Source organism: Cydia strobilella, chromosome 9 (genome assembly GCF_947568885.1).
Source record: "Cydia strobilella chromosome 9, ilCydStro3.1, whole genome shotgun sequence".
Classification (NCBI taxonomy): Eukaryota; Metazoa; Arthropoda; class Insecta; order Lepidoptera; family Tortricidae; genus Cydia; species Cydia strobilella.
Window position 1 is genome coordinate 6,774,976 of NC_086049.1, and position 110,566 is coordinate 6,885,541.

The 110,566-nt window shown below is 38.0% G+C and overlaps 3 protein-coding genes across 3 annotated transcripts; all 3 read left to right on the plus strand.

Moving 5' to 3' along the window:
• The first annotated feature begins 35,751 nt into the window (after positions 1 to 35,751).
• On the plus strand, positions 35,752 to 40,701 carry LOC134743949 (uncharacterized). Its single transcript, XM_063677581.1, has one exon. The coding sequence runs from the start codon at positions 35,752 to 35,754 to the stop codon at positions 40,699 to 40,701; it is 4,950 nt and encodes a 1,649-aa protein (XP_063533651.1).
• A 25,741-nt stretch (positions 40,702 to 66,442) lies between these two features.
• On the plus strand, positions 66,443 to 102,407 carry LOC134744187 (uncharacterized). The gene is made up of 7 exons (XM_063677907.1): positions 66,443 to 66,629; positions 84,112 to 84,220; positions 90,093 to 90,268; positions 94,359 to 94,532; positions 97,394 to 97,491; positions 100,146 to 100,247; positions 100,795 to 102,407. Exons 1-7 carry the CDS (start codon positions 66,615 to 66,617, stop codon positions 101,159 to 101,161), a joined length of 1,041 nt encoding a protein of 346 aa, XP_063533977.1. The 5' UTR covers positions 66,443 to 66,614; the 3' UTR covers positions 101,162 to 102,407.
• LOC134744174 (dynein intermediate chain 3, ciliary-like) lies at positions 68,942 to 70,818 on the plus strand. The gene has a single exon (XM_063677888.1). It carries the CDS (start codon positions 69,060 to 69,062, stop codon positions 70,797 to 70,799), a length of 1,740 nt encoding a protein of 579 aa, XP_063533958.1. The 5' UTR covers positions 68,942 to 69,059; the 3' UTR covers positions 70,800 to 70,818.
• Positions 102,408 to 110,566: the final 8,159 nt, after the last annotated feature.

Genomic DNA, 110,566 nt, shown 5'->3' on the forward strand with positions numbered 1-110,566 from the left:
GGGAGTTATAGCTTTCTTTTTTAATTAGGTATGTCACTAATTCATACGAACCAAGTAAGTTATAAGTAAAATACTTTGTTTAAAATCAAGGTATAAGGGAGTTTTACTTTTAAAATACTCACGACTATAATTTAATATTTTTGTTTATCATATTTAAAAATATTTAATTGGATTAATTTAACAGCCGTTATCTTGTATGTTTTTATACAACAATGTTTTCTTGTATGTCCATGTTATGTTATGTTTTTTTACTATTCTGTAACTCGAAATGTTAATTAGATTGCAGGTTGTAGAAGGATATTGAATTTAGTTACTAAAAACGCGAGCGGCGTGAGGCCGGCGAGGAGCGCAAATAACGTGCGCGTCGGTGTGCGTGCACCACACACACTGGGATAGTCCCTCGGTACGCGGTACCGCCCCCGTCAGCGCGACGACGATATTCTCTTTCAAATCTCAAAATTGAGTTTGGTCTCTGCTCCTGTTGGCTCTTAAGATATTACTTAGACATCCAATGGATATCTAATGGATATCCCAAAACGTCACAATAATTGTATTGTGAAATGACAATTGGTTCTCGAATCAAACTGCAAAAGATAACTAGTTGAGAACTAAACTATAACGTATCTATTAGATCTTGTATTGTTCTCGTATCTAGTAGTTATCACGTTGTTCGAATTGACCGGTATGCCTCTATTTTATTTATCATATTTACAAATGTACCTACTTAATAAAAGCTAATGCAAATATAGGTACAAGCTGTTTCTTGAGGTCCCGAGATGCGAGGGATAGGTGATCGACAAGACTGCAAAAGCGTTGAGCTCAAAATATAACTACTCCGTTCCAGATGGGATTAAACAGAAGGTTATTTAAATATAGTGCACTTTTTATAACGTCATTCAATAAGTAACATTTCGCAATTACCTATATGCTCCAAACCTAAGTAGTAAGTACATAGTTCTAGATAAAATATAGAATAAGGAATAAAAATACACCCTATTTATCCTCCAATCATTTTAGCGACTTTCACGTCATAATTTGTAAATAAATAATACAATAATCCAATTGTAGTTTACAATAAATAAATAAAGTTTCTGTACAAAAGACCTATAGAAGCCGAGATCAACGACGCTCGATGGTGTTTCAGGTTTTGTATTCGTTTACGTTGTGTCGAAATCGGAAGTACAACTTCACAGAAAAGGTTTAGTTGGACGGTTCAAGAACTTGCATGCAATATTCGATACATTATTGCTAACCACAGAGCACAGTGAATTCAGTCGATCGACCAAATACTCCAATGTAACGAAAATCGCATGCAATTTTAATAACAAAATCGCATGCAAGTTCTTGAACCATCTAAATGGGGCTTTAGAATCTCTAATTCTGCAATCTTCTAGAGTCTAACGTTATCGTGAATGAGCTTCCAGAATCTGCGATCAATGCTAATATAGTTACGGTTATCGTTGTTGGAAACAGTGGAGGCATGATATTAAATAGCCAATTAAAGTATGTCGGATTTATTATCAAAGATATAAAGCATTCCACAATTCGTAGGATATGGGGAAAACCATTAGTGAGAACGCATTTTGCAGGTCGAAAGATATCACCAGTACCAACATCACCACGAGTATCAATTTATTAGTCATGATGGATACAAATTTAAAAAGAATGTTCGCTTAAAGTTTACGAGTAGTCGAGTCTGAAAAGCATCTTAGAAGGATGATGTGTACATATTCGCCCGAGCGAAGGTTAGGTCTCCCTTTCAGCTTGGGCAAAAACGCTTTAGTACATATGTCCAGATGTTCTTCTCGACGGTCGCATTTCTCATCCAAATTCATAAATTTATAAGCAGGGCGATAATTTAATGGAATTTGTATTTGAAAATGTTTCCAAATGGCGGAGCCATGGGGATTCGCGCGATCTACAGCTCACAAAAGCCACTAGTTATATTTTTTCTTTAATTTTTCACGCTTAAGCATAATAATTGAAATATGTAAGAGCTAAAAGCGCAGTAATTTAATCGCTGTATGAATATTGTTTAGAAGCAGCTGGTGCAGCGGTTATTAGGCATCCGCACAAATAATTCCGAAGTTTGGAAACTACGCGAAAACAATGGGGTAGAATAAACCGAGGGATGTTTTCAACTCAAGGTGTACCTTTTTTGTTAACGGAGTGGGCGAATGCTGTTACGCACCGTCCCCCAACTCAGGGTCTACTGTCTATCCAAGCCTATATATATATTTTTGGAAAATAGGCGCAACATCAACTAAGCCATCTATAATAAAATCACTAATTAAAACAAAAGTAAGGTGCGTTGGGGTAAGATTGAAAGGGTTTTTCATGAGGGGCAAGACAAAAAATCGTCCGTATGCCGAAGCATTACGCACTTTATTATGTACTTTGCTAACCACCAACGCCAGACCGTCAACATCTCCAGCATCTCCTGATTACGCCTCATAGATGAGTGGACCACGTGTCGAGTTAAGTACTCTTGCATGCGGCTCTTTGTAGGTGCAATTGCGGCTCTTCAAGCCATCCGGCATCCCAAGAATAAACAGTAAAAGGTTCTTAGTTCTTAGACCATTTGCGGCTCGATGAGATTACAAAAACTAGTGGTTTTTTGGAATTGGCTCCTGGGTTAACCTAACGAATACCATTTTTTTTTTCTTTCTAATCGTAATCGTATCGAACGTCACTCGTTTATTCAAGAATAGCCCCGGTTCATTTGACCTCACGTGAATTCGCCTTTAAACTGACAAAGGGTACAAAGTACAAACCCTTCCGTTAGCCTTCCTTGATGTTAGCTCCGCCTTTTGGTGGTCAAGGCAGCTTTCATTCAATAGCAAACATGTTTTTAATGTCACCGGATGCTATTGGAGGTAGGGACCGATATTACTTTAGCTTATTGTCGATCGAGAATACGAGTTAGCTAAATATTTTAAGATGTACCTACATGGGTTATTCCTTCTGGGTAAAGTATTTTTACTATATTAGAGAAATGGCAGCCTCTAGGACCATTGCCAGCGTCAGCTAGAGGTAGAAAATATGAACAAAATTAAATATACATTATTAACAAGAAAAAACGATGTACCTCCAACTAGATGGCGACAGGATGAGACCCTGGGGTACGTAACTACGTAACTACAGGTACCTAAAGTAGACTATAGCAAAAATACCTTAATTATACATGATAAAAAAAGAATAAAAAACCGGCCAAGTGCGAGTCGGACTGGCACATGAAGGGTTCCGTAACCATTACGCAAAAAACAGCAATAAAAAAAAACACTTTTGTTGTATGGGATCCCCACTTAAACATGGTACATTTTACATACATTAGTGAAATATCCTAGATATTACCAAATTTCTCTAAAATATCTCATGATTAGTGCCGTTACTATAAGCACCTACATTGCTTGCACTAACCAATACGTATAATAAATATATATTTGTGTAAGTCTAGAAATAGTTTGTATATGTTTTAGTTTAGTGTTTATGTGGTCTGTACTAACAATACTCGTCAACGTGAATCCATTGCACGTTAGCCGCACTGCATACAAGCGCCTGACGGTTGCGCAGAGCAATATTGTGTTGACCGTACATTGTCTGTAGACGCTACGCCAGTGCGTTTTATATGGCCGTAAATAATCTCAACTGCCGACAAAATTTTGTGCTGTTAACAAAGAAGTGGATACTTTTATTAAAACTTATCCAGGCTACGCAATATTGTTTCTTTTCCATAGCAATAGGTACCTAACACATTAAGGTATTACCTAAATACGATCGAGTAAATGGCCGTAGTCCTAGCTAGGTAGGTATAAGGTAGGTAGGTATTAAATACCTAGGTAGCTGTTTTAGCATTTGCCTGCGTAGGTTTGAATTAAAGGCAATGATATTATACAGGTAATATAACTATATATAGATAAATCTGTTATTTTTGATTAATTTTCGCATTCCATTCATCATTGTTATACTAGTTGTTAAACATAAGCTTGTATCTTTCTCTTTCTATGCGGGAGGGGAGCTCGTTAGCACGTGTACATTTCTCGCTTGACTGGGCGCGACTATTTTACTTAAAGACAACTTGTACAATTTGTCACAAGGTGAGTGCTTTCATTTTTGAGCATGTATAGTATAACCTATCTTTAGATAAAAGATCATAGTTTGACGATAAGGGAAACATTTATAAACAAGAGATAGGTATACATACTATATGCTAAATCTTCCCCCGGGATATCCTTTCGGGACATCCCGGCGTCAATCGAGGAATTCGGTAGAGTTTAACTCTATATTTCCATTAAACAAGGTAAAAAAAATGCAAATTCCACTTACGAGCATATAGTATCGGATATCGGATCTATAAAGTATATTTGAAAGTAGGAGCTACATATTATTCCACTTTTATCTAATTTGCATAGGTACCTATAACCATCTTTCCGAGTCATCATCATCATCATCATTTTAGCCTTCAGTCGCCCACTGCTGAGCATAGGCCTCTCTTCGTGTACGCCATTTATCCCGGTCCTCCCGGTCCAAAAGTGCCCCGCGATTTTTCGAACGTCATCCAACAACATCAACACAACAACAACAACATCTCACGAAATTGTTGTACTATTAAGTACTAGACTATAAAGTCAATATCTTCATAGATATCAACAAAAACAGTAAATTGAAAAACTCCAATAACGCAATTTCGTGACGGGATAAATTCATTCGATGAGGTCAGTGAATCTTTAAACTTCAATAATCGTTTTTCAATACCGTTTTTTAACTGCTCTTATATTGTTTTGTATACGAAGTAGTGTATTTATTTCAATAGGCAGTCCTTTTGCATGTAATGTAGGTACCTACCGTCTAGTGTTGGTAGAAACTCGAGTCTTTTGAGTCTACATTTGGACAACTATGGGACAACTCGACTCGTATTAAGAGTCCCCGGCAAGCTCGGCCGAATTTCACCTTCCCATACAAACGGAGTTTCGTTCTCGTTTCAAAACTACGTGTTGGATTGTAATGAAACTTTGTACATGACATGAGGTATATCTAGGTCTGTAATTAGTTTATATAGCTCCAGTTCATAAAACAAAAGAAATAGAGCAAATCACGTTTTGTATGAAAAACTTAAATTCGCTGTATCTGTATCTGAAGCTACACAAACTAATTACAGACATAGATATACCTTATCCTATTGTAAGTACAAAGTTTCAGAGTAAACTAGCTACTTACTCTAAGTTTAGCTGGAAGAGATCCCTTATAGGGATAAGCTCGCCTTTGTACCTAAATTTATATGAATTTCATGTTAACAATTTTTGTTTTGTACAATAAAGTGATTTACTACTACTACTCGTTTTAAAATGAGGGCGTAACTATGTTTGTATGGAGAACCGAGCTTGTCGGGGACCCTTTACGTGACTCTGCGCTTAAAAAACTTCTGAGTCTTGAAAGTCCCGATTCGAGTCCTTTATTGAGTCTCTTAAGTGCAACCTAAAAGGACTCCAGCCTTAGGATAAAGACTGTCAACAATTTTGAAGGTTTTATCTAAATCAACCCTAAGGAAAATAGGCATTATTGAATGATGTGTAACCTACCTAACCTACAAATTAATGCGGAGACAAAGCGTTTTATAAAACGTTTGTACATAATTTCAGACTTTTCTTTAAATGACTCAAGTCTTTTCAGTCAAGAACTCAAGTGTCGACTTAATAACCAGAGTCTGAAAACTGAGTCGAGTCTGAGGACTCAAAGGACTCGTCTTAACCAACACTAGTAGCGCCAGTATGGACCCAAGGACGCTCGCAGTAAAGTTTTTACTCTCCGTCCCACGGACGCAATAACGTCGGGATTAAGGCAAATAGAAAGGAAGCAAGACAGTTCGTGTTGCGGCATTAATCAGTCGGCAGACATTTGCCTCGCAGTTATTGAATGAACCTTAATTGGATCCTGATGTTAGCTAGAACCAGAGTGGTACAAGACTGAAAGTTTAGGCGATTCTAGTCTATAAGGTTCAAGCAATTAACAAAGCAAGCGCATTCAAAATAAAGAACTGAGAGTCTGTTCAGGTACAAAAACGGTATTTTAATCTATTTTTTCACCTCAGCAGCTCGAACAAGCCTACTTTCGAAACAATGTAGCTTTTTAATTTAGTGAAGGCCATGAAGTTCATACTACGGTACGGTACGGTCCGGTCCGGTCCGGTCCGGTCTCGTATCGTATCGTATCTTATCGTATGGTACATATTATAATACTTTTTTTTCTGTTTCTTCTGTGTAATTCGAAATACATTTTAACCTTTAATATGTTCTCACTACTGAGGTGAAAAATTATGTGTGCAACACGAGAGCAAAGTTATTTTACATCTCGTGTTTTTGAGTCCCTCGCAAGAAAAACCAACTTTCCTCTCTTGTTGCACAAATAACTATTTCACGACTGATATAGAACTTAGCATTTGGCATGGCCGCTGTACTACATGTGAAACTTATGTGAAAATTTAACTGTTCATCGTTAGCATCCCCTGTATTTCCAAAAGTCTACGTCATCGGTAAGGTATCTATTAAATAGAATACATTAATTTCATACTCTCTCAAACATTACCGTCCAAGATTGGAGAATATCAGCTAGGAAAAAAAAACTAGAGCATTTAGTGCTCAGCACATTAGTTCAGCAAACGTAACAGCCATGATTTGCAAACGTTTTACCCTCTCCGTAATTTGGAGATAGCAATCGTGTCGGCGATACGAGCCGACTTGCCTCGTGATTTACTCCAGTTGTCTCTTTACTTAATGAGGGGAACTTTTTGCGACTCGAGTACGGGGGTATAAATTAACTAAATTGTGCCGTCAACTGAATGCTCTCGACTTATAACAATATTTCTTCATGTAGTCTGCTAACGAGTAACGACGTTATTCTTAAATAGACACTCTTAGAATCCTTTCAACAGTCATTGAAAGGATTCTAAGATTCCGGAATCTTAGTAAGGTATGTATTACATATGTATAAACCCTTTATTATACAAAACACAAATATGGCACAATTGGCACAGGATATGCAGTACAAAGGCGAACTAAGGATAAGGTTGCGTTGACATAACCTAGCATCTACGGCCACATACGGTATTCGTCATCACATTGAGCATAATATTGCGTTGTCACAAGTATTTCATAAGTACTATATAGAGTAAGTAACTACCTATACCAATACGGAACAATATAAGTCCAATCGAAAGTCGGGAAGAAAATGAATCTGGATAGTGGATCTGATTCATGTCATCGAGAATTTTTGCGAAACAGAACGAGTATATATAACAGTCAAGGAGTATAACTTTTATCCAGTAGTGCAAGCAGCATTCGAACTTCGAATTTCGAACATTACTCGCTGCGACATCTTTTGCCCGTGCATTTCACGTTTACTCATATAGGTACATATAGGCGCGAGCGAGATGTTCGGGCGAACAATCTCAATATTAGATTAGATTGACACCAATATGTAAGTGCGAATCGGCCTCTAGGTGTAAACACACCGAGCAGAAAAGTTTTGCAGATTGAATTTGGACAGATTATCTGAGCACCCTCTCCGTGTTAGCCACCTGACGGGACTGCCAAGTTGCCTCGCAGTGGCGCTTTGGCCTTGCAAACTCAGTTAGGTGTAGTTTGGATATGTAAGGTGCGTTGGGGTAAGATCGAATGGGTTTTCATGAGGGGTATGATGAAAAGTCGCCCGTAATGCTTCGGCATACGGATGATTTTTTGTCTTACCCCTCATGAAAACCCATTAAATCTTACCCCAACGCACCTTAATAGTTTAGTGCCCTATTTATGACAAAAACGCCGTCTAAAAATTAAGCACTACCTATTTATTAAGAGACTTTAAAGGACTTGAGAACCTACTCTCAATTCGTAGGATTATTAAGTTTTAAGGTTCCTTATACGTAACGAGTGCTAATTTCGTTAATGCGTTGTTTTTAAGCTCATTTAGGGCCAAAATTATTTTCGTTGGTATGTTTCTGACCAGTTAACCACTCTGTCACGCTTCTATTTTTGTCTTTTATGAAATAAATAAAAAAAGTTGAGTGCTATTTGCATGTGCAAATTAAAAACTAAATTTCACCCCATACAAAAAACTCCACTCTGTCACATTTTTTGGGGAAAAAACAAGACAACGAATTTTGACCCTTAAATACAGACCAATACCGGCATGAAAACTAAATATTTTATGTCACAGTATTAAGTGTCCTCTTACGTAAGTCTAGGTCTAGTAGTACTTACATAAGCCTAAGTAACAATTACGGGAGGAACTTTAATTAATTATAATTATTAAGATCTATATTCTATCTCGCCAAATAGACTTTTATTATATCGTATAAACGTCCAATAGGGTAACATCCGAACTATACCTATAGATATAAAAATATATTCCTATACTATACCTACTAAATATATAATTATCGACACGTTTGAGTTCTTCCATTCCTTAACTACGTTAAAGAACTAGCAGTACCTAGTTGTGCTAGTTATATAAGGGTTGAAAGTAGGTCTCAGCAAGTGGTTTGAAAACGCCAGCTCGTGTCGTTCCTCAATTGGCTCAACTCGACTTAACTCGCCAATTCAAATCCTGAATTTCTACGATTTACCGTATGCTTCCGACAGCGATGTCTAACTTTGTAAGTTAGTGAGGGACGGCACTATGTAGTAAGCAGTGTTAGAGTTTGAATCAGACATCCTGTAGTTTGTAGTTATCGACATCCTCCCACAAGATACCGCTGAGCATAATGCTACAATAATATAAGATGACTCGTACTCGTCTCAGCGCACTCGGACGAATGCCGTGATAGGCCTTGAAAACAAAACTAGCAACACAGTTTGTGCCAAACATTGGGTGGCAACTGCTTGACAGCAAAGAAATAAGAGGTGGATTACTGGATAACATGACCGTGTTTTCTTTTTTTAATCCAGATTAAATTTGCGCTAATAACAATAAGTGCCAGATATAATATATAATAAAGCCATGATACAATATTTAATCACTAAATACGCCTTTCTTATGTTTTTAATGAAATTATTTATCATCGTTTTTTTTGGCGCAAATCTCGTATAATAAGTACCTACACCTCTTCCAATAGTTTATTCCTGGATTAATAAAAACTAAAAAGAAGGAAACATCTTGTGAGAGTCAATCTACGTTCGTAGCATATCGACATCTCGTTCCCTGGAGTGCGGCTTTTACCCTCCATTTCGGTTCGGGAGCGAATATCTCCCATTTCTAACTCTAAGCGAGTTAACTGACCCGGACAAGCTTTTGATAGTTAAACGGTTGGATGTCGTGCGACGTACCTGCCTGATCTTTTACTTCTCGAAGACATTAGCTACGTATATATGTCAACTACGGTGATTTATTTATTTATTTATTAATTATTATTATTTATTGAGAAACAAACAGTCTTAAAGTAAACATAAGCAACTTAGCTAATAGCTACAAATTGATTTTTTATAGACCTATAGTTTCCTAATTCACATATAGAGGTACAATTAAAGAGTAATGATAAATAGTGCAAACTTGTAGTACCTAGTAGTTGTACATAATCAAAACAATAGTATACCAACTAATACAATAGCATATAAATGTATAAACAAGAGAAAAGACTTATACTTACACTTTTCACTTACAATTAGACTTAGACTTAAATTACTAAGATTACAAGTACTTACTATCGGGTTGCTTGCAACATTTCACCCTTATTTTAATAAAGAATATACAGTTCTTTAGAATTGCCGAATTCGTTAATTTTTCCAGACTTGTGTTGATTTATAGAACAAATTATTCTTAAAGCAAGATGTTTGCCATCTAAGTAGTAGTCATATCATATTTTTTTCTTTTAACAAAAATTTAACGCATGATACCTGCAAAAAAACCTTTATAGGGTGTCCGTACTCGTACCCAAAGGGTAAAAACACCCTCTATTATTAAGACTCCACTGTCCGTCTGTCTGTCTGTCTGTCTGTTTGTCTGTCTGTCTGTCTGTCTGTCTCTGTCTCTGTCTCTCTGTCCGTCTGTCTGTCACCAGGCTGTATCTCATGAACCGTGATAGATAGACAGTTGAAATTTTCACAGATATTTCTGTTACCGCTATAACAACATATCCATATACGGAACCCTTCGTGCGCGACTCCGACTCGCACTTGGCCGGTTTTTTTTACATTTTGTAAAAGTTATTCATAAGAGTTCTGAGTATAAAATTGAAGAAGCAATTTCAATAACGAGAATTGGAAAAGACTTTTATAGCGAAAACTATGAGTAAATAACTTAAAATAAAAAACCGGACAAGTGCGAGTCGGACTCGCCCACCGAGGGTTCTGTACTTTTTGCACGCAAAAAAAACGGCAAAAAATCACGTTTATTGTATGGGAGCCCCACTTAATTTTATGTGCCATTTTCAACCAAAAGGGTACTTATTGTCGCTTGTCATTAAGGCGATATTTCCATATAGCTTCAATTAGAAATCAACCTTATCGACAAGCGACAATGTGGTACCTTTTGGTTGAAAACGTCACTTAACATGTTTTTAGTATTTGTTGTTATAGCGGCAACAGAAATATATACATCATCTGTGAACATTTCAACTGTCCAGCTATCACGGTTCATGAGATACAGCCTGGTGATAGACAGACGGACAGACAGGCAGACGGACGGACAGTGGAGTCTTAGTAATAGGGTTCCGTTTTTACCCTCTGGGTACGGAACCCTAAAAATATCACACTGAGTGCTGCACTTCATCACTTTCTTTAATAATCGCTTCAAAGTCCCCTTTTGTGACAACTTTTTTTCAGTTTAATATCATGCAAAATGAAGGCTTGGACTTGCTTCTGAATGGTCGGTCGGCTCATTATATCCCGCCGTAAATCTAGGCAGGTGAGACTAACCAGAGTAATTTGACCTAAAAGTACGTTACCTACAACTAATGTAAGCGTGATACTTATACTGGTTGGTCTACCATTTGTCCATACTTGACTGCCACTATCGCTTTCCGAGCGTAGGCACTTATTCGCTTATTGAACATAAATTGTTAAGTATTCAGATATGACTGAAAACCTTAACTTAATTTGACATCACTCGTAGCTAGTGCATCTCGCTCGTGAATCTCGTGATGTCAAATTAATATGAAACCAAGTTAACTTTTTAATATCGAATACGTTCTTAGTTGAAATGTGATTTACAAATTACAATTATGACAAAAAGAAGGAAACGGTTTAACCTTAGAAAATAGTGCCTAACATATAAGCAATAAATTATATATATAATAAAATAAATTATCCCACTGCAACGTGATTATGATCAATGACGAAACGGTGGCGCCAAACGATTTATTTAAGCCTACTTAAGTTTACATGCGATAAAATTCAGTTTAAAAAAATGAATAAATGAATGCATCGTTATTCTCTAAATCTCTATGCAGAATTTGTGGTAACTTTTATTATCGATTTGTGTAATGATATAATTATGTTATTATATCTTAAAGAATTAATTGTGGTGAGGTATGCAATCAAGGGGCCCACTAAAGGGGCCCACTGACTATCAGTCCGCCGGACGATATCGGCCTGTCAGTTAGAACAAAAATTTGACAGTTCCGAACAACTGACAGGCCGATATCGTCCGGCGGACTGATAGTCAGTGGGCCCCTTTACTATCAGTCCGCCGGACGATATCGGCCTGTCAGTTGTTCGGAACTATCAAATTTTTGTTCTAACACTTCTAACTGACAAGCCGATATCGTCCGGCGGACTGATAGTCAGTGGGCCCCTTTACGCATATAGTGTTGGCGTCGATGGATATTTGAATTCCCTTAAACCTCTTAAGGCTGGGGCCTATACTGTTTTTGCATAATTTTATACTGTATCAAATATTTTAGCCTTAGATTGCTTAGTTTAGTACTGACATTTATTTGGTTTACTTTCAGATGGCAAGTAATTTCGATGAAGATGAAGGTCGTCATCACAGCCCATTTTCTCTAATGTAGGGGGACTGCCTCGAATATAAAATGTCACTAATGATTTAGAAGATTACTGCGAACGTGACAGCCCCGGAAGATTTAACAAATTATTATATTAACGACTGCAGAAATTGCCATGAAACAATATCGATTTTCGATAAAAATGTAGATATTCCTCGGACGTTTCTTTAAAATTTCGTAAAATCTAACGGCACAGAGCACAACATTTATATCACTGTAGGTACCAATTTCAACAGGGTAGTGACTAGTGGGTATGCCAGCATACATTGCCGGCTTAATAGTGCTAGATTTCACACATATGGGGCAATGGGTATCTCAACCTATTAACCCAGAATGTGAATAAGATGCTAGAATGCTGCACAAGGGAGATCGCACGTCCACATGCCAGAGTGCATCGTTGACACGTTATATTCATACTATTCATAGTTATAGACACCCGTATAGGTGACTGATGATATATTTAACAGCCCTGTAGGTAAGTATATATGACCCGATGGGTTTGTGAAAGTGTCAGACTGCGGTTCGGATTGGTCACTCGTCATTCATTAGATTTTATCCCATAAAAATCAAATTAAAGGACTGTTTCATTCGTTCTTCTCTTTTTAGGGTTCCATAGTCAATTAAGAACGCTTATAGTTTCGCCAGTATAAGTGCATGCCACTTAAATTGCATGGTATATAAATGATATTTAAATAAATCACGCTTCTATTCTATAGTGTAGGATGTCGTTAGATACTTAGATCTTTCAAACTGGATATTTTTTTGATGAAGTTGATATTTTCGGAAATAATCACTGAAAAAAATGCGTCCCTCCTTCTAACTTTTAAATTGTAACTACCTATCAATCTAGCAAGAACTCTGAACTCTGTTTTAAGTACGTAAATTATGCAGAGTCAATTTCAAAAGCCTGCAATACTTGAGACAATTATACGGATTTGCCGCTCGGATTGTTTCAGAAGTTGACGCCGAAATCAGAGCTCCCAGTTCCTGCAAGTTATTTACCTATGCCTGCCTCTGAGGGGTTAGAGTAATCGGGTCAAGAACTTCCCAGAAAATGGGCTTTATTGAAGTTGGGTCCATTTTACTTTACAAAAGGCTTCTATCACACATTTACAGTTTTTTTTTAAATATATATATATAAAAGAAAATATATATATTATATTTTCTTTTACAGATTTTAAGAAGTAGAAGATTCTGAAGGATCGTTTTATATTAGATATAAAAAGCGGAGGCCATTGCCCAGCAATGGGACGCAATGTCGGATGAAAAACGGGCCAAGTGCGAGTCGGACTCGCGCACGAAGGGTTCCCTACCATTACGCAAAAAACGGCTGTATGGGAGCTCCACTTAAATATTTATTTTATTCTGTTTTTAGTGTTTGTTGTTATAGTGGCAACAGAAATACATAATCTGTGAAAATTTTAACTGTAGCTATCACGGTTCATGAGATACAGCCTGATGACAGACAGATGGACAGACAGACGGATAGACAGACAGACGGACAGAGGAGTCTGAGTAATAGGGTTCCGTTTTTACCCTTTGGGTACGGAACCCTAAAATAAAGCAAATTAGACTAATGTTTTATGTCGGATATACATACAGGGGTCCCAGAATTACGTTGAAAAAAAATATACTGCGGCATATTGTTCATACCTAATTTTACCAAACATTGCCGTTTGTGTATGAAAGCTAAAAGGATAATATTTTAAAGATTGTTTTAGTTAAATTGTTGTAATTTTAATTTAATGACATTTCGTAAACTTCCTTGTTCAATTCCTCGTCGACGTATTTTGGGCCACCTGTATGTATGTATGGTTGATCGAGCAGTGGCAATCCAAATTCAAAATATTTTTAACTTTTTTTAAGATTTTAAATTTTTCTGTATGTACATATATACGAACAATTGAAAAGTATAATTTGGTTAATCGTCGCGGCAATTCCTTTGCCGATCACAAACGGGACAACTTTGACAACGGGCTCGGATTGCAATTAGTAGGGCGGGGCGCCCAACTCGCCAACATTTACATTTTAATTTAAATTTCGCCGATCCTGACGAGATTCAAGATAAATTGGACTGCGTATTTAGCGCAATAATTTGAAATTGCCACCGTGGTCTCCAAATTAAGGGGTGGGAATAATTGTTTGCCTTGTAATTAATAATTCACATTAATTTTATGAGCCCGCTAAGGCTGGCTGTGTTTTGTGGTTTGCCTTTGATTAACTGGTGTCGTCTGTGTAATTTTAGAGTTTTAACCTGCATTTAACCAGATATAAATATAAATACGAGTAAGTAAATATCTAAATTATTATATTGACTTCAATGCCCAAAGAGCGTTCATTAGCGACCAATCAATTTAGATACTTAGAAACCTTGTGCTCATTTTTGCTAAATGGAAAACCACTTTACTGAATGCACAACCAAACCAACTTTCACAGAACTAAAAGTACCAATTTAAATAGAAAATGTTACTTAATAAGTGCCTACTTTATAAGCCTGGTGTCACGATTACCGTTAAAAACCCCATTTTCTTTTTCATTAAAATGCAATTTAACCAAAATTAAATTTGAACGAATTATATAACTAGTACCTAAGTACGTATCGTGTTAAAATTTTGCGCGTACTATTTAGTTTAGCGACAGATTGTGTAAATTTTTATTGCATTTTCTGAACTCCACTTAAATAAGAAAGTAAGCTCGGCGATAAATATAAGAATTGAAAAAGTTGTAAAAGGGGAAAGCTAACAAGCGCACTTAATGATACCCTAGTCGGCAAAACTCAAAAGACAAACGAATCGGCTCAAACAAAGAAATCGTTCATGCTTTTTCTGAAACATGCCCTTTAGGGTGGGGTGTTTATTCGGATTTTGGGGTAGGTGTAGGTACTATACGGTGGGCCCTTTTCATGTAGGTACAAACGGTTGTAGGTTATCGTATAGTATGGCGAAAACCTGCATCGTATTCGCTGGTAAGACCGTTACGAAGTCTTGACGAAAAAAACGAAGTTATTTTATTTTTCGCATCGCGTTCCAATGAAATTTTGTCAGATGAAGGATGATACTGTAAAACTAACCAACTTTGCCTCCAGAAATATATTTTTGCCCAAATAGACATTTGTAAACAAATAAACACATTAATTTTCTCAAAAATGGACGGCAAAGTCGACGTTGCCGGTTAAACAGTAGGTCGCGAAGTGCGTAGTTTATGGTCAGTCAAAAATTAAAAAGTTAAAAACATTGCAGTCTCGATTTCGGGACTGCAATGTTGCATACAAATTCCATTATTTATCGAGTTGCAAACTTTTTAAAAGTTGAAGTGACCATATCAAATGAAGGCATAGGTCCATTAAACAGCCAAACAGATGATCAGTACTTATTATTATAATGTTGGTACCGCGACTATTTAGGTGTCTCAAATAGGTTGGCGTATTTTCAGCAGAAAAATACACTTCCATTTTTAATTAAAAAAATAAAACGGCGGCAAAGCAAATCTTTTTACTTTTTTCTTTGAAAATATATACATAAGAACGTTGCTTTTGTAAAATATTTCTATTATATTTGCATTTATTGCGCCATTTTTGAGAAAAGCACTATATATGACTCGGCTGGAAGGCTACTTGCTGGCTTCGGATTCAATTAAACGGACTCCCAAGGTCGTCCGTTTAAAACGAATCCTCAGCCAGCAAGTAGCTACTTCCGAGCCTCGACAATAATGTACTATTAATGTAGCCTGTAATATTATTATTTTTAGTAGAAACTATGTGTTGCCACATATTTTTTGTAGAAAATATCTGACAACACTACATAAGATTTCACTTTATGTCATTTCATTTCTTAATTTTCAATTAGCAAAATGGAATAAAAAGGATCAATAAAATCGAAATACCTTAAGTTTTATAAGCTCTTTCTTATAATTGTTTTTTTTTTTCGCCTTGCCCGTCAAGTCAAGTGGAAACGATCGCGAATCTCGCTGGCCCGCGCCGAATATCGTAGACTCACTGATTTTAATTTTATGAATACTTACTTGAATTGAACGAGACCATGGCTATGAAAGATAAAAATATAATGTTACTCTACACTAGTTGTTTGTTTTACAAGGGGGCAAAGTTGTAGTTAAGCCCAATAACTAAACCAAAATTGAATTAATTCAAAAAGTGGAATCTTGAGCGTTGCGAGAGTTTCAAGGCACGAGGGTTAACCAAAGTGAAACACAACATTTTTCACCACAACAACGCGAGGAAAATACTGACTGTAAAACATTTTTTTTTAAATAAACCGTTATAAAATATTTATCATTTAAAATCGTCACTTAAATTCAATTAGGAATTGTATCAGAAAACATGAGGCAACAACTCAACATTTGCATAGCTGAGTTTTCCACTCTTGTTGATATAATGCAACTTTCTAAACAGTTTTTGAAGTATAAAGAGAGGCTTTTACGATACGCCGGTGTGGTGATAAGAATATTAATCTCAAATCCAGGTTTTACAAGATCCACCGACCGCAAAATGCAACCAGCTTACTTACCGAGAATACCGGCGAGAGCTTTCAGTAAGAAGCGGAGCTTTCGCGGTAATTGGGACAAGGTTAGCGTCATCTACGTTGAACAATGTTGCGACTCTTCGACTATTTTAAAATACTTTAGCTTTAAATACCCGCGAAGTGTGATACTGATGAAGAAAACTTAAAAAGAGACAATTAAATGACGTTACTCTGAATTGCTTTAGGGTTCCGTATCACTAAAGTTATCAATGAAATTTTTGTGTCTAGCGGTCTTTTCAGAGTGTCTTCTTATTGTAAGTTAAGGTAATAGATTCGGACCAAGTTATCACTGCACGGACTAGCTGCACATTAGCGATGTGTGGGGAAGTGTCATCATAACATATTTGTCGTCGGTGCTGAGTTGTTTTTTTAAATCAGTCGGTCAGTAAAAACATATTTGTATTAGTGTTCATTGTTCGTAAAATTTACTACCTACCTATTTATCATCATTAGACACTTACTCAACGCCATCTACATCAATAAAATTTATTTTCGAACGTGCCCGGTAAAAGGGAAACAGCTAATCGAGCGCAGACGAAAAAAAAAACAAAGTATTCTGCCTTTGCCGAGCATTTGGCGAAAATAAACTCTGGCTCCAAGACACTTTAGCCCGCCTCACCCTAGTGATGTGATGTGAAAATATTTAGAAATGCATTTCCGTTTCAATGGCGGAAAAAAATATTTTTGCTATAAAAAATAAAAATATTAAGAAAATAAATTGCGTATTATTTTTGTTCTTCAATTACATACTCGTAGTAAATGAAAGCACAAATGACGGAATAATTTCTAATTAAGTAGTCAATGCTGGGATTTTCATCTATTTTTTCTCATTACGGGGCTAAAAATGTTGGTTTGTTGAAAAATATTTTTTTATGATTTTGTTGTTAGGTAAATTTTATTACTCCTATGTTTTAATACAGATTTCAATTCAAAATACGATGTAGGCTGTGTAACAGATAGGGCTCCATAGGCGCCCTCCGGGTATGAAATCCTGTTTTATTCCAGATTCCAGTATCTGTATAACACTACCAGGCCTAGCCGCATAAAAGCACCGAACTAAATAGGCTCAAATGTTAGCTTTTTATGGATTTTACCATAAGGTAAAATTATAAAATAAAATTCCCTCGAATTTGATGTAAAACGACTACGACGAGCACTCTTTATTCCTTAAGTTCCCTGTAATATAATGGTACATCACTAGTTCGGCTCAGCCGCACAAAATGAAGTGGAGGCACCGAACTAGGCTTAAAATGTTTGCCTTCAGTCCACTGAACTGAAAGGCAGCGAAGTCATCGAATTCAACTTCATCTCATTATAGGAGATGAAAAGGCTTTACTTACCTACTATTTGGCGATCAATTAACTCAATGATCTTATTTAAGTGTAACCGACTTCTAACATCGGTTCAATATGGATATTAGTACATATGTATTATAATTTCTGATGTTTTTACTTTAGAATGCCGCCATAAATTGATTAACTTGATAAGTTATAGTTATATAAAATATCCATTTACCTATAAGTCAGGGATACCTAATTCAGAAGTATATATGTATATGTAAATAACCCAGATCTAGTAGGTACGTAACAAGTTTCAGTAAGTACGAGTATTAGGTTTCTCAATTTTATAACTAGCCGTCCCTGCAGTCATCGATAAAAGGAAATTGATTATTTTATACTACAGCGATAGATAATTTACATAACTAGCGATACCTACCATTAACTAAATAGCGATAATTTTCTATTTTCACCACCACGGTAATTCGGAATTTTTAGAGTTAATTACCACTTTTTACCAAAATTCTGTATCATTTCAATTAAGGAAATTAGTTCAACGTTTCCCTAAATTTTGTATAATAATTTACGAAATCATGTTTAATATTCAATTTACTAAAACACGCGTAAGCACCCGTACTTTCCGTGACAGCACGTAAGCCATCCTAATAACAAGGGATCCAAGACGGTTATAGCTTATTTAATTAAATTTGTCTACGTCGCATGTTTCGAAGGAGATGATTAACACGTTGAAAGGACGACTTGCCATCAATATTATCTACACCCTTAGACATCAATCACTTTCCTCCTTTGAACAACGATACCGCCTCCCGTGGACCTGAGAGTTTTATGACATCCTAATTTAAAATACATTTGCTAAGTGTTTTGCCAGCTGACTAAAAGTTCATTACTCTCATTTGTTTTTTAGAATATGACGGTGGCAATAAAGCACTCGGCCCGCTCGTTAGTTAAATCTAGTCCTCAATATTTTTGATTTATACCTATACGCTACATTATTTGCCTTGTTAATATTAGGCTATCCGCGCGATATATAAAATGAGCCATAGAAACTCACTGAGATAAGTTTAAGGACATGTGCAATATCATTTTCCCCTCACTAGCTCGGAAAGTTGTCTTTTATCCTTTAAAACAAGCGGGGAAAAACGCATTTGATCCACTAGTGGGGAAAGTAATTTGACCTTGGATGGAGCATGTTTAAGTAGCTTGACAGATAACAAAACGTAAAACGCTCATAATAATGATTCGTTTGATATTAATTATCATTAAACAAATGGTTTGAGAATCTAATAAAAAATACCAAATTTAGCTTTATTTAATGATTTTATGTCATAAACCTTAAGGTTCCATAAGAAACGTTTGTTTTTTAATAATGATGTTAAATATAATTCTGAACGTACAAGTTGAGTCGATGCAATTTCAAAACGCATCATTGACATTTCATACGTCAGAAATGTCAACATTGTCAACAAAATTTTTACTTAAAAACTTCTCACGTAATAATACAGAATTTCCAGAGTTTTTTGTTATAATATCGTAAAAAATGAGTGATTTCAGTGATGAAGATGATCTAACGCCTGTGGATGTTGCACTTTCCTCGCTATAGTGAGGTGAAAAGTTTTGTGTTACACACGGGTGCAAATGTATTTTACTTCTCGTGTGTTGAAACACTTACTACGCTCAGGATTCTATTTTAGAACCTATTGGTTCAACTATAGAATCCTTTCGCTTGCTCGTGTTTCAACTCCACACTCGCGGGTAAAATACAACTTTGCACCCTTGTATAACAAATAACTATTGCACTGTCAATACATTTACGAGATACATACCTAACAATTTATTGGAGATTAGACTATTTTTCCCTCGCCAAAGTATTTGTAACGTCAGTTTGGGTACGGGCAATGTAACTTTGCTATTTTCGTAAGAATACCTTCAGGCCGATATTTAGACACAAGCATATTATTTCAAAACAAATTTTGTTTGCGGTCATCTACAGCCTCTACAGGTCATTTTTATATCCTGAATCTAAATCGAATAGGATTTAAAAGTCAAAGATGTAGTTATTGTCACTGTAATTTTAAAGTACTTATTGCATTTAATAATTAAGAAGCCGCCTTTTTATTTTTAGCTTCATGTTGGATTATCTTGATTTCTTATTGCCTGGGGTGCCTGCCTATATCATATGATTGAATGATATCATATGATTGAATGAAAGATTTTGCCACACGTACCTACCTGTACCTATTAGTTGTGTCTAAAGCCAACGTTTGTCTAATCTAATCTAAGAAATGGTTTGAATATCTTTGCCTGCATAGTAGAGTTGACGTTTGTGTTTCTTAAAGACCATCTACTACGCTGAGTTTGCACCGACTCTACACTCTTGGGCCTTGGCACTTGCCGAACTACCTAGCTAGAGTAGATTGGCAGACATAAACAAAAAACAAATTGAGGCATGTTATGTTTTTATAAAGGGAGTAAGAAACTAAGCCCGTTCGATAAATGCCACCAATCAATAAAACATTTCAGGCGAAGCATCGCAGCGTAGCCATTGCTACGCGCTACAAACTCCGCGCCGCTACAACACTACGATATTACAGTACTAGTAACATTTTCAGTTTGCTGACATCGTATTATGATGGAAAATTAAAAATTGTAAGACTATACCTAAACTTCTTAATAGGTACATAGGTATCACATAGCCGATGTTTGAGATAAGAATATTTGACTAACTGACTAACCAGTAAATTTTGTAAAAAACGAGTTGTGTTCTTGTGTAAATTGATAGTCTAAACTTGTAGATCCATTGCTCCATAATAGGCATCTGTTTTTTCTTATGAAATCATGAATCTATAGGTAACCAACGGAAACTGTCTAATTTCTTCATCTTGGGAATTTCATTCCCAAGATCACATGGGCCGCAAATAAACCATTTCCTACAAATAAAAACTTTTATCTTTTAATGTTGGTATATATCTTAACCTTAGCCTTTAAATAACTACCTTTAATTTCATATAACGCAAAAAAAATTGGAATGTCACTGCGGTAGTAGACGTTAATTAAAATGTCTGCGTTGCATAGCTGTAAGAGACATGGGTAGGCGGCTTCCATTAATTTATGCCCCAAACTAAATTATTTACAAATGGCTAATTAGCCTTAATTCGTAACTATCTTATTAAAATGTTCATCTCTATTTAATGTGTATTTCGTGAGCAGCCATTTCTGCTAAGTCTAAAAAGGATCAAAGGCACAAAAAGCTGTGTCGTTTTAAAACACGTATAACAACAACATAACACAATCCATAAATGCAGCACACACATTAGGTACACAACCGTACGGCATTTTATTTTAACGCTGTTAAACCTATTATTAGTCTCTAATTAAAGTCGTTGTTTTAAAGATTTTTTGTTCGATTTATCATTTGCTAAACTTTGATTTGTAAAACTTTTTTTTTTCACCTAAACCTTCAAAACTTTAGAAAGACAACTAAAACTTAATCTGGATTTTTGGAAACAATGAATTCGGACAAATGATACATACATCTATTCTTGCAAGAGATTCTGAAGTGCCAAAATTAGACACCTATTATGAAAATGAATATATTAGGAAAAGAGGGATTTCCCTGACCAGAATACGTTACCGAGTACGTCCTTAAACTGATACGCAGTATTTTTTATTAGGTACCAACACACTGTATATCGACAGTGTAATACTGTAACAGTTGAAGTCAGAGTACTGGTACCAACGCATGTACTGCACCGATACGGCGCTCATCAAACGGACGATACCCGCTCCCGTTGCATTCCTTTTGTTATCCGCCTATGAGAACCGTTCTCTGTTCCGACCCTCCGCATTTTGCATTATTTTCTCTTTGCGACTAACGAATCGGATGTTACCGTCCATTTTTCAATGTCGATATTGATGGAATGATATTGCGGGCCTGCAGCTCTTCGAGCGGCACGGCACTCGAGCAAAGTTGGAATGGAAACGCTTTTGAACGTTTTACTGGACTGCCAGACTCACAGGGGCTAATTGTGTGTCGGTAAAATTGAAAAAGGTTTAATTATTTAATAGATGCTTAATTAAAAGTTCAATCATTGAACGCATTAAAAGGCCTTAATGCCTTTATGTTTTTGAATTGTGCTAACTACCTACTACTATTGTACTATGAATATTTTTATTCGAGGTGATAAGGGAATGGTGAATTTTTTTATTTACTTACTTTTTTAGAGCTGATTAATTACGTCAAACAAACCTTTCTTGGCTATGACAGAAAAAGACGGCCGCCATTTGCGAGCCGCTGTTTTCGGAAAAATGAAATAAACCATTAAAACAATAAACATACATTAAAAATCCGGATTGTCTCACCGGAAAATCAGCGCTGGAAGTCGCCAGCAACATGCTGAAGTGAGACCATTTCGTGGCACTTTTTCTTTCTTATGTTTCTCTGTTTTGTATAATTTTCTATTTTTGTGTTTATGCTAACAAATAAATTATTTCTATTTCTATAAATAAAAGCTCTAACTATTTAGGTACCCATGCTGTAATCATACACATTGAGGATGTGGGTTCGAGCTCTAAACCCGGCTCGTACAATGAGTATCTCGCAAAGTAAGATAAAGTTCATAAGGTATGTATGCCTATATTGCCTATACCTATTAGGCGTGTTCAATTTGCTGTGAAACCTTAGTCTAAACCAATATTATATTATCTACATAATTATGGTGCAAGTATTAAGATGTTTCATTCAACTTACCCGTCATCATTGTCATCAACTCCAAATTTTATGAACATTGTCGTTTTTGAGCTGATTTTTTACTAGTGTAAAATTATTCGTCATGCGGCAAAGTAACTCGCACGCCGCTTTTGTAGGGTTTCACCATGTTTTTCCCGTTTATCACAAAACACAACGAATATTCAAACGATTCTGATAAACACATACCATGTAAATGACGTTTAATAGTGACTGCACATATATTATTATACTCTTTGGTGACTGCTAAAAAACATTGCCATATATAGTTTTTTTAATTCGCTGTCATAATTGCATTGCAGACTTATCTTGGTCTTACTTTACAAGTTTTCTGGCTCATACAGTTATAGCGTAATAAAGTCAAAACAAAACCAAGGCATAATTAATCTAGCAATAAGCAAATCCCGCCCTTCTGTTGCCCTCTTTTATTTATGTATCTAGTTTATTGTCTATACCAGACGCCTGTCAACCAACATTCATGCAACATACCTATATCTGTCAGCGTCATGGCTAATTGCTAATTGTTCTTGTCAACATGTTGGCTAATAGACATACTTTTACATTCCGTAATCATTATATCTCTTTGAAACTGGACAATCAAACCTTTTTAGCCAATTTAGGTAAGTACGATACATAATCTAGGTACCTGGTGTTTTTAGCTTAATGAAGTTATAAAGATTATGTTATTTGTTTGACCATGAACTCTCAAACATAAAGGTAGGTACTTCCCAAGAATAATTCCTAACTATATCGATTATTCGTTTCAAAGTCCAGAGTGACTTTTGTTGGCTTCCTGCTTGCCGCCCGCTTGCCGTTTTGCTACTGGCGTGCTTCTGGCGCTTTCTCCGACTCAGCGCCACGCAGTTCCGACCTGCGCTGAACTCAGCGCCGATCAGTAAAACCATCAGTAAAACCAGCGCCTACCACCTCGGCACGTGACTGTCAGGGGAGTACTTTGGCTGCAAACGTTTAGCGGAATCCGATTCTTATCAAGTATTAGCGCGAACCAAGACATTTTAACCAAATTGTGTCCACACTACACCACACACAACACACTATACACAACTGTCGTCATAAACTTTCAATCTTATTTTCACCACTATAGTAATTAAATTTAAATTTGACAGTAGAATCGTATGCAATACATTCCCAACGCTCTGGGTACCGTGCCATATTCTTCGAGTACCTATACCGACGCAACGAAATCATAGTACTGCGAAGGGAGGCGTAGCCATGCTACAGTACGTATGCTGTGTGCAACAGCCTTATGTAACCGAACATTTGACGTATAGGTACGTTATTATATATGTACCTACGAGGGTTGCTCGTTTGTATGTAGGACAGCCTATCGCGTTTGTAATCCTAACTAGGTTATATTTCAGGAATAGAGATTGGAATGTTGTTTAATAAACACCATTAAGCCAAATTGCAAAAACTGGTAAAATGAGTATCAACACAGTTCCAAGGACCCTGGCAAAGATAAGACAAGTACCTATTCGGTGCTGTTTTTTTTATATTTACAGAACTTGACATTGGTGTTGCATCTGTCAGAACATATCGACTTGAAGAAAGTAAGTCACTACACTGGTTAGTAACTTTTACATATTTACATTACGTTTTTGCGAGGAAATATTCTATTGCTATTTTTTATTGCCGCTTGTAAGATAGCTGCCAGAAAACCAGAATGAAATCTTTCAGGTCCAGCGAAATATTGTTTGTGCATATTACACACATGGGTTTCACAACACAATATAGTAAATTGTTACCAGAGACTGAAAGCTTTTGCAACCTTTGGTGCTCCAAGGACTGACTGATCAAACCAATGTATTAATTTCAAGCTTTGACTTAATACCCCTTATCAGATCTGTTGCTGTTGCTGAATTCCCTTGTATTGCTTTTACAATTACATAAAAATCCCCGGCAAGCTCGGTTCTCCATACAAACCTAGTTACGCTCTCATTTTAAAACGACTAGCTAGATTGCTCTGAGACTTTATACATACAATAGGATAAGGTATATCTAGGTCTGTAATTAGTTTATGTAGCTTCAGATACAATAGTAAAAAAAAATACAGCGACTAAGTTTTTCATACAAAACTTGTTTTTGCTCTATATCGTTTGTTTTATATACTATAGCTATAGGTATAAACTAACTCATTACAATCCAACACGTAGTTTTAAAATGAGAACGTAACTCCGTTTGTATGCGAAGGTGAAATTCGGCCGAGCTTGCCGCGGGGACTCTTAATACATGAAAATAACGCAATAATAAACGAAGCACAAAAATAAATGCCATGAGATTAAATCTTAGCTTCCAGGAATTTCGGAGAATGATTTCAACATATTTAATTTTGCACTTGTCATGTCAATTATCTGGTTTTATTTATAGGAAAAATCTTAACCAACTGTTATGTTGGCAGTTTATTAGGTGGTAGAAACTATTTACGTGAATGATAGTTTATCTTTTTTTTTTGTAAAATATGGTGATTTCGGGCTTTTAAAGCTTTTATAGAAGACGTAACCGGAAACAAAGGTGGTGGTGGTAGCCCATCTAGAAGACCACGGCGCATTCGTGGTAGTCGGGGTAACTCTACCTACACAAGCGGGGGCTGATAATAGCATTCGGTTAGTTCTCATATCTTATTTCATATACGACTACGGCATGGGGAGATTTTAGCTTACTACATATGTGCATGCATGTATGTCCTATATTGTCATTCTTATTATAACGTGTGTTCCTCGGCCTATTACGCTGATTTGAATCAATTGATTGATTTATCTTTACCTATATAACTATTTTCTAAAAAGAAAAAGTGCTATACGTGAGTGATTTGTATTCATTTTTCGACATCAAACTTTTTAAATAAAACCTTTAGTCATATAAATTTTATCAATTCATTCAACTATTAATTTATTTCTTTTAATTGAGCTGAGGTTAAATTAGTACAATAATGCAAACAACGAAAGTTTAAATTAAACTTACTGTTATCACTCATTCCAAGTTTCCCGGAAACGTTTTGAAAACAGCTTCGTAAACTGTTTATTGTACGCAACATTCACTTCATGTAGGCACTTCGTCACGGGCCACTGTGCGTAACAGTGTCACGTTTCATTTCACGTTGTTTCAGCAAGTAGCACGCACTTTTTGCGAAGTAATCTCCTGCGGCGCGGACGGGTGTCAGGGCTTGGGCACGACGCGTCTCTCCGCCCTGGCGCTCACGTTCACACTGCCCGCTTTTCCCTAAAGCAACAAATGATTTTCCGAAACAACCCTCTGCTATAACTCGGTCGAGAGTGCAGAACCTTCACACAGTGACTCGAGGGCGCAACATAATGCCATTGCCAGTTCGTTAGCATAAGCTCGGGGCACTCTGCTTAAATACAATATTTGTATTATTAAATGACTTGATCTGCCCGTTCCCTGAAACGTTTTTATTCTCTCAGCCTTGACATAAGTTTTCGCAGTAACATATTATATATGGATGGTTGAACTCATGAAAGTTATTACGATAATTCGTTTTCACTTTAAACTTTCAGTTTCAAATTAAAATTTCTAGGTATTGTTATAATAATACCTTCCTGATTGTGTCTTCTTTCCTGTATTGACTTTTACTACTACAGTGTTCCGTGTCTTCTTTCCTGTATTTACCTACTTTTACTACCTACTTAGCTTTAAACTTAAAGTTACGCGTTGCCATGATAATTACCAGGCGTAGATTGCATTGGACCTCATTGGCGACCGTCTAATCTAACTCTGCACTGAATTTGACGTAACCTAGTATCAAGCTGAAACCCACTGACCTATATAGTACTTACTGGAGCCGCGGGCATTTTAATGCACTTTATTTAACAAGACAACAAAGAATGGAGATACCTATCATAATAAACGTCATAATCTCATAGAAAGACGTTAATGTTGAGACTTCCGCACTTTATCACTGCAGTCTGTGCCGAGTTAGCTTGGTCCGACTCTACAAAACCTATTTATTTTCTGCATTTGCATGAATTTCGCAAAAATGCACGGGCCGACTTTATACATATTTATACATATTCCTGGTATGAAATGTTGGTGGCAACCGTCAAAACCTTACCGGAACAGACATATTTTGGTGAGTATATTCATATCACGGTGGAAGCGCCACAGCTAAGTAAATTGTGGACGTGCTTGGCGCGCTGCCGAACGGGCCGCAGCCGCAAAGGATGACCACTCCTAGTATCAAGCTGAAACCCACTGACCTCTATACAGTACTTACTGCATGGAGCCGCGAGGCATTTTAATGCACTTTATTTAACTAGGCACGGATAAGTGGATTTGGGTAGGTATCTTCTTAAAAATAGAAGTGAATAAAAACATTAAAAGCACTGAAAAGACTGAAAGTTTTTTTTTTCAACACGTAGGTACGACATATGTACCTATATAATTGTTTAACCTATTGGGATTCAAAGTCCTAATACTAGAACAAATTACCTCCAATGAATGTTGAATTATTATTGTAATGGAGTTACTTTTGTTTTGTTTCATTCGATTTTAAAACAACACAAATTCAATTATATTTTCTAATACCATTGATTCAAAGTGGATCTTTATTCAAATAATTGATTCAAAGGCCATGCCAGGATAAGCTAAGTGAATCTGCCCCCAGCGAGTTTTGGCTTGTAATTTTTTTTGATGATGTGGCTTTCTATTAGTATCAAGTATGCAAAATTACAGCCCCCCAAACTTTATAGTTTTTTTTTTTTTTAATACGTAATATGATCTTTCTTCTATATCTATTTTTCTAGCCAGTCGATTTTGACATGCGTCACGTATGTTGTGCATATAGTAAAGACAATTATATGACATCATTGACATCAATTATATGATATATATATTTTCTATACCCGCTCGTTAAATCTAATCGATTAACAACTCTTTAAGGGGTGTACCGAAAAAATAATGTAAACTTTAAGTGAAAAAAAAAACTGATGCAATTGATAAGGATTTTTGCAATTTAGGATTACTAGAATATAAAGCTACTTTTAATTTAGATAATTATCAGTTTTATTTTATATTAAATTTTCTGAAGGAGTGATAAGAACCTTTTTCCTAGCGCATTCAGTGGCAGCTGTTTACGGAGCTGTTTTTCATATTTGCCTGCACCATCCCAACACCTGCTGGAGTTGTTAAAGTTTTTTGGCTGTTTTATCCTTCTCTTTTAATACACTCTTAATTTGAGCCCATGAATAGTCGAGAGAACGCACTACAGGACGTATGGTGGTCTTGCTTTGCGCGTCGTCTATTACAAAATGCGACTTTTTGTACGAAGGAAATTGTATGATTTTCGACTTGGCCCAGAAATTAATAACGCAAATTTTCGGTTGCTTTAGCTATCCTAACTTTTGTACAAATCTATTACTATGTTTCTTTATAGTTCGTTTCACTTAAGCCGCATATGTACCCCAATTTTTCACGATAAATATGACAGGCATGCGGGGGCGAGCGCAAATTCTATTACCTAACAATCTTTCTGATGGTCCTAGGGTCACTTGTTCCTAGAGGTCTGCCGCTTCGAGACCTCTGTTCAAGAGACCACGTACAAAATTATTTATTTATATTATAAAATGCACGAAACTTCGAGGTAATTTTAAGTGTATCGAAAGCAAGCATGGAGGATGTTGAAAATTTTCTTGCCATTTGGAAATAATTAAATTTCAGTGATCTCTTCTATTCACCGGTGTAACGTCGCATGGTGTAAAAGCAGAATTATTTATATTGGAATATATAATTTAATAATAGGACTTTTAACTGCGGTTAAAAAGCTGTGTGTGAGGAATGTTATGAAAGTGAAGGAAGCGAAAGAGGTATGTCAGGATCGTAGCAAGTGGAAATCCGTGGTCTCTGCCTACCCCTCCGGGAAATAGGCGTGATTATATGTATGTATGTATGTATGTATGTAAAAAGCTGTCGTCATCTTGCTTGGAAATAAAATTACAGCCGTTTGAAATTTAAAGTTTTTTTTTTCGGTACACCCCTTAGAGAAACGTGTGTGTTAGGGTGGTGCCTTATTTCATCGGTTATATTTTTCTTTTTCCGCTTAATGTAAAATGTAGCACTAAAAAAACAATGTAATCTTATTTTCTATTTTTTTAGACATTTTAGGGGTCGCTACCGCAATTTGAAAATGTGGACTCACCATACAGTGTTTTTTCTAAAAAAAATTTAGTTATGTTATTTTTTAGAGGTTCTAAGACTTCTAAGTATTGAAGATAAATATAGTTTATTATTTAAGTAGGCATATTACAATGCGCTTATGACCGTCAAATAAAACTACGCCGGCTCTAACCCCTCCAAAATGAAAAAAATATATAAAAAAACATCTTGTATGGAGGGTCCCAATTTTTCAAGTGCGGTAGCGACCCCTAAAATGTATTTAAAAATACTGAAAAAAAGACATTGGTTTTTCAGTGGTAGGTTTTACATTAAGCTATATTTTTCTACGGGGCACCCTCCCTATTAACTGCCATAATTTACCTTTACAAAGCTAACAGTGTTCTAACAAGGATCAAATAAATTTACATGATTTTATGTGAAATACTTACTTACCTAGTTACCTAAATCCCTTGTTCCAAAAACCCTTTCTATTAAATTAGGTGTCGTGGGCGTTCTAACTCTCCAATATGTAGAAACTATGCTTTCAATCCAATCTCGTAACTACAAAACACTCCACATATTGGTGATACGTCTAAAGTTTGCGAATAGGTAAATTAGGTCTGAGCAATTCAACTTTGTTAACACAGCGAATTTCATGACACGGCGGCATAAAAATAACTAAATCACTACAAATGAAATAAGTACTTTCTTTTACCAGCAGTTACCTAGTTATCTTACATGTTAATACACGGTGGCTAAAAAATAAGTGCATTCCCGTTGCTAGGTAGGTTTTGGGATTAAAATTTGGCTGTTTTATACATTTTGGTTGGTCCATTTGGGACTATGGGACGGTATTTTCACAACTGAAAGTTGTGGATGTTATAACGAATTATCATCCCTAATACCACCAGGCTTAAACATAAGTAAATACATTGGTCACCATGTCACGAGCTGTTATGAATTCAAATCGAATATGGCCACTGAATGATGGGTAAAATCAATAGGGACTTTCGCCTGCCTTTACTGATTAGGTTACTCGATTGTGAAGCCAATGTGAATAACAAAATTGTCCAGAATAAAGTAAATGATCGCCAAAGAAAGACAACCAAAGAAATAAACTAAACAAAACGATTTCAAAAGCGCTATCCAGATACAACGAAAACAAAAAATGTTACGTCTAAAGGGATCTCTTAATTTTGAATTTTATTTAAGTACCTACGGATGCTGATGAGCAATAATGTGTTAACCCACAAAAACTTAAAAAATGAGATTTTAATGCCATATTGTAGGTGGTCCGCTCGACTTCATTTTGTTAAAATAACCTTAGTGATTTGAAATTTATAAATATTCCAAAAAAGGAAAAGAGGTTAACACAAATTCGTTAACATGTGTTGTCTGTTTTGCTTTTTTGCCTCGAACTCGACCCTGAACGACGACGGTAGCGCCGTGCCGCCCACCATCCCGCGGTGTGCATACTCCATGCCCGAAATCTCATTCACGCAGAGGGATATTCGGCGGGAGTTGCTATCCCTAAACGTTCATCGAGCGGGCCAGACGGCATTCCAGCACTTGTGCTTAAGCAGTGTGCTCCTGAGTTATGTTCCTTGTTGGCGCGTCTTTTCACACTCTCTAGCAACAAACGGCATGTTCCATCTTCGTGGAAGACGGCCCTTGTGCACCCTGTGCCTAAAAAAGGGCGATAGATCGGACCCATCGAATTTCAGGCCTATCGCTATTACCTCCCTTCTCTCTAAGGTCATGGAGCGTATAATCAACGCAAAGCTCCTGAGATACCTAGAAGAACACGGCCTGATCAGCGACCGTCAATATGGTTTTCGCCACGGTCGCTCGACTGGTGATCTTCTAGTGTATCTCACTCACCGCTGGGCTTCGGCCATTGAGAGTCAAGGTGAGGCATTGGCAGTTAGCCTAGATATAGCGAAGGCGTTCGATCGGGTCTGGCATCGGGGTCTCCTGTCGAAGTTACCATCTTATGGATTGCCGGAGGGACTATGCAAATGGATCGCTAGCTTTTTGTCTGGCAGACGCATACGAGCCGTAGTAGACGGAAGCTGCTCCAATAGCATGGACATTAACGCTGGCGTTCCGCAAGGCTCTGTGCTATCACCAACGCTGTTTTTGCTGCACATCAATGACATGTTGTCTATCGACGACATTCATTGCTATGCAGACGACAGTACTGGAGATGCCTATTACGAAGGCCGTGCAAAAATCCCTCGTTCCGTGATGCTAGAGAGTCGTGAAGAGCTTGTGTCGGATATTGAGGGCACTCTATCCAGAGTTTCGGTGTGGGGCCGGGACAATTTAGTGCGATTCAACCCCACCCCCATTTACTGTGGTCCCACAGTTTGAAGGCACAGCCCTTAAAATGTCAGCGAGTATTGGGATCCTCGGTGTCGACATCTCCAGTGACGTCCAATTCCGTAGCCACGTAGAAGGGAAGGCTGATCTGGCATCCAAAAAACTCGGTGTGCTCAATAAAGCACGGTGATACTTTACTCCGGGGCAAAGACTGCTGCTACTCGTATATAAATCGCAAGTCAGACTCCATATGGAGTACTGCTGTCACCTTTGGGCAGGAGCACCTGGATGCCAGCTCAGTCCAAAGGCGCGCTGTACGAATCGTCGACGATCCCAAACTCACAAGCGGTATTGAACCTTTAAGTCTAAGGAGAGACTTCGCCTCCTTATGCGTGTTCTACCGCTTGTACAATGGGCTGTGCTCTGAAGAATTGTTTGACATGATGCCAACGGCCGCTTTCTATCACCGCACTGCTCGCCATCGGCAGGGTGTTCATCCTCACACCCTAGCACCTAAATGGTCGCGTACTGTGCGGTTTAAGAGGAATTTCCTCCCGCGTACGCTTCGGCTGTGGAATGAGCTCCCTGCCGAGGTTTTCCCGAGGGGCTACAGTGTGGGATTCTTCAAAATAGGAGTGTACAGGTTTTTAAAGAGTCGGCAACGCGCGTGTAATATCTCCGGTGTTGCAGGCGTCCATAGGCTACGGTAACTGCTTACCATCAGGCGGGCCGTATGCTTGATTGCCACCGACGTGGTATAAAAAAAATGCGTTTAGTACCTTAACTTATTGCAGTAATGGGCAGAACGCGTAATAAAATATCAATAATGTCTTAAGAGGTTAACTCATTATTGCGTAAACCACATTCCATTAGTTCTGTTTTGCCAAAAGCGCTATGAAGGTATTAAGTATTGCTAAAAATTGTGTTTAATCACACTAGTTTTTAAGGGTTTTATTTTTGAGGAAAGTTTGCCGAAACAAAATAAACAAAACCGAAAAGGCAATGAACACACTTCATGTGCGTCATGGGTAGGTTGCATTAAGTTATTGCTATTTGGTTATACTAGCTTCAGCCCGTGACCACAGAACAAAGAGGATATAATATTATAGAGCGGTACTGTTATAGTAAATTTTGTAACCACAGTAAATTCACTGCCATCTATCGACACACTTTAAAACTAAAAATGAAGATTTATAAAATACGATGAAATGTATAAATGATATGGATAAATGATTTTTTTATTTGCATTAATTATTTTTATTATTTTGACCCATGTTCTTTCACTGATATGCGTTAAAACAAAACCGTCGACGCCCTCTATACGAGTGTAGGCCAAAGGTAGTAGCGACATCTGATCGAGAACCAAATTTTTGTGATTTTCGGGGCACGTTTTTTCCTTAGACTGTATCCATCTATTACGGAGTCTATCTTTGCCACAGAATAAGTAATAGTAGTAACTTTGTCTCCGTAGAATTAGTACCTACTGCCATAATAAAAGTACCTAGGTAAGAAATTACCAAGCTTAAATGGAGTTGGGCAGGACACGTTGTCAGGCAGAGTGATGGCAGGTGGACCAAAATGTTGACGGATTGGTGGCCGCTTTCGGATGAAAGAAGTGCCTGGCGTCCGTTGGCTCGTTGGGTGGATAACGTTCGAAAAATCGCGGGGCACTTTTGGTTGAGACTAGCCCAGGACCGGGATAAGTTGCGTACACGAAGAGTGGCAGAGAGAGTGGTGGAGTGGGCTCAGCAGTGGGCGACTGAAGGCTAAAATGATGATGATGATGAGGTAAGAAATTACTTTCGCATTTATAATGGGATGTTGTCTTACAGGCCAATTTGAACATTTGAACGTACACTGACATCAAAATGATATTTAAATTGAATCATGTTACTTATTTAGTTATCGTACGTCTCGCTCGCGCCAAGACAAGTACGAGCGAAACAAAGATAGATATACAGGATACAGTCTAAGGAATAAACGTGCCTCGAAAATCACGAAAATTTGATTTTCGATCAGATGGCGCCACTACCTTTGGCCTACTCTCGTATAGAAGGCGTTGACGGTTTCGTTTGGTATTTAACAATTTTAACGCATATCAGTGAAAGAACATGGGTCAAAATCATAATAATAATTATTGCAAATAAAAAAAATCATTTATCCATATTTAAATACATTTTATCGTATTTTTATAAATCTTAATTTTTATTTTTAAAGTGTGTCGATAGATGGCAGTGAATTAACTGTGGTTACAAAATTTACTATGACAGTACCGCTCTATCCTATTATAGCCTCTTTGGAGCGAAATGCACGAAAACAAACGGGCCAATTCGAATTTTAGTTGTGCGATAGTGGCAAAAGTGACATTTTTTCAACCAATAGCGTCACTTTTGACACTGACAGATCAGTATCGCATCGGAATCAGATCGCATAGGTAACTAAAACTCGAATTGGTCCGTATATTCCGAGATTCAAATATAATTCTGACTGATGTCAGTGTACGTTCGAATTGGCCTGTGACTGTCAATTTATAAATTAAATTAAATTAATTAATTAAATTTATTTGTTGTTAATTTCATGTTTATGTGAATGGTTTTTCTTATTCTGGTATTTTCTGTTATTTTGTAGTTTTATAGTGCCTTGGTTTTACTGTGATGCTGTGTTACCTATTCGATAAATAAAATAAAATGGTGTCATGTACCCACAAATGCATTTATTGTAACATTTGTACTCTGATGAACATGATAGCAATAAAGATATGCATATGTAAAATAAATAAACCAAGAGTAGTGGTCTCGCAACACTTTGCAGTTGTCGCAACTTAATAAAAAATAGCAACAGATCTCATTAGAAATATCTATTAGCACAAAACTCATTTGTAGAAAACGTTTGCAACAGGGTGCCTGACTGGATGTGGATACTTCTATTAACAAAGATAATAACTGCCGTAAGACTTGGTATGAAAATAAAGTTTTTCGCTTTGACGGCTCAATGTTCGAGTTTATTTCGACGAAAAGGCAGCCGAGACGATTTTCGCTTTATTGCAAGACGTTTCATCAAGATTATTTTCTTTTCTGTAGAGAGCACAATGGTACCATACATTTAAAGTGGAACCAACCATTTCTAAATAACCACAAACCGTAATAACACAGAGTTGTCAAATGTTATTATTTTTAGCCATTAGAGAATATTAAAGCCCAAAGTATTCTAGACCATGGTTTTACTACCATCGTCATCATTTTCTTTAGACTATACAGAGTGAGCTCTTCAATTATTTTCAGATGTAATGGTCGATCATAACTGCACAACTTTTACTATGGGTCCAAAAGATTAAAACATGATTAACGATTTACAGGTTAAACTCATAGGAAAAATTATTCACTACGACCTAACATTCATCTCTGAAAGTATGACTAGTCATAAAGCCATATACATATATAAGGTTTATTTACGAGATATACAGCAAAATCAGCCTGTGTAAACTACAGTGCTAGGCACAGGCCTCTCATGTCTGAAAGCCATTGTTTTTTACACTGATCCGTTATTTAAAATAAGTAGGCCTTCACTTTTAATTCGCATTACAATCATTTCACGATAATTGTTGAAGTAGTTTTACTATAATTTAATTGAAAGAATACTGAATTTAACTCCACTTAGCAATCTCTAGGCTAGCTATAAACAATGGAAACTTTAGACAAGTTTTAATGTATTGTGGGTGCGATTTTGTCAACAGGAAAATGGCGGACCCGGCTGTCGCTTACGGTTATTTATGAGCGCGACTCGACAAATGTTGGCATCCTTTTTTCAACGCCGGACTAACTGAACGTGAAGGTAAATAAGATAGAATAAATACGGCACTGACTGATAGAGTCAGGCTTTTGGAAGTGCTTTCATAGGAAGGTTTATTTACCGGGTCTAAAAATTGTGACGCTCAGTAAGATAGTTAACTGGTGTCGGGGCTTCTAACCTCCGTGGCGACCTGACATAGACCGACTGACTGACTGGCTGACTAACATACATATTATTTGGAATATTGGAACGACCGACATCTAAATTCAAAATTAGACATGACAGCCAACAAGACCAGTTGACGACTAGTTCTCGACAGATAGCGGACGACGACAGACGCTACATGGTCCTTCAACCTTTGTAAAAAAAATCAAGATATGGAAACTAGAAGTAAAAAGAAAGTCCTCGACCCGCCCGACCGGGAGCCGTCACCGCGTGCCGGCACCAGCACCCGCGCGCCTTCGCCGCGTTCCGCACGTGGTAGCCGCGTACCGTCGCCGCGTTCCGCGCGAAACAGCCGCGCGCCATCGCCGCTCCCCGTACGTCGTGGTAGCCGCACGCACTCGCCGCTCCTCGGGCGGAACAGCCGCGCGCCATCGCCGCTCCCCGCACGTGGTAGCCGCGCGCACTCGCCGCTCCTCGGGCGAATCAGCCGCGCGCACTCGCCGCTCCTCGGGCGAATCAGCCGCGCGCACTCGCCGCTCCTCGGGCGAACCAGCCGCGCCCCGTCCCGAATGTTTTCGGCAATAAGCCGAAACTCCATCACCACGGCCGGCGCTTCGCGCGCCATCACCGGCTCCGTCGCATAGTTCTACAGCCTGGTCCACCGCAAGTCACCGACGACGACAGACTGCGAGGGACGACGCCGCCGACCGCGTACAAGAACTCCGACGCGAAGCAGAGTACCTGGAGCTGAAAGCGAGGTTACTAAAAGAAAAGATGAGACAAGACTCCGCGCCGACGACCACGATCGAGCGAACGCTCACTAAACTACTAGCAAGACAATCGGTCAAAGAGCTGCCGCCTTTTTCCGGTGACGTCCTAGAATGGCCGATCTTCTATAGCCAATTTAAAACAACGACCCAGTTGTGCAAATACAGTGAAGAGGAAAACATCGCGCGGCTCATGAAAAGCCTAAAAGGTAAAGCTCGCGATGCCGTGTCTGCTTTATTAGTTAGTGCAACTGGCCTCGATAAAATTATTTCGACGCTTAAGCTCAGATTCGGCCGACAAGACCACCTTATTGAGGTAATGCTTTCAAAAATTCGTGCCATCAATAATATAAGGCACGACGACGTCAACGGCCTCATCGACTACGCAACCTCTGTACAAAACATCGTGGCAGCAATGACACTGACAGATGAAACGGGCCATCTAACAAATATCACTTTAATTCGGGAAATCATATCGAAATTACCGTCTATCCTGCAATACCAATGGAGTTTTTACGTTTATGACAGATACTACGACCGTGTAACCATGCAAACTTTGGCCGACTGGCTTATGAAGACAGCGAACGCGGCCACACATATAGCTCCTATTCTTTCGAAGTCCGTAGAAAAGCCTAGCCGTACGTTTGAGCCATCAGCACGCTACGCTTCACCACGCAGTAAGCTCGCGCTAACGACAAAGCAACCTATGACCAGCCGACCCGCCGTGTTCACAGTAAACAAAAATAACAGTAAGTCAACTAAGAAGTGCGTCATGTGCGAAGACAACCACGATATAGAGAAGTGCCCTAAATTCCTGGCCCTCTCTATGGACGCCCGCTGGCAGTACGTGACATCTAGGGCACTGTGCTTTTCGTGCATGTCACCTCGGCACCAGATCTTGGAGTGCTACAACAAAAAAAAATGTGAACATTGCAAAAGATCACACCACACGACGCTACACGCCGAGCCGAAGCCCGCCGAACCGAACTCTATGATGCCCGATCCGAAGCCCTCATCAGCCGCCGCTGTCGTCACTCACACTAACGTGCAGCCGACTAGTCACGTCATACTCAAAGTCGCCAGAGTGGTGGTCAGTGGGCCGCTGGGATCGGAGAACATATTAGCGATGCTTGACGGAGGAGCCGGTGTCAGTCTTATGGACGATGATCTCGCATGCCGCCTCGGAGTCTCCGGCCCTGCGACGGACCTACGCCTCACGGGAGCATGCAGGATGCAGGCTGCAGCCAAGGGCTCGCAACGCGTCAGCATCAACGTCCGCGGCGTGAAGGTTGAAGACTCCTACGATATTTTTGTCGATACTGTTAAACATTTAGCCTTGCCTATGTATAAACATGATTTAGGTAGGCTAGGGCGTAACCATGATTTAATAAAAAGATTTTACGACGACTTAGGGACGACTGACGACATTGACGAACGACCGTTACTTCTTTTAGGTACTGACAATGTAGACCTTATTGTCACTAGGGAGCTCTTCTCAGGGCGTAACTGCAGTGACTCACTCTACGTGTGCCTCACTCGCCTGGGACACGTAGTGCATGGCAAAAGTCCTAACATTTTGCCTAATGACGTTGCAGTCCTGCATTTATGCGCCTGTGAGGAGCTCAATGATGCAATAAAACAGTCGTTTTCGACCGAGGGATTTGGTGTCAAACCGTATACCGACGTTCCTCGATCGAAAAACGACTTAAAAGCCTTAACCATTTTAGAAAATACGTCAAAATTAGTAGGTGACAGGTGGGAGACAGGCCTTCTTTGGAAGGATGACATACCTGATCTGCCTGACAGCTACAATTTGGCGCTCAAACGTCTTGACGGCATTAAGAAAAAAATGTCTAGACTGCCAGAGTTCGCAAGACGTTATTCGGATAAGGTTAAAGAAAACCTTGAAAAAGGTTATATTTCAAAATTGAATGACAGAGACGTAGCTGTCAGGACAGGAAAGACATGGTTTTTACCGCACTTCGCGGTTTTTAATCCTAACAAACCTGACAAGCTGCGAATAGTTCTCGATTGCGCCGCTAGGGTGTCGGGGAAATCGCTCAATGACCACCTTCTAAGCGGGCCTGACTTTTTGACTTCCCTCCCTGGGGTACTGCTCGCCTTCCGCTGCCACAAGGTCGCAGTAGTGGGTGACATTCAAGAGATGTTCCACAGGGTGCTAATCAGGGAAGAGGACAGACAAGCACAGCGACTTCTATGGGTCGATGGTGAGTACGTCATGAACGTCATGACGTTTGGCGCCATATGTTCACCGGCATCGGCTCAATACGTAAAAAACCAAAATGCTCGTCGCTTTGAAGACTCTCATCCAAAAGCCGTAGACGCGATAATGAATCACCACTACGTCGATGACTATATCCACTCCATTGAAACCATAGACGAGGCGATCAACACAGTGGATGACGTACTACGGATACATGCATCCGGAGGCTTCAACATGCGAAACCTTATGTCAAATTCGAAGGAGCTACTGCGACACCTGCCAGAAGATAAGCTTGCACCTGGAGGAGTGAAATTCTTGGCGGACAATAAAGAAGAGCAACTCGAACGAGTCCTAGGCGTTAACTGGGACCCTGAAGCAGACACCTTTGCTTTCAGCATGAAGTTCCACAGCGTCAGCCAAGATCTTCAGTCTGGAACGAAGCGCCCAAGCAAGCGAGAAGTGCTCCGCCTCATTATGAGCGTCTTTGACCCTTTAGGGTTTCTCCTACCGACCACCATCAAGGGAAGACTGATCCTTCAGGACGTCTGGAGAGATGCCATTGGCTGGGACGACGAGATCGGGTCTAGCCATTATGACCGATGGAAGACCTGGCTAAACAAGCTCGAACAAGCGAAGAGTACGAGGATCCCAAGATGGCTGATGACTGAAGATTCCGCCATGGGAGAGCAGGTACAGCTTCATATCTTTTGTGACGCCAGCTCCCGAGCATTCTCGACCGTCGCTTACCTACGACTGCCATTGCTTAAAGGTAAATGGCACCTAGCCTTTGTGATGTCCCGAGGACGCATAGCTCCACTCAAGACCCTCAGCATCCCTCGACTCGAACTTCAAGCTGCTGTCATGGGTGCTCGTCTCTCCCGCGTTTTGAGGGAGTACATTAAATTTGACGGACCTACGACGTTCTGGACCGACTCGAAGACTGTTGTCGCCTGGCTGAAGTCTGACACGGGGCGTTTCAAGCCTTTCGTCGCGCATCGCGTTGCCGAAGTCACCGAGCTGACAGACTTCCGTGACTGGAGGTGGGTGCCGACGGACCTCAACCCTGCCGACGACGCAACGCGCGATGCAGACGCCATCGATCGCTCGAGATGGCTGAACGGACCCGACTTCCTGAAACAGCCCGAAAAGACCTGGCCCAAACCTGACACTGAAGCATCTTTGGACCCCGACGACGTTGAGGTCAAGGCCGTGTGCTTAATAAACAGACATTGCGGACGTGCTCTCCCAGACATCAGACGGTTCTCGAAATATTGGAGATTCGTGAGGTCTGTAGCCTGGCTTCTCAGGTACGTGAGGAACGCCAGACAACAGCAACTAGGCTCTATACAAGCCGGCGAACTGACTGCGCAGGAGCTCGACAATGCCGAACGACTGTGTGCCGCTGACTCCCAAGAGAGAACCTTTGCCGAAGAAATCTCCACGCTACGACGGTCTAACACGGTGAGCAACAAAAGCTGCCTTCGGCAGCTGACCCCGTATTTAGACTCTGATGGTCTCCTACGTGCCCGTGGTAGGACCGAATCCGCGGTAAGCCTGACTGCAGAAGCCAAACGCCCAATCATCTTGCACCCGAAAGATGAGTTTACGCGACTGCTGGTCCGCCAGCAACATCTTGACCAAGCGCACGTGAACCGAGAAGAAGCTCACCTCAACCTAAGACGCAAGTGGTGGATAGTCAGCGGGAGGAATGCTGTGAAAACCGCCTGGAACGACTGCCAGGTCTGCAAGAATGCTCGTGCCAAGCCGTCTCCCCCACTAATGGGGCAGCTGCCGGACATGAGAGTCACGCCGACAGGCCGTGCCTTCACTCATACTGGACTCGATTACTTCGGGCCGATGACTGTGAAGATTGGACGCCGCCAAGAGAAACGCTACGGTGCCCTGTTCACTTGCATGACAGTCAGAGCCATTCACATAGAGCTCGCGAGCGACCTGACAACGACGAGCGCCCTAATGGCTCTGCGACGTTTTATCGCCAGACGTGGATGCCCGAAAACAATATGGAGCGACAATGCGACCACCTTCAGGGGAGCTGACCGCGAACTCACGCAAGCCGTACGAGCCATCGACCGAGACGAGCTTACCCGCTTCAGTAGCCCTCGGCAGATAGAATGGAGATTTATTGCTCCTGTAGCTCCGCACATGGGAGGCTGCTGGGAGCGAATGGTCAGAGCCGTGAAGACTGCGCTGAAAGCCACCCTCAATACCAGGATCCCCAGGGAGGACACCCTCACCACTCTGCTGGCTGAGGCGGAAGCAATCGTGAACGGCAGGCCGCTTACCTACGTCCCCCTAGATCACAATGACGACTTACCACTTACGCCTAATGACTTCCTAATGCCGATGACAGACCGGACAGGAATGACTGCAACTTCCGGAACCTTCAACGACGGGGACCTCCTGCGGCGGTCGTGGCGAGAGTCTCAGAGGCTGGCTGACTTACTGTGGAAGCGCTGGGTGAAGGAGTATTTACCCACCTTGACAAGGCGCGAAAAGTGGTACCAGTCCTCAACCCCCCTCGCTGAAGGTGACATAGTCGTCATAGCCGACAGCCAGTCACCTCGCAACCTGTGGCCGCGAGGAAGAGTAGTGAAGACTTACCCAGGACGTGACGGACAGGTCCGAGTGGCAGACGTCCAAACCGGTCATGGACTGTACCAGCGACCGGTGACTAAACTATGTAGACTTGACGTGAGACCGACGCAGGATTGAACTGACTGCCCTGACTGACTTAAGCGACGACTTAACCTGACTTTATTTGACTCGACAAGGTCAGACCCGGCCTGACATGGCCTGACGTGGTCTGACCCGGCCTGACGACTTGACACGGCCTGACATGGCCTGACTTGACTCGACAAGGTCAGACCCGGCCTGACACGGCCTGACACGACCTGACATGGTCTGACACGGCTTGACGACTTGACACGGCCTGACACGGCCTAACTTGACACAGCCCGACTCGACTAAGTCACGGTGGTGGGAGGCCCCTCTGCCCTTGAGTATTGGCAGACGTCCAATACTGGAGGTGGGGATGTCGGGGCTTCTAACCTCCGTGGCGACCTGACATAGACCGACTGACTGACTGGCTGACTAACATACATATTATTTGGAATATTGGAACGACCGACATCTAAATTCAAAATTAAACATGACAGCCAACAAGACCAGTTGACGACTAGTTCTCGACAGATAGCGGACGACGACAGACGCTACAACTGGATTTTCAGTGAAATTGCGAAGCAACGAAAAAACTATTTGATTTCCGTACGTTTGTGGTAAATGTAGTTTTATTACGTGTTTTTGATGTTATTTATAAACAGGCACATTAGGAATAGACACCTGCAAGTGAAACTACTAAACTCTAGACCGATGAATTTTTCTTTATAAATTTTATTTTATTTTTATTCCCTTATTTCTCACTGTTATTTCCTAAGCAATGTCATTCAAGCGCCTATGAATTCTAACTTTCAAACATACAACATTGCGGAAACAATAACCACAGGACAGGAAATATGGATGGAGTTGGAGGCGTCCTTGGAGGATTTGCCTCGACTTTATCTTTCAAAATTTTGTATTTTAAGTATAAATGCATTAGATTTATTAGAATAAAATAAACACATTGCATTGTTATTTTAGTTAAGAGTAGATTTGTTTTCTCACAATTTTAAAAATTTTTGAAAATTACATTTAATGAACACTCCCTATGACGTCACCACTGCACTTTTTCCCCCAACTGCCTGGCAATTAATGTTATATTCCAATTGTATTAATTCTGAACCAAAAATACCATGCTAAACTTAGAATTCTATAAATACACACTTTTGAATGATTTACAACCCCCTTGACCGGAGTGCCACATTGATTTCCACCAATGAACAACTGCCAGTAGTGCCAGGTGCCTGAAAAAACATCGATGTCGCAAGTTGTATTTTAGATCCATTGTTTAAGGTTTGCATTGAAATTGCATACGGCACGTAGTAAGTAACGTTCATAACGCGATGGCATGCATATTTCGTTTCAGTGGTATCGCAAATTTCTGCTATTGCTATTTATAAGTAGTATCTAGAGCTCGATTCACATTTAACAATTTGTTATGGTTTTGAGCTGGTTTTGATACGACCTTGAAGATCGCTCACGCTGATTGGTACATGCAAAATGAAGTTAGTCATGCGTAATATGCGCGCGTCAAGATCGTCTCAAAACCAGTTAAAAGCCATAATAAATTGTTCAATCTGAATCTGGCTCCTTTTTTTATCATATGAATTCAAATTCAAAAGGGCTTATTTTTGTATGGTTTCCATAGAGAAATAAGCCCTTTTGAAAAGACACTTCTCATATAATCCTGTAGATTATACATACCTATATAGTCAAATAATACTAAAGAGGATCTCATTGGCTAAACCAAAATATTTGTAATATAGGTACCTAACTGGTTTGATTGAAACTACCTAGGTTTGAAAACCGTTGTTCCGTCGCCGGCAGCAGTGCGACGTTTGAAAACAATCCCGCGTTCCAATACACATTAATAATTTGGCCCCTGTCTCTCCGGGTCACTTCACGGGCAGATTACCTAGGTTACGTGGACTTTTATACATGCTACTTGTAATCCAGGTATACCTACATTACATTAGTACCTATCAGTCGAGTTAATCATTATGAGGATATTAATTTTCCGCTTTCATACTTTTGATAATGTCACTTTTGCACACATTCAGAATCTGTTCACATGTCTTCTTTTCTCATTTTCATGGAAAGCGGCCTTAAACGGTTTTAAACGCTTACAAGTCCGATGGTGTCAGCAGCGCGTCTGATTTTTAGTAAGTACATGTAAGTTAACCTTACATTTTACTGCCTACAGTATCAAACTGAGAACGCGTCAGGAAACTGCAAGTGTGATAAATGCCATTAAGCCATAACGGACAACCGCAGGTCCTTACCGCCAGGCGCCAATATAGTACCTTACCTATACCCGTCTATAAGCCTCGGACACCAACCTTACTCCATATCAGGTATTATAACATTACATACCACTCGTGGAACCATTCTGCCAGACTCAAATCAAACTATATTACATATCAGGTAAACGTCCTAGTCTTCGACATGCGAATGTCAATTAGATAACACCGTATTTTCAATCCTATTGGCAATGACTTAAGTTTAAATATGACTCGTATAAATCTACCCTATTGTAATACTTTAATTAAAACTGAAACACTTATAGCCCGTAGATATTGCTCAAAATGGCTGTAATTATCGAGGTGTAGCCCTATTGTTGCACTATGAAAGCATTATTTCATCTGGTTTTGCAGCGTTTTGTACAAAGCCCAATTATGGTTAGGATTTAAGGCACGATTCGTGCAGTTAGATTTGCACCGACTACGATACAGCCAACTAATGGCTCGGGTCCTGCCCAGTTGAGCACAGAGAAGTATTTTAGTAGATTGGCAACTACTCGCTTGTGGTGAGCCAATGTGACTGATCTACCTTACCACTTCGCACTGGAGACAGAAAACCGCCTATAAAAGCCTAATGTTGCTTGTATGAAGTACCTAGCATAAATACTCTGATAGTTAGTAAAAAAGTTACGCTGTGAAAGAAAAAGAAAACTCTTCTTTTTCTTTCGTACGGTCTAATGCATGCGGTCGAATGCTGATAGCAACCCTGCGGCACCCTATCTAAGGCGGAGTCGGCACTCGTTGGTGGTTTTAGACGGTATTAGTCCTCTGGTTAGTCCATCATCCCCCCTGGTTCCCCCGGACCAGGTGGCATGTGTAACGTAAAAAAAGGTAACTCTAAATGAGCAATGATCACAACCATGTTCTTTTGGCTTTTATTGATAATTTAAGTATAAGGTTCCAATCAGTGGCGTAGCATGAACTAACTAGTCGTAGGTGAAGACACATCTGCGAGGCCCTTTTCTTTCAATGTGTATTCTAAGGTAAGGTAAGGTTCCAAAGGTAGGAAAAAGATTGGCTCTCTCGGGGCCCCCTTAAGTGCGAGGCCGACAGTGAGGGGCCTCTTCGCCCACGCCTAGCTATTATTACTTTCATATTAAGTATACATAAGAAAATAATTTAAAGAAAAGATTTAAATTAGGTAGATAATTATTTATAACCTATTTTTTTTAACTATAAGGGCACAGAACGCTGAAATTAGAAGCATAATTGGTGTAAATCTCTAGACTTAACTTGAACTGGTATGTTTGAGGCTATTGCTCGCCTGTTCAGTTAACCATAGGAATACAAGCCCTGAGCTTGGCAGTTATCGCTTACTTCAATGAAATTTAGTAGAGATAATTATATATCAGTTCATTGTGCTTTAGCATTCTGCATAATATACGTAGGGTAGGGTAGGAAACAGTGGCTCACTCAAACTTATTCCAACATGATAGAGGCGATATTGGGGCGACTGAGCCACTGTATCCTACCCTACCCTACTCGTATCCCAAATAAAAGGTATGTTAATTAAGGATGAAATTGTTGTAGAATATTAAGCTTAAATTTATTATTTTTTAAATATACACACAAAACATAAAATTTCCAAGATGTACCTAATAAGTGAAAAGTATAATTATAATATACATGTTTCTCTGTCGGATGTGTTTTTAAAGTAGTAGTACGTTGTCAATATAAAGGTATAGAAAGAAATTGAAAATTCGTATGCGCCGTTGCGGAAACGAATATATTCATAATGATGTTATATTCTATTTTCACAAATAACGAGATTATAATATGATGGATAGGTACATTCAACCCTAAAAGCCATGCCTTATTCATATGACGTAATAAATCACATTCAGGCGTCCCTGCTGGATTTGTGATTATCCGCTGAAAACCTGAAACCAGTATTCCCATCCCTTTGTTTTTTTGATACCAATGTAACGAGACCCCGAGATACGTAACAAGTATGTGTTATCTAAGAGCGTTTTTATACCTACCTACTGGCTAGCTCTAACTCTAGCTATTAGCTCGCACACCCCATAGTAGAAAGTTCGGAGGAAAACAAAATCATGGGATAGTAATTTGGGTGTCTAATTTATTAGGTAGGTATATGAAGAAAACAGACGGACAGACAGACAGACAGACGCACGAGTGATCCTATAAGGGTTCCGTTTTTTCCTTTTGAGGTACGGAATTCTAAAAGTAATAACAGATTACGATACAAGTTCAAAAAAAATTGGAAATTCGCAACGATTGGAGATAAATTAAAACACGACCGAAGGGAGTGTTTTAAATCGAGACGAGTTGCGAATTACCTATTCGCACGTGTATCGTACAACGTTTTACAGTACATATTTATTTATTTAATCTTTATTGCACAAAAGAAAAAACCTTACAGTACAAAAGGCGGACTCAATGCCATAAGGCATTCTCTACCAGTCAACCTTAAGGCTAAGCAGAATATAAGAGATTTTATACAGATTATTTACGTATAAGACAAATTTTTGCTATGGGCTACCGTTTACAAGTTATTTACGAAAAACTATAAAAAGGGACCTTTAAATCCCCCACCCGTTAGCTTCACCCCCACCCTCCGGTACTTTTAGTAGGTATGTTGTGTAGTACACCATTCCCTACAACTATACCTAAATACTACGTTTATACACGAATTATTTCCCCCGATTGGCAATTTTTGGTTTTCGTTTGGTGAGCTAAAAACAAAGAATGTAAGTAATATCTGATCGGGCTCACAAATGTTACAATGTCTCACCAGGTACTTTGAAACTGCGACTTTCAAGATAAATGCCCGCCCAATCGCTAAGTTCGTTCAAGCGGTCGCGTGAACACAAAAGTTTGTAGAACCACAAGAGGGGAAACAATAAAATTCACCGATCTCTACACCGTAGCACGTCGTGTAGCATAGGATGCGCGAGTGCAGGCGCGTTGAGTTCTTGCATGAACCATTATATTGAGAGCTCAAGGCTTGTAATATGTCTAATAACTAAGTACCTAGTTTATAAACAAACTGGATATTTCGTGAATAACAATAATCCGTGAATAAAATGAGGAGAGAAAATATTACCTTGAATCAAGACATGCATTTGCATTGGTCTGTAACTTTCTTCAGGGTCCCTTAAAAACAACGTCAAGATACGAATATCTAATTAGCTACTTTCAATTTGTATCAGCGGCAGGACGAGAAAGCACATGGCATACCTATATACCAATGTTACCTTTTTCTTTCACGCTCTTAGTAAAAAAATATGCATAACCGGAGAGCGCACTTAAATGGCGCGCTAGAGCTTTCGACCATCCCATGCTCCGATGCGGTTCAAGACAATTGCAGGAATATCATTCAAAGCACCTGTCGCAGGCGTGCTAATCGGGAGGGAGAACCGCTTTGATTACACATAGTTTTTATAAAGCTTGAAACCACATTAACCGAGAACTCGACGCGCGAAGCCAAGGAAGATACGATCAGGAAATGTTCAGCGCCCAGCTACGTCGATAAATCTGATCGCGAGCCAAGCAATCCCAATACCTCTGAAATTGTACCGCTGGTTTACTTTGTTTTTGAGTTGCGGCTAGTGCTGTGAAGTGCTCGTTTTTGAGAGCATCCTAGCAGCCGAATTGATTGTAAAAAAATTGTGAATATAGCCAAAATCGATTGATATATTTAGGTATATTTGCGCGTTTCATAGTATAAGATATAAAGAAAAACTTTCAGTTGGCCATGCATCTCGGCCTTACTTTTAGCCATTTGCTTATGATATTTTTGGACGTTAGCGTACGTTTTACACCCTAACGTTGCAAATCCCTAGAGCAACTCTAGTCGTTTAGTACCTTATTTATTACCTGCAATAACTTCTATCCCTCTAAGGTGTATTTTGTATTTTTCAGCCACACAGCAAGGAAATAGTAGATGGAACACCACACACACACCCGCAAATTTAAAGATCACATTCACACTTATAATGATAAAACCTGCACTTTGGGACAGCTAAGTCAAACGAATTTAAGTAAGTATCCAAAATAAGAATGATTTGTTCCTGAGTCATGGGTGTTTTCTATGTATTCACCGTTGTACTACTTGTCTGAGTACCCATAACATCCTTGGGCTTACCGTGGGACTTAGTCAATCTATGTAAGAATGTCCGATAATATTTATTTATTTATTATGACACCCATAGGTAGTTACATTGCAAACTAAACTCTAAAATGTTTTAAGTATACTATTAATTTAAAAATATATATATCAAGATAGAGGTTTGATTATATATTTTCTGTTATTTCTATAACAATGTTAATGTTTATAAAAAAAGCATAAGCTTTCTTTGGTCAACTTTGGAGATAAAGCCCCCCTCTTTATCTGTGTTTTTGCATCTTTATGCGTCATGGTTAGTCTTGTTCATAAATATTACCAATTTGAAATCGATAGCGTAAGTAGTTCTCGAGATATTTAGCAATGTGACAGACAGACGAACGGACAGAGTCGCACCATAAGTTCCTTTTTTACCAATTTGGTACCGAAACCTAAAAACAATCACATAAAAATAACCATTTTAATTACTAAGTACACTAACAAAGAAGCTTCAAAACATTGATTACTGATCTTGTGTAAGTGCAATTTAACGAATTTATTTACTTATTATAATTCCTGAACATTTTAGCCCACATTTACCGTGTTTGGAGTTGAATACGTAGCCACATTAGCATGGCGAAATTGCCTGGACATCCGAGCATACTCCGAAACTAGCGTATACTCTCGGGCAATGCATTTAAATTTTCCATTTTCATTATTTCCGTTCTCGTTAATAATTAAATTAAATCCATTACAAAATGTGACGTTTCATGGGAAAAGGTACCTTATGGCGGCTGGCGCTTACATCTCATAGCACCGCAACAGTATTGGAGCGGCGTTAATAACAGCGTAATAGTATCGTAGCGTATAGTTTGTAGTATAAACGACTAGGTATTTACTAAAGATTTTTAATAATAAAGTAGTCTTCAGAAAATACCATAAATTTAACTATACAGGATGGATTTTCTTATAGGGTTAGTGAGGGCAGCTATTAGATCCCGTGTTACTACGCTAAATGGTCTTAGGCCTAAATAAAAATTTGTCAAAAATGACCTTTTTCTCGCAACCTGTATGTTTTTTTCCAAAATCTCTAAACGCCAATCTTCATTAATTTGAAATCAAGGGAAGGTCTTCTCAGACCGTTTTCGTGTAGCAGCACGGGATCTGGTAGCTGCCCTCACTGACCGAGTAAGAAAATCCACCTTGTATGTAGAACGCCATCTGCTAGTAAAAAAAGTACTTAGGTACTTATGCGCCTACTCGTAACGCGTTATGTCGATTTAGTAAGTTCATTTGATAGGTGGGTACCAAGAAACTTTGTGACGTGCCACGGTACCTTATGGCAGTTGGCGCTTACGTTATTATTAACGCCGCTCCAATACTATTGCGGTGCTATGAGATGTAAGCGCCAGCCGCCATAAGGTACCTTTTCCCGTGGAACGTCACCTTTGATAGTTTATTCGTGAAATTTGCACACACCAACAATTTACAGCGCTTATAAGCTTATTCTTCCATCCGTACAGTCACCTGCAATAATATGTTACACAACGAAGGCCGCAAAAATATCTGACACGATCTTATTTGTACAGCCATAAAACGTGTCACATATTTTTGCGGCCTTCGAAGAGTAACATATTATTGCAGCCATTGCAGGTGACTGTACAGTACACGTAAGTACGAAGGCGTCTTATCAAACAACGGACGCATAATTTGCTAACTTGATTGTAGGAGATAGTACCTTTATGAGCACTGAGGGTATTTCGTTCCAGTAGTTGAGCAGCTGTTGGCGCTCTGACGACGGATGCAACAATTCGCTCGTGTATAAACACGAACGGAACTTTATGCAAAAGAATTTTAGTCACTTTGACCTTTAGTAGTAGGTAACTAGGTAGTAGTAGTAGTAACACTTTATTGTACAAAAATCAATACAAAACAGGAAAAATAACATTCGTCATTAGTAAGGATTAGGTAGTACAAAGGTGAACTTATCCCTTTAAGGGATCTCTTCCAGTTGACCTTTGAGCAATTGAGGGAGAATTGAAAACGGTAGACATCCGTACTGTACCAACGGCGCAAAAAAAAAGAAAAAGTATCTAGCTTACTTATCACTTGAAGACTAAAGAGCCAGCCTCGGAAAATGATAAAGAGAGCAACGAAACGTACCCATGCATCTGGCAGCTGTTCATCAGTGGAAGTCAGAATAACGCCAGCAAAACTTTTCAATTGGATATGAATGCCAAAGTACTTACGAGAACTTGGACCTTTCTGGCTGGTCTGGTCTGGCTATGGCGCCCGCTAATGAAAAAGGGTGGGGGGGGTTGTTTTTTTTCTTACTATAGCAATATGGGTACCAAATGAAAGCTAGTGAAAAGACCATTTTAAAAATATATGTAAATAGTTTGGTTTTTTGTATCTTTTAATAATATTTGCAGTTTAATGTAACAGATAATTATACTTTGTTTCAACTTGATGTACTTTTCTTATTTTTGGTTATATCTGGTTAATTATTTTTTAACGTTATATAGAGGATATTCACAGTCACTTGGTATGTATTTTGGAATGATCCATTGTTATTTTCAATTTAGAGCAGTTCAAAGTCAACTGTAGATTGTGAAATTTTTTAACGTTTTCTAATAATTTGTTAGACGAAGTAGTGAAAATGTTACAGTATGTTATATATTTGTGATCTACTCACAAAGCCCTTTCATTTGATACCCCACATGGTATGATAAAAAAAGTAAAAACTTTGTACTGCCGACTCTTTGACGTCATAGCAACTACCCCCACCACTTTCGCGCTTGTCATCTCATATAATTGTATTCAGGACTGATACCAAGTATGTCCATATTTGCGACGACATGAGCAAAAATCGATTTCCAGAAGACTTCTAGACCAAAAACCACCGTACTAAGGTCGGCCCTACCTATATTTTATCATTAGAATAAATAATATTGCGGAAACCATAACCGTAGAGTGACGGCGTAGACGATGACTATGAAGACAAAACCAGTCCTAGCACTTTTTTCCATCAACAGAAACGTCTGGCAGTGTTATATTTGAATTAAATCATAGACCTAGCATTACATAGATCAGCTGTACGCGTGCGCCCGTGAGGGACGGAACATACGTAATGCGACAATATGATCCCACCAAAAACATTTCATGTAAAGTGTTGCCAAGACTAGGCGCATAAAGCTTTTACACTCAAAAGCTATCAGATCCCGTAGTAGGTACCAAGACTTACTCTGCAAGTCCTAACTTTATAAGCTCTAACTGTATAAAGCCAACATCTTGGTCAAACGTACAGTACGGCATGGCCGATTCGTTGCTGTCAAATGGACAATTTGGACAATCTCTTACTGACACTCAGAATTTGAAAGACTTGTGTTACTACTTTGTACAACAAGTCCACCGAGGGAGTGTTTACGTGACTGCAACGAAACGGCCAAGCCGTACTGTACGTTTGACCAAGATGTTGGCTTTATACAGTTAGAGCTTATAAAGTTAGGACTTGCAGAGTAAGTCTTGGTACCTACTACGGGATCTGATAGCTTTTGAGTGTAAAAGCTTTATGCGCCTAGTCTTGGCAACACTTTACATGAAATGTTTTTGGTGGGATTTCATTCATTTTTGTAAGAGTTGATATACCAGCTAGAAATGACAATTATTCGTTTATAGAATCTACGATAATACAGGATCATGTAAACAGGCATAATTTAAAATATTTTTACATTAGATTTTTATAAAACTTACGTATTGCTAGCGCTATATGTATATGTAGGGCCTATATAAATTATGTCAGGAATTTTATGTATGTAATTGTATGTTTCTCGAAATTTTAAAGCATTATTACCATAATCGGAATTGTTTTTAATGAAGTAAGCGTTACTGAAGGTCTCCGATTCAGCTCACTCAATCGATTTTTGTGAATTTTGTGTTCATGTTTACGACTAAGTACATATTCCATTTTTGAAAAATATACAGAATCACGGAGTCATTGTAGATCAGCGCCTAAAGAAGTAGCGGTTTCGATATCATTAAGCATTTTTTTTCTTTTTGAGACGTGTTCTATCTACATGCAGACATCTAATGCAGAAATTTTATCTATTTAGATATTTAATTCTTAATGGAGAATAAGTAGCCAAATTTCACCTAGGGATAAAGATACCTTGGTGTGTAGGTACATACCTACGTGTTATCGTGGTGCTGTTGGAAAACCGCGGCTTTGTAGTGCGACGATTAGTTTGGCATGTATTTTTTAAATTAAAATTTGATTTTAGCGAGTGCGAAGTGCGCGCCGTTCCATTACTCAACTTATTTTCGCGAAATTTTGTAAGCAGAATTTATTAAAAAAATATTAAAATCGCTCACTTATCACACGCAAGTCAAGAGGTAAAAAATCTGGTATATAAATGAGCTCTTCGAATATGCATACATTGTTACGGATCTTACGGCCGCGTTACTCTGGTGTTTCGAGATCACTACACGGCGCGAGTTACCAATCGTTGGAAACTGTTTGATGGTACTGTGACATCCGAAAACAAAAAGTACAGTTTTATGTTTTTTTCTAATAGGCTACACTTATTTAGGCTATGTTCGCGAGGTTCTACAGCTCACAGAACCCCCCTTGTGTTTAAAGTTCACCATCTCGCGTCACCGCGTTATCCCGGCATTTTTAGCCACGACACGGCTAATGGGAGCCTGGGGTCCGCTTGGCAACTAATTCCAAAGCGATTGCCATTATTAGGATTAGTCCCGTTTCCTCACGATGTTTTCTTTCACCGAAACGCGACTGATAAATATAATTTCGTACATAAGTTTCGAAAAACTCATTGGTACGAGCCGGGGTTTGAACCCGCGACCTCCGGATTGAAAGTCGCACGCTCTTACCGCTAGGCCACCAGGTCGTTATTCTTTATATTTGTCTAAAATATTCAATATCCTAAATGTCAAATAACTTACGCTTCTCAAATGCTACTGGGAACGGTAAATAATCATATCATGATGGGAAGCTTACATTCACATATGACCTTTTATTTTCGGACGTCACTGCCGTCACTGGTGTGTCAGACAGAGTTCTCAACAGCTGGCTACTCGTAGGCGTGTAGATATCTCGGACCCACCAGTGTAACCTGACCGTAAGCTCCGTAACAAAATAAGCGTAATCGGAGAGCTTACTTATACCGGTTTGTTTAGCCCTTCACTCGCGTGTGATAAGTAAGCGATTTTAATATATTTTTTAAAGTTTATTACGGCGCCATCCAGTGTTCAGTAGCTGTATTAGATTAGTGTTAGGCAAGCTATTTTGAAATAATTAAAGAACAGATTATGTTTCATAACTTTGACATTATATTTTAGACCGTGGTATAGTTGATATTCATTCTAAAAATGTCAACCGGTAAAACCCTATTGGAATGGAAAGTTGCTATTAATGTATGCCGCTAAAAAGCTGTCATTTCATATTCACTAGTTTATTAATTCGTGCAACAAACAGTGCCAATATAGAGGGCACTACACTACCTGGCTGGTTTTTGTGAACCTGGTTCAAATCTGTACTTTGAAAACTTTTTGCCTTTTTTTATCGTTGTTTTTTTAATAGCATTCCGATCACTGCTACCACACAAAATTTCACGATTCTAGGACTTCAGGAACAAATGTTTCCAGGTTTATGGGTATTTTTAGGTACCCCCATTTTAAGGGGTTGCAGGGCGAAAGTTACAGATTTCTGGTCACCATATGTGATTGCATACCGAACCATCTCTACATGCCAAATTTCAGCATTCTAAGACTTCAGGAAGTAGTCTGTATTTTCTATGACGCGAATTTCATGTGTTCCGGACAGTGAAAATTAGGGTACTATAAATTTTTAAGTATAATAGGTAGCTTAATAAAACTTGGTGTTTTTGATAAGTTTACTGAGTACATGGTATACAAAAAATTTCAGCTCTCTAGCATTGTCCAAGCCGAAACTACGAGGGTTCGAAAATACGGCGAAACGTGCCGAGAAAAGATATGCACTGCCTTTTGCCCTTTGTCTCGTCTTGGCGGGGGCACGGCCGTGCCCCCAGATTGGTCGAATAGATTTGTAGCCCACCATTAAAACAAACGGCGCGGAATAAAAAAAATGTCAGACTATGACAAGGACAAACAATAACAGCACTTTCTCTGCTACTCCTACTGAAAGATACATAAGACTATCCCGTTCGGTCATTTCCCCCCACCCCTCATGACCGATCCAGTTATACTAGATTCATGAATTAAATACATAACACCCCTTAATACTACACCAATTCCAGAAGTCTAAAATTTGCACCCTTCGAGTGGTATATATATTCTCTGACCTCCACAGATGAACAGCGGCCAGATGCCTGGGTCCAGTACGGCTACCACCAGTTCGGTACTAACATAAACGCTATCGAGAATGTAACTTACTTACGCATCTCGCTCGTACTCGCATATTAGTGCGAGCAAAATTTATAGAAAGTAAATTACGTAGACGTTATCGTATATGTCAGTTTTGACACTGTCAGGGACTCATGGTACGGGCACAGGTGTGTTCCGAATACACCTACTCTATATACATACTATATATTCGATTCATTTTACTATATAACTATTCGATTCCACTGGCAGAAGCCTATCTTGGTTTGGAAAATGTATAATCATTACATTTAAGTGAACCGCAAGAATCAGCCAATCTCAGCGTTCGCTAAAACGGGTCGCTTTCCATCCGACATCGTATGATAAATGATTCCTGGAGGCTAATTCTGATTGTAATAACAGGTTATGAATTTGATCTCGATTTTTGAAATAAAACTATGAAAACGGATTATATCGCGTATATTGAATTTATAATACATCCCACATACATTTATAGTTTTCAGAGTTTTATTTCATGAGTAACTATGGCGGTAACCGAAGACAATATTTTGATCTGGATTTGTTATGGATATGATCCGTTAGTGTTATAAAAGTGACGATTCCGGTTGAAGAAATGTCACTTGAAGGTAATTATTATAATCGCTCTGGCCTAATGAGTAGTGACCCTGCCTGTGAAGCCGATGGTCCTGGGTTCAAATCCCGGTCAGGGCATTTATTTGTGTGATGAGCACAGATATTTTTTCCTGAGTCATGGGTGTTTTCTATGTATATATTATATATATCGTTGTCTGAGTACCCATAACACAAGCCTCCTTGGGCTTACCGTGGGACTTAGTCAATCTGTGTAGATGTAGATGTAGTGTAGGGACGCCCGGCAGGAAGCAGGCGGGCTGTCGATCACATGTCGTGTTCATTCAGCGCAATTCCCTGTAGTTGGAGCTGCAGGTTACTGTCCCGGCGGCATTCCCACACCATTCTCCTCAAATCTTCTTTTTTCCTGCAGGACAGAAGGACATCTTTAAGTTCGACATCCTTTAGTTCGTTTTCTTCTAGTGTGTCTGTGTAATCTGTGTAAGAATGTCCTATAATATTTGAAATAATATTTGATTTGAAAATTTAAACTATCGTGAGACATACTAACTTAGCTAACTTAGCGGTTTCACTCACATATTTTTAGTCACTCACTCATAACATGTCGCGCGAGTGACTAAAAATACGTGAGTGAAACCACTAAATTAGCTAAACTACTTAATTTATTCTCGTAGCTTATGTATAAGTAGGTATGTAAATATGAATTTACCTTAACATATGAATATGAGGGCCTACCGCGAACGGCGCGAACCACTTCGACCGTTCCTCACTTTGCCTCATATTATGCAAGAGCGATATATATTTTTTTGCAGTAGGCCCTCTGATAACCATTGCATCGCGCTCTCACAAGGCAATTAACCATGCGTAAAAACGATTCATTATGTGCAATATGTCTTATATGCAATTAAAATATATCTAAGTACCTATATCGCGTTAGAGAATAGACCCACTGGAATAAAACGCTCAGACGGTGCTTATTGAATTGATTCGGGCTACAAAGGCCCAATTACGGGCACGAACTACAAGGTCAATTGGCAGGACGTTCTCTTGAATGGATATAGCACTTAACACATAGGACTGCCTTTTCGAAAATTATGCACGGGTGACTATACATTTAGATTAGGTTAGAGTGATTGGGTCAGTGGCTTTGTACTGAGAGGAACCAATCTTAAATAACATCAACGACAGTTTTAAGAAAACACATTACTCAGACAACTAGGGGGCAAAATTTAATGACTAGTAGTGAGTTCCTACGAGCATATCGATTAACTGACAATTATCAATCGATACTTTTCTCATATACCTACTAGTGATAGAATCCGATGTCTGCACATTGTTGAGCTTGTGATATGTCGCTGCCAATATAATGGGGAAAGCAGCCAATATCCATAGAAAACTGACCAGTGATATTTGATTTGTGAAAACTATTACAGGTATATTATCTTTATGATAATCTACGTACATGGTACACCGCTGTCACCGCTATACCACAAAGCATGGCTTTAAGGTTATTTCGTTGTTACGCTCTTATATGATAATGATAACGTTTTTTGCTGTACACATGCTTAGTGCTAAATTTAATTTAAAATATACAGAGGTTTTAACATATTTTTGCATCGCTGACTTTTAGCGAAAAGAAAATGCACAAGCATTTTTACAAAACTTTAAAGGTGATGTAAAAATGGTGGAGAAGAAAGGTGGTTAAACCACAATGTTTACGACTAAACAATTTTTCATTAGTTTGTCTGGGTAGCCCAGAAATGCTCATGAAAATGTTTTACTTTGTTTACTCTGACCTCAACTAACCTTTTCGGTATTTCTGGCAATGATCGCCGAGGAAAGCACCACGCCACGGTAAGAAGCAGAAATGGTTTTTCTCGTAGGTAACTTTATTTGGCTTCGTTCGTAGAACTGAAGGTACAAGTAGCTTACTCACTCGTACAGTAAGTACAATACTGTGTATCGTGTTTCATAAAAGAAAAGGACGTATCACGCCACGTTGACATATCATACAGGGTGACCCGAAAATACATTGGCAAAGAAGTTTTACTGCTGCATCTATATTGTTGATATTCATTTACAGATGTTTCTGTGGCAAAGCTAAAAGAGGGCATTTTGAAGGTAATTTGTTTTTTTAATGCCATTTTTTTAAAAGACATTTAATCCCGAAAAAAATCCTAAAAATTCTTGTCAACGTATTTTTGGGTCATCCAATACAAACTTCAATTACTTTGTTTTTATCGTATACAAGAAGTCGGCCTGTTATTTAAAATTCTTCCCTGAAGTCTGTTATTGTTTGTAGCTGTGTTTATATTTAGATTTAAATTTTCCACGTGGCTATATCATAACAATAACAAACCCTAAACAACTCCTATTCAACAATTCTCGCAATCAATATCAACAAAGAAAACGCAACATCCAAGACTTCTGAACAAAAATAAACCTGTAAAATTTCTGCTTCACAATCGGAGGTAAAAATACAATAACTTGGCTTATTTCGTTTCATGTTGGCTTCAGATCGATTTTGCTACGTGCTACTCATTTTTTACATGAAATTTCATAGTTTCTTTCTGAAAACTATTTTTTAATACAGTTGCTCAAAAAGTGCTACTTTTCGTGGCTGTTTAGCGTGCGGAAAGTTGGTTTTCGCGAACTAGTGCTTTTTACTTTTCCAATTTTTTTAAATTTTTACTTGTTCCAATTCATGACTACTAATTGATGAGTGTTAATATTAGTTTCATTTAAACGTCGTAATCAACATAAAAACCTACTGTTTATGTAAGAATACGAAAAATATGCATATTTCATATTTTATTACTTACCTCTTCATCATTATAAGTATTATAACACGTTTATTTTTTAATGTTGAAAGACCGTTCTTAATAAGTTGTCTGAATGGAACGGAACGCCTGTCAAAGAAGTGGCGTATTTTCTTACTGCAAGAATGTTTTAAGTTTCCAAAGACAACATTCGATCTTGTTTTTATAAATATACGATAAACAAATAATCATAAATAATGATATTTGGGTAATAATAGTACAATGTCTTATAGAACATGCATTTGAAAAAAAAACTTTCATTGAAGTGGGTTCAATAATAATAACAAAATCAATTCTAGTCGAATATAAAAACTTTTATTAAAAAAAAGATAAACCGACTTCAAAAAGGATGAAATAAAATATTATCCTTTTTAGGGTTCCGTGTTTAGGTATATGCGTTACCAACTGATATTTTTGAAGTCGGTGCCAAGCCAAATTTGAAACCATATATTAATAATGATTTTGGTGCAATTCGATAAAGATACATAGATATAGATGTATCTACGTGGGCGATCTCGTTGCGAACGCGAACGCCTTGGGCCGGCCGCGCCGTGCCGCGTCGCTTCGCTTCGCGTTCGCGAGTGTTCGCCTATGTAAGACGCAGCGTACACGACGACAATAAACGAACTTTCTGTACACCTCAGAACAGAACACACGGTTGAACCTTCTTGGCGCAGTTCGTACCATACTTGTCGGCACGTTAGTGTAAATCTAATACGTTTTGTCGTCGTATTTTTTTAAAGAGCATTTCTTACTAATTCTTGAACAGTCATAGCACGCAAGTGTGGGATTGGGACTGTCGCTTATCCAGAGAACTACATTTCAAAATATAAAACAATTCAAGGAACCTTCATGCAAAATTTCAGCTAAAGCGGTTCAGTTGTTTAGCCATGAAAAGGTAACAAAGAGGCAGACATAATTGCTTTCACGTTTATAACATTTGTACAGTTGTAATGGGATTTATAGACATAAATCTGATTATTTTTGACTGGTATTGTTACTACTTGGAGTACTTGGCTTGGCACCGACTTCAACCATATCAGTTGGTAACGCATATACTTAAACACGGAACCCTAAAAAGGATAATATTTTATTTCATCCTTTTTGAAGTCGGTTTATCTTTTTTTTAATAAAAGTTTTTATTTTTCCATTTTTAGTTTTAAAACATTGTTAAGAGCGTGACGCATGAATGAAAAACATAATGATGTTTAACTGTAAATTCGTAAACTTTATTAAATAATCAGAATTTTCCTCGAGTCCGTCTGGGAAATCATTCCTGTCACTAAATCCATTCTCCGCCCCGCCACTGACCCAATCCCTCAAACCCGGTGATCACTCAACCTCACAGCACATCAACCCCTGATCACTGAACCCCTCGACCCTAAACCACCAACCCTTCAACCGCCATTCCCCGACCCCTAACCCCAGACCACTTAACTTCTAACCCTAACCCCCGATCCCTTAACTCCCAACCCCACAGTCCCCGACCCATCAACTCACCTCCCCTCAACCCCCAACCTCAAACCCCCCAAACACTAATACCCTCTACCTTCACCTCTCAGTCTCTTTGGTTGTTTCCAACACTACCTACATCAAAAATCATAATACACATACGAGGGAAGTTATCAGTAGCCTTACCACGAGTTTGACATTGATATATTCGCTATCGTGTGCGTAACTTACCTCCATGTTTATGCATCTCGCTCGTACTAGCATATTAGTGTACAGAGTAAGTTACGAAGAATATTTAGTGTCAAACTCGTGGTTAGGCTACAGTTGCACTACATCAAATTGGTGGCTTTGGGGAGGAAATGCTTGAGTTACTTTATAAAACACCGAAATTACCATACACGTGCCTTTAAAAATTGAGGAGTTCCCTCAATTCCTCACGGATTCCATCATCAGATCAAAACCAAAAATATTACGAAAACACCTTGGAGAGGTAACTTCTTTCAAACAGAAAAAGAATAACTCAAATCGGATCATAGGTGCCGGAGTAATCGCTGAAATCATTATCATCAAAACAAACATCATCATCAGCTACACTTCATCAAATTGGTGGTTTGCGAGAAAAAATGCTCAATTTGCTTAAGAAAACGACCAAATCACCATACATGTGCCTTTAAAAATTGAGGAGTTCCCTCAATTCCTCATGGATCCCATCATCAGAACAGCACCAGATTAATGTGGGACCACCTTGGAGGTAGTTCCTTTCAAACAAAAAAAGAATTGTTCAAGTCGGACCACGGGTCTCGGAGTATTCGCTGAACATCCTACAATAAAAAAATCATCATCACTATCTTCAAAACAATCATCATCATCAGGTGCAATTCATCAAATTGGTCGTTTTCGAGAGAAAATGCTAAAGTTGCTTATGAAAACACCCAAATCACCATACATGTGCCTTTAAAAATTGAGGAGTTCCCTCAATTCCTCAGGGATCCCATCATCAGATCAGAACCAGATTAATATGGGACCAACTTGGAAGTAGCTCCTTTCGAACAAAAAGATAATTACTCAAATCGGACCACGGGTCTCGGAATAATCGTCGTTCGATACACGTGCGGAAATGTCACTCTTCACTCGTCCCGAGTATATATCTCGGTACTCGTGACGTATTGACGTACTTTCCGCACTAGGATCGAAATGTACTATTAAAGCATAGGTGTGATTCGATCTAGGCATTTTATTCTAAAACTTTTATTTATAATTTTTTATCTGAAATATGGCATACGATCATAAGTATTGGCTTGATCTTAGAAAACGCATGTATTAGTTACTGCTAGATAGCTATTAAATAGTATGTGGCTATACGTATTATAACTAACTTCAATTAGGTAGTTACTGTAACGTAGTTTGTGAACGTTAAACTATGTAGTAGTTAGTCGGTATTTTAAGCTGAATGGGTAAATCTGATTTGTGTTAATTGTGTACAATGTTAAATGATACAAACAAAATAACAGTCCAATCGCCTCTTTTAATGACGTACTAATCAAATTGCAATTAATTAATTTAGTGATTGGATTCGCAATGATTTCGGATCAAGTGCTATCGCTTGCAAAATTTGACAACAATAAATTGTGATGATCGTTCGTTAATCCAGCTTTGGTAAGTGGATGTATAAAACTCTAGTAATCAGATGAGTACCGAGTTCTATGGGGTTCAAATTCGTGTATCTCCGACCTCCGATGATCTTAAAAGTGATGAGAATTAAAACTAGAGGAAGTCAGAAATAATACCGTCTAGCTCATATTTGGAGGAACACAAGTGTCTAGAACACAAAAAATACTAAACGATACTAATAAGCGACTGATACTGAACTTATTTATTACTATTTAGGTTCCACAGAGCACAGAGTAGAGGTGCAGGTCAACAGAACTGACTTTTCCGCGCCTCAGATAAGTGATATTCATAACTAATAGCATAATTCTCTGCAAGTAGACACGGCCGCAGTCGCAAGGCCAGCCGGGTCAATTGGTAATCAACTCAAGGAACGATCTTTCCGACCGTTTAGCGATAATGACCAATTAAACCGGTTGATTCTTAACCACAATTAAACGCTTGCTTGCATTTGGTCAACCCTTTAATGTTTGCTAATTGTTCTTAATTTATATTGCACGCGATTTAGACACACTTGTAATGTTCTAATATAAGTATCTCCACCATTTGCACCGGAGTTTTAGGTGCTTTTTAGGGTTCCGTAGTCAACTAGTCCCTTATAGTTTCGCCATGTCCGTCCGTCTGTGTGTCTGTCCGAGGCTTTGCTCCATGATCGTTAGTGCTAGAAAGCTGAAATTTGGCAATCAATTAATCCGAAAAAGTCGTAAAATGAAATAAAAAAAAAAATGTTTTTTTTTTTAATTCCGTTTTAACCCAATAGTGTGGGATATCGTTGGATAGGTCTTTCAAAATGAATAAGGGTCTCCAACAATATTTTTTTGATTAAGTGATTATTTTCGGAATTAATCGCTCCGAAAGAAAAAAATATGTGTCCCCCCCCTCTAATTTTTGAACCATGGGTCCATAAAAATATGAAAAAAATCGAAAAACAATTGCTTTTAAGTATTTACTTTCAATGAAAACTATAGCGAATATAATCGGTCCAGCCGTTTTTGAGTTATTGCAAAAAGTATTTTCTTCTTAGTAAAAAGACGTAAAAAGCGCTGCGATAGTATACTCCCTTCTGCTTGTGTGTACATGATACTTACTAATAGCCCCCGTTTAGACTATTCTGACAGAATGGTAACTACGGAACCCTACACTGAGCATGGCCCGACATGCTCTTCGCCAATTTTATTATTTTACAATAACTTTAGGCCCCGTAGGTTCGGATTCATCTCTCACTCTCACTGAGCGGCGTATTAAGCGTGAGCGAGATAGCTGTGCGTGCCCAGGATCGCGGATCTATTTTTTAATTTCCTCATTTACCCCCCCAAAAGTGCCCCCATTTTTAAAATTCATTTATTTACGTTACATGTCTGTCTTTGGGTCACAAACTTACATATGTGTACCAAATATCAACTTAATCGGTCCAGTAGTTTCGGAGAAAATAGGCTGTGACAGACGGACAGACAGACAGACAGACGCACGAGTGATCCTTTTTTTTTGTTTACGGAGTGGGCGAATGCATTTACGCACCGTCCCCCCGGCCACGGGAAGGCCATTGATGGGGGGGGGGGTGGGATTCATCGCTCTTGTCCCCTCTCAAGTGGCGAGAGGGGAGGGAGAACCTGGCCCTACCCACTAAACCCTCTCCGGCGTTTCATCCTCTTTGCCGTTTGCGGGAGCGCCATGGGATCGAGTACACTCCACCATGGCGCCCCCCGACAACACACGAGTAATCCTATAAAAGTTCCGTTTTTTCCTTCTGAGGTACCGAACCTTAAAAGTAGGTAAACACATGTACATTTTAGTGTATTTTTAAAGATATAAAATTTCTCCTACCAGAAAAGTGATTCCAGTGCCAATAAGTACATACTATATATATATACACATATAGTACATAGTACATATACTATATACCTATTTATTTATATACCTTTGCACAATACGATTAATTATAGTTAAATCCAAACCTAGTATACCTAACTCCGTTAACTAACTAAAATAACAGGAAATAATACACCATTCTGCATACATTTACACAGGTTACGACTCTTTTCCTTATCCAGATTGAGTACCTATAAGGAAAATAATAGAATATATCTCGTTTCTTGTTGAATATTTTGCACTTTTCAAAACAGTTAAATGTATATTGTTTCAACAGAAGTTGTCATCGAACTTGTCTCAGGTAGACGGAATAGCGGTGCATGCAGTATCGCAAGCGGCAGCGGCAGGGTCTTTGAAAATTAAGGGTTATTGACTACAAAAGGTTAGATAAAGATAAATATTTTTAATTATTTATTTATTGATAATAACAGTACAGCTATAATACCTGTGACATCACTGATGGAAATTAGTATTACTAGAGTAAATGTAATTATTTGGCTTTTACTTTAAGTATTACAAGCACGGGTTATTAAATATAATACTTAACATCCAGTGCCATTACCATTATTTTTTCACGCCCGCGATGAAAATGTATCAGATGCCACATACGAACTTTGAAAATATAATATGGTTTGATATTGCATTGAGAGTATTGAGACTAATATAAGACCAATATTAAATTAAGATTACATTTTAAATTTAGAAAGACGCTCTGTACACTATAATTAAAGGTAAAAAAATATAAATAAATTAAAGGTATCTCAATGAACCCGTGGGATATATAGTACCTTACCTACAACCGGCTCCATTCCATTCATAAGAATAGCAGATTCAAAGATACATTTAACGTAGTGCATTATGCTGTGAAATTAGCTAGGTATTTAATAATTAGCCTCACGTCCTGCGGCCTCGGTTTATGTGGAATGGAAGTAAGTCGCCCAGGAACTTCATTCCCATTGCTAGCAAAGTTAAGGTATGTTTTTTTGAAACCAGGATAACAGTGTTTCCAATGACGCAAAGTTTTGTCGTATTACGAGATCTTAGTTATTTTAGTGTACCTATCTTAGCCCTTATATAACCGTGAACCACTATGTCCATTCGTCCATTTGCCTCTCTATCATTCGAATATGCAAGAGCGATAGAAAGCCAGATGACGAAATTTCAATTTACGATGCTTTGGGCCCTCGGTTATGCGCCATCCGCGAATGTTCCAAGCACCCCATAAGTAAAAGTATTAGCCCGGTAGCATCACTTGTGATTTTTAACCTAAAGTAATGTCGTATGGTGTAGGTATACATTTTACGCGAAGGGAATTACAGCCCATCTGATTCCGCGTCGTCGTGACTGCGACATTACTACTGCCCCACATAATAAGTAGAGACAGGTAATGATAAAGAATGTCCATTTCATAGACGCAAAAAGCAAAGGCGCGTTCCTTATCACATACCTACACAGCATAAACACGCGGCTTAGTGAGATCTACTCATGGTCACAATTGGGGCGGATTACCTTTATGACCACGCATAAGAACCCTTACGTTAGGTACAGTCACGCTCATCTAGCTAAATTGGACATTCCATAGCGCAAGTACCTACCCGACCCTATATGGCATAACAATCGCGGAGCGAGATGGTACAACGGAATATCAGTTCGAAATCTTACTTTTATTTTCCGAGAATATGTTTAACATCGTGTTTTCGAACATTGTAAAATAAGGCGGTGTAAAATTTCCTTTTGTCATCTATCTGCCGAAAGAAACAGCGAAAGACATAATTATACTTTTCTCTGTTTGACCCTCTCAGCAGTATGTGTTCAACAAAAGGTAGATATAATAACTAATAATAAGTAAGGTCATGATGCATTTCAGGGTATTTCAACACATTCGCCTGATTCATCAACATCAAGAGCCCAGTCTTTATTATTTTATTTATTTTCCTGTCTCTATTACTGCGCCACATAGTAAGCAAGCTTTTCCTTCTGCAAAACATTCACAATTGCACTTTAAACGCGTAGTTTTACCGGCTTTAATGATACGGTCACATTTGTTCACTCGTTATGGTGGTAAAAATAAAGTAAATGTTAACTTAATGGTAATGGTGACACCGTTTTGGTTTTATAGGTGTCTAACTTAGTTTCTCATTCCGCTATAAAGGGTGGATTGAAGTCGCAAATAAATTAATGTATAACTCCATAAAAAACAATACCCTTCGCCGACAGTTAAGTCACGTTCATATAGTTGAAGAGTCTTTTCAAAAGGTCTTATTTCTCTATGAACGATTGAACACCATAAAAAATTAGCCCTTTTGATATGACACTTCAATTCTTAGTATTTTTTTACAACATTGGTTTTACAGATGTTCACTACATAGTATAAAACAAAGTCGCTTCCTGATGCTGTCTGGATGGATGTCTGTCTCTATGTATGCTTAGATCTTTAAAACTTACGCAACGGATTTGGATGCGGTTTTTATTTATAGATAAAGTGATTCAAGAGGAAGGTTTATATGTATAGTATATACATCAGCGTTGCACCCGTGCGAAGCCGGGGCGGGTCGCTAGTACAGAATATATATGATCATGTTTTTAGGGTTCCGTACCCAAAGGGTAAAAACGGGACCCTATTACTAAGACTCCGCTGTCTGTCGTCTGTCTGTCCGTCTGTCACCAGGCTGTATCTCATAAACCGTGATAGCAAGACAGTTGAAATTTTCACAGATAATGTATTTCTGTTGCCGCTATAACAAGAAATACTAAATACAGAATAGAATAAATATTTAAGTGGGGCTCCCATACAACAAACGTAATTTTTTGCCGTTTTTTGCGTAATGTGCGTGCGCGAGTCCGACTTGCACTTGGCCGGTTTTTTGCTCTGTTAGGGTTAGAATAAAAAGTTAAACACATACTTACCTAATCAATAACTACATATTTTTTATTTGCAGAGGGACTAAACTAGTTACAAAGTGGGTGCATTATTAAGTGGAGCATCAGCCGATGGCGCATTGCGGGACAACCTGAACGTTCAACAACAACCGCTGGCCAGAAGTTTTAAATATGGAAGATTTCTAATGTAGGAAGGAGGAGCTTGCCCACTATTTCGATAAAAAAATAGTAAGTTTTAAATAAAATGTATATGTATACATATCGTAATTTATTTTATTGCGATTACGGCATGGGTAAAAGTGAAGAGTAAATAAATAGTAAACTACCTATAGATGAAATATAAAAAAATAATTGGCGCAGCTAGTATCTTGTCTTGCTTCTTTCACATACCTAATTGTTATTTTGGTGGTAACGACAGTTTAAATTAAATCCGATCAAATACCTGCTTGTTCAATATTGTAAATAGGTACGTAACGTAATGTAAATTCAAAGAAATCAAGTATGGAGCGAGTATTAATTATTGGGCAAAAAAATACAACAGCCTGTAGTTTCAGATTTGTTACGTTAACGACGTTAAAGTCCAATCTCGTTAAAAATTCTAACTTTCGTGAATTGCGAGATATTTGTAATAGTAAATAGACAATGATAGCATGCATAACTTGGACCGTAGTGCGTGCGCGACGCCATTAAAGAAAAATTAGGAAAATGAAGTAGTTACATCCATTTGCCTAATGATACCTATTTTGTAACAATACTTAAGAGAGAGTTTATCGCGACAATCTAAACGGCATTAGGTAGTGGGTAACATGCATTTTTATACTTGTTATAGTTGTTGTGATTTAAAAGTTAGGTGCCCACTTATTTTAAAATTTTATTCATAGTAGGTACACAATTACACATATATGTATGTCATCATCTCCCAGCCGTTTTCGGCCACAGCGAAGGCTTTCTACCGCTGAGTGTCGCTGGTGTGCTCTCAGGTGACTAACGTAGCCAATCTTTGCAGCAAATGTGCGGCCACACTCGCTGCAGGTCAGCACCCCTTTTTTAAGTTATTAAGTAACACTTTTAAGTAAGTAGACACTTAACATTACTATATTTCTTTTCTACTCTTATGCTTTTCTACTCTTATACATTTTATTTATTTATTTGTGGATAATATTTATATTAATGTATCTACTCTACTCCACTATTTTATTAGGTACTAAGTGGCTCTATGAGTTGTAGACCCCGCGAACCTTAATACATAATGATATACTTATTAGCGGCATGCCTATTTATGTACAAACATAATTTTTCAAAATTGTTACAGATGTTTAAGCAGGGTACCTACCTCGACTAATTTTCAAACGTTAATCAAGTTATCGATTTGTTGATGTTTATGGTATCGCGCAAACCTAACGAGTCAGAGCCACAGTTCGCGGTACTATGACAACCTGCTACCTACAACCTACATACTTTGCTGTTCACAACCAAAATCATGTCAACCAGTTTATGTTTGATCTCCGTAAATAGTCGATACTTAACTAGTCTTGGGGTCAAGTTAAACCCAGTAAGCTACTTGCTCTTTGAAAGGGATCTAGGACGAATGGCGTTTACGCTATTGTTAACAAATCCCCAATACAAATGCGACGCTGCGTAGCGCAAGTGCCAAACAGTCTAAGGCCCCTTTTTGTTCAAAACGACATACTGTGAATTAAGTACTTAACTTCTCTTTCTACCGCATGGGCCGTACAGTCCAGTCACCAGTCACCAACCAGTCGCTTGCGCCGTCGCGCGCGAAGCATGCCGCGCGCGCGCAACTTTCCCGATTTCTAAACTTAAAACAATAGTGCCGTGTTATTTATGATTATGACAGTTTTTGTGACATGTTGCTAATCGTGTAATGAGTGTGTCATGTGAGCCTGTATTGCGGATTCGCAAATTGCTACTGTTTACCTTTTTATGGTTAGGAACAAAGTAAGTTTTCGCTATTTTATGGGTTCGATGGCATTGCAATAGTGCAATATGCAGTTCTGTGTATTTCATTGTTCGTAAGGTTACGAAATTGTTGTCACATTATATAAGGAAAGTGTTTGGTTTCATTAAAATAACAATTTACCGGTTTGAATACTCATTATTCGCAAATTAGGAAAGACCTTATCAAGTTAATTGGAAGGTAGAAATTTAGGTACCTACCTACCTACTTTTACTCGGCCACGGCTTTATCAAAATTCCTACTAGATACATAAAATTATAAATGCTAAAGTTACTCTGTCTGTCTATCTGTAAGCTCTTCACGCTTAAACCGATGAACCGATTAAGATGAAATTTGAAGATAATTTCAAGGCTTTTATTTATTTTTATAAATATAAATATTATAGGACATTCTTACACAGATTGACGAAGTCCCACGGTAAGCCCAAGGAGGCTTGTGTTATGGGCACTCAGACAACGATATATATATAATATATAAATACTTAAATACATAGAAAACACCCATGACTCAGGAGCAAATATCTGTGCTCATCACACAAATAAATGCCCTTACCGGGATTCGAACCCAGGACCATCGGCTTCACAGGCAGGGTCACTACCCACTAGGCCAGACCGGTCGTATCAATCATCATCATCATTTCACTTCCACGCAGAGGAAGTCGCCGGCAGAGACTAGTACTCTTTGATATATAAAAATACTTCATATTAATTTTATTTATCTTATCTAGATAGATTAATGTGCTTAATAAAGGTTTATTTTTATCTACCTAATAAATTTTATTTAATTTGCCTGATCGATAAATTAATTCATTGAACTACTTAATTATAATTCCAATAAAGCATTTTTAGGCTTTCTCTACCAGAACCATTTGAGTTAAACAGAGTCGGTCTGTCAGTAACTAATTAAATTTAATCTCACAAACATGTCGATTAAAGTTCTTTTATGGATAGAATTCTTAATCTCTAGAAATTATGCGCGCTCAATTTCTAGCTGTTGTACGTATTTAAATAGAATAAATCGGCCAAGAGCATGTCGGGCCATGCTCAGTGTTAGGGTTTCGTATCGTAGTTACCATTCTGTCAAAATAGGCCAAACGGGGGTTATTTATTAGTGAGTATCATGTATAAGTTAACGCTATCTCTACTGAGCTCGTTCACTTACGTACTAACAATGGCATTCTGTTAAACAAAAGCCATTATTTATTTTGTGTGAGCGCGTGCTGGCCTTTGTGCCTGAGGCTCACACACAATGGCCACGCGCCCAATCACAAAGGCCACGCGCTCACACAAAAGAAATAGTGGCTTTTGTTTAACAGAATGCCATTGTTAATACAGGTAAGTGAACGAGCTTAGACAATAAAGAACCTTAGACAATAAAGTCGTGTTCACATATTTTTGCTCAATTTGTCATTTGTCTGGATAGATATTTTTGCCTTCTACTGTATGTGTTGAATTGTGTTCTGAATGCATATTAAATGCAGTGCGTAACAACATAATAATACCAACTTATGAACGTAACCTATAATAAAGGACTATTGTTGCAAAGTTTCTTGGTGTTGTACAATACTGCATCAATTATAAACACACGTTACTAATTATGGTCTGGTATAAAAAATTAGTAGGTAGGTAGACAAACCGTGGGTTTCTTCATTCTAAGGAACATAAGAGATATAAGATTTTTTGATGTACAATACCTGTTTAATTATTTAAAACCAGGCACAGTCACGTTCATTAAACATGGCATAAAAATATAATCATCTTATCATCGGGATCCGGGGATAGTGCAAATCCGCGTAACTAGCACTGGTAAATACTGCGTATCTACACGCGGAACACATGATTTAATACTTTCTGTGAAAAAAGGAAAAAATAGCCTTCAAAATAATATAGTTTTACAACGTTTTCAGCTTCTCCTGTTAAGTTTGCTGTTTTGTAGATACGCAGTAAATACTGGTAAATACAAATACCAGTGCTAGTTATATCCCCAACGTTATGTCATTGCACTAAGTTCAAAATATTACGTAAGTACCTACCAGTACACCCACCACCACCACCATAGCATGCCACCTTCGCATAGGCAATTAAGAACCTGCTATGTGTTTAGGCAAGTACTGGCTTGAGAACAGGTATTTAAAAGTGCACGCACTAATTACGTTGTTTAAAAAAAAAGTTTAACCTGTTGTTGAAGTTATTGTCATTGCCGTTTGGCACCATTATCATTGTCAACCGAGGACACATATGGCAACTATGACGTGATGTGACGTCACTGCATTTAGCGTAAGCAAACTATTTCATGGCCATGCTGATTTTATATTAATCAAATGGTTTGACTTATATAAGATCCTATTAAGTGATTACAATTAAAATATTCAGGATTTAGTTGAATAATAAACGCCTGCGTTGGATTTTAATATGCCTTTCCGTTACTTCAAATCAAGTTATGATTATACGAAGAAAAGGAAGGATTTTGGGCGGCAACCACTGTTTACGTCAGTTCCAGGACACTTACTAGACTCAATTAACCCTGACAAAGTCCAGCAAAAGTTATACTGCCTTCGCAATCCCGTCCATGTATCCGTTCAGGCGACACTGTCTCAATCCCAGCATGATTCGAACACCCCGCAAGTTCTTTTTAACGATCAAGGCATGAATCACACGGAAGGTGGCTGGCCGCGTGAGGTGCATCCAGATCACGAGGAACTAGTATTACGACATTGCCGTCACGTAAAACACGAGGAAAACTATATCCATGCAGTTGACTCCCTGTCTAAACATATGGTGCACTGCATTAACCAAAATAACGCCGTTAATTTATACGAATCATATTTTTCCGATATGCTGGCTCAAAAACCTGTGGAGACGTATCATATACGAGAGCAAAATGTTTTCAGAGACTCCTGGAAACGTCCAGTCTCTTGCATCTGCTGGACACACGAGCAAGAACCAAAATTAGCTGTCGCCTACGCTTATAAAGAATGGGCCTCAGATACAAAACCAGATATTGAAACTGTTTGCTATATATGGAATATTACAAACCAAAGCACTCCCGAGCACGAAATAATACCAGATGTGCCCTGTTGTCAATTACTGTGTTCACCCGTTGATCCGCAGGTATTAGTAGGGGGGCTAAACAATGGAACTGTGAATGTTTTTGATATTCGCAGCGGCAAAATATCTGTTTCTAGCAGCTCCGTTTTCAATTCTCACATTGCTCCGGTTTCAGCCATGCATTACACGACTTCGAGAACAAACTCTGAATTCTTTACTGGTTCGCCAGATGGCTGTTGCTATTGGTGGGATTTGCGAGATCTTTCAAAACCAGTAGACGAGCTGATTGTGACTCTTAACTTGGCACCGGGGGAGCAACCCCAATCAACCACAGCTGAAGCCATCAGTGCTTTAGATTTTAACGCCGGGTTCCCTACGAAGTTTCTCTGTGGAACCGACTCCGGCCTTGTCATAACCGTGAATCGCATGGGTAGATCACATGGAGAAGTTATGGCAGCACTTTTTAAAGCTCATCTAGGAGCAGTTCGGACCGTCCAGCGAAGTCCTTGCACGGCGAGAATGTTTGTCACATGCGGGGACTACTCTGTCCAAGTGTGGAGTGAGGAAGTCCGATCAGCTCCCATAATAATAACCAAACCTTATCGCTACCAGGTTTCCGATGTTGCTTGGGCTCCTTTTAGATATTCCAGTTATATGTCTGTTTGCCAAGGAGGTTACATGTATTACTGGGACTTTCTTCGTAAATATAAAGAGCCCGTAGCTTCATTGAAATTGTCGAAATATGGACTTACAAAGGTATCTCCACATGAAGGTGGCCACCTCATAGCAGCTGGGGACACCGATGGTTCTACTTATTTAACTACAATCCCCGAAAACATGGTTGTGCCGGGTAAAGATGACAAACATCTTATGGGTTTATTATATGAGAGAGAAACTAGACGTGAACATAACTTAGAAGCTCGTCAAAGGGAAATCAATTTGAAAATAAGAATGCAAGAGCAGCATGAACAGGCGCCAGCGTCACCGAAGCCAGAAGATCAAGAGGATGAAGAGGCGGAGACGGCTGCTGAAGAAGAATACTTCAGAATTATTAATGAAGAGTTAAGCAAGATGGAAGACGCGGCTACTGGCACTTTACTGTAATAAATATATGTACCTAATGTATGTACTCGTAGGTACCTAATATCATGCCTTTCAATTAAAATAGCCCATTTAACTTAATATAATAATTATTAAGTACTATAGCAACTCAGACAAATCAAAATAAACAAGAGGTCCGGAATTGATTTTATTTAATATGTATGTATGTTTAACAATTTCACATCAGTAGATTTAAAAGTAGGTACTTAAAAATTAGGAACACTGTGGGAGCATTTTTTGTGTAGTTAGCAGAAGGATATTCTATTCCTGGAATAATTAACACTCGCCAGAAGATACCATGATACATATGGGCCACGCGGTAAAAAAAGATAAATAGCCCATATGGGTTAAAAATAAAATTTTGTGAGTAGGTATGTATTCTTATGACTGCAGTTACAATTGTGTGACACTAAGATAAAGTTATATACCTCTATAGGTATGCGTTTTACCTCTATAGTTTTATGGTACTTTTATTGCTGTTTTTTTTAAGCTGGTCAAATTCTTTACATTTTTTTTGTTGATACAGTAGAGTATTACTCAAGTATTAACATCGAATATTTTTGAAATAAGATCAAATATTAAGGCATTATATTTGTAATATAAGTGGTGAGGCAGGTCAGGTCTGTTAGCGATCGCCTTAAAATAAATGCCTTGAAGCGTTGAGTAAACAAGTTAAATTATGATACGTTTGTAATCTTTGTATAGAGTATAAAGTTACCAGTCATCGACTCCCTTTCACATAGTCTAGAAGCAACATTTGACTGAATTTAATTTAGTTCGTGACATATCGGCTAAATGAGTATGGTAAAGTAGCGATGTCACAATGTTTTAAAATTCAAAATGCATCAGTCATAGTCACAGAGAGTTGGAGTGGAAATGCAAATTTCGTGATATCATGTGACTTGTGATTAAAAAATATGTGAAATAGCTTCCCTGAATCAAGGACTTACACTACTGGTCCCGGATGTTTTGAGCGACGAGAAGCCCGCATGTTTCCCGGCAGATCCGGTGAGCCGAGGCCCTTGACCGCCGATTTATGTTTAAAACGACCACTCTCCCCTGACCCGTCAAACCCCATGTGACGCACCATTCATAACCTGAATATAAAAGACGCGGAGGGACGTGGGGGGTCCGCATTGAATGGTAGCGTAAATTGCTCGTGCCCACTAGTTGCGTGAATAGTACGTCACAAACGCGTTGTGGGCAACTTTCACCGAGCCTTACCTACTCTGTTGCATTGCCCGAGCGACCGTGTTTGCAGTAGCCCCGTTTCCATATCGCTTGTTCCTGGTTCGACATGCGACACTTTATACTAGGCCTTTATGAATGTTAACAAAGGTAAAGCTTATATGTTTAAGTACTTCAACTAGGTAACTATAGGATTACCTATAGAAATAGGTACATACCTAAAAACCGCGGTCAAGAGGCCAAAACCAAAGGGTTCTACCCATCAAAAGACATCAACAAGCTTCCTTTTCATTAAAATGTCTTTGTTCTGTCCTTTAATCTGCTGAGATATGTACTTACGCTGAGATTAGTATTTAGGTTGCATAGTAGAAAAAGTAATATTTTAGTTGACTCACAGAAAAAGTATTGTGTACAATAGTGATATAAGCAAGCTTTTCAATCTTGTACCTTACCTAGGCCACTCAGCAAGCTTCGTAGGCTAAACACGGTACTCAACTGAAAAGCTCCATTATATCACGATTGTATATATTCTCAAACATTTTTATGCTAAACCATTTCTATAATATTTTGAATTAACTACTGTAAAAAGAATGGTCCTCTAAGATTAATGTTATCTAGATTATAATTATGGAAGTTTTTTTTATATTATAAACGTATCAATGTTGTTATTATTATTTTTTCGTTGAACGAAACAAACAGCGGAAAGAACTTAATGGATTCTTTATATATAGGAAAACCGAAAATACGATAAGACTTGATTCGCTTCATATTTAATTTAGTAAAATTACACATGGAAAAAAACTGTTTTAAAACCTGAGACAGCCGTCGATTTAGTGTAACTACTCTCCTATAGATCATCTGGTTACAAGGCTAAGACGGTGCCTATTGTATTTAAAGACTTTGTCGACACCCGACTAAAGAGCAAATTCTATTGTTATTACATACTTGAAATGTCAGAAGATTAATCTGAACGTTTCCATGCCTAGGATTTTATTAAGTCGGTATTCCTACTAATATTATAAATGCGAAATTAACTCTGTCTGTCTGTCTGTTACCTGGTCACGCTTAAGCCGCTGAACCGATTTAGATGATTAGGGCCGGGGATGGACATAGGATAGGTAGGTTTTTGATCAATCATCATCATCATCATCAGCTGGTGACTTTAGTGATCGTTTATACTATACATATAGTATATAGTTTTATTTAAATTACGGTTTCATTGAGTAGGTAGTAGGTACCTTCCCTATGCCTTTCAAGTCACATCATAAGTCATTCATAAGACTATTTTGTAACGAATATTGCATAAGTAGTGCAAACTGCATTAGATTACCTAATTCGTCATTATAACCCGAAACTGGAATTCAATACCGAAAAATCTACCACAAGGTTGCCACCTCAATAATATGTTACTGCAATAGTATTTTCCTTTTTTACAAAAAAAACACGCTAAGATAATTTATTTATTGGTACTTTTAATCCTATGATTTAAAGAAGTAATTGTATTTATTTATTATTATATACATAAATACAAACCGTCCTAATAAAAACATAAACGTCCGTGATTTTTAGTCACAAAGCTCATATTGCACTTGCAACACTTCGGGTATTCATAACATTTGGTGCAATAATTTACGAACTGGAGTTAAGAACAAACTTATAGTTGGTCAAACCAAATTGTCAGTAAATAACAACAAAAAAAACTATACTCATCCTTTTCTTTTGGGATCACAAAGAACAATCTATCTAGTGTAAGACAAAGATATATAGTATGATTCTCTCTGTATGTTTGAAATGAGACAGTCCTTTGACAAACTATAGATGTAATTTATAAATTTTAGTTATTATTTAATTCTCCTTTTTATGCCTAGATGTATTGCCATCTAAATTTTTATCTGATGATAAAAACACGAAGTAAAATCGTTAACTTGAGTTCGTTAGAAATGTCTCGATGTTAGTTGTCTGTCAAAAACAAAAATAAATAAGTTTGTAATCTTTTTTTTGACTAAAAAATAGTTATTTGTTATACAGGGGTGTAAAGTTGTATTTTACCCGCGAGTGTTTACACACGAGAAGTAAAATACATTTGCACCCGTGTGTAACACAAAACTTTTCACCTCATTTCAAATCAGCTCATAAAAAATAAGTTTATTTGTACACATTATAATTATCATCAATATAGTATAACATTATGTTTAAATTTACATTACGATGCGTTTTGAAATTGCATCGACTCAACTTATGCGTTCAGAATTATACTTAACATCATTATAAAAACAAATGTTTCTTATGGAATTTTAAGGTTTATGACTTAAAATCATACAATTAAACAAAGCTAAATTTGGTATTTTTTATTAAATTCTCAAACCATTTATTTAATGATATTAATATCGAACGAACCATTATTATGAGCGTCTTACGTTTTGTTATCTGTCAAAAGCTACTTAAACACGCTCCAAGGTCAAATTACTTTCCCCACTAGTGGATAAAATGCATTTTTACCCACTTGTTTTATAGGACAAAAAACGGCTTCCAGAGCTAGTGAGGGGAAAACCTTATTTTTCAATAGTATGAAGCCAATATAAAGAAGCATATTGCAAAAAGGTTTTTTTTTATAAAATGTGGCCTTCCCCTCCTGTATGTTGAGGAAGGATTTTGCCAATGACAATGACAACAAGATTTATGCAAAAGCTCATAGAGTGCAACGTTGTTCGGTAGTTTGAGCTCTTGTAAAGCGATGGCAGGACTATACAAGGGCCATGTGGAGCTACTTCCTCATTATTTTACTGCATAATAGGCTATCAGTATTACACTTTAAACAACGTTAATGAGCAAAAACAAAAAATTAATAACGACTCGATATCACCAAGATAGCGGTCGACAAGCAATACCTTGCAAAATGGTTGACGAAACGTGAAATGTGTAGGTACTTCACAGTGACATAAGTGACTTTGACACTTTTGACAGTGACGTATCTGTCGTAGATTTTTTGGTCTTGAATTCCATTTAGGGTTCCGTACCGAAAGGGTAAAAACGGCACCCTATTACTAAGGCTCCGCTGTCCGTCTGTCTGTCACCAGGCTGTATCTCACGAACCGTGATAGCTTGACAGTTGAAATTTTCACAGATGATGTATTTCTGTTGCCGCTATATAGACCTGTACCGCTGGCTATATTTTGACCCCTAGGTTATAAAAATATTAAAGTCAATTCTGTTTTCGCTTATGAATACTTTGTTAAGATGTAAATCTTACATTTTGTTTTGTGTCATATATATAATTTGCTTTTCTAGTAATTTGTTATTTTGTGGTAATTATTTTTTATTTTGAATTATTTTGGAGAAAAAAATATTCGAGAGAAAACATGTAACTGTGTTGCATTTAGGATAGTGTTTTTAGTGTGAAAACATAGTTTGTGTCAATTACGTCCACTGCAATCTGATACTATGTCATAATATTCTAAATGACACAAAAAAAAAATTAGAGTTAAAAAAAATTACTTAGGTCGAATTTAATCGTTTAAATAGGTCCATTAAATGATTTTGTGTCTTATTAAGGCATAGCTTCATGAGATATTTGATGATTTTGTTGTAACAGGCTGTCACCGTTACAAAAGAATATTAAAGATATTAGAGTTTACATCTTATTAATTTGAAATGCGGGATAAATAAGATGTATAAATTTGTGTCACTTGCATCCACTGCATAAACAAATATTACAAAAATATTATTTGCGTTCAAACGAAGCTAGCGGGCGGTCTGAATGGGCAACGGAGGCCGTGCAGGGTGGGGCCGCGGCGTGACCTTGCCGTACGCAACGCATGTTTACTTCGCCTGTGCGCCAAATTAACGCAACTTATTCAAAGAAGTTACGCAAACAACACAACAACAAGCAACAAGCAAGCAAAGAATGCGTCGAATTATCTTTTACCTATTTAAAACTCATAGATATTGTACAATGTCACCATTATGCAAAAGAACTGTAAGTACATGTTTGATTTGCGAGCGAGCTGGCAACATTGCGCAGGGAAATCTTAAAAATATCGCGTTTACGTGAACGCCACATACATTTGTGACAGTGATAGGGAAAAGGTACCACTAAAGTAAAATTTGGTTATTAATACCGTGACTTTCTTTCATTCTTTGATTAAAAAAATTGCTATTTATGCAACAAGTGCGGAAATCATCTTTACGCACGTGTATCATACAATGTTTTACTATGCATTGTGCGAGTAAATAAAAAAACATATCATGGCAAATAAGTTTAATTATTAAAAGGAGTGTTTTAAATCGACACGAGTTGCGAATTACCTATTCGCACGTGTATCGTACGTTTTACAGTACATATGGCCCTTTAAACTTTCGACATATGCACGGTAAGTGCTCTTTTCCGCACTAGTGCGAGAAAGTAGCACCATATGTTCTGTAAAAAAAAAATTGAAAACAAAAAGCACTAGTACGGAAAAGCAGTACTTTCCGCACGATATGGCTCCGTAGGAAACGCACTTTTCGAGCACATGCATTGTAAAAAAATATATAGGACTGTATCTCCTAAACCATGCGTCGTAGCGCAAAAATAATAAAATTTTCGTTCCCCTTTATTTAACCCAAAAGTAATACATGAAAAATACAATGAAAAAAAAAGAAACAAAATCTTTATAGGGCTGTATTAGCTGTATCTCCTATATCGTGTATCGTAGCGCAAAAATAATCAAATTTTCGCTTCCCTTTAAGAAGCCCCTAATTAAGATTTAAAAACGCAAAAAAGAAAAAAAGAGGAAAAAATCTTTATAGGGCTGTATCTCCTAAACCGTGCGTCGTAGCGCAAAAATAAACGTTTCGGTCCTGCTTATGTAACCATTAATTTATATTTAAAAAAAAACGCAATAAAAAAAAAAACAAAAAAAAACCTTTATAGGGCTGTATCTCCTAAACCGTCGTAGCGCAAAAATAATCAAATTTTCGTTCCCCTTTATGGAACCCCAAACTAATATACAAAAAACACAATGAAAAAAAAAGACAAAAAAATATTTATAGGGCTGCATCTCCTAAACCGTGCATCGTAGCACAAAAATAATCAAATTTTCGTTCTCCTTAAGAAACCCTTAATTAAAACTTTAAAAAAAACCAGGAAAAAAACTTTATAGAGCTATTATAGCTATATATATAGATATAATATCTCCTAAACCGTGCGTGGTGGCGCAAAAATAATAAAAGTTTCGTTCCCCTTTATGCAACCCATAATTTATATTAAAAAAAAACGCAATTTAAAAAAAAAATCATTATAGGGCTGTATCTCTTAAACCATGCGTCGTAGCGCAAAAATAATAAAAAATTCGTTCCCCTTTATGAAGCCCCAAAGTAATATACTAAAAACACAATGAAAAAAAAAACAAAAAAAACTTTATAGGGCTGTATCTCCTAAACCGTCGTAGCGCAAAAATAATCAAATTTTCGTTCCCCTTTGTGGAACCCCAAACTAATATACAAAAAACACAATGAAAAAAAAAAACAACAAAAAAAATCTTTATAGGGCTGCATCTCCTAAACCGTGCATCGTAGCACAAAAATAATCAAATTTTCGTTCCCCTTTAAGAAACCCTTAATTAAAACTTAAAAAAAAAACCAGGAAAAAAAACTTTATAGAGCTATTATAGCTATATATAGGTATATAGATATAATATCTCCTAAACCGTGCGTGGTGGCGCAAAAACAATAAAATTTTCGTTCCCCTTTATGCAACCCATAATTTATATTAAAAAAAACGCAAAATTTAAAAAAAAAAACATTATAGGGCTGTATCTCTTAAACCTTGCGTCGTAGCGCTAAAATAATTTAAAAACCCCTTTAAGAAACCCGTAATTAATACTTAAAAAAAAAAAACAGGAAAAAAAACTTTATAGAGCTGTATCTCCTAAACCGTGCGTGGTACCGCAAAAACAATAAAATTTACGTTCCCCTTTATGCAACCCATAATTTATATTTAAAAAAACGCAAAATTTAAAAAAAAAAATCTTTATAGGGCTGTATCTCCTAAACCATGCGTCGTAGCGCAAAAATAATAAAATTTTCGTTCCCCTTTATGAAACCCCAAAGTAATATACAAAAAACACAATGTAAAAAAGAAAAAAAGAAAAAACAATAAAAAAATCTTTATAGGGCTGTATCTCCTAAACCATGCGTCGTAGCGCAAAAATAATAAAATTTTCGTTCCCCTTTATGCAACCCATAATTTATATTTAAAAAAAAAACGCAAAATTTAAAAAAATAATAATTATAGGGCTGTATCTCTTAAACCATGCGTCGTAGCGCAAAAATAATTTAAAAAACCCCTTTAAGAAACCCGTAATTAATACTTAAAAAAAAACAAAAAAAAACCAGGAAAAAAAAACTTTATAGAGCTGTATCTCCTAAACCGTGCGTGGTACCGCAAAAACAATAAAATTTTCGTTCCCCTTTATGCAACACATAATTTATATTTAAAAAAACGCAAAATTAAAAAAAAAACTATAGGGCTGTATCTCCTAACTAAACCATGCGTCGTAGCGCAAAAATAATAAAATTTTCGTTCCCCTTTATGAAGCCCCAAAATAATATACAAAAACACAAGAAAAAGAAAGAGAAAAATAATAACAAAAAAACTTTATAGGGCTGTATCTCCTAAACCGTGCATCGTAGCGCAAAAATAATCAATATCCGTTCCCCTTTAAGAAGCCCCTAATTAAGATTTAAAAACGCAAAAAAGAAAAAGAGAAAAAAATCATTTTAGGGCTGTATCTCCTAAACCGTGCGTCGTAGCGCAAAAATAATAAAATTTTCGTTCCCTTTATGAAACCCCAAAGTAATATACAAAAAACACAATGTAAAAAAGAAAAAAAGAAAAAAAACAATAAAAAAATCTTTATAGGGCTGTATCTCCTAAACCATGCGTCGTAGCGCAAAAATAATAAAATTTTCGTTCCCCTTTATGCAACCCATAATTTATATTTAAAAAAAAACGCAAAAATTAAAAAAATAATAATTATAGGGCTGTATCTCTTAAACCATGCGTCGTAGCGCAAAAATAATTTAAAAAACCCCTTTAAGAAACCCGTAATTAATACTTAAAAAAAAAAAACAAAAAAAAAACAGGAAAAAAACTTTATAGAGCTGTATCTCCTAAACCGTGCGGTACCACGCACGGTTTAGGAGAACGCAAAATTGAAAAAAAAAACTTTATAGGGCTGTATCTCCTAACTAAACCATGCGTCGTAGCGCAAAAATAATAAAATTTTCGTTCCCCTTTATGAAGCCCCAAAATAATATACAAAAACACAAGAAAAAGAAAGAAAAAAATAATAACAAAAAAACTTTATAGGGCTGTATCTCCTAAACCGTGCATCGTAGCGCAAAAATAATCAATATCCGTTCCCCTTTAAGAAGCCCCTAATTAAGATTTAAAAACGCAAAAAAGAAAAAGAGAAAAAAATCATTTTAGGGCTGTATCTCCTAAACCGTGCGTCGTAGCGCAAAAATAATAAAATTTTCGTTCCCTTTTATGAAACCCCAAAGTAATAACAAAAAACGCAATGACAAAAAAAAGAAAAAAAAACAACAAAAAAAACTTTAGGGATGTATCTCCTAAACCGTGCATGGTAGCGAAAAATAATCAAATTTTCGTTCCCCTTAAGAAGCCCTTAATTAAGATTTAAAAACGTAAAAAAGAAAAAGAAAAAAATCTATATAGGGCTGTATCTCCTAAACCGTGCGTCGTAGCGCAAAAATAATTAAATTTTCGTTCCCCTTTATGAAACCCCAAAGTAATATACAAAAAACACAATGTAAAAAAGGAAAAAGGAAAAAAATAAAAAAAACTTTATAGGGCTGTATCTCCTAAACCGTGCGTCTTAGCGCAAAAATAATCAAATTTTCTTTCCTCTTTATTCAACCCTTAATTTATATTTAAAAAAAAAACGCTTTCACTAAACTGCTGTAACTCGGAAACTTAGAATCCACAAAGGGGACTTTACTAAATTATGACACATATTAAAGCCTGACCAGTAATATATGATCATTGTCAAGAGGGCGCTGTTCATTCTCATGTATAGGGTGACAGTTCAGTATAGTATGAAAAAATATTGTATTTAATGAACATCATCATCAATGTAATTAATGTTGCTTGCCACGCTTAAACATAACAAAAACCACAATAAATTGCGTCTTAAAATAAACTTAAAAAGTCTACTAAAAATTGAAACAAAAGTAATTTTTAAGTCGCTGATGTGACATTCTCAATCAAAAGGTACCACTGTCGTTTACCATAAAGACGAAATTTGATTATATCTTTATACAAATAATCTGTCAGAGAAAGTGGTACCTTTTGATTAGGAACGTCACAAATGTTGGTCAGTATGAGGAGTGCAGCCTACAGTTTATTTTTAATTATATTTATATACCTACTACGGTAAGATTGATAAGACAATGTAATTATGCCTCCGAATGAAATAAATACACTGTATCGCAAAACTAAGTGGCGAGACAGCTCATAATGCCATCTCTTGGTTGGTCTTAACAAGGGTAAAGGAGATAGATAGTATTAAGATCTCAGTCGCCAGCTGATATTGCGGCAAGTATAATAAGCACCCCACCCGCGTAGGTACCCTTCCCCGCGCACGCCCTTCTTGCTCAATTGAGTTTTATTTTGCCAGATAGTAAAAAAACCGTGGATCAAAATGACCCAAATTATGAATGATGTCTCAATGTGGTATTATAATATTGTAGACGTAAACTTAATAATATGATTTTTTTTTTGTGGCAGATACAGGGTGTTAATTAGAAAAAAATTTTTTTTAAATAAAAGCGGTGGATGAATTTGACACAGATTTGTTTGAATAACATATAACAATGTTCTGTAAAGTACAACACTTCACTTACCGACTCTAATATTTTTTTAGGCGTTTTAGGATCAATATTAGGTATTTATTAAATGCCATTATAGCCGTGGATGAAAATGACACAAAATGCGTGTGTACGTCGGAAGCCACTTTGCCTTTACAGGGAAACAAAGAATTTCGTCTCTAATATTTTTTTACAGAATGCTGATTGAAAAAAGAAATACCTAAATTTCTACCTAAGCAAATACCTAGGATGACACAAAATATTATTTTTAGGTTTAGTATATGGTCTGGAAACTATATATAAAAAATAAGCAACATTAATATTCTTATAACCTCAGAAGTTATTGGTACAGGTCTATATAACAACAAATACTAAAATGTACGGAACCCTTGGTGGGCGAGTCCGACTCTCACTTGGCCGGGTTTTTTAGATTAGGATGACTGAACGCACCAAATGTATTAGGACGAACGCAAGTAGTCGCCTCGATAAAAATACAAAGCACACATTTATGTCGACCTCCGGTAAATGTACCACTTTATGTGATGTCAATACGGTAATACGATTCAATTAAAGATCGTCCTTATTGATAGCCTAGTGAGTGGTAATTTTTGTCTGATAATGTCACATTACCTTGTATATCAAGACACACGAGCGATACGCACTCGATAGCGGTCACATGAGACGTTTATCGAATGCCAATGTCACTAATTTGCAAACCCGTTCGTACTGTTATACTCGTAGACAGACCGTCTGACCCACATCAATAGGTATAGGCATGGTATATGTACAATAATTGGATAAAATCTCACTAAACTGGATGCCTTTATCATAAATTCCAATATAATTGTCGCCAAACCTTAATTGTTTACGAAGTCTATAAAAGTTGTAGTCGTTGTTGAGTAGAAGGCGTGGATTAATTTATAATGATGATGATACATTGGGTAGACTTTGTACTAAGCAGAGATTTCTTCTACCAAAACCACAAAGTTTGAACCGGGAAACTTTAGCATTTTGCCTTCCCTTATCGAACCATGTGTATCAATATGATTATCTAAAGTTAAAAATCACAGATTTACGAGTGTAAATCTGTTCTACAAAAATTGTCGTAAATAAATTGTAGCTGCTTTTACAAACATTTAGACATTCAATTACCTATACCTAGTATCTAATAGTAATTTAAATATTCGGATGTAGAACACAAAAGTAAAGTAGGTAGTAACATTATCTAGTAGTAAATATTCGGATTTTGAACACAAAGGTTAAGTAGGTAGCAGGGATGTTGCGAATATTCGCATCCGCAACCGCGGAACTTCCGCATTATTTTCAACATCCGCATCCGCATCCGCATAAAATCGATGCGGAGCTTAATGCAGATGCGGATGTGGAACAGGTAGGTACAGGAACGTCTTAGCGGCGGCGTAAGTGCTAGGTAATTTCGTCATTAGCCAATAGGAATCTCGTTTCGTATTTGTAATTCGTCGATCGAGCACTTTAGCCTATGACGGAGAGCGACAAGAAGTGAATAATTTGTTTTATTTGGGCTTTAGTATAGTAATGCGATTGTGGGGCACCTATATTCTTGTTCAAATACTAAAAGTTTCGGTTTTTGTTTAAATAAAAATTACGAAAGTGTAATATTTGACGTTTTTATGTGCCTAATCTCGACATCCGCTTCCGCGGATGTGAGCCTTTAAAGATCCGCATCCGCATCCGCGGATGTCAAAAAAATCGGCATCCGCAACATCCCTGGTAGGTAGTAACATTTTACATATTAGACACCTATTTGAAAATGACATTAGGCTTCCGCTTTTAACGAGAAATTAATTACTCATTGTCATAAACTAACTAATCGGTACCTACGTAAAATTACTGGCCTTCAAACAATTGAAACAAAAGCACAACGCACCTTTTAAAACAATAGAATACCTGGCCGCGTAGCCAAGATGCAAATCGCTTACGCTACGTACTGTCGCACTAATATAGAAGAGTTATAGAGACACAAAGCGTTTCGTTGTCGTAGCGATAGCGATTGTCACCTTGGCTAGGCCGGCTGTACAGAGTGTAAAGCACTCTTATATCTTGCGAATTCCCACATGTGTCAAAATGCGAAATTCATTTGCTATGCATGTGCTACTTTTACGACCGACCTCGTCGTAAACACGCAGTGTGAATATATCTCCTATCCAAGATCATTGGCATATTATTGTGTGACGTGTAGCGTGTAATAACTTAATAACATTATCACGTGGGTACCTATGCATGTTTAATTGCTCTTCAAAGTTATATAAATACTTTCTTAATCAGACGTCATTTTTTAGGGTACTTTGCATATAGAGTATTCTAGAGTATCTAGACCAATTTTAATAAGTACTATATATTAGGTAGCATGAATTTAATTTAAATGCTCACCGACATAATTTCAAAAATATTTACTTAAGTTATAATACATTGCATAGATCATGCAGCCAGGGTACAAGGTTGTCTTGGTGTACCTATTTGACAGTGCATAAATTGGAGAAAGGTTTTTTTCTATTTTGGCTCTCTCTCTCTCTCTCTCTCTCTCCTTAGCATTATTATTCTCATCTGATTGTGGGGTCTGCTTTCCTTGTCTTTTCTCTCCACTTCGCACGATCGGACGATTTTCGTCTTTTCTATTCTGGCTATTTTTTTGGAAATTGAGTTTAAGTAGTGGGTTGTGTAAATTTTATTTTATTTAAATTACAATCCTACTATTGTAGGCTTTCTAATAAATGTCTACGAAAATGTAGACATTTATTAGAAATTGTTATTTGAATTTAATAATTAAATTTTGGATACCATAAAGGTATCCATGATTTCGTACCATTTGCGATAATAACGACGTGGTATTTTGATTCCCAAGTACCTATCAGATTTGTTTAGTTGATAAGCCCGCTCCAGACTACGCGGCGCGAAGCCGCGAACGCGAGTGTGGAGTCGATTTCGCTGATTAGCGAACTAGACTCCACACTTACATTTGCGGCTTCGCGCCGCAATTCGCGCACGAGTGTGGAGGGCCCTTTATAATTGCATTGACCACTATAATGCTAATAGAATTTTTAAATAAACAGCATTAAATAATATGCAGATTTTTAATTCATTACTGATTACAAGTAATTCAATATAAATAGTGTTGAACACGTTCAATATTTTCTGACACGGTCATCCTGACATTGTGCGCGTCCCTGCAATTGATTTAAGTTTCAAACGTTTGCTAATTTTATCGTTATTGTTCTAGTGTCACAATGGACAGGTCGGTGCGATGAGATCGGCGCTGGCGCTGCTGGTGATGGTGACGGCGGCCGCTGCGCAACTGCCTCCTGCCGACGCGCCCCTCAACGACACACGTGCGTGAGTCATATACATACAGAGAATAACGTTCATAAATTGGGAGTTGTAGCCCTCACACACAGAAAGCTCTACATAGACGCATGAACAGAACAGTGGCGTTACACAGTTTACTATTGCAACGCCACGTGGGTCACGTCTGTGACGCGATTAGTCAAGTCACCAAATCCACATATGTATAGGGCCCTCCACACTCGTGCGCAAATCGCGGAGCGAAGCCGCGAACGCGAGTGTGGAGTCTAGTTCGCTAATCAGCGAAATCGACTCCACACTCGCGTTCGCAGCTTCGCGCCGCGTAGTCTGGAACGGGCTTATGATGAGTACATGTTTTCTACGCATATGACCAGAGTCATTGGGGGTGCCACCCAACGCAACACATGGTTTATTGTTTCCAGTCCAGAGTCTGACCCATTATTGCGTTATGTTATGAGGGCTTTTATGCTTGTTTTTTTACGTGTGTATTGCACATGTAAACACCGCTCAGTCGCGCTTTGGTTTTATGCGTTCTGCGTGCCATAATTAATTAAACAAATATAACAAAAGTATTTTCTATTTCATAATTTTCTCTTGTGGACGTCAAATCAATGTTGTATCCAAAAATGCTATCGTGGGCTTGTGGCATTGCGTTTTTGTCATATGAATGGCATTGTCAGCTGTCGACATGTTTTAATCGTATGTTTCCCGCTTAAACCCACGAATCCAGTCAATAAACAGTGACATTTTACAATAATATAAAATATTCATCCAGCTCTTCCACGAGTTCCACGACAAAAATATAAAGCTTTATTTACTCAAATTATTAATACTGGTTTAATTAACATTAATTAATGCAATCCATCGAAATGTAATTCAAATTTGGGAGTTTCGTGGGCCGGCATAATGCGCTTACAATGAACAATAGAATTACAATCTGATCCGATCGAACCAGCTAATTACCCCGGCGGCACCAATGCGTGAGCGCTTTCCTTTTGGAAAGTAACTAAAACTGAGCACTTGAGATTAGTAGTTTTTTGAAAAAAAAAAATTCTTTGTATGTCACATTTATTTCGTTTAAAATATTTTTTAACCGCCTTCAAAAAAAAAGGAGGATCTCAGTTTGACCCGTATGTTTGTATGTATGCATGTTTGTTCGCGATTATCTCGCGTTTGGCTGAACCGATTTTGATGCGGTTTTCAGAAAAGTGTTTGTTATATTCTGGAGAAGGGTTTGGAAGGGAAAGTATACCGGTTTAACCGGTTAACCCCGGATTAGTGAATGGTGCAAGTGGCCTTAAGGGTTACTTTTTTTTGTCATATAGTAGATGTTTAATGGTTCTTTAAAGGTGATTACGAAATGCTTTTGCCTTGTATTACAGCTAATTCAATCAAATCCGCAAAGCTCGAGAATATACTGCCAATTTGTTAGCAAAGTCATGAAATATTACCAGACCCAATATCATTTTCTCAGCCTTTTCAGAACAGAACTATTAAAAGACCGGCGTTGCGTAAGGGACATTCTCGTGGAATGCACCTTAAGTTTAAGTATTTAAAACATTTGCAATCTAATTGACCACACTGTTTATGCACTACACACAAATGCATGCGCTTTCCCTTTGGAAAGTGATTGAACGACGCACTGTTCTGCGATTTTAACACTAATTCATTTCATGCAAACTGACGAGTCATTGGGTAGATTTCCAATTATGCTTTCCCTTATTATTTAACATTTTACAAAAATATGTTACAAAACAAAACATATACATATTTATAGTAATTATAACAGTGCATCGCTGTCAATCATTATTGGTGCCGAGGGACGCATGAAGTTAATAGTAGTGATGTACCGACTATTGATTTGGCCGACTAGCCGACTAATCGGCGCTCGGATGGCCGATTGACTAGTCGGCTAGTCGGCCAAATCCATAAATCATTATTTCTCTTCAAAGTTTGCATTCGGATGGTCACTACAGCAGCTTTGTCTAAGTTCGGATGCTTTGAAAAAGATTCGTTTTACTCCTTGCGTCGCTTTAGCTTTTCGCGCGCAATTTTTGTACACTTTATTTAATTAAGGAAATGCATAATATATGTAACATGATACTACGGCAACAAATAGCCAAATAAAAAAATATTTCGTTCAAATGCAGACTTCATGCATGAAGCCAATTGCCTTTTGAGCATTTTAGAGCAAAATATACTTTCCTTAAGTGACCCGCGTTTGATGAGGTTGATCATCTTAGTAGGTTCTAGTAACTTATAATTACAGATGCCTAAAATAATTGAAAAAAAAAACACGATACTGTAATAAAACGTTTGCAATTGTAACCAACTACATAATATAGTACGGACTGCGACGACATACATGCTTTTTAGATATTTCGACAATACCTAGGTTTGCCCGAGCTATGTAGAGTACATAAAAATTTTTTTGGAGTTTAGTGTGGAATTGTTTATTTATTTATTAATATTTTTCTTTGAATGTACTTCGTAAATTATTGTTTTTACTGTTTTAATTTTAAGTTCACGATCTTTTAATGAAAGCATTATGTTTTGCAGCATTTCTTGAAACAAATGAATCTATCTATCTACTCCCTACACATCAATTTAATATAATAATATTAACAAAAATATTCGTTTTCACCCTTAATAAGTATGTATAAAGTATAATTTTATTAATTTGAGTAAAATGGGTATTAAACATTTGATAAATATTTGCTATTTATTTCGTTTATGTGCTTTTTTTCCTGTACATAATAATAAGCCGACTAATCGGCCATTTTGGCCGACTAGTTGCCGACTAATCGCCGACTACAAATGTGGCCGAATAGTCGGCTTTCCTGACTAGTCGGCGAATCCCTAGTTAATAGGCATTGACACTGACAGCGCCCGCGTATAGGCCGCAGCAGTAATGCGGCAACAGTAAAGCAGCTGCAGTTGCCATCCGGATGTCAGCTTTAAGCGTTATGGATATTTGTGCCATTTTCAATCAAAAGGGTACTTATTGTCGGTTGTCAATAAGGTGCTATTTCCATATAGCTTCAATTTAAAATCAACCTTATCGACAACCGACAATGTGGTACCTTTTGGTTGAAAACGTCACATTTAATGGCCTCTTGTTAACTGTAACTAGGAATAAGTTTAACAAAATATGTATGCCTATCTACGAATATGGTGTTTCCTTATAAAACTGTCTTCCCACGAGCCATCCTCTCCAAAGTCACAACAGCGGTAGTAAAATTTTGATAACTGTCAATTTTGTTATATGGCAAAGTGTGGGTGTAGTGGAACTATGAAATTCAGTCTCCATTTCACCAAACACGATTGTCCATATTGCTGGCTTGGTCTAAACACAAAGCGAAAGAAGCGCAAAATAATAATAAAAAAACAAACTTTGTAAACATGTTGTTGGTGTTATTAATCTTTTGAAGTTACGGAGTCAAGTTATTATACAATCAATGCATCGCAATCGCGTCTCGGACTACATACAGCAGCAAGAAAACAATGCTAAGACTGATACAATCGAACCTGTTCATCTCTATAGTTTGTACAAGAATATGCACACTTTTCGACTCTGTTGTTTATTAACTAAGGGTCAAATTGTTGGTAGCCCTTACCGTAGGTACCTACTACGATGTTCATAACAATCATAACATAGGCAAGGCACTAATGCCTCTTGCAAAAGGTAAATAAAAATCGGCCTTTGATCATTGTAGAGTTCCTCGGCCACTACTATTTCAGTAAATTTGCAATACCCTCTTCTTAGGATCTCATTAAGTAATATTCTTTAGTTTTAACACTTTTAACTTATTGTGAGACCATAATGTAGGTCATTTACCTTAACTATTTGGCTGATGGGGGCAGATAGTTTCGTTGTACAAGAATTTGTGACTTAAAGCTTAATGTTTCGCAAACGGATACCTGAATCGATAAATGGTTGTCATAGGCTATTAGTGACATTACCTACTTCCATAGTCATTTGAAATCCTATCCGCCATGGAACGAAAGCTAGAAAACTCATGCTCATTTTACATGTCAAAATACCCTAAAAGGGTTTTTAGATACTTTAATATACGTCATACCAAATTACAGCTTTCTAGTTTCTACTACTAACTAAGGGTCACTTAGCATGAGCAGCGGACCGACAGAAGAACATTAGCGAAAAGCCGGCCTAGCCAAGGTGACAAATCGCTATCGCTACGACAACGAAACGCTTTGCGTCTCTCTATCACTCTTCTATATTAGTGCGACAGTGACAGTTGCGTTTCGATCGCTACGGAGCGTAAGTGATTGGTATGTTGGCTACGCGGCCTGTAAAGGTTCGCAAAAACACCCGTTGACGCCATACGCTGCATACATCGTCACATAGTAGTTATCCACGGAAAACTCAGGACTTATTTAGGTCCAGCTAATATAATTCGACCAAAACCCTCTCTGAATTCGTAATATGTAAGTATATTTCAACAAAAAAATATTCACAACGCTACTGTCTCCCACTTACACCTACAAGAACCGAATGAGTGTCGACCGTGCATCGCCATGCATTCCATTACGCCCAAACATGCCACATTAGCATAGAAATACCGGCGCCGTACGAATGACAAATTGAAGAAATCAAATTAGGACTGAGTCCGATTCGGTTTAACCAAATATTTATTTAAGTATTGCTGCAATACTCCGGGACTTATGAGCATGAAATGTGTAAAGCTATATAAAGTGCATGTGTAACGCTAACGAGTAATGTGGCATGACGGTTTTGAATTTTGCATGGTCAATCAATTTGTGATTTCGTGGAATGGTATTACTGACTTGAGAATGCAGTTGCCTGTCGCGTATACAAGTACTTGTATAGGTATGTGTACTTTACCCATATTAAATTTTTTCAGCTTGTTGACTCTCAACAAACTTTTTTAGAAATCGTTTATTTAAAAATGTTGAAGAAACAACGAAGACATCTAGGAAGTGACTTGTTATAAAGATTCATAAATATAAATGACCAAAAAAGGACTTTTTTTTAAATGTTCATAGAGGGTTGTTAACTTGTAAAAGCATGGTAAAAGCCTGTCTTTTGTTAAAATATCCACCCTATTTAAGTATTTACGATAGCACTCGAATATCCTTTAGGGACGTTATTAATGAGTTTCGAAATTTGGCACAAATATTTTTAACCTTACTTTTTAAAACAAGATTAATGATTAAGGAAGTTCGCAAGAGGATATTGAGGATAATTACACAAAAATATCTCGTTTCGAATCTGTTTTGTTGTGGTGGTAACGATAAAATAACCTAGAATTAATGGGCTTATCTTTATCATTTTGCTTTGATGCGTTCCTGAAATAAAAATACTCATATATTATACTTGATTATTAGAGTAAATTATGTAAGTAGGCGGCTTCCTTAATAAAGGTTGCAAACATTAACAAATAACAGCTGGCAAGATTAATTTACATTACAACCTTCGATAATAATAATATCGTTATCATAATTATCAACCAGTGTATCAAAACATTATAGTAGGAACGTAGTAAAAAAATAACTTGATTATTACATGTGGGCTGAAAATGGGGGAAATATTTTAGCGGCAAATAAGTAGGTATAAGGCTAACCTTATTAGCATGGTCGAAGTCTAAACTTCGACTACGCTAAGTATGCACTTGGGAGTTCACAGTGACAATGTATGACAGTGTATCCCGTAGGAGCGCCATACTAGACGTAACACTTGGCATGAAAACTCAGCGTGGTGGGACTCTATGAATTAGACGGCCGAGTTCCAGACGCTGCCCGTAGCATGTACTGTACTCTATCAGTGTAATGTCCGTCCGGTTTTGAAGGAGCCCATAATCCTATCTTATTTACCACGGTTACCGGCTAAATATAGCTTTAAAATCGTTGTTTCAGGCTGCGGCACAGAGTGTGTGAGGTGCGCAGCGGACGGTTGCATCAAATGCGCCCGGCTGCTGGTCTGGCCGGGCGGCACTTGTGCGCATACCTGTCCAGGCGGCTCACGCGAGGCCTGGGCGCATGATGACCACCTCATGGGCCGCGTCTGCTATCCCGCCAATACTTATAATGAGGTATTTATCATACAATTCGCACTTACGCTGGTCTAGTCGGAAGAAGCTTATCCCACCGGCTCGCGCAAAGCCTGCGCACATGATTACCACCTCATGGGCCTCGTCTGCTACCCCGCCAATGAGGTCTTTATTATCGATACCGCACTGCATGCTATGGTGAGTCTGATCGGTAGAGACTTGGTTCGCCTACTCAAGAGTAGCGAGACTTGAGCAGATGACGAACAACGCGCAACACTCCTATACGCAGCTAAAAATGCTATATATAGCCAAGCCAAGACACATAATATGTGACAACTACTTACTTGGTATTTATAGAGAAAAGACAAGGATACGTACATTAAGTTATACAAATATATTATCATCTAACTTACATCCCGTTACGTTCTGCAGTCTCCACATCACATCGTGTCCATAATTCCATATGCCACGGTTGACCATTGTTTTTCAGGTTCTTGACAGTAATGAGTCTTCATTTATCACTACATAGTATAAAACAAAATTGCTTCCTGCTGTCTGTCTGTTCCTATTTGTATGCTTAGATCTTTAAAACTACGCAACGGATTTTGATGCGGTTTTTTTTAAATATATAGAGTGATTCCAGAGGAAGGTTTATATGTATAATACATCAGCATTGCACCCGTGCGAAGCCGGGGCGGGTCGCTAGTTAGGTATATAACTTCCTTTTGCTTGGCTTTTTTGTTTCATTATACAACTTATCAAAACTACACCCTTGCCGTGAACTATAGTTGCTTACACTAACACAACATCGAAACTAACTCTACTCAAGTCATAATCTCACAGTAGAAGTGGTCTGAAGAACATCTAGGTCATCGCCGAAGCCTGCTCGCACTAGGTCATGACGCCAACATATCCTGGTTAAAGCATCGTGGCTTGTAACCATACTTTAATGACACTTAACACTACGCGCTTGGCAATGTAAGCATCGCTATTTAATTATACAAGGCACGAACCTCTCTGGGACAATGTGTCGTCACGAGCTAAGAGCTGGCTTAAGCTCAACTTTATCAAATATACTTAAGTTACAAGACTGCCAACCTCAATATAAAGTCGCGTTCGTCATCTTGTGGAGCGTATGATATAGGAGGTAGGAGCCACGCTTGACTTATCAAAGCCAAAATACGTGTGATCATTTAACTGTACCACTGTGTTGTAACTCTCAAAAATAACTCACTATGTAATGGCGTTACGGTGTAAAAGTGAAAACTACCCAAAATATGGGAAGATATGATAGCGTAAGACTTACCACGTGAAATTAAATTATTTATTTTGCCAGAGACTTGGTTACATAAGGTGTTATAAATTTTTACACAAGGTAAAAAAAGCGTGGAAGCGGCCTCTTAACACTTCTATAGTAGCAGAAAGGCGACTAGTGTTTTAATTATTTACTGGTATTTGCCTATATGCATGACTCTCTCGAGAATGTGCTATATAGCAGAAATACCTTTCTGTGTGTGTTAAACCTGTGTGTTAAAGCATACGGAGCTCCTCTATGTTCAGTGTCGCTTTACATTTTTAGCGGAAAAAGCCTTTGTGATGGAGTTTTCAGAACTACAGTATCGGACAATAATAATATTTTATTTTATTTATTTCAAACAAGTTAAACAGCATAAATCACTTTCAAGCTAGGACTGCGATTGCGACTCAATGTGACAAAGACAAAGCATTTATTGCGAACATATATGTATATATATGTTTTGTGTGCATTTACGAAATAAATGATTATGATTATGATTATTAAGTACATAATTACATAATATGGAGTATATGGACCCTGCAAGGGCGCGGCAATCTTACAATTAAATAACAAAATAAAACTTGGCTACCATCTCGTTACTGCTTTTCGCTTGCATGCATTTAGGCTGCTCCAAGTTCGAGTAAGACAAAATTCTGCAATGCTATATGTAATTGAGTAATATTAAACAATATATATATTTAATATTAACATTATAAAGATGATCTATGGAATTAAATCGTGCGCAGGTGATAAGCCATATCTCTGCAGCAACAGCAGGATCTTTATGCCATAATGAGGTCAAATATAATATAGAGCACAATCGCATGCAGTGTGAAGCAACTTGATGAGCGACACAGATGAAGTAACGAAAATAATCCAAGCGTGCACTTACGTGTTTACTAACATCAATGAAGATTCACTCATATCACTTTTTCGGGTAATACGACTTTTGAGTTGCTTCAAGCAGCTCAAGCAGCTCTCAGCGCGCTTGAATGGCACTTCTTTTCAGGCGCTGTGGTGATTATTTGTGTGATAATGAAGAGAAGCGTCACTTTTTATCACCACTTGAAAGACAGAAACACATGCCGTTTATCGTGTAATGTATTTATACGTCAATACCGTGTACATTATATGCTTAGAGGATATAATCAAACGGAGACGCCTTGTCTATAATTTTCTGTACAAAAATGCCGATTTTTGCGGGGGAGGGGCACGTCAAATGTATACGTATATATAACGTAAAAATAGCCATGTCAGATAAACGTCAATCTATACAAAATACATTGTGTATGACCATTGGCCGCCTATTTTCGACAGAGGGGAACGGCTGGTAATGGCTACTCCGTTGGGTTATATCCTCTAAGATTATACGTATGATGCGATACGATTTGACAATCGCAGCGACAAGTTAAGAGAACACGCATTGTGCGTCAGAGAGTAAAAGCAGCATTCGTGTTTTTAAACCTTCTGCATGTTATCTACATAGGTATGTACTATTATCTATTCATGTGAGGCGAGTTGATGAGCGACGCAGATGAAGTAACGAAAGTAATTCAAGCGTGCGCGTGCGTGTACTATAACATGTGTTTATAGACACACGCGAGCCACTTTCCATGTTTAACGCTTCCGTCATGACACGGAACTGTATCATGGAAATTAGCAAATACTTACTTTGCCTACTTGCGTTTGCTAAGTGCGTAGTGAACTGGTGGAACTAAAAGCGATGACGCCCTACGTTTCATAAAATGTGAACTTTCGTGGAACTAAACTTTCAAATTATGCGCGACAATTGTGTAGGTATTATAAAATACCATTATCATTTATATCATTGTATGCATTACTTGGCACTCTACGAATAAAATAAAGTTTATTTGTGTGATCTTCATAATGGTGTTGTCTCAGATTCTCTTCTGAGCTTGGTTAATTAAATTCGGACCCGGGTATGTCCTTAAACTGCGTCCGGACCCGGATATGTCCTTAAACTACGTCCAAAAGAGAGGTATGGGCACTGTGAATGACATCTCGCTTTGTGTGGTAGGGCACAGGACAGCGGATGTCATTGCAGATCTAGAGCAGAGCCCAACTGAGGAAGTACCTCCACCTTACAGAAAACCGCAGCCAAATAACACTAGACCCTACTCATAGTGTTGTGTTCCTGCCGGTAAGTAAGGTTGCCAGAGCTCAACGAGGGAGAGGAGTGTTAGGGTCGGCAACGCGCGTGTAATATCTCCGGTGTTGCAGGCGTCCATAGGCTACGGTAACTGCTTACCATCAGGCGGGCCGTATGCTTGATTGCCACCGACGTGGTATAAAAAAAAAAAAAAATTCGGCCCGGGGTGCGGCGACTCGGTGAGCTCGGGTTGTTAAGTTTGCAAAGATTCTGAACACCGTCTTACGTCTAATAACTCAGATTACCTAGCTAGCGCGTTGAACACTATAGGTAAGATCGTCTTTAAAACTTTCTCATAGATAAGCGCGAGACGAGAGTTATGGACGCAATGTGCACTGAGCGATAAATACGAATATTTAGACTTCGCAACAAACGAGTACCTAGAGTTAATGTGGTATGAAAGATAGTCCGATAATGATTTTGGTTCATAATAAGTGTTTGATTTGAGTATTTTAATTTTAAGTACGTACTTAACTCAGTTAACTCAATTTCAGTTAGCGTATGGGTCCAACACGATTACTACTTGTGATGGCTAGCTTAAATTTAAGTTGCTAGGTAAGTAGATGGATACTATTGCCCGGCAAAGTTTAAACTGTACTAAAAAGTTTCACAGATGGTTGATATTTTTAAAAACTTTTGTTTATATTTAATACGTTGTTTTGCAGGTGTTAGTTGGCGGTGCGTGTGGTATAATTGTCTGTGTGCTGCTAGTCGTTGCTGGTGCGACGTATGCGCGTTGCCGGAGCAGCGCACGGACGCGCTCGCAACCGTTGCCACAACCTGGGTTGGACGACGACACGCGGCTTAGAGAGTTCCACAAACAGCTGGACTGCTTGCGAGTAAGTACCCTTATGAGGCATGAGTTACTGTCGTGGTGTGTTAGTGTTGCTAACGTCGCATTTACACTACGAAATTATTAGTTGCAGGACACTAATTTCACCTAAAAATCGTGCAGGGCACCAAATTGATTTGCTTTCATGAAATTAATGCTTGCATTACGAAAATATTAAATTACACGTGAAACTGTTAGTAAAACTACAGTCACGAAATCGAATTCACGCCACTAATTTCGTAACTAGTCGTCGCCGCGCCGGTGCGACATATACGCGCGTTGCCGGTGCGGCGCACGGGCGCGCTCCCAAATGCGCCGTATCCCGGCTTGGACGACGACACGCGTCTTAGGGAGTTTTGCAAACAGCTAGACTGCTTGAGAGTAACCGACGCGTGCTCCTGCGGACAATTTGAGCAAAGTAGAGTTAGAAGCGGTATATGATAATAAGATGTTTTCCGGTAGTTGATGTACTTCCCTATTTTCTTTTCTCAAAACTTCACGCTACCTTGTCATGGTTTACGTGTCCGTTACTTTTCTCACCAGTCTCAAAGTTAACGACCGATTAGATTACTCGATACATAAAACTACCTCTTACTTTACAAGTTTAATCGTTAAATCTCGCATTACAGTACTCGTAACTAGTCAACAGGAACTGCATATATGCATTAGCTGAGTTGGAGTAACTGTTTTATGTTACTTCACTAAGTGACATTGATAAAGTATATCTAACAAAGAAAGGTGCGGATGTGTCTGGTTAGCAGTGGATTTGACACGTCGTCTGTACAAGCACTTGCTATTGACAAAGAATAATACTAGAGGCACCGGGGGCAATGAGTACCTACTAGTCAACCATTACTTACCTTCAGTAGAACGATTGAGTCATGGCGTTGATCTATGTGTGTGATTATCGTGTGTGATTATGGTATATAATATACATACATAGATACCTACATACATGATACAAGGGTTATAAGTAACTACTTAGAATAAATTTTCAGTAAACTTGTTAATAAACATAAACAAAGCATTTGGTTTTACCTACAGGTAGTTATGACATTTCATCTTAATTAATCTGAAGGTGTATGCTACAAACAGCTAATATTATTAAATTGTAAAACGAGACTTAATCGCGTGTTTAAGTTTTAAGATTTACCTCCGACGTTTCGAGGACGGCATTGTCCCTGTGGTCTCGGGAGAACCACGTCCACGTCGGGTGGTGGTCGGACTCGGAGTCCCGTTTTACAATTTAATAATGTGTAGAAATCAGCTAATATGTAGCATATGTACGATTAGCTGTATGTTTTTTTATTGATATATTTTAAAGATTACAATGTAAAACATTTAGTAAGTTTAACATGGTTTACCATATAAGTTTAACATGGTTTACGTACCATGTTAAACTTAGTAAATGCTGGTATCTAGTACTTTATTGACAAAACTAGCAAGATACATTTTACATTGAATGCTTATTTAATTCTATATTTTAGAATTAAAGTAAACAAACTGTAAGAAGTCCCGGGTTTCAATCAATCCTGGGACCTGGGCTAATACCTACCTATATTATTAGCCCACGAACTGTCAAGTCGTATGGGTTACCATGGCAACACACTAATATTATTAGACTAATACCGTTCGAGAAATGGGCCCCTGGTAAGGACATTTATTTATGTGTTTATCATAAATATTTATCCCTATGTAATATCGTCGTCTAGTAGGTACCTAATATACCCACAACCATCCACAACACAAGCCATATTGAGCTTACTATGGGGTTAGGTCGATTTGTGTTAATAGATGGTCCCATAATATTTATTTAATAAATAAATGTATTTTCTTTCTTATTTTCTAATAGCTTCAAACAAAAAAAGTTTTAAGTATCTTAGTGTCACCTCCAACTAAGTTCTTATTACCTCGCGTCGAGTATAAAATGCCCATAAATTTTACGTTGAGCGCAAGACAGCTTAGTTGAGAGCTGAGAGCGAATCGATTTGTATAAGATTGTTTCAGTTTTCGCTAAATCTATGCAAGATGCCAGACTAAAACTCTAGGTACGTATTTAATCAAAATCTGGCTTTTCTTTTTTCTGGTATTCTTATTTTTCATCAACAATGCACTTTATTATCTTGGTACTGAACTAGTACCTAGGGATTTGGAGACCACTGGGCTATTCTAAATCAAAAGAATAGAATACCTAATGAGAAATAGTATTATATAGAGTTCAAGTATATAATTAAGGTATTTAAGAATAATAATATGAGTATAAGACATTTTTCTTTAATGTACCTACTCAAAGTTTTGTAGATTCAATGTTTGTTTTCGATTTGGGTGAAACAGTTCCGATTCATTTAAATATCTTTGTCTAATTTACGTAGTAGCTATTCCTTTCCGTTTTAGTAAATGTAAATTCCCCAAGATTCCATAACATCTACTTGCAGTCTCGGCGTTGTTAGAAACGATTACGATGCCAGATATGGTAAAGAATGTTGGCAAAGCGTGCATAACATTGAGCTTGTGCCTTACTTGTAGGTAATCCATTATGCAACGTTATATTATGCCTATGTTCTTTTATCTCGTTCATGTAGGTACCTTGTGTAATGTGTGCTACTGAATCAGACGGAAACATTTTTAAACATTACTTTAATTAATACCTTCTTATGAGTCACAATTCATAACTTTATGCTTTAAAATATACCTATTATTCCACTAAGATGAAAGCAAGCACCCGCATCATCAAGCTTCATTGACAAACTTCCTAACGAATACAGGATCGAAACTGAGTATATTTTCGAACGATTCGTAACATGTACAAAACACTAATATTAATTATTTACTCTCTTTTATATATTCATGTTCTTCTTTTTTTTGCAGCCACACGCCTACACGTTGCTAGCAATATTAAACCACACCCGGCACCAGGTCCGGGAACTGTACCAGCTGGGCAACCGCGATGCCGCAATGGCTTACAGGTAATTACCCAATTAATTGCTTTGATTATTACGTCTAAATATCACATTATAGTACATTACCTACAAGTACGAAAAATTATATGAGTGGCGATAAATTAAAACACGACCGAAGGGAGTGTTTTAAATCGACACAAGTTGCGAGTTACCTATTCGCGCACGTATTGTACAACGTTTTACAGTACATATGACCCTTTACATTTTTCAAAAGATACGTACAGATGTAGTGCATAATTATTTTCACGGAAACGTACGAACGTGTCTTGCTATTTCAGTCAGTTTCGGTACAAAAAGTAGGTACTGAGGTTAACTGAAGTAGCATGACAAATACGAACGTTTCCGAGAAAATACGATAGAAAACAATTATGCGCTACATCTGTAATGTGCTAATTATCGCACTAATGAAATAGTACATTATGATACAAGTGTGCTAAGTTGGTCATAACACACGAGGCGATATTGTGCGCGCGAGCTGTAAGCGAGCGCGCAATAAGAAAGCCGATGTGTGTAATGACCAATGCACACGCGTTTCATACGACGTTTTTCAACACACTTGCAAGAAAAAAAAAGAAACATATTAATCAAATTTTAATAGTTAAAACAGTTAGTATTGTGTGTTTCATCTGTCATACTCGTACTGCCGGCCGGCCCTCGCCCCGGCCGCGGGCGGCGCGGCGGGCGGGCCGGCCGGGCCGCGCACTGCGCAGGCGGTCGGGCGCGCCGGTGCCCGCCAGTCCGACCAATTAAAGAAGGCTCCCTTTCAATGCATATTATTAGCAATCAGTTAGCTTCTTAACTCAGAAGGATAATATAATGAAAAAGCACGAGTGGAATAATACACTGGGACTGGAGGAGCACGCGTGTTTAATATCTAGGATTATGAGCCAAAAATCGGTGGAATAAAAACGTCGTTTTGAGCAAGTGTGTTGAAATAGTTATTTACGATACAAGTGCGGAAAAGAGGAAATTCGAAACGAGTGGCGATAAATTAAAACACGACCGCAGGGAGTGTTTTTAATCGACACGAGTTGCGAATTACCTATTCGCACGTGTATCGTACAACGTTTTACAGTACATATGGCCCTTTAAACTTTCGACATATGCACGAAAAGTGCTATTTGTCGCACTAGTGCGAGAAAGTAGCACCATCATGGAGACTACTATATAAAGGAGCCAAATCTCTATGTATGAAAAGTGTCCATCAAAAAACAGTAATTATTAGGCGGCGCCACCATATACCGAAATACTACCAAAAACAACCTACGTAATTTGGTCGGGTTATTTGTTGGTTCATGTTATACGCATGTCCCAGAGCCTAACTAGCGCCACCGGAGAGATTAGGAACTATTATTTAAAGCTGAAAGCGGTCACTTTTGCAACAATTCTGCCATAAGAGATTGGCATCCTTTCTATACCATCCATAAGCACCATATGTACTGTAAAAATAGTTTATCTACGTACATATCGTTAGTGCTCTAAAATGCGTTCAGAAACCGTAGGAAATGACCAGCATTATTACAACCAATTTTACTATGAGAACTTTATTATCTGTGGTAGTAGGTAAAATCTGTACTTTAATGTTATTACCATGGAGACTATATAAAGGAGCCAAATCTCTATGTATGAAAAGTGTCCATCAAAAAACAGTAATTAGGCGGCGCCACCATACACCGAAATACTACCAAAAACAAGCTACGTAATTTGGTCGGGTTATTTGTTGCCTTATATGGCTTATGTCCCAGAGCCTAACTAGCGCCACCGGAGAGATTAGGAACTATTATTTAAAGTTGAAAGCGGTCACTTTTGCAACAATTCTGCCATAAGAGATGTGCATCCTTTCTATACCATCCATAGTTATTACGTTATAGATTCTTGTAAGGTTATGAGTTTAAATTTGGAACAGCTGTCGGAACTCAAGTGGGTCCCTATTCTAGTATCCATAGATATTAAAACAGTTATCGAAACGAAACGTCAATTCAGTATGTTTTTTTTAATATAAACCGCACGACATTTGATCCCGAGTGACATGAGAATAGGGGACTTCATTCGTTTGTCTATAATTTAAAAAAACTTTCGTCTTGACGGAGGATCGAATTGCCGCCATTACTAGTCATTGTTTGTTGGTTTTTTGACTTTTTTGCTGTTACGAAAGTAGAATTGTGAAAAATTGTTTGTAATTTACATTTTAGTTGAAAATATGATTAGTTGTTTCTGTATTCGTTCAAATTTATTTTTTATTGCATTATTTTAATATCTATAGTCTTTAGATATTTTACAGGTAGCACTAGTAGCAATGCAGGTCATTTCTCTACGGCTTCTGAACCCATCTTAGAGTACTTATGATATGTGTGTAGATAAAGTAGTGTATGCAACTGTACATAATTAGGCCTTAAAACATTCGTGTGATTCTATTATGAAACTCGCTGACGCTTGTTTCATAAAACCACACTTGTATTTTAAGGCCTCTCATTATGTATCAGTTGCATAAACTACTATTCCGATGCCACTCGAACACGGAAATACCTATTATAAAATCGCAATATTTCACCACCAAAGCAAAGTTCTTTGGGAACTGCCCGCCGCATAACAGCCATTGGAAGTTTGAATAGATTAAAGCTTGTTTTTTTTGTTGTGTCTAACATAAGGATTTTTTACAGTTGCGTGATGAGCGACCTGGCGAAACTGCTTATTTTGTTGAATAAGCAGCAAGTGCCCGTAGTGCCGGAGGAGTGGCCACGGCTCGCCAGCTGGGCTGAAAGGTAGACCTTATTTCCTGTAAAAAATTAAGCACAATCACCAAATGTACCTGCCCTTTTTTTAATTCTTGACATTATGTTATAGGCCAAGCAATCAGAAGGTATAGAGGGAAATGCGTGAACACAATTTTTGACTCAGTAACTTTGTTAGGAGTAGTTAGGTGAACATATCAAAAGTCCCCGGCCGTAACCTTTGAGCCGGGGGAGAGAGGGGCGTAAGGTCCCATTTTTCTTCTTTCAGAAATTGTAAATCGCGGATGATCAACTTTAAACATATTTTTAATCTCGTAGCGTAGGTAATTTAAAAGCAAAGCAGCCGCATCATCAAGCTCTTTGTTTTGTTTTTGTAGTTAATTGGTTAAGTTAATCAATACATTTGATAAGGAAACTATTAGCTGGTAGGTACTTTATTTATTAGCGGCTTCAACGTTTTAGGCTTATAATTTTAAAGGGCCAGATTGGGCCAGATCATTAAATAGTTTACCCTACGTCTATGTATGTCTACTTATTTAACGGCCCAGATATTAATTTGATGTCTTTTAATTTTCAGAATATTAAAACGCTACAGCCGCAACCCACTGCCGCCGCAGTCGCAAGAGCATCAGCTAGTAAATTTCCTCTCGCCCCCACCGAGCCAAAGCTCGGACTCTGATATCACTCAGCAGTCCTTCTCTACTTTTAAGCCCCCTTCATACTCTCCAACGTCATACGACAGTACTTTGGATAAAGAATTAGAGAGCCAATGGGCGGACGTCCGGCCGCCTAGCTACTCGCAGATAGAGAAAGAGAAAGAGACAATAGTCCTCTCCGATCCATGGGAGAGGAGACCAATTGTTAGAAGAGAGAGTGTGTGGCTCGAAGACGAGCTATTTGAAATGACAAGAAGACCACAGGACGAGCTGACCACAGAACTATAACAAAGAATAGAATAGGAACAAGTAGCATTTCTTCCAGCATTCCAATGTTTTCAATAAACCCACGTAACAATTTTATAGGGGAAACATGTATACAATACAACGTGTAACAAAAATAACTGACAGTGAACACTAAGATCTCGATCTTTTGTTATAACACTTATAACCGAATTCCGAACTGGAGGAGATTTTGACATTATCGCTAATATGTTTATCTAAACGGCCTAAACCTATTTGTCTATGCGATATTCAATTTATGATTACATTCAATAGTTTATTCCAATGGTTTCATAAATTGGGTGCCGGATTTGTTGTTTATAAATTTTAGATGAAATGCCTAGTTATTATTTTAATTAATTTTGTTTAAATATATTCGTATGTTTTTCTATCTTAATAATTCTAGTCAATACGTAACTTTACACTTATTACCTATGTAGCATATTTCTATACTTCACCTCGGAAAAAAAATCCTATATTTCAGATTGTCAGTTGATATACCGTTACACGTTGATATTAAAAATGACCGTTAAAAATATTGTTTCGTGAACTTAGGAACAGAACACAAACACAAATTGAACCTACCAATTAATTGGAATATATATTGTATAGGTATTTTATTACGCTAACGCTAAAGTAGACATGAAAAATAATTATTGCAGACAAATTTGGTTATACACCTTATTAACTAACCAAGTTAATCATCGATCGAATTTCGATTACCTATATCTGCCTAGTTGGAATCGTTTGAAGACTGCAGTCGCTACGAAAGTTTGTGACATAAGATTATCTTTAGTATGTTTGCTCTAGTGATAGCATTACACTACGATTCTTCATTTGAAGCTAGTGTGCTAGTAAAAACGACGGCTACCGTGAAAGTCGGAAATCGAAGAAAGTCGGTCTCCACTCTATCGATCTTGCAAATTGCAATATTCGATTAACAGGAACGCAGATAGCAAATTTTATAATTTCGATATTTACGGTAACGCCCTAGAAAAGTTGTAACTTTTACCCAAAACCGTTTACTAAGCTTGACCCAAGAAAGTCTTTGAAGTACAAAAAAATACAACTCAATGCGACGTTAATTTATAAAATGTGTGTATAGTTATCATATTGTAGTAACTAAATATTATTTTTGTAAGTAGGGAATTAGTGCTTATTGACGCATAGTTTATTACTTTAATACATTATACCGTGTCGTACCTGTAACTTATCGAAATGAATAAAAGAATAAAGTTGACGGATAACCTTTTATTTAGACTTATAATGACCGGGATATAGACCGTATTACCTTTTGTATTATTTATGAGCTCCCGATATATCGATGCAGTTACATGCATCATGTTCACGGGTGACCCGTGAACATGATGCATGTAACTAATACAAAACGAATCACGGTCTATATCCCGGTCAATATAAGTCTAGTGAAACTAACCGTGAATCATTCAAAACTCTAACCTTTTATTTTATTTATCCCCATTCGGCCTTTTTTATCCTTAAATTCTGTCTTTTCGTGCCAAAATTAACATACATGCTTCGGTGCAGTCCCTTCTGGAAACATCAAAATTTGCTGACGCCTATCGACTCCTTAGTTCAAACACACCTGGAAATTATACTAAATTTAAAGCTCACCGAACAATCCTGGCTCCAAGCATCCCTGCCCGTCCGGTACGGTGGGCTCGGAGTGCGCAAAATTTCGAGTGTTTCACTGCCCGCATTTCTATCGTCTGTCCACAGCTCTGCTGGCCTCGTAGGTAAAATCATAAGGGCTTCGCCCACAAACTACGAGATCACAGGCTTGGATGACGCTAGAAATGCCTGGCTGTCTACCTGCCCGGGGCAAAACATACCACACAACCCATATTCACAAAGGGGGTGGGACGATGTTTTAAACAATTTAACTTATACCTCCCTCCTAAACAGCAGCGCAGGTGCAGAACGAGCCCGGCTGTTGGCTGTCGGCTGCAGAGAGGCTGGCCACTGGCTGAACGCCTACCCGTCACCCAATATTGGTACCCACCTAGACTCCGAAACACTCCGATTGGCAATGGGGCTACGCTTAGGGGCCCCAATCTGCGCACCGCACAAATGCTCCTGTGGCATTGAGGTGGACCAGCTGGGGCGCCACGGGCTTGCTTGCCAAGGTAGCGCGGGTCGCCTTTCGCGCCACGCTGCACTTAACGACATAATCCGTCGGTCACTTGCCACCGTCAACGTTCCAGCTGTACTGGAGCCTGCCGGTATAGCCAGAGACGATGGCAAGAGACCCGACGGGATGTCTTTGATCCCGTGGAGGATGGGACGTATGCTCGTGTGGGACGCAACTTGTGTTGACACGCTAGCGCCGTCCCACCTCCACGGTACTACACACAAAGCCGGCGCGGCAGCGGAGGCGGCCGAGGCCCTCAAAAAGCGCAAATACGGGAGTCTCGACACCAACTACAACTTTGTTGCATTTGGAGTCGAGACTCTTGGTCCGTGGGGCCCCGCAGCACAGGGCCTATACCGGCAATTGGCGAAGCGGCTGGTGGATGGGACCGGAGATAAGAGAGCTGGCAGCTTCCTCGCCCAACGCTTGAGCATAGCGATCCAGCGAGGAAATGCTGCCAGCATCCTCGGCACCATGCCACGGGGGCCCATTTTAGATTTAGATTTTTAGTTTTATAGTAGTTTTAGTTTAGTTAATTGTAGTTTAATTTTTTCTGTAAGGCTTTATTTATATTTTTTATTTTTTTAATAGTACCTAACTTAATAACCATGTTTGATCCTGTATCTCATCCCACCTTTTATTTGTATTTTATTTAAACGACCAATTAAAATTTAATTAATTCATTCTACACTTAATTAAATTATTACGATTTGCCTATTTTGTCTAAGTGGAAACATTACTATGCCACCGAATCCATACTAATATTATAAATGCGAAAGTCTGTCTGTCTGTCTGTCTGTGTGTTCCCTCTTCACGCTTAAACCGCTGAACCGATTTAGATGAAATTTGGCATAGAGATAGGTTGAGTCCCTGAGAAGGACATAGGATAGTTTTTATCCCGAAAATCATCCCTTAAGAAAGTAAAAAGCGGGGTGGAATTGAGATAATTAACGAAGTGCCTGCTAATTTGTGTGCATAATATGCTCAAATTTAGATTGCTATGAGAATTTTTCCAGGCGCTATACTTACTTTAGCTGCTGTTACTAAGTCCGCACAGACGAAGTCGCGGGCAAAAGCTAGTTACACATAAAATACAGTTGTTCATTGCATAAGTAACTATAAATCATATGGAAAGCGGAAACATGAAATCCGAGGGCCTACCTTGAAAATCTAAATTTCTTTATCTGCTCCTCTATCGCTCGAATGTGCAAGAGCGATAGCGAGGCAGCAGGCAGATAAAGTGGTGGCGTTTTTCGGGTTAGGGCCTCCGACCACAGAATGAATATTAGTACTAACGTACAAAAAGGAAACTTCCTACGAGCTTCCTACAAAACCGAAGTTTGACAGCGGTTCAGGGACGAATCATGTTGTCCCTTTCTAATCAGTACCGGATTAACCAATAAGAAAATAAGCACGTGCTTAATAGGGAGTGCTTAGATCACCACGTTTAGGGTATGGACAGTATAGAAAGGACGACAATCTCTTATGGCAGAACTATTGCAAAAGTGACCAGCTTTCAGCTGTAAATAATAGTTCCTAATCTCTCCGGTGGCGCTAGTTAGGCTCTGGGACATGAGTATAACATGAACCATAATCGTCCCATCACTATCTAATATCGATATCGAATGTCGACAACACTATTATGTCAAACTTGACAGCGCCTTGACAGCTACTTCCACAGAGTATGTTACTAAGAGTATCTCAGAATAATGACTAAAGCAAAGAAGCCGGGCAAAAATAAAAGCTAGGTAAAAGATATCGTATTCACAACACGTTATTGCTTTTTGTCTATGAGTGAGTGAGACAACAATCCGCAAGTTCTTTCGTTTTTTTCAGTATTGTCATAAGATAAACTGAGGGAAATGTCAAATGGTCCTATGTGGTTCTATAATATAATCCAGCCAAATAAAATATATGTTCGTTATTTCACAGGTAGGTGTCAACTGTAACAACTTGACATAGTCGTATTATTTTAGTTGAAATATTTCGGGATGTTTCAGCGGTCATCTTGGTTTATTTTAATTATATTTTTGCTATTCCTGAAAGATTGTTGGAAAACGTGCTGAGTTTTTATTTGTAATGGTTTGAAGTTCCCTTTGTGATAATGTCTTGTGTGATCGAGGGCTGTAAATCGCATACAGGAAGAAAAGAAAATACGCACGAACCGATAACCTTTAATCGGTGAGTTTTGTTCAATTTTGAAGAAATTTATTTATAGGACCTGACCCTAAACATAGAAATCGATATATTGTTTATGTAATTATTACTTGCATTCAAGTCTATATAGATTTTTGCATATATTTTCGAACTTTTCTGCTAAGTATGAAAGGTTATATTTTTGGCATAGTGATGTATCGACCTCAGATCAATAACCTATCGACATTTACAGCTTTCTTATAGTATGGCCCAGGACTGTCTCATTCTAATTGATGAGTACAGTCAAGGGCATAAATATATATACATTCCCAAAGTCTCAAAAATATGTGTACGCTCAGACAATAAAATCGTGTGAAGTTCACATATTTTTAAGCCATTTGTCTGGATCGATATTTTTGCCTTCGACTGTACCTATAGTTTTCTTTGTTCTTACTTACTGACAGATTGTGTTTGCCAGACTATAGTTTAATACTAAAAACCGGTCAAGTGCGGGTCGGACGCGCGCACCAAGGGGACCGTACTTTTTAGTATTTGTTGTTATAGCGGCAACAGAAATACATCATCTGTGAAAATTTCAACTGTCTAGCTATCACGGTTCATGAGATACAGCCTGGTGACAGACAGACGGACAGCGAAGTATTAGTAATAGGGTCCCGTTTTTACCCTTTGGGTACGGAACCCTAATAAAAAAGACATTAATGATCATTGATGAATGTTCCTTTTATTAATATTGTTGGTCACAAAACTCAACTCAAATAAAAAATATTACACGAACGTTTTTTTTTATTATTTCCTATTTGGTACAGTCAGCTGCAGAGAAAAGGTACCCCACGTCCATACTAATTTACAGAACTTTGTATGCAGGGGGGTGCCTTTTCTCTGCAGCTGACTGTACATGACTAGAAACTATACTTAGTCTTTTAGCATTAGAAAAAACGGTAAACCATTTCCACGTGTCTTTTTATTGACAAGTTTTTTTATAAATATAACAATATTTTACTTATGAAAGCAAAAGTATGTAAATGATCGTATATTATATTTGTTGTGACTTATTTTCAAAGTGTTTTTCGATAAAACGACACGTTAAGATCGCTCGCCTTCTTTCTAATGATAAAAAAACGAGAGGTATAGTTAGACAGTTCTGAGTGGTAGACTGCAAATGAGATAAAAGCTATATTAGGTACATGCATTAATCCTCATATCAGGCGGCTCTTTGATTCCAAGGATTGCATAATTTTTATACTTTTTAATGATTTAGAATATGAAAATTATAAAAAGTGTAAAAGTTATGCAACCCTTTTAACAGATTTCTTGAAATTGCCGCGTTTTTTCAGGTTCAACTTTCATTAGCCAGACTATTATCAATTTGCCAATTTCGTGATTATTATTTTACACGGCACATAAACTTATGCATAATTTATCGATATAAAAAGTCGACACAGTTACATCCCTAGCAAATTATCAAACTTATGACACCGTACGTAAATGAGAAATAACAAGCATATATGCATCTCTTTTCGGCACATTATTTAATTCGTAAGGAAGTAAAGTACGGGTATACATATTTGCGAAGCATTTTTGCCCGACTTCTATGCTTTAGTCATTATTCTGAGAAGAGTATCACTACAGTGACGCCACATCGGAATAACTGCAAACAGGGCTTAAGTGACTGTCGTATCTGTTACGAAGTAACTAGTTAATAATCTGTGGTTCTGTGGCGCTCCCGGTCGAGTTGAGCCGCCTGTCACTCAAAAATGGTTACGTTTTCTCATTTGTAGTCTGACTCTTTCGCACTCATGGGATGTTCATATACGTGATGGCTTCCCTTTTCCACACTTCAGCTGTCTTTATGCGTAAGCATAAATTTTAGGTCTGTGGGTTTATGTTATACTCATGTCGTAATCGTATCGTAAATAACTAATTCACACTATAAAAGGCAACGCGCTTCTTGCGCTCTTACATACGTGGCGCCTGCGGCGCCCTTCACATGAAAAGATCGAGCGAAGCCCGACATTCAGCGCGCTCCGCGCGCTCTTGAGGACTATCCACGGTGCGGATGCTAACGCCAATTTGGCCACTCACAAATTTTAAATATATGGTGATATTTGAGCGCTCTTAATTTTAAAAAAATGCCCCGAAAAAAAAACGCGAATACTAGCGTCACAAATTGGTATTATTACGTCCGCACCCCATTTTATTGGCAATATCGGTCATAATCGGCCGTCGAATTCGGTCGAAGGCCAGGCAAAGAGTAGTATAATATATAGGAGAAAGAGAGCCCTTTCGTGGAACTTTTTTGTATCCATTTTGAAGCGCCATCTGTAAATCTGAACAACAAGCATTAACGTCAATATTCATACCTACAGGGCCTGTTTACATATTGATTAATGTTTAGTACGACTTCATACATTTGTTACAAATGTATAAACTCACACTAAACACTAATCAATATGTAAACAGGGTCATATATCTATAATTTGTTATATCGAGTTTGCTTTTCTAGTACCCATTAATCAACAACTTTATTATAATATTTGCTTAATGTAAGATATATTGGCAAGCACATATTGTAAAGACATACAGGAAAAGTAAGTACAATACAATGTTATACAAAGCATGATTTTAACAAGAAAATTATAATAAAGTAGCTCGTTAAATACTGGATAAAATAAAATAATAAGGTGAGTATAAATTGGAAAGAAAAGATAGTTGATATTTCATAATTTAAAATTCAAAAGTTTATTACACAAGTCGATATAACATTTACATGAAGAAAACATCGTCACATTTACAAATACAGGAGCCAAAAGTTTACTACACATGTCGATATAACATTTACATGAGGAAAACATCGCAACATATACAAATACAGGAGGCAATATCTACCTCATGCATGAGTAAACATAACTTTACTTAACCTGCCTAGTTTCCCACTCATCTACTCAAAGGTTATTTGGAAGAGATCCCTTATAGGGATAAATTCGCCTTTGTACTTCCATTACTATATGTTTATGTTTATCAAAAAATGTTCCTAGTTAAACTTCTTATACCTACACAGTTTACACAATAAATATTTCTGATTTCTGATAAAGTATTTTTGTAAACCTGTGTTGTGTACAATAAATTGATTGCTACTGTGTGTGTGGTGGACTTGGTCACTTTTTCTTCAGTGTATGATATCTATTTCAGTTTATAAAAAACATATACTTTATACCACAATAAACGTATCACACGATAGCAATTGGAAGAGACCGGGGAATTAGCGTCATGGCTCTTAGAGGGAAAGATATTATGTAATAAGAAAAAACCGATTAAATAAATACTTTTTTATATGTACATACACAACAATCCATGGAGCCTAGGCTTTCGTTAAAATTTACAATATAAAGCTAATAAGAACAGGTGAAGGCCTACCAATTAGCGTTGGGAGCTTACTATCACACCATGGCAATTAGAAGAGATCTGGCAATTAGCGTCGTGGCTCTTAGAGATAATGATATTATTTAATAAATAAATAAAAACGATTAAATAAAGATATTTTTATGTACATTTTCAAGCTTAGCAAGCTTTCAGTAGGTAAATAATTTATTACAAGTACACCATTTGTCTATAACAGATTTTCTCTTTTTTGCTGAAAGTCCATGCATTTTAGTATGAAACAATTTATAAGAAAATCAAATAACCTAAGCCAAAGCAGACATTAAAAATGTATAGATGGACATAAATTTATATTAAACATATTAGTTTTTTTTTATCAAAATAAATATCTGCCAACTTGTATTTATACTTAACGTTACAATACAGTCTGTACAATATAAAAATGAAGCAAGGAAATTAAATTCGATTCGTCAATAATACATTCAATTTGGAGATATTAAAGGTCCCTAATGTCAAAAAAACAATATTTATTTTGATGAAAATAAAAGACACGAATTCCATATAACTTTGGATATGAACATCCGACCAAAATGACATTTTAACATAACGGTAATAAATAGTGAATTATCTATCTATGTAAACACATTGTGAGGTGTATGAGGAATGTTATGAAATTGAAGGAAGCGAAAGAGGTATGTCAGGATCGTAGCAAGTGGAAATCCGTGGTCTCTGCCTACCCCTCCGGGAAATAGGCGTGATTATATGTATGTATGTATGTATGTATGTATGTATGTATATCAGTAGATACAACTTTTTGCCTATAATTTTAGTAACAATACGTTTTGGTTCTGATATGTTAAGTGTGCATCACAAAATGGACCCAACTCAGCGTAATGCAGATATAAAGCCAGCGCTGGTCTTCCGTGCGGTCCTTGAAGTGAGAAAGGCTTAGGCACATGTTAAAATGAAATTATTAGCAAAGTGCAGTCGGTGGAGGGAGAACACACATAATATTATGGAATGTCCCACATGAATTCTAGCAGCATCAGTTTGATAATTTCACTCCCGTAGAGAAGCCCACAAAATAAGGACAGCAGCACCCGTCGTGCACCTAGCCTAGCGAATATGAAATATGTAAGTAATTGTTTTGCGTCAGGAGACTAAGCTAACAGTCTTATAAACGAATGCTACGGAATACACAACTAATACGTGTCCAATAAGTCAAAATTGTACCATATTACAGAGACGCATAGTCTTTACGGTTAATGCATGAAGTTTGGAGATGTGAAAGGTCCTTCCTCATCATCTTCCGTGCGTTATCCCGGCATTTTGCCACGACTCATGGGAGCCTGGGATCCGCTTGACAAGTAATCCTAAGAATCGGCGTAGGTTTTTACGAAAGCGACTGCCATCTGATTGGTTATTTTGTGTTTAATTCCTTCGAATATAATTGTGTTTATGCCACTGTGGTAAGTTTAATTTCGCCTAATAATCTTTTCATCGCTTTGCCAGGTGGAAGTAAAAATATTCACACAACAGCCTGTATTAGCACTTCGGACTCTATTTGTAAAGCGAGAATGCCATAATTTTTTTCTTTTAGTGAATAGCGTCGTCCTTTAGGGTGCTTCGTTGATTGTTATTGCATTTTCACTAAAAGCTGAGCTGGTTTCGTCATCTGCTGCACAATGTCATACTGTCTGGAACGCGGCAGTGCTTGTATGAAAGTC

Bases quoted from the DNA above. Each gene is read 5' to 3' on its own strand.
- LOC134743949 (XM_063677581.1), top strand. From the start codon at position 35,752: ATGAGACAAGACTCCGCGCCGACGACCACGATCGAGCGAACGCTCACT.
- LOC134744187 (XM_063677907.1), top strand. The intron at 84,221-90,092 runs GTGCGTGAGTCA...TCGTTGTTTCAG, and splicing joins CGCGCCCCTCAACGACACAC to GCTGCGGCACAGAGTGTGTG. The intron at 100,248-100,794 runs GTAGACCTTATT...TTTAATTTTCAG, and splicing joins CTCGCCAGCTGGGCTGAAAG to AATATTAAAACGCTACAGCC.
- LOC134744174 (XM_063677888.1), top strand. From the start codon at position 69,060: ATGCCTTTCCGTTACTTCAAATCAAGTTATGATTATACGAAGAAAAGG.